Source organism: Oryzias latipes, chromosome 18, assembly GCF_053564925.1.
Source record: "Oryzias latipes strain Hd-rR chromosome 18, Olatipes_Hd-rR_3.1".
Classification (NCBI taxonomy): Eukaryota; Metazoa; Chordata; class Actinopteri; order Beloniformes; family Adrianichthyidae; genus Oryzias; species Oryzias latipes.
This window is the reverse complement of record NC_136254.1, coordinates 17,233,663-17,373,636: the sequence shown is the minus strand read 5'-3', so window position 1 is coordinate 17,373,636 and position 139,974 is coordinate 17,233,663. Positions and strand designations below refer to the sequence as shown.

At 40.6% G+C, this 139,974-nt stretch overlaps 11 protein-coding genes and 1 pseudogene across 20 annotated transcripts; 5 read left to right on the top strand and 7 right to left on the bottom strand.

The window, feature by feature from the left end:
- The first annotated feature begins 2,741 nt into the window (after nt 1-2,741).
- Nucleotides 2,742-3,922, top strand: LOC111946329 (serine/threonine-protein kinase pim-2-like; annotated as a pseudogene).
- Nucleotides 3,923-24,785: 20,863 nt separating this feature from the next.
- ajuba (ajuba LIM protein) lies at nt 24,786-32,946 on the top strand. Of its 4 annotated transcripts, none has more exons than XM_023965767.2 (9): nt 24,786-25,264; nt 25,648-27,183; nt 29,652-29,753; nt 29,874-29,941; nt 30,026-30,088; nt 31,475-31,605; nt 31,698-31,749; nt 32,231-32,299; nt 32,455-32,946. In XM_023965767.2, the coding sequence occupies exons 2-9, from the start codon at nt 25,716-25,718 to the stop codon at nt 32,584-32,586; spliced, it is 2,085 nt and encodes a 694-aa protein (XP_023821535.1). In that variant the 5' UTR covers nt 24,786-25,264; nt 25,648-25,715; the 3' UTR covers nt 32,587-32,946. The 4 variants fall into 4 exon arrangements, with proteins under 4 accessions (XP_023821535.1, XP_023821534.1, XP_078791841.1 ...); XM_023965766.2 differs by having other exon boundaries at nt 24,824-25,392; XM_078935715.1 differs by having other exon boundaries at nt 24,948-25,086.
- Nucleotides 32,947-32,982: 36 nt separating this feature from the next.
- acin1b (apoptotic chromatin condensation inducer 1b) lies at nt 32,983-61,849 on the bottom strand. The gene is made up of 17 exons (XM_004079912.5): nt 61,645-61,849; nt 59,612-59,677; nt 59,400-59,511; nt 59,214-59,287; nt 56,248-57,471; nt 56,031-56,107; nt 45,715-45,835; nt 42,038-42,083; nt 41,077-41,222; nt 40,227-40,373; nt 39,949-40,123; nt 39,680-39,825; nt 38,274-38,381; nt 37,873-37,980; nt 37,136-37,484; nt 34,310-34,407; nt 32,983-34,221 (listed from the first exon to the last, which is right to left on the bottom strand). The coding sequence occupies exons 1-17, from the start codon at nt 61,777-61,779 to the stop codon at nt 33,913-33,915; spliced, it is 3,441 nt and encodes a 1,146-aa protein (XP_004079960.1). The 5' UTR covers nt 61,780-61,849; the 3' UTR covers nt 32,983-33,912.
- A 72-nt stretch (nt 61,850-61,921) lies between these two features.
- efs (embryonal Fyn-associated substrate) lies at nt 61,922-73,697 on the bottom strand. Its single transcript, XM_004079913.5, has 7 exons — nt 73,558-73,697; nt 71,066-72,304; nt 70,775-70,894; nt 67,859-68,803; nt 67,144-67,215; nt 64,034-64,291; nt 61,922-63,951 (listed from the first exon to the last, which is right to left on the bottom strand). Exons 1-7 carry the CDS (start codon nt 73,567-73,569, stop codon nt 63,766-63,768), a joined length of 2,832 nt encoding a protein of 943 aa, XP_004079961.1. The 5' UTR covers nt 73,570-73,697; the 3' UTR covers nt 61,922-63,765.
- On the top strand, nt 73,419-79,153 carry dhrs4 (dehydrogenase/reductase (SDR family) member 4). Of its 3 annotated transcripts, none has more exons than XM_078935723.1 (9): nt 73,419-73,825; nt 75,038-75,153; nt 75,379-75,556; nt 76,994-77,095; nt 77,202-77,272; nt 78,151-78,202; nt 78,290-78,424; nt 78,508-78,563; nt 78,645-79,153. In XM_078935723.1, exons 2-9 carry the CDS (start codon nt 75,041-75,043, stop codon nt 78,757-78,759), a joined length of 822 nt encoding a protein of 273 aa, XP_078791849.1. In that variant the 5' UTR covers nt 73,419-73,825; nt 75,038-75,040; the 3' UTR covers nt 78,760-79,153. The 3 variants fall into 3 exon arrangements, with proteins under 3 accessions (XP_078791849.1, NP_001264169.1, XP_078791847.1); NM_001277240.1 differs by lacking the exon at nt 73,419-73,825 and adding an exon at nt 74,743-74,777 and having other exon boundaries at nt 78,645-79,099; XM_078935721.1 differs by lacking the exon at nt 73,419-73,825 and adding an exon at nt 74,771-74,855.
- Nucleotides 79,154-79,155: 2 nt separating this feature from the next.
- Nucleotides 79,156-85,503, bottom strand: tinf2 (TERF1 (TRF1)-interacting nuclear factor 2). Of its 2 annotated transcripts, XM_004079836.5 has the most exons (10): nt 85,232-85,503; nt 84,791-84,993; nt 84,590-84,694; nt 83,534-83,629; nt 83,318-83,428; nt 81,544-81,667; nt 80,667-81,456; nt 80,286-80,335; nt 80,121-80,197; nt 79,156-79,611 (listed from the first exon to the last, which is right to left on the bottom strand). In XM_004079836.5, the coding sequence occupies exons 1-10, from the start codon at nt 85,257-85,259 to the stop codon at nt 79,495-79,497; spliced, it is 1,701 nt and encodes a 566-aa protein (XP_004079884.1). In that variant the 5' UTR covers nt 85,260-85,503; the 3' UTR covers nt 79,156-79,494. The 2 variants fall into 2 exon arrangements, with proteins under 2 accessions (XP_004079884.1, XP_078792156.1); XM_078936030.1 differs by lacking the exon at nt 80,286-80,335.
- Nucleotides 85,007-89,222, top strand: cideb (cell death inducing DFFA like effector b). Its single transcript, XM_004079837.4, has 6 exons — nt 85,007-85,047; nt 86,140-86,300; nt 86,753-86,867; nt 87,844-88,002; nt 88,084-88,268; nt 88,836-89,222. The coding sequence occupies exons 2-6, from the start codon at nt 86,275-86,277 to the stop codon at nt 88,975-88,977; spliced, it is 627 nt and encodes a 208-aa protein (XP_004079885.1). The 5' UTR covers nt 85,007-85,047; nt 86,140-86,274; the 3' UTR covers nt 88,978-89,222.
- A 198-nt stretch (nt 89,223-89,420) lies between these two features.
- On the bottom strand, nt 89,421-92,114 carry homezb (homeobox and leucine zipper encoding b). Its single transcript, XM_020711695.3, has 2 exons — nt 92,023-92,114; nt 89,421-91,040 (listed from the first exon to the last, which is right to left on the bottom strand). Exon 2 carries the CDS (start codon nt 91,019-91,021, stop codon nt 89,567-89,569), a length of 1,455 nt encoding a protein of 484 aa, XP_020567354.1. The 5' UTR covers nt 91,022-91,040; nt 92,023-92,114; the 3' UTR covers nt 89,421-89,566.
- A 2,632-nt stretch (nt 92,115-94,746) lies between these two features.
- si:dkey-183c6.9 (uncharacterized) lies at nt 94,747-97,109 on the bottom strand. Its single transcript, XM_020711696.3, has 2 exons — nt 97,021-97,109; nt 94,747-96,927 (listed from the first exon to the last, which is right to left on the bottom strand). The coding sequence occupies exon 2, from the start codon at nt 96,888-96,890 to the stop codon at nt 95,403-95,405; it is 1,488 nt and encodes a 495-aa protein (XP_020567355.1). The 5' UTR covers nt 96,891-96,927; nt 97,021-97,109; the 3' UTR covers nt 94,747-95,402.
- A 3,221-nt stretch (nt 97,110-100,330) lies between these two features.
- gmpr2 (guanosine monophosphate reductase 2) lies at nt 100,331-105,869 on the bottom strand. 4 transcript variants are annotated; one of them, XM_078936029.1, is made up of 10 exons: nt 105,734-105,869; nt 105,128-105,231; nt 104,463-104,582; nt 104,265-104,348; nt 104,004-104,186; nt 103,847-103,928; nt 101,798-101,904; nt 101,637-101,679; nt 101,402-101,561; nt 100,331-101,327 (listed from the first exon to the last, which is right to left on the bottom strand). In XM_078936029.1, exons 2-10 carry the CDS (start codon nt 105,212-105,214, stop codon nt 101,138-101,140), a joined length of 1,056 nt encoding a protein of 351 aa, XP_078792155.1. In that variant the 5' UTR covers nt 105,215-105,231; nt 105,734-105,869; the 3' UTR covers nt 100,331-101,137. The 4 variants fall into 4 exon arrangements, with proteins under 4 accessions (XP_078792155.1, XP_004079886.1, XP_078792154.1 ...); XM_004079838.5 differs by having other exon boundaries at nt 104,013-104,186; nt 105,734-105,862; XM_078936028.1 differs by having other exon boundaries at nt 105,714-105,855.
- Nucleotides 105,870-106,057: 188 nt separating this feature from the next.
- nedd8 (NEDD8 ubiquitin like modifier) lies at nt 106,058-109,445 on the top strand. Its single transcript, XM_004079839.5, has 4 exons — nt 106,058-106,286; nt 106,398-106,445; nt 106,546-106,628; nt 108,330-109,445. Exons 1-4 carry the CDS (start codon nt 106,269-106,271, stop codon nt 108,448-108,450), a joined length of 270 nt encoding a protein of 89 aa, XP_004079887.1. The 5' UTR covers nt 106,058-106,268; the 3' UTR covers nt 108,451-109,445.
- Nucleotides 109,446-110,657: 1,212 nt separating this feature from the next.
- On the bottom strand, nt 110,658-136,456 carry slc7a8a (solute carrier family 7 member 8a). The gene is made up of 11 exons (XM_004079840.5): nt 135,585-136,456; nt 129,368-129,572; nt 125,464-125,615; nt 119,508-119,633; nt 118,225-118,378; nt 117,571-117,694; nt 115,877-115,980; nt 114,732-114,828; nt 114,474-114,623; nt 113,713-113,890; nt 110,658-112,436 (listed from the first exon to the last, which is right to left on the bottom strand). Exons 1-11 carry the CDS (start codon nt 135,712-135,714, stop codon nt 112,288-112,290), a joined length of 1,569 nt encoding a protein of 522 aa, XP_004079888.1. The 5' UTR covers nt 135,715-136,456; the 3' UTR covers nt 110,658-112,287.
- Nucleotides 136,457-139,974: the final 3,518 nt, after the last annotated feature.

The following is a 139,974-nucleotide window of genomic DNA, read 5'->3' as shown; positions in this document are numbered from 1 at the left end:
TCCCCAGACCCCCAAAGACTCGTTCCACAGCGTGGTGCCAGGCTCGTCTTTGTGCGGCTCTGCGTCAGGCTGCGATCTCTGGCGTCCGGCACCTCCATTGTCGAGATCGTCGTTGCCCGTCTCGGGTGGCGGGCGTAGAGAACTGTGAAACTCGAGCGGCTCTGTGCGAGACGTAGCGACCCAAGGAGGAACCTGATAACCGTTTGGGGGCAGCGACGCACACGGCTCGATGCAATCGGGGTACGTGATCAAGTTGATGTCGTCGTACGCTTTCGCGAGGCCGCTCTCGCACAGAGCAGCGCCGTCTTCTTCCTCCAGCGCCCACATGCACGCGTTGTACTCCTCGTCTTCAGCTGAGGGCAAATAACACCCGGAGGGGTTCCTGTAACGTACCCACAGTAAAACAAAAGACAACTTGTCAATATCACCTTCAAACCAGGCGTCCCAGGATTGACGGGATACCTACGGTTGGCCGCTGATGCTCCAGATGGCAGTGTGCAGCTCTTCGTCCATTCGCGTTGCGACCTCGACGCCTTTCTCGGACGCTGGGACTCCGATCTGCCCCGGGCGTAGCGAGTGTTCGCTATCTGCGCCTCGGCCTTGCCCCGCCGCGTCCACCGGGCTAGGCAGAGGCGGCAGAGTTGGCTTGATGCGGCACGCTTTCCCCCGGGTTACGAGGCAGACGCGAGCCTCAGCGACATTCGCGCCAAAGTGGGATAGTTCTTTACCGCCGGGCGCCTCTGGCTCGGTCCTCCTTTTCAAGGGCCGAACCACGGATTTAGTCCTGCGAGGGCTGAGATTCGGGTCCCGCTTGCGCTTAATCCTCTCACTCCGGTGATATCTGCCGCCTCCGTTTCGCATGCAACCGCCGGCAGGGTTTGCCTTTCTTCGACGATGCGCGTGCTCAGGGTCGAGCTCCCTCCCAACCTGCCACTTATCTGTCGGGTAAAGGGGAGGCTCGCGGTCGAGACGGTCGCGTCCCAGGGCGGGCTCGCGTCTGCTTCCTCGGGAACGATCACAAATTCTGTCCCTCTGGTCGCGGCGGGAGGTCTTGCCCTCTGCCCACTCGGGCGTCCGGTCGAAGCGCTTTCCATCTCTCCATCTCTTCTCCGTTGCGTGCCTTCTCCTTTGCTGCAGGTTGCGCAGGGGAGAAGGCGTGGTGTATCTGCGTTGCCCCCCGCAGATCTTTCTTTGTTCGGGGTGGGCCTGCCTCTGCATCTTTTCGTTCTCGCTTCCAACCAAAATCGTCGCTCTGCGGGATTCGTTAGAACAGAGAGGGGTCGAATCTCTCTAGTGTTTCTGTACGAACGAACGCTGGTGTCTGAGGTCAGTCCTCTGTGAGCAAACTTGGCAGCACTTATGTAGCCCCTCCTCGACTCTCTGGGTCGGACGAGTCAGACCGATGTTTGCAGCGTCTGACCGACACGAACAGCGTAATCCGACCAGGCTTCAAAAACGGCCGAGTCCAGTTCAAAGAGTGCGACCGACGCTCGCGGAGTCTGACTTCGACTCTTGGTCACTGTCCTGCCTCCTTGGCTTTCCAGCGAAGCTCAAATAGTCAGACCGGCATCTCGCAGGCCAAGCGTCCTCCGTGGCATCGATCCGCTGTTCATCGGAGCAACACAGAAATTCGGAACACAAAAAGTTCTGGGCTAAGAAAAGAACACTGGTAGGCTTAGGAGAGGGTAAAGAATGTTTGGGAGCAAAAGGAAAAGGGTGAAAGGAGTAAAACAAAAAGGTGGAGGCTTGGGAGGAACAATGGAAGCCCATGTTGTATGAAGGGGGGGGAAGGGAGTAGAGGTGTTGGTGTGCATAAAATTAATTCTGATCAGCACAACTGTTTGTGCACGCAGAGCTCTGGAGCAGTGACGCTTGTTCACCCCAACAAAGGCAGCTTTAGACTCTTGTCGATTCCAGGTACGGTAAGCTGTGCTCGAAAAGCGCAACTGTTTCGAAAAAGAAGAAAAAAAAAATGCTAACCCGTTGAACAATTAGGATTTAACACATGAACTCGCTTACGTGAAAAAAAAAAAAATCTCTCTCTCTGGTCCTGAGCTCTAAGCTCTGCGATCCAGGTTCAGCAGCATGAAGCCTCGTGAGATTCAGCAAAGTGGAAAGTCCTTTCGCATTTGGAAGTTGTCGTACGCAGAGGACGGCCCGTTGGGAGAAATCTTCCGCGCTGCACTGAGTCTTGGCCTCTGTGGTTGGACCTCGCTGTCCCCTTTCCTTCTCCCAGTCAGCCTCCTCCTCCTCCTTCATAAAGAAAGCCCACCTTCTATCTCTTCCTCTTTCTCTTCCAGTGCCTTCCTTCTCCCTCTCTGTCTGACTCTGCCTCGCAGAAGTCTGACGGGAGTGCGGTGGACCAGAAACCGGAAGCCGGAAACGGAAACTAGACCAGAAGATTCGGATCACAGGCCCCTTCAAGACTTGTTCCGTGCAAACCAAGAGAGGTCAAAGTAACCTTACACAGGTTTAACAAACACTCGAGGGAAGTTGCTCCATAAAGAGCTCGACAGTGAAGGTTCGAGAGAAGTAAAAAGAAAAATCGATCCTTCTGCCATGGACGCCATCCTGGAAAAGTACTGGATGTCCAGCCATTGCCTGGGCAAGGGGGCTTCGGCAAAGTGTTTCTGTGAAAGAGGCGGTGCGACGGGATTTCCGTGGCCCTGAAGTTTGTCCCGCTCTTGCGTACGAGATGCTGTGAAGTTGACGGGACCAGTAAGCCGCTCGAAGCGGTCGCCTTGGAAATGGTCTCCAAAGACCCTCCGTTTCCGGGGATCATCCGCATGCTGGACTTTTACAAGACCCGGGGAGCTTGGGTGATAATCACGGAAAAGCCAGAAAACACGCAAGATCTGTTCGACTACATCACAACCTGTAAGCTTCTGCGTGAGGACACTGCCAGAGAATTTTTAGGTCAGGTCATCCAGGCCCTGCTCCACTGTCACAGCCGCGGTGTCGTGCACATGGACGTAAAAGACGAAAACCTGCTGCTGGACCTGTCTACGCGCAAGCTGCTACTCATCGACTTTGGCTCTGCCGTTTTTCTCAAACCCGACAAAGAGTACGACACCTTCGACGGGACTGCGACGTACGCGCCCCCCGAACGACTCACCCGAGGATGCTACAAAGCTCTTCCGTCTGAGGTTTGGTCGTTGAGGATTCTTTTGTACGACATGGTGCACGGGGACATAGGACTGCGTGGCCCTGATAAAATGGTGTTTGAGCAGCACGCCCGAAGAGAGACCGACGCTGAAAGACATACTGGCCCACACTTGGATGCTGAAGCGAGGCTCGGAGGTGCACGAGGGCGACGCCTCGGCCGGAGCCCCGACACCCACGCGAGGGGATCTCCAGCGATCGGAGCCCGGCTCGGCTCTGGCGGCCCGAGCCCACGATGTCGAAGTGAACGAAACGCAGCTTCGTCCCGCGACGCTCTGCTCCGAGGGCTTCGAATCAATCTGGAGGAGATTGCCGTCCTTCGACCGACTTCCCAGTCGTCAGCGGAGTATCGCCGCAGAGACAAGACGTTCTGCGGCTCGTTGCCGTTCAGATGTCTCGCAGAGCGGAGCGCATTGTCCGGGTCAAGGAGAGCTCCCAAAAACGGAGTAGGATGTAGGATGTTTGACAAGATGGCTCGTGTTGTATAGATGGCAGTGCCATGATAATTCGGTAGAGCTCGTTCCCTGATGACTACTGTACAGTTTTCTTGCCTTGTTCAAATAAAAGTTAAGCAGGAACCTCAACATTGCATATTTGCTTTCATTTTTGCTCATGTGTTTTGTGACAACATGACTATTTGAAGAGACAGTTTTCTAATTAGTGGATACATCACACGACAATCTCGTTTTTTTTAAAGATTGAAATGCAAAAGAAAAATACATTGGTGTGTATAATTTTTAATCATATAACGTTCAGCATATACACAGGTTATACAAAGTGATTACCGTATACAAAGGTTACATGTTCTCGAATACTTGACACAGCTATGAGAATATAGTTAGTTAGTGAACATGTTACGTAAAGTTACTGTCTTGTACAAGATACGGTACACATTGAGACGAGTAATAGCAGCCCGGCCACGCATGGTCCATTTCGTCAAAGCGGACGGAAATGGCAGCCAGAGCGTTCCGCTGCAAGGTTACTTTAATGACCCGGTCCTCCCGCTCACCGCAGCACCAGCAGAGTGGGGTGAGAAACGAAACGGTCCGAAGAACCCTCATGCTTCCCTACTCGAAAATGAAAAGAAAAAAAAAAGAAACAGTGTGTTGGAAAAGTCAGCAGAAGTCAGTGACTTTAAATACCCTAAGTGAAATGAGATTTTTTTTTGAAAAAAAAACAAAGGAAAAAGAAAGAAAAAAAAATTGTTGTTGCGTTAGTTACAAGGGGGCTTACAAAGAGGCTCCGACCAAAGTTTAGGGACACTGACCTGAGCTCTGAGACTCCGACCATCAAAGGAAGCATCCGACCCTCATCTCTCACGAAAAGAGTCTCAGTGAAGATTTGGTAAAATGTATACTTAGAAGAAAAAGAAAAAGGATAAATAGTTCCGCCCGCTGTCTTTGAGGTCTGTACGACCCCAACACTAACTAAAACGAAACAGTGGCTCCGCGCGCTGCCTGGCGGGGTCCGTGAGACCCCAACACTAACTAAAACGAAACAGTGGCTCCGCGCGCTGCCTGGCGGGGTCCGTGAGACCCCAACACTAACTAAAACGAAACAGTGGCTCCGCGCGCTGCCTGGCGGGGTCCGTGAGACCCCAACACTAACTAAAACGAAACAGTGGCTCCGCGCGCTGCCTGGCGGGGTCCGTGAGACCCCAACACTAACTAAAACGAAACAGTGGCTCCGCGCGCTGCCTGGCGGGGTCCGTGAGACCCCAGGCCGAATTAGAACCAGACAGTGGCTCCGCGCGCTGCCTGGCGGGGTCCGTGAGACCCCGAACATAATTGGAACCCGACGGTGGCTCCGCGCGCTGTCTCGCGGGGTCCGTGAGACCCCGAACAGAATTGAAACCAGAAAGTGGCTCCGCGCGCTGTCTCGCGGGGTCCGTGTGACCCCGAACAGAATTGGAATCAGACAGTGGCTCCGCGCGCTGTCTCGCGGGGTCCGTGAGACCCCGAACAGAATTGGAACCAGACAGTGGCTCCGCGCGCTGTCTCGCGGGGTCCGTGTGACCCCGAACAGAATTGGAATCAGACAGTGGCTCCGCGCGCTGTCTCGCGGGGTCCGTGAGACCCCAGGCCGAATTGGAACCAGACAGTGGCTCCCCGCGCTTTCTGGCGGGGTCCGTGAGACCCCAACACTAACTAAAACGAAACAGTGGCTCCGCGCGCTGCCTGGCGGGGTCCGTGAGACCCCAACACTAACTAAAACGAAACAGTGGCTCTGCGCGCTGCCTGGCGGGGTCCGTGAGACCCCGAACAGAATTGAAACCCGACAGTGGCTCCGCGCGCTGCCTCGCGGGGTCCGTGAGACCCCGAACAGAATTGGAATCAGACAGTGGCTCCGCGCGCTGTCTCGCGGGGTCCGTGAGACCCCGAACAGAATTGGAACCAGACAGTGGCTCCGCGCGCTGTCTCGCGGGGTCCGTGAGACCCCAGGCCGAATTGGAACCAGACAGTGGCTCCCCGCGCTGTCTGGCGGGGTCCGTGAGACCCCAACACTAACTAAAACGAAACAGTGGCTCCGCGCGCTGCCTGGCGGGGTCCGTGAGACCCCAACACTAACTAAACCGAAACAGTGGCTCCGCGCGCTGCCTGGCGGGGTCTGTGAGACCCCAACACTAACTAAAACGAAACAGTGGCTCCGCACGCTGCCTGGCGGGGTCCGTGAGACCCCAACACTAACTAGAAAGAAACAGTGGCTCCGCGCGCTGCCTGGCGGGGTCTGTGAGACCCCGAACATAATTGGAACCCGACGGTGGCTCCGCGCGCTGTCTCGCGGGTTCCGTGAGACCCCGAACAGAATTGGAACCAGACAGTGGCTCCGCGCGCTGTCTCGCGGGGTCCGTGAGACCCCGAACAGAATTGGAACCAGACAGTGGCTCCGCGCGCTGTCTCGCGGGGTCCGTGAGACCCCAGGCCGAATTGGAACCAGACAGTGGCTCCCCGCGCTGTCTGGCGGGGTCCGTGAGACCCCAACACTAACTAAAACGAAACAGTGGCTCCGCGCGCTGCCTGGCGGGGTCCGTGAGACCCCAACACTAACTAAAACGAAACAGTGGCTCCGCGCGCTGCATGGCGGGGTCCATGAGACCCCGATCAGAATTGGAACCCGACAGTGGCTCCGCGCGCTGCCTGGCGGAGTCCGTGAGACCCCGAACAAAATTGAAACCCGACAGTGGCTCCGCGCGCTGTCTCGCGGGGTCCGTGAGACCCCGAACAGAATTGAAACCAGACAGTGGCTCCGCGGGCTGTCTCGCGGGGTCCGTGAGACCCTGAACAGAATTGGAACCAGACAGTGGCTCCGCGCGCTGTCTCGCGGGGTCCGTGAGACCCCAGGCCGAATTGGAACCAGACAGTGGCTCCCCGCGCTGTCTGGCGGGGTCCGTGAGACCCCAACACTAACTAAAACGAAACAGTGGCTCCGCGCGCTGCCTGGCGGGGTCCGTGAGACCCCAACACTAACTAAAACGAAACAGTGGCTCCGCGCGCTGCCTGGCGGGGTCCGTGAGACCCCAACACTAACTAAAACGAAACAGTGGCTCCGCGCGCTGCCTGGCGGGGTCCGTGAGACCCCAACACTAACTAAAACGAAACAGTGGCTCTGCGCGCTGCCTGGCGGGGTCCGTGAGACCCCAAACACTAACTAAAACGAAACAGTGGCTCCGCGCGCTGTCTCGCGGGGTCCGTGAGACCCCGAACCGAAATGGAACCAGACAGTGGCTCCGCGCGCTTTCTCGCGGGGTCCGTGAGACCCCCAGCCGAATTGGAACCAGACAGTGGCTCCGCGCGCTTTCTCGCGGGGTCCGTGAGACCCCGAACCGAATTGGAACCATCAGTTTCTCTTTGAAAGCTCAAACACGAACCTGTTTCTGTAGATCCGTGACATGTGGGTTACAGTGGGCCACATGTTAGTTTGCCTTCTCCATTTGCTGTGGATCAGCAGCACCAGTGTTGCTGGCTTGTGACTGTGGGGCAAGTAAGATTAACTAAATATCAAAAAAAAAATAAGTTGTTTCAAAGAAGTTGGATTTGACGACCATCCCACGTTGACCAACCTCAGAGTTCTTCATTGTTTTGGTCCTCGCCTCGTAGTTTAGCATGTCAAACGGGTCGAGCCACTCACCGTTGACTGTCTGTCCGGAATTGGACAGAACAAGACTGCAGGACAGCAAAAACAACCAGAGCATCTTCTCTGGAGACCAAATTGGTTTGAACTAGCTAGCTAGTACCGGAAGAAGAAAACTATGGAAGCCGAAATTGCTTCCGGTTATTTTTTTTAAAAAAAAAGCAGCAGAAAACCATTTAGGTTTGTTCATTTGTTTCTCTTGACCTTTCTTGATCACATAAAAAAAAAAGAAACGTAAACACAAACAGTACACTTCGAAAAGCCTCAAGGGTGATGTAGAAAAGTGAATGCTAAAGAAAAAAAATACTTGGGGTCAATCGCACCCCATGAGCCAGCGGGTGGAAGGGAACCGGAAAAGCGAGACCCCCGGTGGTGGGCCATGAGAGAAGAGTGAATGCTAAAGAAAAAAAAAAAATACTTGGGGTCAATCGCACCCCATGAGCCAGCGGGTGGAAGGGAACCGGAAAAGCGAGACCCCCGGTGGTGGGCCATGAGAGAAGAGTGAATGCTAAAGAAAAAAAAAAAATACTTGGGGTCAATCGCACCCCATGAGCCAGCGGGTGGAAGGGAACCGGAAAAGCGAGACCCCCGGTGGTGGGCCATGAGAGAAGAGTGAATGCTAAAGAAAAAAAAAAAAACTTGGGGTCAATCGCACCCCATGAGCCAGCGGGTGAAAGGGAACCGGTAAAGCGAGACCCCAGGTGGTGGGCCATGAGAGAAGAGTGAATGCTAAAGAAAAAAAAAAAAAAACTTGGGGTCAATCGCACCCCATGAGCCAGCGCCAATCCCCTCAGTGGCCACACAAAAAAAAAAAAAAAAAACTTGGGGTCAATCGAACCCCACGAACCAGCGGGAGGAAGGTGGTTGATAAATAAGTGGCGCCCCTGGTGGCTGAGGGCAATAAAAGAGAATGGGGTATTAGTGACCCCTAGAGGCAGGGTATAGAAATGAACGGTGGAAAACAAGACCCCTGGTGGTCGGGGGGTATAACTAAAATGGAGAAATGGCGGCCTCTGCTGGACGGGGACAAAAAAGAAAAGGGGGGTTTGGCGCCCTCTACCAGTCGGGGATATAGAGGGTGCCTGAAACGTACAAAAAAATTTTTTCAGGAACTCGACCCTCTTCGATTGCGGGAGGGTGTACCGGTGTACCTGTCTGGGGTCAATACCAAAGGGGGGTATGCGTTTTTAAAATGACCCCCCCTCCTTACCTTTTTTTTAATCCATGCTTTTCTTTCCCCCTAAGACAGCACAAGGGTTATTGTGGCGTTTTTCCCCTGATGGGGGACACATTAAGAAAATTCAACTTAAAGTGGCATTTTTGTGTGTTTTCTTTTTTCAAATCATTGTGAATCAGAAAGCAGACAAAAAAATGCTGTTTGAAAAAGAGCATACTTGTTAATACACTGGGCGGCCACAAACTCCCTGCTCCGCCCCATTCTGTTGCAGACAAATAAATCCATGGACTTCTTTGTTTTCCTCGTCTGAGCTGGTATCTGTCTCAAAATTGGACGGCTGGGTAGCTCCTTGCAATTTTTTTTGCACCGGTAATGTGACTTAGGCGTTGTGAGGGGCTGTAAGCTAGCGGGAGAGCATGTAAACAGAGAGCTCTCATCAACATGGAGCGGAAGGGGGGCGAGGTTACTCCATGCCAAAGTTCTCGCCCACAACTCAGAAATTAATTTCTAAGTGCTGAAGTGTAAAGGTGCTGTATCATTTTAAGCACTGTTGGATTTAATGTCAGATTATTGTGATGAAAGGTCCAGAGTGTGACAAAAGACTGGGTCGGGATGAGAAACTCAGGCTGTGCTCCAGCGTCTACTCTCAGGTGCGATCCCACTATTGAGCGGCATGCGGGCTTTGACCTGCTCCGTTTCCGACCTGGGCCGATTCACCCATCCTTAGACGACCTGGTTGTCCCGGGCTCCCCCAGGAAGACCATATCGATACCAAACTGAGTGCGGACACCTGATCAGCATAGTCCACTGCAGCTCAGAGCTCCTGAGCTCCAACCATCCTCCAGCCTCAGCCTCCAGGAAACTTGGATTACAGGTGCGCGCCACCACACCCAGCTGGAAGCTCTCACACAAATCAGCTGTTTGACTTTGACCAAGATGCTGCTGTCACACATGAAAGCAGCTTCTACAAAGAAAACCTGACTTTTTTTTTTAAATATTGTTTTGATATACTGAAGGAAAAAATGAATACTTTTATGATAACTCGGTCAAAAATCTGCAGCCCAAATTTGTATAAATTAGTATAAACATGTTTTATTCATGTATTCATTTTTTACTACAACTTTAGCTTTAAAAGCAAAACATCTCTTTTGGATGTAAAAGATAAATCTTTTATTCAAGTGTACTTTTGGGAACTTTGTGATGGAACTAATATTTTAAAATATAAAGATTATGCTGAAGGAAATCTGAATATTACAAAATAGTCATTGTCATTGTTATAAAAATAAATCTTCTATGAAGATCACAACAATATTGTATATTTTTAAGTAAGTCAGAAACAGCAGATCCAGTTCTACAAAGCAAATCTTTTACAATAAGCCACACATACATTTATTTATTCACTTAATTAAATAAAACATCCTCACTTAAAACTACCAAATGTTTTCACGAACTTTTGTTTAATTCAGAAACTTTCATTCAGTTTTTTGTCAAACATGTAGTATTGTTGAAAAGTCATTGTATAGTATTTTTTAATCTTTTCAATTTACAAAATATATTTTGCTTTTAAGGAAAATATTATAGTGAAGAGTATTTTTTTATATAAATCACAATATAGGCCTATCCAACTTTAAAAATTGGACTCCAGACCGTTTTCTTGCATATTTCTTTTTCATAAATTTCAGTGGTTTAAAAAATAAACAGATCTCTTTATGAAATGTATTAAATAATGGTTTGATTTTTAAGAATCTGCTCTTGTGAATGAAAAATATTAAATGCCAAATTAAATAATTTATCACTAGAAACCACTCCAAATAATACAATGTATTTTTGGGACGGAATGAGAATAGAATAAGGAAACTTGGAACAGCACCAAAAAAAAATTTTTTTCTCCCCAAAACTATTAAGATATATACATTAAAAAAAGATCAAGTGTTTCTATTTTGATATGATAAAAAGAACAATTTTTTTCTTGAAAACCAAAAAGTACATGTAGTAGTTCTTTGGATGGATGAACAGCATGAACAATTTTAAAATGTATTTCTAAATAAATTACATTCTGACAGTTTTTTTTTGTAGAAGCTGCTCTCAGGTGTGACAGCAACATCTTGGTCAAAGTCAAACAACTGATTTGTGTGAGAGCTTCCAGCCGGGTGTGGTGGCGCGCACCTGTAATCCAAGTTTCCTGGAGGCTGAGGCTGGAGGATGGTTGGAGCTCAGGAGCTCTGAGCTGCAGTGGACTATGCTGATCAGGTGTCTGCACTCAGTTTGGTATCGATATGGTCTTCCTGGGGGAGCCCAGGACAACCAGGTCGTCTAAGGATGGGTGAATCGGCCCAGGTCGGAAACGGAGCAGGTCAAAGCCCGCGTGCCGCTCAATAGTGGGATCGCACCTGAGAGTAGACGCTGGAGCACAGCCTGAGTTTCTCATCCAGACCCAGTCTTTTGTCACACTGACCTTTTGCCTCAGTAATCTGATGTGAACTCCAAACAGTGCTTGAAATGATACAGCACCTTTACACTTCCTGTCTTCTCTTTTCATCCAAAAACATTGTTTCTTTAAGCTTATACACTGCCCCCTGCTGGACAATAGAAGCAGTGAAATCAAGCAAAAGCTCACCAAGATAAGTTTTGTTCATAATTTTTATTGATATAATTTCGACAATTTACAATAAAAAATGTTGATGTCTTTCCTTATTTTCTTCATGAATGTAGAAATTACTTTATTTATGTAACTGGTGGTATTAGTAATTTATTGCAAATGAACATGGTTCTGAAACCTAAGAACCTTTCTGAATAATTATGCCTAACCAGAACACCAAGCGACGAAAATGGACTATTTGTGACTATTATTATTCTATAGATTTGTTATTTATATGTATCCAAGCATTAATCCTGGGTCTAACTATTCTGCTGAAAGACCCACTCTAGTGAAAATTGTGATTTTAATATGTTATTGTGGCGTTTTTCCCCTGATGGGGGACACATTAAGAAAATTCAACTTAAAGTGGCATTTTTGTGTGTTTTCTTTTTTCAAATCATTGTGAATCAGAAAGCAGACAAAAAAATGCGTTTGAAAAAGAGCATACTTGTTAATACACTGGGCGGCCACAAACTCCCTGCTCCGCCCCATTCTGTTGCAGACAAATAAATCCATGGACTTCTTTGTTTTCCTCGTCTGAGCTGGTATCTGTCTCAAAATTGGACGGCTGGGTAGCTCCTTGCAATTTTTTTTGCACCGGTAATGTGACTTAGGCGTTGTGAGGGGCTGTAAGCTAGCGGGAGAGCATGTAAACAGAGAGCTCTCATCAACATGGAGCGGAAGGGGGGCGAGGTTACTCCATGCCAAAGTTCTCGCCCACAACTCAGAAATTAATTTCTAAGTGCTGAAGTGTAAAGGTGCTGTATCATTTTAAGCACTGTTGGATTTAATGTCAGATTATTGTGATGAAAGGTCCAGAGTGTGACAAAAGACTGGGTCGGGATGAGAAACTCAGGCTGTGCTCCAGCGTCTACTCTCAGGTGCGATCCCACTATTGAGCGGCATGCGGGCTTTGACCTGCTCCGTTTCCGACCTGGGCCGATTCACCCATCCTTAGACGACCTGGTTGTCCCGGGCTCCCCCAGGAAGACCATATCGATACCAAACTGAGTGCAGACACCTGATCAGCATAGTCCACTGCAGCTCAGAGCTCCTGAGCTCCAACCATCCTCCAGCCTCAGCCTCCAGGAAACTTGGATTACAGGTGCGCGCCACCACACCCGGCTGGAAGCTCTCACACAAATCAGCTGTTTGACTTTGACCAAGATGCTGCTGTCACACATGAAAGCAGCTTCTAAAAAGAAAACCTGACTTTTTTTTTTAAATATTGTTTTGATATACTGAAGGAAAAAATGAATACTTTTATGATAACTCGGTCAAAAATCTGCAGCCCAAATTTGTATAAATTAGTATAAACATGTTTTATTCATGTATTCATTTTTTACTACAACTTTAGCTTTAAAAGCAAAACATCTCTTTTGGATGTAAAAGATAAATCTTTTATTCAAGTGTACTTTTGGGAACTTTGTGATGGAACTAATATTTTAAAATATAAAGATTATGCTGAAGGAAATCTGAATATTACAAAATAGTCATTGTCATTGTTATAAAAATAAATCTTCTATGAAGATCACAACAATATTGTATATTTTTAAGTAAGTCAGAAACAGCAGATCCAGTTCTACAAAACAAATCTTTTACAATAAGCCACACATACATTTATTTATTCACTTAATTAAATAAAACATCCTCACTTAAAACTACCAAATGTTTTCACGAACTTTTGTTTAATTCAGAAACTTTCATTCAGTTTTTTGTCAAACATGTAGTATTGTTGAAAAGTCATTGTATAGTATTTTTTAATCTTTTCAATTTACAAAATATATTTTGCTTTTAAGGAAAATATTATAGTGAAGAGTATTTTTTTATATAAATCACAATATAGGCCTATCCAACTTTAAAAATTGGACTCCAGACCGTTTTCTTGCATATTTCTTTTTCATAAATTTCAGTGGTTTAAAAAATAAACAGATCTCTTTATGAAATGTATTAAATAATGGTTTGATTTTTAAGAATCTGCTCTTGTGAATTAAAATTATTAAATGCCAAATTAAATAATTTATCACTAGAAACCACTCCAAATAATACAATGTATTTTTGGGACGGAATGAGAATAGAATAAGGAAACTTGGAACAGCACCAAAAAAAATTGTTTTTCTCCCCAAAACTATTAAAATATATACATTAAAAAAAGATCAAGTGTTTCTATTTTGATATGATAAAAAGAACAATTTTTTTCTTGAAAAGCAAAAAGTACATGTAGTAGTTCTTTGGATGGATGAACAGCATGAACAATTTTAAAATGTATTTCTAAATAAATTACATTCTAACAGTTTTTTTTTGTAGAAGCTGCTCTCAGCTGTGACAGCAACATCTTGGTCAAAGTCAAACAGCTGATTTGTGTGAGAGCTTCCAGCCGGGTGTGGTGGCGCGCGCCTGTAATCCAAGTTTCCTGGAGGCTGAGGCTGGAGGATGGTTGGAGCTCAGGAGCTCTGAGCTGCAGTGGACTATGCTGATCAGGTGTCTGCACTCAGTTTGGTATCGATATGGTCTTCCTGGGGGAGCCCGGGACAACCAGGTCGTCTAAGGATGGGTGAATCGGCCCAGGTCGGAAACGGAGCAGGTCAAAGCCCGCATGCCGCTCAATAGTGGGATCGCACCTGAGAGTAGATGCCGGAGCACAGCCTGAGTTTCTCATCCAGACCCAGTCTTTTGTCACACTGACCTTTTGCCTCAGTAATCTGATGTGAACTCCAAACAGTGCTTGAAATGATACAGCACCTTTACACTTCCTGTCTTCTCTTTTCATCCAAAAACATTGTTTCTTTAAGCTTATACACTGCCCCCTACTGGACAATAGAAGCAGTGACATCAAGCAAAAGCTCACCAAGATAAGTTTTGTTCATAATTTTTATTGATATAATTTCGACAATTTACAATAAAAAATGTTGATGTCTTTCCTTATTTTCTTCATGAATATAGAAATTACTTTATTTATGTAACTGGTGGCATTAGTAATTTATTGCAAATGAACATGGTTCTGTAACCTAAGAACCTTTCTGAATAATTATGCCTAACCAGAACACCAAGCGACGAAAATGGACTGTTTGTGACTATTATTATTCTATAGATTTGTTATTAATATGTATCCAAGCATTAATCCTGGGTCTAACTATTCTGCTGAAAGACCCACTCTAGTGAAAATTGTGTTTTTAATATGTTATTGTGGCGTTTTTCCCCTGATGGGGGACACATTAAGAAAATTCAACTTAAAGTGGCATTTTTGTGTGTTTTCTTTTTTCAAATCATTGTGAATCAGAAAGCAGACAAAAAAATGCTGTTTGAAAAAGAGCATACTTGTTAATACACTGGGCGGCCACAAACTCCCTGCTCCGCCCCATTCTGTTGCAGACAAATAAATCCATGGACTTCTTTGTTTTCCTCGTCTGAGCTGGTATCTGTCTCAAAATTGGACGGCTGGGTAGCTCCTTGCCATTTATTTTGCACCGGTAATGTGACTTAGGCGTTGTGAGGGGCTGTAAGCTAGCGGGAGAGCATGTAAACAGAGAGCTCTCATCAACATGGAGCGGAAGGGGGGCGAGGTTACTCCATGCCAAAGTTCCCGCCCACAACTCAGAGGTTAATTTCTAAGTGCTGAAGTGTAAAGGTGCTGTATCATTTTAAGCACTGTTGGATTTAATGTCAGATTATTGTGATGAAAGGTTCAGAGTGTGACAAAAGACTGGGTCGGGATGAGAAACTCAGGCTGTGCTCCAGCGTCTACTCTCAGGTGTGATCCCACTATTGAGCGGCACGCGGGCTTTGACCTGCTCCGTTTCCGACCTGGGCCGATTCGCCCATCCTTAGACGACCTGGTTGTCCCGGGCTCCCCCAGGAAGACCATATCGATACCAAACTGAGTGCAGAAACCTGATCAGCATAGTCCACTGCAGCTCAGAGCTCCTGAGCTCCAACCATCCTCCAGCCTCAGCCTCCAGGAAACTTGGATTACAGGTGCGCGCCACCACACCCGGCTGGAAGCTCTCACACAAATCAGCTGTTTGACTTTGACCAAGATGCCGCTGTCACACATGAAAGCAGCTTCTACAAGGAAAACCTGACTTTTTTTTTTTAAATATTGTTTTGATATACTGAAGGAAAAAATGAATACTTTTATGATAACTCGGTCAAAAATCTGCAGCCCAAATTTGTATAAATTAGTATAAACATGTTTTATTCATGTATTCATTTTTTACTACAACTTTAGCTTTAAAAGCAAAACATCTCTTTTGGATGTAAAAGATAAATCTTTTATTCAAGTGTACTTTTGGGAACTTTGTGATGGAACTAATATTTTAAAATATAAAGATTATGCTGAAGGAAATATGAATATTACAAAATAGTCATTGTCATTGTTATAAAAATAAATCTTCTATGAAGATCACAACAATATTGTATATTTTTAAGTAAGTCAGAAACAGCAGATCCAGTTCTACAAAACAAATCTTTTACAATAAGCCACACATACATTTATTTATTCACTTAATTAAATAAAACATCCTCACTTAAAACTACCAAATGTTTTCACGAACTTTTGTTTAATTCAGAAACTTTCATTCAGTTTTTTGTCAAACATGTAGTATTGTTGAAAAGTCATTGTATAGTATTTTTTAATCTTTTCAATTTACAAAATATATTTTGCTTTTAAGGAAAATATTATAGTGAAGAGTATTTTTTTATATAAATCACAATATAGGCCTATCCAACTTTAAAAATTGGACTCCAGACCGTTTTCTTGCATATTTCTTTTTCATAAATTTCAGTGGTTTAAAAAATAAACAGATCTCTTTATGAAATGTATTAAATAATGGTTTGATTTTTAAGAATCTGCTCTTGTGAATGAAAAATATTAAATGCCAAATTAAATAATTTATCACTAGAAACCACTCCAAATAATACAATGTATTTTTGGGACGGAATGAGAATAGAATAAGGAAACTTGGAACATCCCCAAAAAAATTTTTTTTCACCCCAAAACTATTAAAATATATACATTAAAAAAAGATCAAGTGTTTCTATTTTGATATGATCAAAAGAACAATTTTTTTCTTGAAAACCAAAATGTACATGTAGTAGTTCTTTGGATGGATAAACAGCATGAACGATTTTAAAATGTATTTCTAAATAAATAACATTCTAACAGTTTTTTTTTTTTGTAGAAGCTGCTCTCAGGTGTGACAGCAACATCTTGGTCAAAGTCAAACAGCTGATTTGTGTGAGAGCTTCCAGCCGGGTGTGGTGGCGCGCACCTGTAATCCAAGTTTCCTGGAGGCTGAGGCTGGAGGATGGTTGGAGCTCAGGAGCTCTGAGCTGCAGTGGACTATGCTGATCAGGTGTCCGCACTCAGTTTGGTATCGATATGGTCTTCCTGGGGGAGCCCGGGACAACCAGGTCGTCTAAGGATGGGTGAATCGGCCCAGGTCGGAAACGGAGCAGGTCAAAGCCCGCGTGCCGCTCAATAGTGGGATCGCACCTGAGAGTAGACACTGGAGCACAGCCTGAGTTTCTCATCCAGACTCAGTCTTTTGTCACACTGACCTTTTGCCTCATTAATCTGATGTGAACTCCAAACAGTGCTTGAAATGATACAGCACCTTTACACTTCCTGTCTTCTCTTTTCATCCAAAAACATTATTTCTTTAAGCTTATACACTGCCCCCTGCTGGACAATAGAAGCAGTGAAATCAAGCAAAAGCTCACCAAGATAAGTTTTGTTCATAATTTTTATTGATATAATTTCGACAATTTACAATAAAAAATGTTGATGTCTTTCCTTATTTTCTTCATGAATGTAGAAATTACTTTATTTATGTAACTGGTGGTATTAGTAATTTATTGCAAATGAACATGGTTCTGTAACCTAAGAACCTTTCTGAATAATTATGCCTAACCAGAACACCAAGCGACGAAAATGGACTATTTGTGACTATTATTATTCTATAGATTTGTTATTAATATGTATCCAAGCATTAATCCTGGATTTAACTATTCTGCTGAAAGACCTACTCTAGTGAAAATTGTGTTTTTAATATGTTCTTGTGGCGTTTTTCCCCTGATGGGGGACACATTAAGAAAATTCAACTTAAAGTGGCATTTTTGTGTGTTTTCTTTTTTCAAATTATTGTGAATCAGAAAGCAGACAAAAAAATGCGTTTGAAAAAGAGCAGACTTGTTAATACACTGGGCGGCCACAAACTCCCTGCTCCGCCCCATTCTGTTGCAGACAAATAAATCCATGGACTTCTTTGTTTTCCTCGTCTGAGCTGGTATCTGTCTCAAAATTGGACGGCTGGGTAGCTCCTTGCAATTTTTTTTGCACCGGTAATGTGACTTAGGCGTTGTGAGGGGCTGTAAGCTAGCGGGAGAGCATGTAAACAGAGAGCTCTCATCAACATGGAGCGGAAGGGGGGCGAGGTTACTCCATGCCAAAGTTCTCGCCCACAACTCAGAAATTAATTTCTAAGTGCTGAAGTGTAAAGGTGCTGTATCATTTTAAGCACTGTTGGATTTAATGTCAGATTATTGTGATGAAAGGTCCAGAGTGTGACAAAAGACTGGGTCGGGATGAGAAACTCAGGCTGTGCTCCAGCGTCTACTCTCAGGTGCGATCCCACTATTGAGCGGCATGCGGGCTTTGACCTGCTCCGTTTCCGACCTGGGCCGATTCACCCATCCTTAGACGACCTGGTTGTCCCGGGCTCCCCCAGGAAGACCATATCGATACCAAACTGAGTGCGGACACCTGATCAGCATAGTCCACTGCAGCTCAGAGCTCTTGAACTCCAACCATCCTCCAGCCTCAGCCTCCAGGAAACTTGGATTACAGGTGCGCGCCACCACACCCGGCTGGAAGCTCTCACACAAATCAGCTGTTTTTGTAAACAGCAATGTGAGGACTTCAGGCCAATGACAGAAAAATACAACGAAACCATAGAGTACATAGCCAAAGTCCAAGATATAAACAAATCCCTTTTGGAGGATCGCACAAATCTGGAAATCATGAAACAACAATTACAAGGACTGTCCACAGAATAAATACAATTGAAGTAATTGAAGAAGCAAAATTTTAACCTCACTCAAGATCTGGAAAAAACAAATTCAGACATTCTGGGAAGAAAAACACCTGGAGGTCAAATATGCTGCAGCAAAAAAAGAGCATGAAGCACTTCTGGCTGAAAATGCAGTTCAAAAAGCTAAAGCCTCAAAGTCTGCACAACAACCACAAAACGTTGCTTCGAGGCGCCCTCTTCAGACTCCAGCCAGGGCTGCTCAAGGAGAGGTTCCTGCTCTAAACCAACCAAGTCAGCCGGGGTTGGAGGAACCTTCTGCAATCACAGAAAGAACTAGCAGGTTCCAACGACATAGAGCTGCACTTGCACATTATCAGGGTGCCCCTCAAAAAGGGTTTCTGGTTCCCAGCAGGTCTAGGACCTTTGATAAGCAGAACTTAGGCAGCTTTGATTTTAAAAAAAAATATTGTAAATTATATTTATGGTAAATAAAAATAAAATAAAAATTAGATATATAAACATTATAAAAGATTAATTGTATATATTACTTAAATCTATATTACTTAATCTTAAATGATATGATAATAATGATATAATAATAATAATAATAAAAAAATAATAAAAACAATAATAAAAACTATGTAATAACAGCTTAATTATACTATTAAAATTCGACTAATAATAAATTAACCTTTTTTTTTTAAATCAGTCACCAAAATGTATAGATACTTAACCAAATTAAAGCCAGCAGTCCTGTGGGTTTTCTCCAAGTACTTCGATTTCCCCACAGTAAGTGTTAGTGATTGGCTAGTGACTGATAAATATCCCCTCCCTGAATCGCCACCTTATCGTGGTGGAGGGGTTTGCGTGCCTGAATGATGCCAGGAGCCGGGTGGTGTTCCACCTCAAACTGGTCCTGGGAGACGGGCCAGACTAAGGGCGATTCAAACAAAAACCTTTTCATTACTAGAACCACTTACTCCCAATAAGTGTTACCAGTGCCCCACCCTGGACCCAGACTAGTTAATTCTTGTCTGGTGGCTTTTAATTGCTCAGGGGCAGTGGACAGCAAGCATGTTGTCCTGAAGTCCCCCCAAAGAAAAAGAACTTTTTCTGTAGTTCCTCACGGTGCTTTGGTTGCTTGTTTGTGATAGATGTTGGGGCAGGACGAGTGACAGTGGGACACTGGCTTTATCCACCTTTGGTTAGAAGCTTCGCATGGGATCTCTCAATCGTCTGTCTCCAATGAGTCCCCAATCCCCAGAGAAAAAACAAAGAACTCTTTCACTGTGTTTTGGTGGCAGATGAGGCCTTACCACTGCAGAGAAACCTGATGCATTCATTCCCTGAGCGCCATCTTTCCAGCTAAAGGTGCATCTTTAACCATGACCTATCCCCAACCCGGCTGATTAGAGAGCTACACCATGGAGAGTGAAACCATGGAGCGAGAGTCGGAGCAGCAGATCCTGGAGGCAGTTTGGGAGAAGGGAGGAGAAAGGGCGACATCAACTCCCTGATGGATCGAGCACCCACCGTCATCTGCAGCCTGGCCCTGCCCGACGCCAGCGCCAGACCATCCGGACCAGTCTGTGATGACAGTGCGCAGCCCAGCTGAACTTTCACGACGTAATGGCTCAACACCGCTGGAACCACACCTGGCTCAGGTCAACCTGGCGACCGGCCATGAGGGCTGCAGTCCCAAGGAGACTTGTCACACACCCAGGCCTGGCGTTAGAGGGAGCTACACTCCTGGAACTGCTGGACCTCCCACCTGCGGAGCTGCGAGACCTGTCAGCGCGGACAGCAGAGCTTCGCTTTGGGGAGCAGGGTTCGACGTAACGGATCCGACAGCAGCTGGAGTCTCACCACCGTAGTGACGACGACGAGCGCCTGGGATACCTGGGGGCCTACGCTGCTGATGTGCAGCTCTTCGCTCGGAGAGAGTCTGCTCCCCCATGGTGACGTGTACCCTGATGGTGGTGCTTCCACGGAGGCGGGGACTGATTCTCCTGGCTGGGCACATACTCGCATGGGACTTTGTCAGTGACGGATGTGCTTACCTAGCTAGTTGGGAGGAAGACTGTACACGGTGGTGGTTGGAACCCAGGATTGTGCAAAGGAGTTTTCAGCCAGTGTGTCCATGTGTTTTGCTGTTGTGTTGTTCAGTTCTGCAGTAATGTGAGGGTTGTGGGGACACCAACCCTCTTAGGTGGGGGCAGTGTAGCGACCTGGGGGTTAGCCCCGCCTTGAGCCCCTAAGGCTAATGGGAAATGGGGAGTTTTGGGATGAAACCTTGAGTCAGAGGGTTGTGAACCGAAGTGACATCCATGTTGTAGGGGCTGTGTGTCCATGATGGAATAAACAGACTTGTTGCTCAAAAGCGGATCTTGCCTCTCTCACTGTTTTATTCCTCCCTAAATCTGTCTGGAATTGTGCAGTATATGGGGCATGGACAGCTCTCTAAAGAAACTGCTACAACATTCACACGAGCAGATTGGCTTTTGCTACCCCACGTAAGTGACAGACTCTGAGTCATTTGGTAGCCGATGAGCTACTGAATGTTGGGGATGGCCCGCCTCCTCTCCCCTCGCCTCCTCTCCCCTTGGCCAACATGTCACTGAATTTACGTGTTAAGGTTTTAGAATCTCAGCCCAGAAAACAAATTGGCACCTCAGAAACATATTTGCGCTTTAGGTTAGAGCTTTTGGTTGCAAATAATGGGTTTTGATTCTTAATTTATGCAATTTGAATTGCAGTTTTATGGTTTTATGCACGGTTTTATTGTTTTGATCTGCAATATATTAGGCGCTGATTTGACGCCATACGCACATCACCACACCAGGCAGTAAGCTCCCACACAAATCAGCTGTTTGACTTTGACCAAGATGCTGCTGTCACATATGAGAGCAGCTTTTACAAAGAAAACCGGGTAGTTTTAGTTTTTTAGGCTGGAGGATGGTTGGAGCTCAGGAGCTCTGAGCTGCAGTGGACTATGCTGATCAGGTGTCCGCACTCAGTTTGGTATCGATATGGTCTTCCTGGGGGAGCCCGGGACAACCAGGTCGTCTAAGGAGGGGTGAATCGGCATAGGTCGGAAACGGAGCAAGTCAAAGCCTGTGTGCCGCTCAATAGTGGGATCACACCTGGGAGTAGACGGTGAAGCACAGCCTGAGTTACTTGTCCAGACCCAGTCTTTTGTCACACTTTAAATAGAAATCTAAAAACAAGCTCCAATAGTGTTTAACTATGTTGCAGCATCTTTACACTTTGTCCTCTCTTTTTATGAAAAAACATTGTTTGTTGCTCCTACCCCCCCCCCCCCCCCCCCCCCCCACACACACACACACACACACACACAATTGAAGCATTGACATCAAATAAAAACAGAATGGGAAAAAATCTGCTTTTTTTATTTGCACAAATATACTGTCGACCTTTATGATGAAAATACCGATATCTTAGGCATTTCTTCATTTGGTGCAACATCTAAACAGTGTCTTTTCTCTTCATGAAAAAACGTGATGTTCCTACGTCGCCCCCTAGTGGACAATAGCATAAATGACGGCTAAAAAGTTGGCTCTGTAACTTCAACAGGTAAAATATGGAGCTGGTTTTTCCCTGCCATGCAACCACGCGCTCTTTTTAAAGGAAAATATTACAGCAAAAAACAGCCAAGGAGACAAATAAACAGCATACATGTCTTATTATTAGCCTGTTAGTTCCCAAACGGACCTGGATGTGAAACAAGTGTTTAATTGTACACCTCGTTTGTAATGAATTTTGGTAGACCGATGCGTCGCATGATGGGCTTTACTCGTCAGCGGACGGGTTTTAGAGCGCGCGCGCTCCTTCAACACTAATCTCTGAAGAATTCCTGCTAACTTTACAGACATGTTTCCACTCGCAGCCTGCGGTAAAGCCTGCAGAAGCTCCAGCAGGCAGGGACACCGGGGAACTGCGGGGTCATGAAGGGCTCCGTCGGGAAGTAGGGTGCGGGGTCGGCGGAAAGCTTGTTAGCATTTCCGAGCACGCCGGCGCACAATCGGTTGTATTTTATCTGTGCATGTTGTGCCACGACGCGTCCGTTAGGTGACACAAAACGGCCGGAATCCCTCGTAAGTTATGCTGGTCAGCCCCTGAAATAGTGGCGGATGTTTACCCTCATCGTCCTTGGAGAAGTCAGACACGCCGCAAAAATTCACCAGCTGCCTCACCCCTTGCCATGTCCTTCCGCGCATTCCACAAGCTGCTGGTACAATAAAATAGAGCCGCTACCTAAACTGCTTTTTTAAATGAACATTACATTTTTTGTGGCTACTTATTTTTTTATTTTATTTTAGAATGACCAAAACAGAAAGTTCAGTAATAATGTAGTAGTGATGTACGGTCTAAAGCAGAACAAAATTTCACAACATTTTTTTAAATTAACAATGAAAGCAGTATATTCAGCCTAATCTAGTAATGCCTTTGATGCAAAATACTATTTTTTAAATCAATGTCAAGCATTGTAATGCTTTATTAAAACATGCACCTGATGTTGAATAAACCTACGAAGAAAGAAACATGATTAACCTCATTATCACATTACATTTAATTTTGAAAGGTGTTGCAATCTGATTTTCCCTCACGAAGTAAGTCAGCAGAAATGTTTCCTTTACCAGAGGTTTGAGGCACTAACTTCACTACAGAAAATGTTGCAAAGAAAGCATGAATCACTATGTGGGCATGGTTAAAGTCAGAAAAACAAAGAAATGTTCAAATTGTTGGCTTGGTTTGGTGGTCACTTTACAATTAAAGTTTGTGCCATGTCATGACTGCGTCATCAAAGACTGCTGATTGGCAACAAACATTTATCCATACAACTCTGACAATCAGTAACCTCCAAAAAAGTCTGTTTTGGAGCCCTGAGGGCCCAGAAAAATCATCCCCCAACCTATGCATATCTTGCATATCTTGTTTTTAATATTAACAGACTCATCTATGGTTGATCTGCACTAATCTGCCATGCAAAAAAGGAAGAAAAACTCAGGCAATGAATTATGATCAGTTATTGAAAACATGAGCAAACATAGCTCTGTAATACTGTAAGTATTACAGAATACATTAAGACTGTATACCATAATTAACTGGACTATAAACCAGGTTGGTGAATGCTATTACTTTTATTTAGTAACTTTCATACATTTTTAATTCTAAAAGTTGACATTATCTCAATATAGTAAACAGTCCATTTTCTGCCAAAATGATTGTAAACAAGAGGATAGTTATTTTCATATAATTTGTTTCAAAATAACATTTTAAGGTCTAGATAATTTCTGAGAAACATTTTTATTTTTTGTATCTCTACAAAGCCGATACATTGAAACCATTACTCCCCATTTTTGGGTAGTTTGTTTGTTACCAAGTACTAGAAGTATTTACTCACCCATCCAAATGATCAGAATCAGGTGTCCTTATCACTTGGCCTGGCCACATGTGTATAAAATCAAGCACTCAGTCATGCAGACTGTTTTTATATATATATATATATATATATATATATATATATATATATATATATATATATATATATATATATATATATATATATATATATATATATATATATATTACACCCTATGGGAATGAGATTAAGCCACCCTCTATTTTGCTCCTTATGTTACTTTTCACACAATTTACAAAAGTATAAACAAAAAGTGTCTGAAATGTCCCTGACTGACAGCCATGTTTAGTAATAAACATACAGTACTGGCTGCTTACTGTAATTATATCCATATTTACGTCATAACATATTATTAGAAAGTGCATGAAGGGGGGTGTTAAAGACTGAGATCATAATGTGTAATAGGCTAGTAAGCGTAAAACTAAAAAAGGAAATCTATGTTTGGTGAGATATTTCTTTGCTGTAACAATGTTTATTGGAATAAATTTTATTGTTGGAAAGCCTTTTTTCCTTTTTGATGCCTTCATTATTTTTAAAATTTTTAACATCTCGTATTTTTTAGTCAAATTGGTGCTTTTGTAACCCTCTTTTCCAATTAAAACCGAAGGTAATTATAAATAACATTTTTTCTGGTAATACATTTTTTAGAAAAACCTTTAAATCTAAATGTATTTTATGTTTAACTATCTTTTAAAAGAATTCCACTCAGAACTGGGATAAAAAGTGATTTTCTTGGACCGATATCGCATCTTCTGCGGGAGTTTTGCATGAATGACAAGAAGAAAAAAAAAACATGGTTGTTGGAAAGGTGTTCCGGTCTGTTGGGGGGAATGAGCCACTGCAGACTGAAAAAAGAAATAACAAAAAAAAAACTCCTCGCCTGTGTTTAGGAACGACCGGATATGAGATACTATCGTCAAAATAAAAGCAAAAACAAATCATATTTGATGGAACAATTTTAAAAGCACTATTGTGGTCGCAAAATGCAAAGAAAGGCTCTCAAAAAAGGCGAGTAAAACCTTTTAAATAAAATTTAAATAAAGTTAAACTCCAAATAATCCTTCTAAGAAACTGTGTTGAATGTTCTGACACACAGTCAATGCCTGAAGGCAGACTATTTTGAAGTGCTCCACCAGGAAGTGTAATTTTCTCTTGTAGCTAGCTTGACGTGGCTGAAAAGAGGGGGAGGTAAATCATTATTTAGGGGGAAGAAAGAAAGAAACAAAGTTGTCGACCGTGCAGAGCACACGGGGAGGGATTTTAATTATCCGGTGGGACTCTTTGTAGCTCAGCGCTGCTCTGCTTGGATGTAAATGTAACGGTGCGGCCGTTTCCTTCACTTCCTTTTTGTGTTTCCAAACTTTTCCGCTACTATTCCGCCGGTCAGGACTCCTGCTTTGTAGACGGGAATGATAAAGGCAGTCGAGCTCGAGCGGATGGACGGACCGACGAAGGAGTCTGGCCAGCGCGGCGTTGGTGGTTTCCCTGGGCTTTCTTAAAAGCGGTAACCCTATTTATTTAAGTTCATTTCGTCCCGAGATGAATGGAAGGAGTCGGCTGAGTCAAGTCTGTGAGCTCAGGCGGATTTATTGTGCCGTCTCACACTGGACCCTCATGAAGCGCTGATAGTCTGCATCCTGCTTCACCTCCCCGCTTTGTGGTTTCAAAAGAAAACCCAAACGGTGAGACACCCCCACTCCACCCTGGATGTCAAGCAACTTTAAAAAAAAATAGTAATTTAGACTAATAAAAGAAGAAAAAGAAGAAGAAACAGACGAGGAGCCACCTGAGGGTCCATGAAGGAATCCCCGTACGACCTATTTAATGTGTTTTAGGATTTTCAAACTCCTCTGAGAGTTGCTCATCCCATCCTATCTGTCTGTTTTTACACATAAATGACTCACAGGACCTACTTTAAAACGTCTTTTATTTATCTTTTCAATATTTATTCTGTCTAGAAAAGTGTTTTTATCAACACTTTGTGATACTTTTTAAAGCCATTTTCTACCTTTAGGACTTAACATTTCAGCTTACTGTCTTTGTTCTGCTGTTTGTACTTGTACAGTTTTTGAGCACAAAGGAAGCTGCAGGAAAGACCAGACTTTTCCCCTGGTTATAACCAAAGGGTTCACCATGGAAAAGCCAATAACAAAGCTATTAGGGAAGTTAAAGCTGACCGATTCAGGCAGTGTCAAATTCAACAGTTCGAAAAAGAAGCACGACGCTGCCAACAATTCCAATAACAGCAACGCAAACGTTGCTAACTCCGGAGGACGTGGAGGCGGCAACGCTCCCAGTTCCACTGCCTCGCCCTCAAGATCCGGCCAGTTCCCACTTGCCCCCGCGACCACAAATGATCCGAGCGTTCCGGCAAGTGGAGGAGGTGGGGGAGGCGGAGGAGGGATGGCGATGGGTCCCTCGCAGCATCTGACCACTCCACCCCCTTCCTCCACTGTACCTCCGGATGGTGAGCAGCTACTTCACCCAACCACCCTTGCACCTCTGAGGCGCCCCGCCTCCCATCAGCGAGCTTCCTGTTACATGGAGGGCATGGACCACCAAATCCGGCCTGATGCTGACCCTCAAGGCCTGTTTGGGTCCAAGGCCTCCGTCAATCAGCGGCGTTACTCCCTGGAGCTCCAGCAACTGGTGAAGCGACAGCAGCTCCTCTCCCAGCCACCTCCTCACTCAGTCCCCGCTTTGTACCAGAACCCCTCGGGGTATGGGTCAGCCCCCAGAGGTGGGCTAGCTGAGCCCAGCTACCTCTCTGATCATGAGAGGCACAAGCGCTTCTCGCTTCAGGAGGCCTTGTTTTACAAACGCATGAGCACAGGCAGTGAATTGTGGGAAAGCAACAGGCCTGCATCCCTCTCTCATCCTCCACAGCGAGTACCAGATATAATGGGAGGGGTTGTAGGAGGAAGCACGTTTTACCCCCCGGGACAAACCCTGAGTCCATGTTCATCATTCAGCCTCCAGGAGTCGGTTCTGGTCAGTCCCAGGTCCAGCTTCGCCTCCAGCACAGCCAGTGGAGGCGGAGGAGGCAGCCCTATGGGCAGCCGCTGCAGCAGCAACAGAACCAGTGGCATAAGCTTAGGTTACGACTCCCGCTACTCCGCATCCGGAGGCCTCCCTCTAATGCAGCCCTCCATGCTCCCAGGAGGCTCCTCGGCTGGTTACGGAGCCCCCGGCCGGGCTGGAGGAACCCCCGTGGAGGCCTGGACTCAGTGCTCGGTCGCTTACGACAGTCGTCACTCCTACCCGCCTGCGGTGGGGAGTCCGGCGGCAGCGTGCTACCAGGGCGGTTGCGAGTGGTGGGACGATCAGCAGGCTGGCATAAGGGCCAAAGAGGCAGGGGTGATGAGAGAGAGGGCCCGCTATTCTGACCTGCCAGGCACCAGGTACCAGGAGGAGCTGACTCGGCTTTTGCTGAGAGACGCCGCGTCGGAAGGTGGCGGAATACCAGACGTCCTGATGCTGAAAGATCAACACCGGACCGCTGTTCCAGCGACAGCAACCCCTCCATGTGGCAGTCAGATCAAACCTCAGGAGGAGCCAGGAGCTGGGGGAGGGAACGCCGAAAACCGACTGGAGTTCTTTGGTGAGACTCATGTTCTTTGGTTTTCTTTCAGAGCCTAAATTGTAGCCGTGTTTTCATTCTGGATTGATGCAGGAGTGCAGAGTCAAACTGTCATTATTGTCTCCCTAACTGGCTGGTGTCAGATCACTGCTTGATCCTTAAATGAAGGGCTTGGATGGACAGATTAATAGCTGAAAGAGCATATGGATGGATAGCTGATGCCGGGGAACCTGCAGAGACATGTAAGGCCATAACAAGCAGAATGAAAGAAAGAAAGAAACGCTTAGGCTTCAAAAAGCTGATCCAGACAAGCAGATGGCTGAAGACACCGAGATGCTGCGTCAGCGCATTTAGTCAACTCTCCAGGTGTGTGTGCGTTTCAGGCTCACATCTGGCCAGCTTACTATAGACGGCCGATGCATGTGGTCATTAAAACCCTGCTGTCAAACAGGAATTATGTGTATAAACACACCTCTGGACTCTTCTGGAGTCCCACTAGATTAGGGCTCTGGCTTTGTTTGTGTTTGTGTGGCGGAGAGACAGTCGGCGTGACTCCAGGCCACGCTGAGGTGGCGTGCTTGTGTGTGTGTGTGTGTGTGGAAAGGCTGGCTTGGCGTGTGCAGGGGCGGTGTGCTGGAGCCTGTTCTCCTGCTCAGGTATGTGTGCCCAGAGGGGACGCTCCCAATGCTGTACTCCTCTCAGTCATGAGGAGAATCGGAAGCTGTGAGGCGTGAAGGCAGACGCTAAAAGGATTCCTCTATCAAAAGCGAAAATAAAAATACGCCGTTTTGTTGGGATTTCATAACCAGTTTGGAAGAGTTGGTGTCAATCAGTGAGATTTTGTATTTGAACTGCAAGGACCAGATTGTTTTTGCAATTCTCCCTCCTTCCTGTGCGTTTGAGCGAAAATGTCATCCTCGTCACAAACTCAGGAAGGCCAACCCCATTTAAAAAAAAAAAGACACCACAGCGAGCAAAAACCTGAAAAAAAGGAAGGTGCCAAAATCTCTCACAGGGCTTAAAAAATACTTCAAATTTGGCCACAGGACCTACGGTTTGTAATTTGGTGATTTACCCATTCTGGGTATTGAAAACTTTAGTTCAAGTGATCTTCATAAAAATCACACACACGCCACCAGCTTAAGTCTACAACCACAACTAAAGTTTCGTTGACCCTTGACCTCAGGAAGAGGCCAGCATCTTTAGCACCTTCTACAAATGTGAACTCCTCAGGGGGATTTTGATTTATCGCCTCCTTACTCCTCGAGTATTAGAAGGTGTAGATTTTGAATGGCGCTTTGTGTGGCGAGCTAGCAAATGTGACTCGCACATTTTTCACCAGAATATTGTCAACGTTTTATACATTAACCGTTTGCCCAAGATGAGCGAAATAATAGCAATGTTACTGGATTAGGAATAGGGGTGGGGTTAACAAAAACCTCAATTGTCAAGGAAATTTAAAAAAATTTCCTTTTGCAGATTTTTCTAAAAATGACATAAACCTATTCAACACATATAATGGTTACTATGGTATTAAAACTAAGAGAAAAGCCACTATATTGAAAAAAAGTGTTCTTTTTTCATGACTTTGTCACGTGCAGCTCTGACCAGGGTGGCATAGGGGAAGAGTGAAGCATCTGAAGCAGCCGCTCAGCCAGTGAGGGTGGGTCAAAAGGGGGGCGGCGAGGGCAGTGCCTGCGGGCTGTACAACGCCGCTCACGGCATTAATTAATATTTTTTATTATCTGTCAGGATTTTAGGGATTGCATTTAAGGTTTTAGTTGTTTCCCAGAAAGCTAATCGTGTAGGAATTTGTGATTTATGTGTCTCCAGGCCACATTTTAAAGAGTTGGGGGGGGGCAAAAAAAAAAGCACTTACACCCTTTAAATAGATCCCAGACAGTGTGACGCTCTGCAGTTTGCTACTTTACATTCAACATGCTGCCTGTAGAACCAAGCAGGAGGGGAGGAAACCGTCCCAAGAATTCTTACGATAGCAGCACTCTTTGATCCGTTTTGACCTGGAAAGTTTTTTCCACTCAAGTTGCCTGAAAATCAGTTGGACCTTTTTGGCTTTGCTGACTGGAAGGAAAACGCAAACGTCGAAAGGCGGCTTAAAAAAAATGTGGCTCATGAGAGGAAACGCTGCTATCATTCCAAATCTCCTCATTGCTCTAAATACGGCTTTGAGCTGCATTTAAACGGCTGCCAACAGTCGGAACCGCTGGAGTTCCCCTTTTATAACCGCAGACACCTGGGTTGGGGAGCAAACAGACGGGCTTGGGGTAGCAGGATTCTTTTTGACTGTGTGAAAATCCCCTAGGTGGTGCGAACGAGAGGATTTACAAGTGTTGACGCTTTGCGTGGAGTTGGATTTCAGGCACATCCTTAAGGAATGTGTCGTAAACAAAGCGCAGGACGAGACGCTGAGCGACGGCTCTGCTAAATGCATGTTTGTTTCCATTGTTTCTTTCCTTTCCTCCCCACAGGAACCTGTGTTAAATGTGGGAAAGGTGTGTATGGGGCGGATAACGCCTGCCAGGCTCAGGAGAACCTCTATCACACCCGCTGCTTCACCTGCGTGTCCTGTGGTCAGTACCCCCTCCCTCTAAACACAATGATGATGCTCTAAAGTATTTGCCCAATGGTGCCCCGCCTTTTCCAAATACCTTTTGTAACCATCAAAAACGTCCTCTCCTGGCCTCCTGCAGGACGCACCCTGAGAAACAAGGACTTCTACAACGTCAACGGCTCTGTGTACTGTAAAGAGGATTACATGGTAAGAGCTGAGGTCAAGGCGCGTTTGGGCACAGACGTATACGTTTGGCAGCCGCTCTCCGTAATTCTCCCTGTTTAATTACAGTTTTCAGGGTTCCAGGCAGCTGCAGAGAAGTGTACTGTGTGTGGCCACCTCATTCTGGAGCAGGTGAGGTCTGCGTCAGGTTGCAGTGCAAACACTTTGCAACACACATTCGGCGCAACCGCAGGCGCACAACATTCCTGCCCTAATCCCCGGTCTTTGGTCATTTTCAGTCACCACCTTAACTGCTTCCCACGTTCTCTTTCCTTCTCAAACATGGAGAAATTCCTTCTCTCAGCCCCTTTGTCGGTTTCCCATGGCGGAGCTTTCCCTGGAGTGTTTGTTTTGGGTTTTTTTGATAAATAAAGAAGTCATTATTACCATATATGAACCACATTGGTCTCAGGATATAAATAGAAGTCTGTTTATCTCAGATCCACAGGATTTAGGACTAAAAAAACGGATTCGACAGATGTTTATCAATCCACAGTTTGCTGTTAAACTCTGTATCTTTATTTAATCTAGCAGCTGGTGGATTATTGTTCAGATTTGTTAAACTCACAAAAAATGTGACACTTCCCCTTAGCTTTACAGTTCTGCAGAGTTCCAGTTCACTGGCTCGCACCTTTATTGTTCTCACATTGTTACCAGTCATGGCAGGCAGCTGTGAGCAGGACAGCTTATCTTCAGGAACTCTGAGAATCCAGAAGAAAAAAAAAGAAACATTTTGATGAGCACTTCCACTAAAAGAAAAGAAGCTGCTAAAAAGTAGACATAGTAGCTTAAAGTCCCACTCCGATCATCTTTAGATTTTTTTGTAAAAGCATTTCCGGTGATCTTTTAATTGTGATTTTGCTGTTTTTAGCAGAAATCAAAAAACCTGTGTCGTTTTCTAGGACATAGTTTCTGCAGAGGAATTCACCTCTGAGTTATGGGGCAGGACTGTTGATGCGGAGTAAGTCCGCCTCCACTTCCCATCACCCATTGTGTGAGCACTCTCCCACTAGCTTCCCTCACACCCCCAACCTAAAATTACAGATACAATAAAAACAGCGAGCAATATTGAAGCTGTCCAGTCGTACACTTTCGATCCAGATGCCAGCTCAGACAAGGAAATCAAAGACTTTCAGAGCAGCCAGCTTGTGGCCCCCCCAGAGGACTTTCTCTGTCAGAGCTACAGGCTTTTTCCAATGACATTTTTTTCGTCTGCTCTTAATTCACAATGATTTGAATAAAGAAATTCTCAGAAAAGCACAAGAATGTGTTTATAAACACCAAAAACAAGATTTTTTTTTTTTTTATCAGAGTGGGTTGTTAAATTATCAGTCGATAAACAGCTTTAAACACAGACTGTGGAAGTATTACAAGTAGACTCCTAGAAATCCTTCCTGTTAGAAAAAGTAAGCTGCAGACTTTATTTAGTGTGTGCATCCTTCATGCACATTTAGTGTTTTGGCTCCTAAAGCTCCTGGTTTAGCTGGAAAAACCTTAATTGCTGGTGTTTCTTCTCAGATCCTGCAGGCTCTGGGGAACTCGTACCATCCCGGCTGCTTCCGCTGTGTGGTGTGCTCCAAGGCTCTGGACGGGGTGCCTTTCACAGTGGACCAGCACAGCAACATATATTGTGTTGCGGACTACAACAAGTGAGATTTATTGTGTGGTTTCAGGATGGCACGTTAGTTCTATTTAGAAAAAGATGGTTTCCACAACAAACAGTGTTCCCGTTTCCATGCAGGACTTTTGCTCCAAAGTGTGCTGCCTGTTTACAACCCATCTTACCTACTGAGGTGAGGAATATTGAGTTTTTGTTTTTTATTTGAAGGAGAACAAGTTTAGTGTTTGATTTGGATAGATCAGCTGTATATATCATCTTTTAACTAAACCAGAGCATTTAACAAGCTCTTTGTTATTACTAGCAATATAAGCTACTGTTATTAGCTCATGTTATCTACTTTTTGTTATTATAAAATTAGTCTGAAAGTTTTTCAGTTTGATGTACACCCAGATGATATGTACATATTCTTAAATTTGTCGACCAAAGCCGATCATTTCTAGAAAAGAAAAACCAAATCTTTTTAATTGCACAGAATTAAATTCATTGAACTACAACAGCTGATTCTTTGCACACACAAAAAGGTTGCAGTTCTCCAAACTTCTGTCAACAAGTCGCCTCACATAGATTTAAGGGGGGGGGGGGGGGGGGGGGGGGGGGTTATTGGCAAATAGTGCAGTCAGATGGCTGACCTCTGACTCGGTTTTGTGTCTCAGGGCAGTGAGGAGATCCTCAGGGTCGTCTCCATGAACAAGGACTACCACTTTGAGTGCTACCACTGCGAGGTGAGTCATCGTCTACAAACACTACAAAGCCGCCCATTTGACCACAAGCTTGTAGATTGCGACTTCAGTTGGAGATGGGTGGTGTTAGCAAGCGACCTCACTTCCTCCGTTTGCTTATCAGTTGTTTCCCCCCCCCCCCCCCCTTCTTTCCTCAGGAGTGTGGTAAGCAGCTCTCCGATAAGCCCGGCGCGCAGTGCTTCCCTCTGGACTCTCATCTCCTCTGCCACTCCTGTCACATGAGCAGAGTGTGCACCACGCACAACATTCCTTCACACAACACACACTGATCAAACTGTTCCGCTTTCCAAGAAGCTGCTCCTAATATATTAAAGTCTTTGTCGATTTTTTGTTGTATTTTTCCCAAATCAAACTGCTGTCATTTTTGGATCAGTCCCTTGTTGTCAGTAATGCTGCCTGCTGTACTTGTACAATAGTTAAAAAAAAGGGAAAACTACTGCTTCTTTTTTAACCCCAATAAGGCTACTGCTTGCTGTAAAAGATATTTTGTTCTGTGTAAATATTAATATTTTTAGCAAACATTTTGCACTTAAATTGGACTTTATTGTAAGATTTCTTAACAGGCTTCAAGATGGGGTAAACAATGCTGTCATTTCAGTGTCTTTTAATAAATATTATTTGTGCTCAAACGTTCCTTTAGTTATTTTAAGAAATGAAGTCAAGCATTGTGATAAACCAATTTATTAATTTCTTATATTCTTGGTACATTCAGCACTTCTTGGAGGGAAGAAAAACATCAAACTTGTCAACTAAAAATAAAAGAAAAATAGTAAAATCGCAACCGTTACTCTATGAGATCCATTTTCTACTCTACTTTTAGTTTTGGGGGGAGGCGTTTCCAAAAGGAAACCTCAGTGCAGAGGAGGTTAGCTTCTCGCAGCTACTTCAGAATTTCCCGTCCTGTTTGAGAAAACATCAGCCAGCGGTGACACAAACGTTGTTTTTTAACTTAAGTGTTGGACCGTGATGAGGTTTTACTCACCTCCTGCCACAAGGGACGTTTCCCCCTTCCATAAAAAAATACAGTGAACGCTCGCTTTGACTGAGGATTTCTGTTCAATTTGGATGTTGGTATAAAAGTCGTGGTGCTGGAAATGGCAACGCTGAAACAGATCCTTGAAATGATGCGAGGTCATGGTCGACGATCTATTTTGGACTGCTTTTATTACAGGGCAGGAGAGGAAGAAGGAACTGCGGAGCCACAGAACTAAAATTAAGTGGCCTCAGACCAAACCTCGGTGGAACAAAACGGGAAAAACTGCAGGCAGGAAACTACTACCCTCAGCTACTTCAATGGAGAACAATTACCAGCATTACAGACTGAGGAACATGGGTCCACAGAAGAAAGGATTTCACTTAAAAAAATTTGGAAAGGAGCTAGAGGGACCAACATTACCCGATAAATTAAAGATCCTGTCACTTTTTGTGGACATTAAAGAGGCGGGGAAATGACAGAAGTGTGTGGAAGACGATGCTGGCATTACAGCGGACAGATGAAAGCAGAGCAGGGCGTGTTGGAGGCGTCAAATGATTAGAAACCCCTCCCTTTAGAGGCCCCCCATCTTTCTTCAGCGTTTCCTGCAGGTTCCGCCCCCTCAGCGGCGTCTGTCCCTGGGGTTGCTACGACTACGTGACCGGCGTCCACTGCCAGGCCCTGGGGAAGGCCGTCTGGACCGGTGGCTGCTATCCCGGCGCTTTTCGCCCTCTTTGTCTCGGACGCGCTCCCCTTCGGCTGCTCGCTTGGCTGTCCCGGCACTGGCGGCGGCGCTGCCGTCCTTCTCCCGGCTTTTCAGCCTCTCCTTTTTCTCCTCTTCGCGCTTCTTGTCCTCCGCCTCCTCCATCTCCTTGCGCTTTCGCTCGCGCTCCTTCTGCCGCTCTGTGCGATCTAAAAGCCGCTGCGCTGCCTGGTGGGTCAGAGGCAAACACGTCAACATCGATAAGCTTCCACACAACCGTCCTTACAAAGTAAACAGCCGTGGGGGCGTGACTGACCTGCTCCTCAGTCAGGGGGAGCCAGTATATACATGGAGCCGCTTTGGTCTTGAGGAACAAGTCGTCGAGCATTTTAGCTGGAGGTTCATCTGCTTTATCTGCCACGACAGAGACGGCAGTCAAGCACAGACAGGAGGACGAGCAAAAGTTTGCATCCCTATACAACTTATTAATTCATACAGATGCATTTTGAAATTGATATTTGCTTAAAGTGTCTAATGTAAACAAACCTGCATCCCTACAGCACACATGCTGTCTGATATTTTTTTTGCTTCAGAGCAACAAGAAAGGAAATATCTTATATCTTTTGTAAAAACTATACGGTGGAAGAAATAAGTATGTGGTCCCTTTTGGATTTTGTAGGTTTGCCCACCTATACAGAAACAGACAGCCTGTCATCTTAACAGTAGGTTCATTTGAACAGCAAGAAAAAAAAAATTCCAATCCCGAATTTATGTAAATTTATTTTATATATATGCATTTGATCCCCTAGTAACCATTCAGAGTTCTGGTTCACACAGACCAGTTAGACTCTCTAAAACCACCTGTCACCTGAAGTAAATAGTTTGAACTGATCACATGTAGAAAAGACACCTGTCCACAGAATCAGTCCATCAGTCAGACTCCAAACTCTCCAAAGTGGGAAAGTGGATATAAGGGAGAAGCTTGTAGACCTGCACAAGACCAGAACGGACTACAAACCCATCAGCAAGAAGCTGGAGATCTGGTTCCAACTGTTGGTGCCAAAATACAACAACATGACCATCGATCCACCTCCAGGTCTGGGCTCCAAACCAGATCTCACCTGGTTGGTGCTCATGAGAACAGTGAGAAATGGGTCTAAAACAACACGGCAGGAGTTAGTGGAACCACAGTCACCAAGAAAACCATTGGGAATACTTTCTGCTGCTGCATGTTGACCATCTTGTAAAGTCCCCCTGCTTAAGAGGTCACATGTTCAGATCCGCCTGAAGTTTACCAATGAGCACCTTCATGATATTGGCTACGTTCACACTGCAGGGCTTAATGCTCAATTCAGATTTTTTTGAAAAAATCCCATTTTTTTGCAAGGCCGTTCACATTTCTAAGTCAATCCGAACTTCTGTGATCTCCAGAAGAGTACTCAACGGTGAACGACGTCACTCGTTTGCAGAGCCAACGTGAACAATGGATGCCAACAACAGTGTTGTCAACAGTGCAGCTCTTTTTGCATTATTAAATTTATTTTCACGAAGGAGCCAGCACAATTACAATCTTTTCATTTTAAGAAGGCATTGGAGCCAGGATAGTCTGTACTCACTGTAGTGGAATGGGGATGTGTATGTGTTGGGGCCGCGCGTGTGTGTGTGTGTAAGAGACAGGAGAAGAGCGCGTGCAGCGGTAGAGAATGGGGGGTGGGGCAGTGTGGGCGCGCATTCATGTTGTGTGTTACGGAGGAAGGAGAACGGTAATAAAAGGTTTCCCCCAGAATAAATGCTATGGACTCTTTATCAACCCGCTCTGGAGAATCCTGGAGAATCTAAGGGTCAGAACAGGGAGGAGGAGGAGGATCTGCCTTGGGTCCCCCGCGCTTCTGACCACGGTCGGAAAGGGGAGAAAGAAAAATAAAAGTCATCGCGGGAAAGGTTCAACACCACGCTCGGCCATTTAGCTGGAGATATTTTCAAAAATCGCCCGGTTGCGATAAGAGCCCTGGAGTTTGGCCTGAATAGAGCTGTCACCCCAAATATTAATCAAATCGGTGACCTCGCTTCCTTCCACTGACTGGTCTTAGCAGCATCGACCGCCGTGGTTGTTGTTTATGTTTTTGTTCCCGCCTACTTCAACACAGAATGATGACGTTTGTTGCGTATCGATGACGTACGGGTCAGATTCATGTGGCCTGGCCGTTCAGACGTTTGAAAAGATCGGATACGTATCGGATTCAGGACCACATACCCAAGTGGCCTGGGTCGCATTTGAAAAGATCGGATCTGTGTTGTTCAGACTGTCATGGAAAGATCCGATACAGGTCGCATAGGGGCAAAAAAAAATCGGAATTGGGTCATTTGCAGTGTGAACATAGCCTTAGAGAGGGATGGGGAGATGGTGCTGTGGTCAGAGGAGACCAAAGTTTTTCCTGCACAGCGCTACTTCACCGTGTTGATGGAAGGAGTCATGTACCGTCTAATGCTGAGTGAGAACCTCCTTCCAGGAGGCTTCAAATGGATCCTGAACGGGTCTTCCAACAGAATAAAAATCCAAATCAAACAACTACGGCAACCGAGGAATGGCAGGAAAAGCAAACAGTATCAAGGTGGTGGAGTGGTCCAGCCGGTCTCTGAACCTCAATCCTACACAAAACCTATAGAGCGAGCTGAAGCTCAGAGTTGCTGAGCAACAACCACCAAACCTGGACGATTTAGACGTCATTTGTAAAGGAGAGCAGAATTCCTCCTGAAATGTGCAGAAACCTCATCAATTACAAGAAAGCTCTGACCTCTGCTTGATAACTTTTGCCACAAAATACTAAGTCTTTCCAGCAAGAGGGATACAATATTTATTTTCCTCAATGACATAAATGCAAATAAATCTATATTAACTGTTTAAAGTTGACTTCTTTGTTTTCTTTCTCTCACTGTTCAAATGAAACTATCATTCCTTTTTAAGTGGGCAGACCTACAAAATCAGCAAGCATTATTTCCTCCACTGTAGCTGTTAAAAGTCAGAAATCTAAAACTCTCTATCACAAGAATAAACTGATTCCACAGTAGAGGACGTCCTTGGCTCCTCATTGTATTATTTTTGTGTTACTTTGTGTGTTTGTAAGCACAGTCACATTCATACCCTTCTTCTCAGACTTCCTCTCTTTGCTCTTGGCTCTTTCTCTTCTCCTCCTTTCTCTATCTCGGGATCTCGATCGTCTCCCCTCCTCGCCTGGTCTTGCAAATTCCCGGATTTTGTCGCGGTCCCATTCCCGCTCGCCTCGCGCCCTTTCCCGGCGCTCCATCTCCCTCTGCCGCTCCGCCCAGATATCCCGCACCCCTCGGTCCCGCTCGCGCTCCCGCTCTTTGTCCCTGTCACGCTCCCTGGCGTGCTCGGGCATCAGGGGCGGCGGCTTGGTCGGAGGTGCAACCGGCTGGATGACGGGCTCCTCCACCTTTTCTGGCTTCACAACACCTTTGTGAAAGTCCAGCTGCAGACCAACAAAATAAAAGTCACAAATGTTTTTCTTTTATCAAAACAAACAGGAAGAAACAGCACCAATAATTCCTGAGATTAAGTATTTTTCTATTTTTAGGAAATAAAACTAAAAGTTCCTCTGAATAACATTAAACACGATGGTGTTATAATTGATCTTTATCACACTTTCAATGTCCATATTTTTATTATTTCACTCTTAGATGCAAAAGAATAATTAGTTCATTAACGTTTACTATTTTTTAACTTGCAATGTCTTCACTAAAAAATGTTTCAAATAGATCAGGACTTTATTTAAAAATAAAAAAGAACCATTTTTTTTTCATTTAGAAATAAAATCTTTTTTCCCATTTTGTAAGTACTTTTGGATATGTGTTTGTTACCTCGTCCTGCTCACAGAAGTCCACCCGAAGGACCTTGGGGTTACTTGGAGGCCACTTGACCCCATGTAGCGCCTCTCTGGTTGCGACTGCCTCTTCGGTTGCAGAGTACTGCAAGAACGAGATCAAAGTTAGAAATCTGGAAAAACAAACAACAACTTGGAGATGACATTTTTTTGACAATGTTGCAAATCTTTTTTTTTTTTTTTTAACATATTAATCACTGAGAACATCAAAAAGCCTGAGCAAGCAGAAAAACAACCCATTCTTGTCCATTTATCTAAAAAAAAAATCCTGTTAAAAATGTTAATAAACAATAGATTTATCATTGACAAACACCAAATGCTCCTTAGTTACAATCTTCTGCGTCCACATAAATGTAAAAAGTTTCTGGGATTATTTACTGTGACATAGCAGTGAGACTTTATCTTGTCAATCCAGAAGCCCTCTTCCACCATGGTGCCTGTCCGGTTCAGCAGCTCTTTCAGCTGGAGCAGGGTGAAGGGTCGAACCTCAAAGATAAGAAAGGACAACCATAAACTAAACGCAGAAGAATGTAGAACTAGGCAAAAAAAAAAACAACACTCTGGAAGGCAAAGAAAAACAAACGAATAATTAAAATTGTATTGAAATTAGACGATGAGGTGAGAAGAATGAATGATTTTCACTCTTTATATTCAGTCAGTAGGATATTGTAAGGTTGAACAGCCAGGATGCATTTCACCCTGACATGGAATTTAGCAGAACTTCAAAAAAAATCAACATAATTTTAGAGACATTACAGATCCCCACATGTAAAAAAACTGTTGTTCACAAACACTTAAAAACTTATAAAAAAAAATTATCCTTTAGTGCCCCCTACAGGACAAAAGCTTCCTGACGTCTCACTGGCACACGGTCAGGCGTTCCCAGGAATGTTCCCATCAGGTTTTTTTTTGGTCCCAATCCGATTTTGAGTGTCCGACAATACCAAGTCTAGATTTGATACGTTTGTAAAAAGGTTTTAAAAAGAAGCAAATGGAATGAACAGATCACAGTTTTGCATGACTTTTTACCCTTTTTTAACCTTCATTTATCATTTAACAATTAAACGCACTTCTGTGATATACTTTGAAGAATCAAGTGAAAATAGTACAACTATCAACTTAAAGAATAGTTAATTATTAACTTGAAAAATAGGTGATACTTAGTGACTGTAACTTTTGATCATTTGTGATTAACATCTTAAAAAATCTATTTAATGGTGAGTTTCTTTTAAAATTGTAGTTTAAGCATGATTATGATGATGAGCATTCATGACTACCACATATCCATGTAATCTTCTATTTGTTTTGTTTTTGACAGATTATCGTTATTTCAAATCCCTTTTTCCTGGAGCCTGAACTTTGTAGACGGTCCCTTGGCAGCTGTCTCACTGCCGTCTCTGTCGGCAGCACAGAGAGAGCTATTCTCATTAAAAACAAAAGTCTTTTTTCTGGTAAAATGACTTTTTTGGGTAGTCGTTTGCGTTTAGAAAAAACCATTAATTGTGCTTGCTGTTAGTTTGAAATGTTTAAAAGATTTATTGAACCCAGAGGTTCAGCACTGATTCGAGCTTCTGCTGCGCTTTACAACAATAAAATGTCCTGATCTGTTCATGATATGCAGACTTTAAATGGAGTATTTATCTGTAATAATAAAGCATTGATCATAATAAAAAGAACAAAATAAATATCCAATCCCTGATCGTACCCAATTTCCAAGCATGTCATCGCATCGGGACATCCCTAGTTATTAAACATTTTCTTTCCACAAATGTTTCTGAACTTACTAAGTTTGTGACATGGACGATGTTTGACACTTTCCCTCGAGGAGGTGAGGGTTGCTTCGCTGTGCGAACAGGATCGTCGATTGTCACAGAGACGCCAGACTTCTGCTGACTAATGGAACGGCGCACCAGATTATCGCTAGGAGTAACTGACAGAAATAGGAGAAGGGAAGTCAGCAGATAAAAGCAATTAGAGATGAAGATAAACCTGCAGAGTTTCTAATCATAACAAGAAAGTAAAAGCCAGAGAGCATCTGAGCCTTCCAGCTGACCTTTTTTCGTTTCTTCTTCGAGGTTCACAGATATCAGAGTTTCTGCCGCTTCCTCAGAATGACTGTTTTCTCTCGTCTCTCTGGAAGGTCTGCGTTGGATTTCCCTCTCTTTTTTCTCCACCTCTTCCTCTTCCTCATTTGTCTGTCCGTTTTCCTGTTGGTCATTTGGTATAACCTTGAGGGGGAAAGAGGACATTTCAATCAGACTAAAATGATAACAAAAGCTTTTATTTTGTATTACAATTTGTACCTGTGGCGCCGACAATGCTTCCACTCACCTGTGTAACCGTGCGGCGGATCTTGAGGCCGTTGTCTGGGTCACCTCGGCTCGTGTCCACATTTTCCTCATCCCCTGATAACTGCAGCTCATCTGGGTGAAGATCCACAACTACATCTTGATTCACTTTAATGTCAGGAATCAGAGACTGAAAGAGAAACAAAATGAAAAAAAAAACAGGATTAAAGTTATATCTTCATAATTTTCCAAGAATAAGCAACAATTTTTGTAATTCAAAAATACATTAGAATATAGGGAATCAAAAATCTAACTACTTTTGTTTTAATTAAGGCATATAACTGTTTATTACTGGTGTGTTATAACCAGACATGGATATCATTTGGATATCATCTTCAGTTACTAATTCTCTTCCAGACTACAATAAAACAACTAAACACAGCTTGTCTTCTGTACATTAGAAATAAGATATACAGTTTAATGCCTTGATGTAGTGATGAGACAAAAGAATTGACAGTAGCTCCTCCCACACGCGTCGGGAGCGTTAAGGTCATTAACACAGTTTTGGATGAGGGTCGAGCAGCGCATTTGCTGCGCATCTAAATAGAGGGAGAGGACACAAATTTGATGCGCAAATCGCATTCGATGTGAACGTAGCGTGAAACACAATCTTCCCTGTGTGGTGTCAGTAGGGGTGTGATGAAAACTGCATCACCGCGGTGATGACCTCATCACTACACGTTGTTTTTTTTTTCTTGTTTTTAAGTTCTGCATATGGTGCGTGATTGGAACTATAATAAACACATTCATCTTTGCTGATAATTTACTTTTTCTGCTGGTTCATCACCGCGGTGATCAAAAATCCCACACGTCACACCTCTAGGCGTCAGTACCTTCAGAGAGTCGGTGGTTATGCTGATTGATGGTTTCTTCGCTGTGACAGCCGTGCTGGAGCCCCACCGCCTCTTCCTCCCTGCTGCACCCCCTGTGTCAGAATCTCCTGCACCTCCTTCTGCGTTTGCTGGGGATGACTTGCTGCCTGTAGGAGCAGATAAAGAAACTTCATCCTAAGAAAATGTAGTGTTACACACTTTAGTAAGAGGAATGAAATAACTTTAATCTCAAAGCCAAATTACATACAGTTGATTAAAATGTTTGGCAAAACGGACAATAAAGATATTCAAGCTCAAAAAAATATAAATGTAGTTCCAACTGAAAACTTTTTTTCCCTACTTTTTATTTTTGAACTCACTTGGATTAGTTTTTAGGGTCAATCTAGTTTCCTGGGCTCTTTTGTTTTCTTTTTAACATGCAGATGCATCCAGCCAAGTAATAAAAAAATGAACCTGCTGCGGTGTTCTATAATTTAAATCCAGAAACCATTATGACCTCCACCAGGACTGCAAACTCAGACCCACATGCAGCTCCAGCAGAAGAACTTCTGCTTCAACGCATTTCACAGACACGTTCTGATCATACGAACTCTCCTTACTAAGATACAGAAGCAACAGTCCTAGAGAATCGTGTATTTGTTTGCAACAGCTGCATAATCTACGGCAGGAAATTTCATTCAGAATGTTTTCAAGATGACTGCAGATGTTCACAGGAAATTTTCTCCAATGTCAGAGCGGGAAAGATCCAGGGGTTCTGACCCTGAGCATGTTCAGTTTATGACTGCTCTGTGTTGGACACATTCAAAAGGCCTGAAGATTTAATGGCATCGCCTTCCATTTAGTGATTTTCATACACAATCTTTTTATTTTGTGAAGAACTGAAAAACATCCCAACACTTCTAGTTGCCTCCTCTGTATATTCTGGGTTCTTCCTGATGCTCGGTGTGCCAGTGTTACTTACTGGACAGGGATATCTTGCGAGCAGCAAAAGCCTTCGGAGTGTTGCCCTGAAAAAAGAAGAGACAGAAAGAACATACAAAAACCCCAGGGGTGTGGGGACAAGATGAGAACCAAAAGACCGGATCCAAACAGGCAACAACAGAGAGGACGTAAAACTGGAATAGCTGAGGGGACATGGGAATGGGGGGGGTGGGAGCTGGAGCAACAAAAGTTTGGAGTCTACAAACTAGATTATTAAGTCTAAAAACACAGTTTTAGTTTCCCACCTCTACTCCAATTTGTTTAATAGCATTTTCTTTGTGTACAAAGGCTAATACACTTTCTACATTCCAACAAAGAATGTAGGAGACTGTGTTTTACTTTCTATGACAAAAAGTGTATCAATATCTTTACGTTTATTGTATGTAATCCTAAAAGAATTCCGGATTTTGACAGTGGTGCAGCCGTGATGTTGGTAAAAGAAAATAATTAATCATGGGAATTGACTTCAATAAGTCAAAAAGTAAATCATTTTATAGATAATTCGAGAAGAGGTGGAGAACTTTATGCTAAAGCTATAAATTATCTGCCCATTAAAAAAAGAAAATCGCTTTTAGGGTTTTATTATTAATATTCCTTAAAAATTTCTCATGGAAAAAAAAAATCCCCCCAAAAATATCCACAGTATATTTTCTAATGAAAGGTAAACACTTATAGTTCAATATTAAAAAGTATTAAGCTGAAAAAAATGGCAGCTCAAAGTTCTGACCAAATCTCAATTAACACTTCACACCTATAAAAAATTGATCCTTTCTTTTACATTATTAAGCATTTTAAATTGAGAAACAATAACAATTAATTTCCTGGTACCATTGAACACCTGATTCCTTACTGGTTTGACTATGGCCCAGCCGCGCGACAGTGTGTACTGTATCTAGGCAACAAGGATCCAATCAGAGGAGGCAGAGGTTTGAGGGCGGGGCTGGATTTGAATGTGTAGATAAACCACCAGGCAGGAACTTATCAGCAGATGGGAGTTTTTTTCTTGAGCGGGGCAGGTAGGACTTTTCTTGGCGTAATGCTGACAACAGAACCAGATTGAAGTCTTTAGCGTCACTTGTTGGATTCTGGTGTGGGCGGGGGGGAATGGCGTTTACGTTGTTAGAGTCCATGATATGTGATGTATCCTTTTGTGGGTTAAAGGAGGAGGGGGATGATGTGAAGCTTGATGCAACATTTGTCCATATTCCTGCATTTATTTAGAGTCCTTAATGTCTTTCAGACACTTCCAAAAACGACGTGCCCAGATGAAAACTGTCCAAAGGATTTTACAGCTCAACGATCCAAAGGGCAACATGTTGGGTCTTTAAAAACGCCTTAGCTTGAGTTTCCAGTTCAAAAAGGACAGAGAAAAGACGTTGTATTGTCCCAAAGAATACAAACTATTCCTTGAAGGTGGCAAAAATTAGGCTGCTTAAGTCAATGTTGACGATAGTCTCTCTGTTAAATCTTGCATGATGTTGATGTTGTAGGTGCAAAAAAAAACACCAAAAACATTTATAACAGACAGCAAAAACAACTGAAGTAGTCCGGATTAAGGGAAAAATCAAACTGAGGTATCAGCAACCCGTTATTTGAACATGGAGGTTTTGCAGTCTCCTGTGCAAAATGTCATTCTGAAGTCTGTCCGGATTGCATGCCTAGTCCATTCTGTTTGAATTGCATTTGACTGGTTTGTCAATGCAGAGAATGGCTGCATCTTATAATTTTAATAATCCAGTTGTTCCACGCTGACAGTAAAGTCTAGTATCTTTCTTGTTCACATGTGCAGCTCTGAATCACATGCGTGTCCATGAAAACAGTCCAATCCTTATCAGGAGCCAGCTGCTTCCTTCAGCTCTTGCTCTGCACTGTACTTCTAGAACAGAAGTTTGTGATTATTTACAGGTAGTGCAGTGGTCCTCCTTTCAAAGTCTTTCCTTCACTGCTCAAGCAGAGGGCAGCAGGGAATTACAGAAACAACTGGAGCTGAAGGTGGTCTTTGTCTGAATCTGATCCTCAGAGTGTGGATGAGAGGCAGAAACCAGGAGGCACACTTTTCATTTAACCCCTTCGCTTATCACCACACAGTGCAGGTGAGTCCAGCTTGGTTTAGAACAGAAGACCGGCTTCAGATTCCTGCAGGTAGGTTACCATGACAACTGTGAACTGCTGTAGTTGCCATGGTTTCCTCAGCTGCTAGTGGCCATGTGTTGGCAGCTCCAGTTCTTGCTACCTCAGCATTTGTCAAGGGAGGATAAAAACAGGAGCCATTGCAGCGCAGGCTCGCCCAGTGCCATAGGGGGGAAGGCTCCAGACTCTGGACTTAAGTCAGGTACCAGCGAAACTGGGACAGGACTTGTAGGAGGAGTAGGAGGAGTGGAAGAGGTGTTGGTGGTGGTGTTGGTGGTAGTAGTACGCAGCAGATACCAATAGGGGCAATGGAAGAGGCATGGGCACCTTCATAACAAAGCAATCAATGGGGTTTTAAACAGCAATCACACCAAATATATATATAGTGACAGAGAAGCGTTCATTATGGGTATTCAAAAGATGGAAAGTAAGGGGGACCAGGGGTAAAGATACAGCAAGGCGGAAAAATAAGTCAGAGAGGAGGAATGAAAGGTATAACAAGATAGTAAACGAACAAAAATCAAACATAAAAGGAAACAGCAGAGATAAGCCCTGATGACTCTCTACATACAGGCATGGTCCATTATAGCCTGATAACTATACAAATTCAGCAGGCAAATATAGGTTTTCTAATTAAGAAAAACGTTTACTGTAGCTGAAGCTTGGCTACATTTGAACAATAATGTCAAACAGCAGCTTTCTAATTATATTTTACAAGCTATTTCGAGCATAATTGGATTTTTTATGTAACAACCATTGACTGTTTATGAGAACTGGACATAGCGAGTGTGGCGACACCATTAAAGATGGCTTACTTCCGGTTTCAACTAAGTCAGATCAACTCAGTCACCATTTTTTCGCAATACGGACGAAGTCAGTTAGGAGTGTTTGGTCAAAATTGGTCTGAGTGAACACTGACTCAGGAAGTCTGATTGGTGAGTTAATAACGTGAAGAAAAACCCATATTAGGAAGAACATCTTTAAAAAAGCAGCAGAGCAAGAAAAATTATTTGGAAAAATATAATGACTGAGTAAAAGCTGTTCATTTCTCTGTAGAAGTATATGGGATGTTGGCTTCTTGGAACCAATGGGTACTTCCTGTTTGAAACACCAGGGGGAAGAGTCACTCAGTCTAGTTCTCATATATAGTCAGTGGTAACAACATACAACTATGGTCAGTGGCTAACAATGCAGGGGCTAACTACAACAATGATGTTTGAGGAGTCTTAACCAGAGCTCCTGATATGAAGTTTAAACCCCTAAAGCAGCAGCACTCTCTGCAGGCCCCACAAGTGACTGACTATGTATGAAAGATCATCTGAACTTCTATTTACCCAACTCCAACTCAGTTGATTACTTCACCAATAAGTGATTCATCTAAGTTCTAATCTAGAACAATCAGAACCACTTGGATTTTTGGTTTAATGTGAACTTGTACGGCTCACTTTCACATGCAAGGATGCAGGTTAGAGAGCGACAGAACCGAGACCAAAGCACACACGCACACACACCCTTCAGTGACCTTACCTCCTCCAGGCGGCTCTCATTACTCTCTGGTTCAGCCCCAGAGGCTGGCTGCTGGGGTGTGGGACTCTCCGAATCTGGTTCCACCTCTGTAATTGCAGCTGTGCTGGGTTCGGACACCTCTCTGAAAGAAGAGGACAATCTGTTACTGTATGCGTCTAACTGTATGATTAAGTGCATCTCTATGAAATTATAGAGATGCAATAAAAAAAAAAAAAAGAAGAACAGAGTGCCAAAACTGAGGAGAAAAAGAAATGCACAATAATAGATAAAATATTAATAAACTATTCCATTTTAATTTGCATTATTCTAAACCCATTTTAAGTATTTTTAAGCAAAACAACTCATAATTCCAAGCTATTTCTAAATAGTTTTAATTAATTATGCAGTAAATAAATGTAAATAATTTGTTTATTAAAAATAGTCATATAGAACATAGCAGCTTCCTAAAAAGCCTTTTAATGCAGCGGTTTCTTGCCGCCTTTGAGGCGTCTTCACTGCGTCTTGCTGAGCTTCATTGAACCACCCGTTCCACTACAGTCTGATCATTTGCTCTGTCTCCAGAGGAAGTCTCAGAGCCAATGCAGAAGTAGAGCGAGTGCTGCTTCAAAGTCTCAGAACGGTGCAGCATCTGAAGGACACTACGCCGACAGATGATGCGGTGAAGAGGTTCTGTTCTAAAATACTGTGCATTTTAACATCATCAACAACTATTTATTTAATTTTCTGGTTAATCTTTTCATTTAAAGTGTATATAACAGAAGAAAATCCATGCTTTGATTTTAAATTTAACACAGCTCACTCAAGTCTTCCTCTATTTTGATAGCATAGAAGATGCATCTGTATTTTCTAAAAAATACTTTCTGCAAAGTGGCAGTAGTTCATTAAAAATTCACTCTTAGGTGTGGGCAGGACTGTTGGCGCCAAGCAAGCTGTCATCCATTTGTTTACACTCTTTACCATCAGCTTACAGTCCCTAACAAACCCCAACTAACATTAGCTGTGCAACAAAAATGGAGCAATATTGGAGCTATCCAGCCGTAGTTTTGAGCCAGATACCAGCTTGGAGGAGGAAAACAAAGACGTGTATGGATCTAGTCGTCTAGAACAGAGTGGAGTGGAGCAGGGAGCTTGTAGCCCACCCACCGTGTTTCCTAAGTAACAAATAAAGTCTGCCCCTGATTTACGATGATTTGAATAATGAAATACACAGAAATTCACTTTTGAGCTTAATTTTCTTAATATATGTCATCCATAATCAGAAAAATGTAATAAGTAGATACGTACCACAAATATAAACACACCCACACAGTCATTATTGCTATAAATGGAGTCATGTTTGTAACAACAGTTACTCCTCTTTTGGTTCCACAACAGACCAACACTGAATTACAACAAGAATTATGGTTCACCTGGGAGGGTAGGAATGAATTTATATATTGGGAAAGGAGACAGAACACATGCAGGCAGGGCTCGACATAGCCATTTGTCCGCTGGCCCGGTCCTGTTTTTCGAGCAGTGCGGACCACAAGACTTTACTTTTCACTTGTCCGCTCGGGCCACTAAAATATCTAACGGTTTATATATTCTTCACCTTTTTCAATAAAGTAAATTTTGCGAAAACGTGTAAATTTACCTCGTCTTCATAATTTAGTTTTTCTGCTAGTCCTGTGTTCAGACTTCAATGGTTTCTATGGGAAACCTTTGATCACTTCTCCTTCTCTCCCGCCTGCGCGCGCGCGGCTTTCACTGCCGAGCACCACGCGGCACGCGCTCACTACTTTTTTTTCCCAAACTTTATTGAATGTAACAATTCAATACAAAACAATGTTAAACAGCAACAACGAAGGCACAAGCCAGTGGGTTATTATTACATTTGATTATAAATCCGACACCGTCACTGAAGAGAGACTGAAGCATGTCAGAGATGTGGAAGACATGGCAGGAATAGATAGGAATATGTTGGATGGAGTAGTGGGTATAATTAGTAGTATGGACAGCAAGATATTTAATGAATGCATTGAAGATGAAACTGTATCCACTAAGCTTTAAGATGAATGTCAAAGAATTAAAGGCAACTCCAAATACCTGAATCTCAGACTCAAATGCAGTAGAATGTTAAACTACTTAATTTTGTTTTTCTTTACAACACTGTAAGCAGTAAGTATTTCTAGTTAGCTGAATGATCTCAGTTAGACCTGCACAATATGAGGAAAACTCGCGATATGCGATATCAGAGATTAAAATTGCGATAACGATATAATTTGCGGTATATAAACAAACAGCAAAATAACCAAATAACCATTCCCAGTTTAAAAATTATACTCCAAATGACCCACGTTGACATAGGTTACAAACATCTAACATAACAGGGCTCCATCTGATTGGTCAACAATGTGAAGGCGTCCATCCGATTGGTCAAATGCATTAAGGGATTTATTTGATTCGTTAAATGGTTCAAGCTGCCATTAGATTGTTTTAACACATTTAAGGTTTATGATTTATTGCGATATTTGCCGTTAGAAGCACCATGAAAACTTCTGAACTAGTGTTACCTACTACACTGCAGCGCTCTCTTCAAAACATCTGAAACAGACTAGAGCAGATTTAAATTTGATATGGTCTATTTTCAGTCATTGAAAAGTGTAGAAATAAGTGATGTCACCAGAATGCACCAAATTGCACCATATTAAAAGTTTCCGGGGGGGCATGCCCCCGGACCCCCCTAAAGTTGCAAGCACCTGCGGAGCGGCAGGTCCCGCTATGCGCGGTGTCGGGCCAGTAACTTTCAGGCAGGGCCAGTAAGTTTCAAAAACTACTGGCCCTGTGGGCCAGTGCAAATTTCTGGGCTATGTCAACCCCTGGCAGGTCTCTGTTGCACCTTTATGGCGCAATGGCTGCATGAAAGGAGCTTAATGTCCCTCAAACCCTATTTGCTCAACTATAAAAAAAAACTTGAGTAGTTGCTTTTTGCTAGCCATGGCTAAAGACTGTTCATGCACCAGAGAGAAGGTTATATTAAACATGACACAGTATCAATTGATGAGGTTCAGGAATCCACAGTCCTATAAAGTGAGGGCTTTAGTTAAAGAAAAGTAAAAAACAAATTACCCAAAAAACAAGGAAAATGAAGCCAGAGTCAGAGGGAATTAGACGGCAGCCGGCAATCTCGAGCACTTGTTATAAATAACTCACCAGCTAACAGACACCACTGGTCACAAACGCTCCCTAAACTAACTCATATGTCAAGATATGCACAGATTCAAACTAATTAATCGATTAAAGAAGGCAAGGTATGCAACACTATGAGACTGAGACATTAAACTGTATCGTATTTTTTAAGTCGTACTGGAGTATAAATCGCTCTTTTGGGAGAAATTTATTTGACAAAATACGGGAAGAAGAATAACCCATTTCATCTTGAAAGGCAAATTGTAATCACAGGGTAAACAATGATAGCCTAATACATGCATGCTTCACTACCCTAACACACTGATGCTAATTTAGCTTCATAAAAAGTATGAACAAATATTAGATTACCATAGCATAAAGAACATGCCAATAAGTCAACTAAAGTCTTTATACCACTTCAAATCACTAAATCCACTCAAATTGTCATCCTCTGTGCTGCTTTGAAACAATTCTGTCGAGCTCGGCTAAAGACTTAGCGGCGTATCTTTTGTGTTGCTGTCAGTAGCAAATACTAAAACACATTACTACAGTGCCCTTTAATGACTGTTGCTATTTATTTTTTACTTCAAAAAAGCACATATGGCAAACAATGCCAAAAAAACAACAAAAAAACGTATCTAACCTGCAGAAAAATATAAGACAACTTTTTCTTTTGGATCCACGGTCTAAATGTAATGAAACAGACAAATACAGCAATGTGTTTATTAGGACTAACTTCTTCTGATACCCTTTATTTCCCTTTCTTCATTACTTATGTTTATCGGGTGTTTTTTGTGGAACATAAAATAATGGGCGCATAACGATTTATTGATTGATTTATCCAACAAGATTGATCTGCCTGAGACAAGCTGTTAATCGAATCGAACTAAAGCATAAAAATATTGTTTCAAAATTATTCATTCATTCATCTTCTTCCGTTTATTCCCTTTGGGGGTCACAGGGCTGCCGGAGCCTATCCTGGCCACTTGTGGGCGAAGGCAGGGGGCACCCTGGACAGGTCGCCAGTCTGTCGCAGGGTAGAATGTCCACAATCACACACCCACACTAGGGCTGTGCCGATGGACGGTGATGGCTGACTGATATCACAATGGAGAGACACCATCGTGATGCCACGCCCCCCCAACGCTGCCAGTCGACACCATAGGCTGCAGTTACATGTGCAAAATATCTTGATCAGATCAATGGTCGCATGAGAATTCAACAACGTACATGGGCCCAGAAAAACTTTTTCCGATTATAACAAACGTTCACATGGGTCACACTTTCGGTCGGAATAAATCATTCGCACATGCGCAGTAGTGTTTGAAATACCGGAAGAAGAAATTAGTTCCGCTGAGAGACTACATATATAGATATCTGGCAGCTGTTATACTAGATTATCTTATTAATGTTACGGTTATTATGAAGCGCCTGTTCGCTCATCATTTTAATTTTAATCCATGCTTTTTCTGTTGAATAAAGGGAGCCGGAAGAAGCCAGGGCTAAGAGATGCTAACAACATTTAGCCTTTGATGAACATAAAATCCATGCGGAAAATGCTGCAATCTGCAGCTTGGCTCAACGTAAATATGTGGGAATAACATCAGCCTTTATTTTGTCAGGACACGACTGGAAACACAAATCCACGTGACTGAACGGTTTCTAAGGACTGAGCAGCATTTCTTCTTTGAAAAGCTACCACACCGCCCCAAAGCCGCTGAGTGAGCTGACGGTCCGAACTCTGCCCGGATACACACTTTTACTGAGAGACCCGGTTCTCCTGAGTTCGGTAGCTCGTTCACCTAGAGCTGCGGGGGGCGGATCGCAGTCCCAAGTCTCCCACACATAGCTCACACGTAACAAAGCATCCTCCCTTCCCCTCAAACACAAAGTCCGTCAGCTCTGCTCAGAGACACGGTCGCTCGGTCCACCGGTCTACTTGACTAATCGAGTGAAGGAGCGGACTACTTCTTTTCTGTTTTGTTTGTTAAAGTCACTTCCCTCAGTTTATACTGGATCATCGCGGATGAGTCATTAGTTGGGAAATAAAATAAATGAAGTAATAAAGTAAAATAACAAATAATAATAATAATATAATAACGAAAAATTATAAATACCCCCCAACGATATCATCGTCTATCCCGATGGTTTACTGCAAACATCGTCAACTGCCAATTTAAGGGACATCGCCCAACCCTAACCCATGCACTCTCACATTCACACCTAGGGACAATTTAGATTAGTCAATTAACCTATGAAGCATGTTTTTGAACGGTGGGAGGAAGCTGGAGTCCCCGGAAAAAACCCATGCATGTACAGGGAGAACATGCAAATTCCACACAGAAAGGTCCCCCATTGTTCCATTGATGTTCTGGTTCAGCTCCCCCAGCTGGGACTTGAACCGGGACTTGAACTGTGAGGCTAGAGCGTTAACCACTGCGCCACCGTGCAGCCCCGTTTCAAAATTAAACAAATTAAAATGGGGAAAATATCATTATGATTGAGACATGGTAGGTTTGTTTTACCATAACGTAAAAGCGACCAAGTCCCACCAAAGCAGACAACATACATGATGGCATCAACAAATGATCAAGCCATCATTACAGTCCAATGCATGGAAACACTTTGAATTTTACAAAAACATGTAACCCTACAGTGTGTTAAAATGTTCTAATAATGTGCTGTTTGTATTATTTTGATGTGGAAAAACAACATGAAACTAAAATGTGAATGAATTTGTCATTAATTCTTGTGTACTTGTTTTTACAATTAAAGTTAAAGATGTCCTTGATGGATATTAGGTCAGTGAATCGGATCGTTCAAAATAAACAAAAATCGACTATGAATCTGATCATCGACTACAAATTATGATATGAATCGCTGTTAAAATAATAAGTTATACTCCTAAAAAATAATTACAGCTCATGAAAAAAACTACATATAGATAATAAGGTCATACCATAAAACTCAGATGCATTCTAGGTGTATAAATATATGTTCGCCCCTTTGCATTAAAGAGGCATGTCAAGACTGGAAAGTCAGCAGACTTCAGAGAAAAAGATTGCATTGATTATGCTCTCCTAATATAATAATAATTACTGTAATTATCAAAACATTCTATTCATGTAACACTGGAATGGGGAAGCACACAGAAGTCCAACTGTAACCAGGAAAAGCAAAATACTATAATGCTTTAGCTAGTTTAACATCTAAAGATCCCTAAAGAAAACAGTCACCTTTACATTATTTTAAGTGTTTGGGTTAGAGCTTAGTTATCAAGTAGTAGTACATATGATAACCGTTTAAATTGCTCAAATCAGACTTTAACATAAACCCACTGGAGGTAGAGTACTCGTGCCAGGTGGAGAATTATGTCGCAGCATGCAGGTCCATTCACACTCACTGTACAGTTAACAGATGTCGGCTATAATGATCTCCCTTGACAACAGAGACATCATTACCAGTTACAGCCACACAGGCCCCCCATAATATAAAGCATGGCCTCCTAAGACATAAAGGTCAAAACCAGCTGTCCATATTATAAGACTGCAGTAAAATACATCTTAAAAAGGGTAGTGGATAACTAAATGTGAGCTTTCACTTCCCACGTGATTCAAATCACCTTTATGAAAACCAGTCAATTATTTATTCATTTGTTTCCCCTGAACGAACAGCTATTTTAGGCGATAATCGGGATGGGGGGGAAAGAATCTGGAAAAAACAGAGAGATCCCCTTCCCCCAACAAAATCTTCCTTGCTCCTTTACCCAACAAAAGGCTTTCACCGACGTCCCCACCCCCGGTCTTCCTCACATGGACGAACATGTAGCACGTCCATAATGAGGCCAATGAATGTGAACTGATGACATGTTCCACCGACAGGCGCGAGCTGCTAGCAAACCAGCAGCGATCACCAGAACAACTCCTAAACTGGAAGTCCCAGTATATATTTTAGATTTTTCAATATTTCTTACGTAAAGTGAAACTCGCAACGTAAAACCTTGAAGTACCTCCTCGGCTCCTGACTCACTCGTCTCTTACCCGTTTTTGTTGCCTTCGGATAGCATAATGATCGGCCTTGAAACGGAACCTCCGGGATCGCAGAAACTGACACGCAGTTTCTAAAAAATATTTAGCCCGGGCGTTGATTGAAATCGGACGACAACGGAATGATTTGGGCGCGATGGCTTCAATTTCTAATTAGCACTATACTGCGTCGGGTTCAGGGATGCAATGCATGCATGACGGCCATGTTGGCTAGCGCAGACAAGCCTACCCGAATGTTGAACTACCTTCCGGTCCAAGATTTCCACAATAAAAGCTTAACAAGAAGCTCACGTGGCCCAATCTTTAGCACGGACGATTAGCATGTTTAAACAGATACTTAGCAATTTCTCCAACTTAGAGAAATATCGAAGATTCAATAAGGAAAGGGGTTGAATTATTGTGTTTTCCCCTGCAATTATAATTACAGCCAGGGTGTCAAATAAAATCATTGTGTCACTAATAGGCCAAGGCGACACCAAGCTAACATTCATGATTAGATAACTGAAAAAAAAAACGAATTTATTACGAAACGTAGTTGTTGTTTTTACGTTTTTTTCACGGTGCTCAAAAATGAGTACGTGAAGACCACAGCCAATAAGATAGTTTAATCATTCTTACTAATATATGGTACGAAAATACTCATTTGTGCCCAGAAAATACGGATTTATTACACGCACAAAATATTTAATTGCGGCCACAAATTATTAATTTTAAAGAGCAATTGTTGTTTTTTGTTTTTCAAGTTATGTCCAGTGCTCCATAATTCATTAATTTACATTATTTCACAGTGACTGTTTTTAACAACGTTATTGCGCATCTCAGGAGGTGGAGAACCGTCTCAATACATAGCAGAAGCTCACTGACTCCCTTGGCATGCTTGAAACATTTGAAATTCTATGTATTTTAAATTGTATTTATGTGTTTAGCTGTTTATTGTATGTATATGCATATAATCTAAAGTCAAAGGAAAAACGTAATTCACTAAACCTCACAAACTACTCGTCTTTTAAAATCACAAAATTATGGAAAAACGCTGCTCTCAATAATTACCAAGCCATGATAAGAGTTTGAATGCAGCAAAAAGATTTACAGATAGCTTTAAAAGGCTTAGTATTTATCTGTTTTTTTGTTGTTGTTGATTTAATGGATAAACCACAGAGCAATGTAGAGAATCACCAAGATAAAATAAAAACTGTTTTGGCAGACAAACAATCATGTGGTTTAGGAATTGTTTATATCAGTGTTTTTCAACCTTTTCTGAGCCACGGCACACTTTAACCTTAAAAAAATCCCGCGGCACACCAGGATCCAAAAAAAAAAAAAAAAAAAAAACAAAAACGGAGAAACTCATAGTCTGTATTGATCTACAGCCCCTCCACAATCTCACATGCATTTTGGAGATAATTGTGGCAGAAAAAGCTGGAAACTGCAGCTTTTTTTTTCTAAAAGATGCAATAAAATTTAAGTTAGAAGATGTAAAAACAGTTTGATGTGTGTTCGTTGATTTCAAGACGTTTAACAACAGATCTCCTTGTGCGCTGCACTCTCACAACCCAATGCATCATGGGAGATGTAGTGCATTAAACGGCCGGCGGAGATCGCCTTTCGGAGCTTCATTGTTTTGTTCACTTGTTCCACGGTCTGATACCGGATTCTGTGGAAAGTTACACCGCTAAAGACGAGTTTTAGCTGGTATTTATGTTAGAACTGAGCGACTTTACGAGCTAAATCGGGACAAGGAAGTGAAGACTTGAACCACTTCTGATTGGTCAGACTGATGACATGTGATTAAGCTCCCCAAGAATGATTGGTGGAGACAGTTAAAGGGGCTGGACTTTTCCAAAATACAGCCGGAGCTACAGCTGAATCGCGGTACGTCATTCTTATCAAAATGTCTTTAATAAAATAAAATAAACGCAAAGAAAAAGTATTTTACGATCTTTTACATTCCTAACTCCTCAGTTTTTTATCAGGGCCTGTTTGGATGAACAGAGAGCTGAATCTCTCCCTGGAGATGGGAAATTTTTTTATATCAGTTATGAGGGCAATATCCCACGGCACACTTGACCATCTCCCACGGCACACTAGTGTGCCGCGGCACACTGGTTGAAAAACACTGGTTTATATGCTTACAAGTGTAGAGGATTGTGGTCATTGGAAAAAAGCAGAAGCCATTATAAAAAATTAAAGTCCCACTCCAAACATCTTTTCATCTATAGTAAAAATGTTCCCATTGTTTTTTTTTTTTTAATTAATACTATCGCATTTTTAGACAAAATCTAAAATACTGTGTCATTTTCTTAGTCATAGTTTGTGCAGAGCAGCAGTAGTTCACTAGAAACTCACCTCTTTTAGTTGTGGGTGGGACTGTTGACGCCGAGTAAGCCCACCTTTTATTTCCTATTATTCATCTGTTTACACACTCATCCAGCTAGCTTACAGCCCCTAAACACCAACCTAACATTACAGGTGCAACAAAAACTGAGAGAAATGTTGGAGCTAGCTGGCCGTATAGTTTGATCTAGATGCCAGCTCAGACGAAGAAAACAAAGACGTTCATGGATCCGTTTGTCTACAAGCGGACGCATCAGAATGGAACGGAGCGGGGAGCTTGTAGCATGCCAAGCTTTTTCAATCTGAAATTTTTTGTCTGCTCCTGATTCACAACAATTTGAAAAAAGAAATGCACCGAAATGCAATTTTAAGCTTAATTTTCTTCATATCCGTCATGACTAAAATGTCACAAAAACATATTAAAAACATCAAATACTCTCTGTTTAAATGGGTTGCAAGGAGTGACAGGACATTAACTTTGGCAACAAGGGCAAGCAGTGATTAATACAAATTTAGATTCTATTTCCCTTTTTGATAATCTCTTTATCTCCCTTTTAAACCCAAATGCAACACTAGATCATAATAAACTGTCATTTGAAAGCCCATTACAGTGCTAAATCCTATTAAAGATAATGGAGTGTGATCTACTGCCTTCTAAGTATTTTATTTTGAAAACAATTCTAAGTGTGCATCCAATCTCAATCTTAAAAAAATCCCACCATCAATGATATAGATTATCTGTGTTTAGGAAAAAAAAACCGTACTAACCTTTTTGGAGGGAAATGTTTCTCTTTCTTTAAAATTGTTTTTGTCTCCTCATCTCTGTCTTCTTGTTGGTCTCTCTTCTGTAAATAAAAAACAACTGGCATAAAATAAATAAAACATTTAGACAATGTGTGCACAACATTGTGTTAGAAAATATTTGACGTGAAACTCTATTGAAGATGGAGTCTTTCAGAATGACTGACACTACAGTTTAACTGACCTTAAACTGACTGGGAAGTTTCGTTTTTTCCCAGGAGGGGGACGAGGAGGATGACGAGGAGGAATCAGATTTGGAGTCAGACTCTGAGGAGGACCCAGTGTCTTGTGCTTCAATCACAACCACTTTGTCTTTAATGGCTTCTTTGTCCTGTTTCTTCTCTCCCCTTTTCTCCTCCTCTGGCAGTTTTCTGTCACTTTCCTTCTTCTCTTCTTTAGATGATTCTGCCTCTGGTTCTTGTGTTTTCTTGCTTTTGCTGTCGAGCTCCTGTGGTGGTTTCTCTTCCTCTTCCTGTTGGTGTCTTTCTCCCTTCTGTTTCCCTCCTTGCTTCCTCTTTGTTGGAGACTCCTGCCGTGGGGATTCCCTGGAGTGTGTAGCCTCCTCTGACACGGCAGTGGCTGAGCCAGCCTCCTCTGTCTCCATCTTTTGCACGAGCAGGGAGAGAGGTCCGGGTCTGCGCTTCGCTGAGGGTTCGGGGCTGCTTGATCGAGAGCTTGAGTCGGAATCCTGCGTCTGCGCGGCGATATTTGGGAGAGACATGGCCCCCTTGCTGTGTGCAGCTTGAGAATCCTCTCCTTCCTCGTGGTCTGTGTCTGGAGGGCTTTGTTTGGGAGTGTCAGGTAAGGGGAACAGATTAGGGGGTGGAGACGGGGGAGGAGTCGGGTGGCGCAGCTGCATGGGGCTGTGGTGCACCTGTGGAGGTGGGATGTGCTGTGGAGGCTGAAGCTTGCGTTTGGATCTTGCAGCCACTAATGGAACACTGGGGGCCATCTGGGCCACTGGAGGAACTACTTTCTTCCCCCTTTGTGCCCCACTAGGAGAAGGCCCCCAGTCGTCATCATTATCACTCTCATCATCATCATCCTCGTCGTCCTCGTTACCGTCATCATAGACACGATTGCCTGTTGAAATCCTGGCAGACCGACTGAGGTGGGGATTTGGACGGGCAGATCCAGGCTCGGCTGGTGCAGCGTCCTCCTTCTCCTGGGGTCGACCTGCTCCCTGGCAGTCAGGCTGTCCCAGGACACGCACTGACAGTGAAGCGACAGCGCGAGAAGGAGAGGGGAGTTCCTTAGGCCCTTGTTGAAAGTTTGCACGGTGCATCCTGCTCCCTGGAGCCTCGTGGGACCCCTGCTGATGCAAAGCATGACTAAAGCCATGACCTATTTTCAAAGCCTCTTCTTCCGTAGCCTTGGCGGCTAAGCGCTGGGACAGTATGGTTGGATGCTGGTGGAAACAGAGAATTATTTATTAATATTTTCCTTGAATTTATAGAATAATACTTTTTTTTAATAAGACCTACTCCAATCATATTTTGAGCTATTTTAAAAGCATTCCCAGTGGTCTTTTAATTCAGGCAAAATCCAAAATCTCCAGTAGTTTCTGCAAAGTGGCTGTAGCTTATGAGAAATTCCCCTCTGAGTTGTGAGCACACTGGGCTTTTTTTTCTTTTCTTACAAAAGGAGATAGTGCTGGTACTCAGTCTGAGGTATGGTACTGCTGCTGCTCGGTGTGTGGTACGTCGACAAAAATGGACATTTTACATGTATAGTTCATGAATTCCAATTTCACCTTATAAAAAAAGATAAAAAGTTTAAGGTCCCAGGTAAGGTCTATGCTAGCACAAAAAGACATAATTGGCTCCCAAGCTATGGGGTTCCCCATCCCTGCACTAAATCATTGTCTAAACCTCCCATAAAAACAGTAAGCAAAAAATATTTTATGAACATGGGTTTTACTTTATTGCCATTAGTGACAGAGGTCTCCTTCCTTTTAGAAACAAGTTAAGGATGCTCTGTTTAAATGTTGCTGTCATCTCTGGTGTGCACTGGCTCCTCTCCAGTCTAGTCAATAGTGCAGACCAGAAATTCGTGATCGCGCGTCGCTACCCAAGATTTAGGTCCGGTCGCAAGCTCTATGTACAAATGGGATGTTCATCAATTGCGCGCTGACAGTTCAACTGGTTGAACTTATTTACACTGAATCGCAGCAACGGAACACTCTGACCAATCGGGGACTTGGATTTAGTGGTGATGTCTGGGTGGCGTCCGCTTCAAAACACAGAAGAACCAGCCACTGTAAACATGATCATGAGGGAGACATTAATTATTGCACTGTGTGTCTGGTCAGATTAATATGACATCAGTACAGACATTTATAGAAACAGAGCTGTGAAAACAAAACGTCTTTGCACCGCTGTGCCTTTGCGTACCGAGCCTCTTTGTATTGCAAGTGCTAACAGAAAGTAAATACACAAAAGAAGAAGAATCTTTTCCCTGTCGCTGCTTGAATGTCAGACGCCTTTTCAATGTGAACACAACCGCTGCGTTCATAAAAAACAAACTACACATCAACAATACCAAATTAATGTCGCCGACTTTTAATAGTCGATAAATAATTATTAGACAGCCCTACCTCTCACACCCCCAACCTAACATTACCGGTGCAACAAAAATGGCGAGCATTATTGGAGCTATCCAGCCGTACAGTTTTGATCCAGATACCAGCTCAGACGAGGAAAACAAAGACATACATGGATGTATTTGTCTGCCAATGGATTCGTCAAGATGGAGCGAAATAGGAAGCTTACGTCACAACTACGCTCCTTTTCCAACTGCTTTTTTTTGTCTGCTTCTGATTTACATTGATTTGAACTTTAATAAATACTAAGAAATTCAAATTTAAGCTTGATTTTTTTATAGGTGCCATCTGTCATCAAAAAACTTCCACAAGAACATGTTACAAACAATTTTTATCGGAGTGGGTCTACAAAAACTAGAAATTGAGACACAGCCATGGTCATTATAAAGCACTAAAATAACAATATTTTCTTGGTATTTTGCCCGTAAAAATATGAAGTAGTTTCTATTGAGTGTAGCAAAGTACATAAAAATTAAACAAATTGGTTAGCATTAAAGTTTTTCCAATTTATGAGCAAATAGTTTCTTCACTTTTTCAGTAATTCTCACCTTCTCAGAGGCGCAGATGGAACTGTCATTGTCTTCAGAGTGATCTTCATCCTCCTCTGCTCCACCTGGGCTTTCTGAGAAACAGAAATATGAGTCCATTTTTTTTTTTTCATTTGTAGGTATTTTTCTAGAATGTATTATTTTCTGCTTCGCCATTATGATTTTGTTTTTTTGTGAGAGATGTACCATCAGTATCCACTTCCTGCTGAGCCTCTTTTTCCAGTCTTTGACGAAGGAGTTCCTGCTGTTTGGCCAGATACTGCTTAATGAAGCTGTTCTGGCACATCTCTTCACCAATCTAGAAAGCCGAACAAACAAACAATTGAAAAAATACAAACAAATGGCAACAAACAAATTGGTCTATGGAAAGAAAACTATTAATAGATGCGTTATTTTACCTGAGAGTTTGGTTGCAATCCACCGGTTGAAGTGGAGGATTTCTGGAGATTCTCTAACATGAGAGCCTACATGGATAAGATGGAAACAATTATTTAAAGTTACAGATTTGAAATCAAACAGTTGTTACTGTGATATAACAACTGCTGGACTATACAGATTTATTTTTTTCATTTTTCTTTAAAAGAAAATGAATTTTATATTCTGTAGCATCTCCAAAGTTCAATCGGACGCTCCCTAAATTCCTAAAATAATTCATGAGAAAATGCGTTATTAAAAATGAACAGTTCCAGCTACATTCAGAAGTCCTCAGTGGTTTTGAGGGTTAAGAATACACACTTGCAAAGATTTAAAACCTTGTTTTCAAACAAGATATTTTACCAGGTTTTCAGTTTCTACATCTTTACAAGCTTTTCTGAAAATCTTTTTTTTGTCTCACTAAGAGCTAAAAGTTAAAAAATTATTATTAAAATGAGTCAAAATCTTTTTGCCTTATTCTCTTGACTGTAGAAAAAAACTTTATTTAAAACTCCAAAATATCGAATTGCTTTAAGAAATGTTTATACACATCTAAATGCATTTTTTAAACAAAATTACCTCATAACATGGAGAAGCCACATTCAATCTTGTTTTTTTTTATAGATTTTTAAAAATCCAGATTTATGTTCTTAGAATAAGTGCTAATTTTAGATTTTATGAGGGTTTATTAAAATGTACCAACTTGTACTAAGATCCTGTCCTCAATTAGTTCACTTTTTGATCTAAAGAGAGTAAATTTTTATGTAACATACTAGTGTTTTATGTCACTTTAATCTAAGTTGACTAAAGTTTGGTACATAAAAACAAAAACAAAATTCAAACCATTTGCTTAGAACAAGCAAACAAAGAACTTGTTGGGCTTTATAAAATTCAATTTTAAGTAAATTTATCTAAAAGCTAGCTTTAGCTTGTTTTTCCTGTTTTAAAAGCATGTATGGAATTTTTCTACTTCTTAGTGATTTTCTTCTTAAGATTATTGTTCTTTTCTTTTTTTTTTAAGCTTCCTCTTTATTGCAGTGCACAAAAATCCCAGGCGGCCCTGAAAGCACCGGCAATAAAGCCCACAAAATAAAGAAAAAAGGTTAAGATCGACAGTTTACAGAATTTCAATGGGTTGGAGTAAAAAAAAAAGATGGCAAGTGTGCAATAAATAATCCTTCAAATACATTTGCTAACTAATTAACAAATCCTAATAAAATGTATAAGTAATAGCTTTCATCCTCCAACACACAAATTGAAAGCGAGTTTATTTTAGTGAAGAAAAAAACGGTCAAACAAAATTGTAATTAAAAAATATTTTAAAAAAGTCCACAAAAGTTCAGGAAACTGCCAAGATAACTATATTTAAAATTATAAAAACATAATAAATAAATACCTCTAATTTTAATATTGTTTACATTTTGTTTATAATTATTTTTTATGATTAAGAGATCATTCAAGTGTTTTGTTATATTTAATTGCACAAGGGGGCAGTCATGGCTGTTTGTTTCACGAACAGGAACGACTGTTTATGTGCAGAAGACATTTGTATTTGTGTGACGACTACAAAAAAAATACATTAGCTTTCGTTTGTAGTTTAGTGGCGCTCGTAAACGCGTGTTTGCATGGCAAAAGCGCGCCCCCGCCACGCACAGACACGACGCGCTCGCTGGAACTGTCCTGTACTGTACAGAGTGTGTGCGGCTGGTGGCTTGCTTACTCTCAGTTTAGGCCTCGGCTTGACAGGTGCACAGTTCAACTGTGTGCAACACGGTGTCCAGCCCGGAGCAGTCACTAATTCGACCCGAACCAGCCGTTTAGGTGGCTACATGGCATTGTCAATGACACTTAATCGTTGCTTACGTCAAATAGCGCGTGCATAGCAATTTTTGTATTCCCGCTTCGGAACACAAACACCGTTACGGCCTCTAACGTTAACCCCCCCTTCCCGTCTCTCGCCTCTTTCTGAACTTAGACAGACTCGACATGGTCGTCCGGAAGCCGAGCAAAAACTTACCCCTTTGAGTCGCTTAATTAGCGTGTTTTTCTGTCCGCTTTTAGGCAGGTTTCTCTGCTCCAAAGCGGCTTTCAAATCCGCAACTCGAAGCGAGTGTAGAGGCTTCCCATCAAGCGTAATATCCTCGTCCGCCATTTTACTCCCTCCGCTTGTCTAAACTCCAACAAGCGTCGCTACGGCTGCCGCTAGGCGTCACATCTCGGCCTTTTTCGGAAACACTCGGCGGTAACCGAATGAACGTCAAATATCGTTTCGTTACAAACTACAGACACATACAATATTTTTATTTTTTATTCTTTACATAAAACTAGGGTACAAAGACTTTTAACACTGATTCAAAAAATCTCCACCAAGATCAATTTAAATAAAAAATATGAATAGATTAAACAAGAGTGTTGTTTGATGACAGACTGAATACAACATAAAAATGAGACCATGATAATGAATTTTTGCATAAAAAAACACTTTTGCATACTTCCACATATGTATTTGTGCATTCTAAATGGGAATACAAGACAAAACAACATTAAATGTAGTGTTTGAATAAAACAAAGTTTCAGTTTTCTATTACTCCAATAGTAAAGTTCTGGAATTTATTGATGTCATAAACCTAAAAGTGAAATGCACAAAAGAAAAACAGAAAAAAAACCTTGATGTAAAATACACATATACATTTTTTTTAATCATTGCAAATCACCCTATAAAATCTCCCCTTTGAAAGATCATCTCAAACTTAAAGCCATGCAAATTAAAGCAATAAAAACAAATGTTTGCACCAATAAATAGAAATAAAAGTATTCTTGTCAATCATGTGCTCTCACAGTAAACGAAGTGTTACTCCCAACGCCCACTAGGTGGCTCTGGAGCACGTAATTTGCTAAGGCAGGGGAATAATGGAATTCCAAAAGACTTATATTGATATATTGAAAAAATATAATAGATCTCAGGATAAGAAAGTGAGCAGTTTGGTAAAGTAAAGCAACTTTTGGAAAAAGAGACACAAGCTTACGGTTTAGTATGACTGCAGCAAACATCCAAAGTTCAGTGTAACCATGTTCTTAAATGGAGAATGCACTCTCTGCTTCAGTTCAAACGTGCCTCATTCTGTAGTTTTATAAGAGTGGGGTGACATAACTGAGTTGATTAAGACAAAAATATGAAACCTAGAGGTTTATGATAATGACCACCATCTTTAATAAGGATAACAAATGATGCATGTAGTGCTTGGATGTCGTTTGTGTTCCAGTAGCAGAGTTTGTGGCTTTAAAGGGTCAAAGTAGACCTGAAAAAGTGTAACTGACAAAATCTTTATGGGAAACGACAGGAAAATAAAAAGAAGGGGAAAAAAATCACGAAAAACCAAGAGTTAATGATGCATGTCAGTTAGACGTGTGGTGGCAGGTGAACTGGGTCAACAGGTTTCTCGTGGAGGAAAGCGTAAGAATTTTCTCACCCTCTCCCTCGACTCTTTCGGTTTGGGAGTTTCATCATCTCCCTCAATAGACGAAGAGAGCTGCAGCAACACGATGATCAATATTAGCTCTATAGAGTTTAAAAGCAACGTAAATGTAATTGGAGAAAAGGGGAAGTTCGGGAACGTTCCTATAGCACTTCACTTCTAACTTAATGCATTGGGGGAAAAAAGCACAAAACTCTCAAAATGCTGCTTAATGTTAACAACAAAAGGCCATGTTTGTGTTTTATTAGAAAAAGCAGCAAGGATTTTTGGATTTGGAAAAAGGGAGTTTAAGGAAAAGAGAAAGGAAGTATATTGATAACCAGTGAAGGAGTAAAAGGAAAAGTAGCTAGCATTTTTGAAAGCAAACTTCCCAGAAAATGCTCTCCTCCAAGACTGATATTTCCAGCCACAAAGGGGTTTCAAGTAGGTTAACGCTTAGAAGAGTTCCTGGTATCAAAGCGCAACTTCCATTCTGGAAACAAAAGCAAACTCCTGACAGACAAAAAACCCAGATTAGTACCAGCATCGACGTGGCAAAACACTTCTTGCAGGACTCTGTTTTGATTCCAGTCAAACACCATGAAGACTGACGGGCAAAAAAGGCATTTGAACGGGAGAAAATGTAGGAGTAAGAGTTGAACAGTTTACGCAGATGTGAAATATCAGGAGGATATTTCTGTCAACCGCTGAAGCAGGGTGGAGAACCCGGCTGCTTGCTGGGAGAGCTCGGCCACGCGGTCCACCATCTCCTGGCTTGCAGATACCGACGGGTAGTTTTGAGCAGCTCCTTTTGTCGCCACAACAACGGCTTTCAAAGCCTGGCAGAGGTGCCCACCTGATGTGGTGATCTAAATTGGATAAAGGAAATTTTAGCTTGAACATGATAAGATCAACTGGTTACAAAGGGGGATAAACTAGATGAATGCTCACCTTGGCTCGGAGGTCGGCAGATGTGAGGAGTCGGGATAGCGTGTCTCCGATGAACACCAGTTTGTGAGCAGTTACGATGAGGCTCTTCCCCCTAGCAACAAAGATGCGAGGTGGCTGGTTCGTCTTCACGCTGGTAAAGAGCACATCGATGGCATCTGCCAGGCAGGAGAGATGTGCGTAACTTTGAGCGGAGTAGAAGGACAAGATCTCAGAGTCCTCCAGCGAGAGGGATACTGGCAGAGGAGGGGATGGGGTGACCTGTAAAAAGACAAGTTTTTTTGTTTTACTGTTATTGTTTGTTTTTTTTTTATTAGGAAAAGGCTGCTTATTTCTTGTAATGCAAAATTATAAAACCAAAACATACAAGAAATTTCCACGTTTAAGGAAATAATTTGAAGATCTAATCAAAGACTTAAATTCAGACATTCCAGACTGTTCCAGCTTGTGCAGCACCGATACAGAAACATTGAGCTGTTCTAGCTTTCTTATACAGACCAGACCAAAAGTTTGGACACACCTTCTCATTCAGTTTTCTTTATTTTCATGACTATGAAAATTGTAGATTCACACTGAAGGCATCAAAACTTTGAATTAACACATGTGGAATTATATACATAACAAAAAAAGTGTGAAACAACTGGAATATGTCATATTGTAGGTTCTTCATAGTAGCCACCTTTTGCTTTGATTACTGCTTTCCACACTCTTCCAACTTCCAACCACAGTTTCTTTTTGCGAGGCAGAAAAGGTGAACATATGGACTCTACATGCCTGGTTCCCACCAAGAAGCATGGAGGAGGAGGTGTGATGGTGTGGGGGTGCTTTGCTGGTGACACCGTTGGGGATTTATTCCAAATTGAAGGCATAGTGAACCAGCATGGCTACCACAGCTTCTTGCAGCGGCATGCTATTCCATCCGGTTTGCGTTTAGTTGGACCATCATTTGTTTTTCAACAGGACAATGACCCCAAACACACCTCCAGGCTTTGTAAGGACTATTTGACCAAGGAGAGTGATGGGTTACTGCGCCAGATGACCTGGCCTCAACAGTCACCGTACCTGAACCCAGTCGAGATGGTTTGGGTTGAGCTGGACCACAGAGTGAAGGCAAAAGGGCCAACAAGTGCTAAGCATTCTGGGAACTCCTTCAAGACTGTTGGAAGACCATTTCAGGTGACTACGTCTTGAAGCTCTTTAAGAGAATGCCAAGAGTGTGCAAAGCAGTAATCAAAGCAAAAGGTGGCTACTTTGAAGAACCTAAATTATGACATATTCCAGTTGTTTCCCACTTTTTTGTTATGTATATAATTCCACATGTGTTAATTCACAGTTTTGATGCCTTCAGTGTGAATTTATAATTTTCAGTCATGAAAATAAAGAAAACTCTTTGAATGAGAAGATGTGTCCAAACTTTTGGTCTGTACTGTATATTACAATGTGCTCTTTATAAATAATTTTATCTATGAACTCTTAATTTTCTGTTTAAAAGTGTACCTTTTGGATTACTTCCAGGAAAAAAGTCAAAGAGATGGAGAATGTTGAATAAATAGCCTAATTTCTTTTCTATTCTTCAACCAGCTTTCTGTCATGTGCACACAATTAGACACGTTGTCTGGGTAACCAGTCGGTAATAAACAATTTATGAGTTCTGGGCTTTAAAACACAACATCAAATTTCATTTAAGTGAAAACCTGAATAATGTGTTTTTCAAAGAGGCCGAGAGAAATTAAGGCCCATTCAATCCAAATTTTTAGAGAATTTAGTGCTTTAAAGACTCACTCCAATAAAAATCGTGTTTTTGGTGGTTTTCTTATAGCATTTTTCTCATGGTGGAGGACATGTGTTAAAACTGCATTTCTGAGTATATCTTTATTCGAATCAAGTTGAATCAGGAGCAGAAAAAAGATGTTTGAAAAAGCTCTCGTTTGTGACGCAGCGAGTGAAATGGGCGGGCCTAAGTCTCACTTCTCTGCTCCTTTCTGATGCATCCACTTGCAGAAAAATAAGTACAGGCAAATAACGTCTTTGGTTTCCATGTCTGAGCTGGCATAATGCCCGCTATTTGTGTTGCACAGCTAATGTTATCTTGGGATTTTAAGGGGCAATTATCTGACAAAGAGAGAGTGTAAACAAACGGATGATTTAATTTTCATAGTACCGTAGGTATTCCTAATTTAAATATTGAAAGTTCCTCTCTTGATCCATTTAAATCACTTATGTGAAAACTGTTTATTTTAACCAAACAAAAATTATTTTAGACAAATAAATGGATTATTAGTCAAATGAATCCAATTGCAAACTTAAATATCATAAATGTACTCAGTATTTTTTCCATCTTTGCGCACTGGTGATGTAATTTGTGATGTACAATATGTGCTAGCTTGGTCACAAGCTCCCTCCTCCAAGCTCTCAGTAACAGGGAGGGGAATTAGAGGTGAATTTCCAAAGAAATACTGACACTTTGCAAATACTGTGCTAGAAAGCGACACAGGTTTTTTTTTTTTTCATTTTGGCTAAGAACGGCATAATCATTATTTAAAAGAAGACAGGGGACGCTTTTAAAATAAATCAAAAGATGATTGGAGTGGGGCTTTAACAGTTTCATTTTTTCCTCTGAAACGGGACCACAACAACTGGCTCCATAAACAATCATAAAGAAGATAAATAGCTTTGCTTCTTAAAAAATTGCAACTACTAAAGGATGACTACATTAAATCTTTTAAAGGATGTCATGAAAACAAAGCAGTGAGTCAGACACAAACATCCAAATGTGAGTCTAAAATGAGCCACTGGTGAAGGGCTAGCTGCTTTTCTGTCACTCATTATCCCGCAGCCTCCTTCTCTGAGGCAAGACTGTTGAGGGTTATAAGTGCTCTCTTGTTGCATGGCAGAAGTGGACAAAGGAGGCTCGCAATGAGCTGGGAAAAATGCAGTGCGGGTGACAAAAAGACACGACCCCGGACCGACTTACAAGCTCGATGCCCTTTCTCAGAAAATCATGTGAAGTGACTGTACACTGCGCTGGCTCATACTACCAGAAATCAGCAGCACTGAAACCACGTTAGGAGGTGGTGGATTACTGCGATTGACATTCGGAGAGCTGGACTCACTCTTGGTTCTCCATTGATGGTTTGCATCTGTCCAATCTCAGTCAAGGCACCAGGCGACGGCTCCGGTTTACCCTGTTGTCGAAGACATAATAACAGTCAGCAACTGCGGAAAAAGCACATGTACATTTGAACCATTGACCGTATAAGAGAACTGAGCTGAGTGACCCCCTCCCCCATTGCTTTTTTAAACAGGATGTACCCACTAGTTCCAAGAAGGCAAAATCCCATAAACTTCTTTAGAGAAATAAACAGCATTTACTTAGTGATATTTGTCAGAATAACCATTCTAGCTCCATTACCTTTCTTTAACATGTTCTTGATAAACCTAATTTTTTTCATGATATTAGTTCTTTATCACAAGTTATTCAAATTATTAATTGATCAATCAGATGCCCCAATAAAAGAAGGAGGTGCCTGCTAGCCCCCACATCAAAAGTTTGAAACATTGGCAGATTCTCCCAAGCTGCTTTCACGTGTTTGGGGTGTGGACTTCCAACAGGCTCACCCCCGATTGGCAAGATTGGTTGCCATAGAAACAATAACTCAGACTGACTCAAACCAACTAACTAATGCTGTCTAGCTTCAACATGGCGGTGTCCGTATCACGAAAAAAATGGCTTGGAGCCGGAAGTGAACCGTGTTTATGGGTGATGTCACACTCGCTCGGTTCAGTTTTCCTATACAGTCAGTGATTTGAACGGATGAGCAAACTGACCTGCAGCTTGACATAACCAACACTGTCTCCAGAAGGTACCGGCGCCGGGACTGGAGTCAGGCCAATGCCTGCATACTCGCTGCTCGGGTCATCCTCTCCATTCACAGGCCCCACTGTGACCGTCACACTAGCCAGAGAAGGAGGCAAGGAAAAGGCCGGCTGAGGCGTTGGGGGCAGGGGTCTTTCCTGGATCCAGCTACTTTTGCGAGAGCCCATTCCACCGGTAGAGGACTTCCCATCAGGCACTGGAAGTGCGGGCAGAGGCCTGCGTGAAAGGGACTCTTGAGACGACAGGCGAGGCCGGTCTTGCGCCTGTAACAGGAGCGCGCTCTCTTCAAGAGAGCGCTGGGTGAGTGTCAAGAGGCCCTCTGATGGCGGGGCGTTACCGATGGCGGTCAACGACGGGAGAAGACCCGACAGGCGGGCCCAGGCCTGCTGAAGGGGTGGAGGGGGGTCCCCCAAATGACTGGCTTTCCACATGGAGAGGACCTCAGCCAACGAGGTGGCCAGGTCTCGTGATGATAGAGCAGCGGCGGGACCCGAGGCTGTGCTCAGCAACGAGTGGACAAGGTTGGAAAGCGAGGTCCTGCACTGCAGGTCACCGGAGCCGTTGCTGGAAACAGAGAGGCGGCGAGTGGACGTGGAGGACGAAGACGACGAATGAGGGAGAAGCTCAAGAGTCAGTGCAGGGGTATCGTAGATGCCCCCATCAGGCTCACAGGAGTCTTGATTTAGATCACTGGAGCTGGCTGGCTTGTCGGGTCCTGGGGCGCAGGACATCTGTCCATTTTGGAGAAAGTCCTCACTGGATTGGTTGCTGGTGGACTCTGTGGAACCAAGAGGCAAACCTGGAAGGGTTGGGACGCTGTAGACTTCCTCCTCAGCTTCACCGGGCCCAACATCTAACAAGGACATGGTCAGCGTGATCGTTGGGACGTCGTATACCTACAAGAAAAAACGATTTTAAGGCGTCACTTTCTGAGTCTTGCCCTTTGCTGAAAATCTGTCTTAATGTACAGATAGTGGTCAACACGTAAATAATAAACAAAAAAACAGGGGACAACAACAAAGTAAGAGAACATTAGCATCCCTTTCATTTCAAGGCATGTTTGCAATCCACTGCAGAAAACCAGCCAACAGCTGGCACACATTTGAAAAGAGGAGGCCATTGCGGGGGCAGGGTGCTGCTGGGACGTCACGGTCCTCACACAAGGGTGTGACAAGGAGAAAATAGCAACGACATTTGGACTGGATAGACAGGCTCCCAGCAGACAGACAGGTGTGGCCTCGCCTTGGAGGGGAGGTGGGGGGCAGGGCACCACCAATGGTGGAATGTGGGAAGACAGAGGGACGAGGCAGAGAAAGTCATCTCTTTCTCACAGATCACACGCTGCTTGTAGAGACACGAAAACCACAACAGGTTCCCGTTTTTTCAAGCTTTTTCATGGCATAATATAAACTCCAGATCGTTTCTGTAAAAATAATGAAATTGTAGGGACATCTGGCAGCTGAAAGAAGCTGGATAACATCTGATAACCTTTTTAAAAAGTATTTTCATTGTGAAAGAGGAAACTACACTTTTTATTTACACTTAAAGACCCACACCAGTTAAAATCGTGTTCTTGGTGTTTTTAAGATGTTCTTGAAGCATTTTTCTGATGATCGACAACAACAAAAAAAACAGCCAAAAATTGAATCTCTGAGTATTTCTTTATTTAAATAATTGTGAATTAGGACCAGATGAAAAAATGCCGTTTGAAAAAGATCGTATTTGTTATGTAGAAAAAAACGCTGGCTGGGCCACAAGCTTCCTGCTCCGCTCTATTCGGATGCACCCACTTGTAGAGGACTAGATCCATGTAGGTCTTCACTTTTCCTCGTTTGAGAGTCATCTGGCTTAAAACTCTATGGCTGGATATCTCCAATATTTCTTTCCATTGTTGTTGCAGATGATATTAATTTGGGGTTGTGAGGGGCTTTAAGCTAGTGGGAGACCCTGTAGACAGAGAGCTCTCAGCTACAGGGAGGGGAAGTGGGGGTGGATTGCTCCACGCCAATTGTACTGTCCACAACTCAGAGGTGAATTTCTTATAAACTTTTGCCACTCTGCAAAAACTATGGCCATATCCTAATTATTTCCCTATGGCTTCTCCCTACTCATACATTTAGCCCTCCAAACGGAGAGATACGGAAAACATTTTGAAACAAGTATAGAAATGAGTTTCTCCTCACCACCCTACTGGCAGAGGGATAACTAGCTCTAAGCTAGTCCATCAAACTCCTCTGTAGAAAAGCTTTCGGACACCACTACAGAATTCAAATGCCCTTAGATTTGGAGGGGTAGGAAGAAGCGATAGGGGTAGGGGAAGAATTCAGATTATGTCATAATTAAAAGACCACAAGGAACACTTTAAAATGGATCAAAATATGATCAGAGTGGGACTTTCAAATTCTGCTTTATATAAGAAAGTGCCAGTATGTGTGAGCTTTTAAATATTCTTTTCCATAACCAAGAGAATTGGAACATGTAAACACAAAAAAAGGAGTTCATAATTCAGACTGACATGAAGTAAATCAAGTTATGACTCAGAGAAATGAATCATAGACATTGAAGGAATTTGGCAGGAATAACCAACTTTTTTCTTTCCAGATTTGAGCTACCATGATTGTGTTTATCATGTCAGTTTATTTTCAGTGGATTAATCCAGCGTAGTGATGTGGAATACACTGAACAAATTCAGAACATGTTTGGGATTTAAAAAAGCGATTGCTAGAAAATATATTTACAAAAAAAAACAACTCAAAAGGAAGGGGGTTTTAAAGTTTGAGGGCTAAATTCTGCATCGGGTTTTGAAAATATTTAAACCTGATCTGGGGCACTTCCCTGCTTGGCAAACGTTTGGGGTTATTTTTTACCTTGGTCTCTGCCTCAGCTTGTGGCGGGACGCTGCGAGGGGTGTCATAGATACCGTCGTCTTCCTTCTGAGGAATGGGGACTGCTTGCTTCCACTTGCCACTGGGAGGTGTGTCATATACCTATGACAGCAACAGACTAAGCTTGTAATTTGACTGCATTCAAACTTTAAACTTTGCAAAATTATGTAAACAACCCACAAAACGAACCGTCTGAACCATTTAACACCTCCGACAGACGAACTGTCACGATCACAGCATAAGATTGTTTTTGTCTGTTACATCCTCACATACCTGGTCATCCACACCATTGGAGACGTCCAGGTTTTCTCCTTTTCTGCTGCTCCCTTCACTGCTCTGTCCATTGCCTTCTTCCTTGTGTTTTGTTCCCGTTACCTTGTCCTGCTGCTGCAGAGCCGCTGGCGGCACCCCAGCAGTAGGTGTGGGGACGCCGCTAGCTTCTCCTGGTGTTTGCTGTGCATCTTTCCTGGTCACTCCTCTCACTGGAGGGGCTGGCGGGGGCGGCTTACGAACAAAACTGGGCGATCCTGGAGCCCTGGTTTGTCCAGTTCTGCCCAACATGGGGGATCCGCGGTGGGAGGGCTGCCCCGGTTTGCCTCTGGCGACGGCAGGCTTTGGCGCAGCTCCTTTGAGCAGAGGTTGAGGGGACGCCTGGGCAGGGGTCAGTGGAGATGGGTGTTGATGAGCCAAAGCTATCGCCGGTGGCCTGTGCAGGTTGGCTCCCACAGGAGTGGGCGTTTGGTATATCCCAGGAGCGCTCTTGCCGTCTTTGGGTTTTGAGGCTGCACTTGTAACAGGGGAGCCGCTGGAAACGAAAGCGCTGGAAACTGCTCCGCCTACTGGAGACTGATAGACGTCATCATTAGCAAGAGGCGTGCCTTTGGGGACTAAGTAACAGTCATCTGATTGCTCTGCTGTTAGTGTTTCTCTGGGAACCAGATAGGTTGAGTCCTCCGGTTCATTGGTCACTTTGGGCACCCCGCTGGGGGACAGGTACACACTTTCTGACGCCATGAGTCCTATGGGCTGCCGGGCTGCAGAGGGAATAGGACTTATAGGGGTCTGATAAAAAGACCCCTTCCCTTCTGTTCCTCGCCCTCTCAAAGACGGCGACCGTGGACGGCTCGCCACTTCAATATCCCAGTCAGGTTTGGGCCGAGCGCTGGAACTTGAGTGCGAACGTGGACGGCCACCCTCCACCCTGCGTAGTTCTCCAGTCCTGGAGGGCGCCCCTGCAGCGGGCGGGGAGTGATACACCCAATCGGGGTCATCGCTGCCCACAGCCATCCGATTCAGGCCGGTGCTGGAGTCCGAGCCGGTGGGAGGGGCGGGTTGTAAGAGTCGAAGCCGGTTGGCTGGGGCAATTCCCTGCCTACCGTGCAGGGAGCAGTTCCACCACCCTGGTCCAACGCTCTTCTCCTGATCCAGAACCATCAGAATGTCCCCCTTGCGGAAAGCCAGCTCCTCTGGGCTTTCAGATGGGTTATCGAACAGGGCCTTTGCCAGAACCGCCTGCAGAGAAAAATGACAAGAAAACCCTTAATCCCTTCAACCAGCTCCGTGAAAGAAAAACAAAATGGCAACTATGTCAGAATAAAAAACATATCATTAAGTGAGACTGGGGTCGCACCAAACACCCCCACCGCTGTAGACTACACTCCAAACAAACGAGCACATTTGTAAGGCAGCACCAATTGAAAGTATAAGGAGGCTGATTGTCTAGGGTTGTTAAAGACCCACTCTGAAGAAAATCGTGTTTTTGGTGTTTTTAACATGTTCTTGTGGCATTTTTCTGATAACAGAGGACATAAACATAAAAAATTTAAGTTAAAATAGTATTTTAGAGTATTTCTTTAACATTTTTACAAGTCAGGAGCAGACAAAAAAAATGCCGTTTGAAAAGGGTTCTTGGTGTGACATAGAAAATATACCAGGTGGGCCACAAGCTCCCTGCTCTGCTCCATTCTGATGCATCCACTTATGGACACACAGATCCATGTATGTGTTTGTTTTCCTCCTCAAATCTGTGCTGGTGAAGAGCTCCAACACTTCTCTGCATTTTTGTTGCACGGCTAATGTTAAGTTGGGGGTGTGAGGAGATGCAAGTTAGAAGGAGGGTGTGTAAACAGAGAGCTCTTAGTTATGGGTGACGGGAAGAAGGGGCGGGGTTGTTCCATGCCAACTATGTCCTAGAAAATGACAGTTTTTAAAAAAAAAAAATTGGTTTAAAATGGTATAATCATAATTTAAAAACCACTGGTTCAATGGTTACCACTGGTTACAAAGGGTCAAAAGATGACCAGTGGGACTTTAAGTGCTTGTAAGGGAGCATCTCATTAGATGTGAGGAAAACAAGTGAACCAAAAAAAGTGAATTTATAGCAGATGCTGACATCATGTTTATATATCCCTGGGGTATGGGTGATTGTAGCAAAAGGGAGACAGAGGGAGGCGTTTGGGGAGGATCAATGATCAAATGGACACAAGGGCTTAATGGTAATGAGCATGATGAGACGGAGGGGGAGGGGATGAGAGCCACATCTGTCCTTTGCGGTTTAGGGGGTAATTGCCAACCTAAAAGCCAGAGACACCCCCCCACCCCAACCCCCTCAGGGGACAGACAGAGGCCTCGGTGAGGCCATGTGGGACTCATTTATGGAGGCAGATCCTCAGAAAAGAGGGGATCTGGAAATTCAAAGCAGGTTCTACCTCACGCTCGTGCACAGCAAAAAATGTTAGCAAAAATTCAATAAGCAGTGTACTCACCGACACAGACATGGTCCACAGTTACAGGTTTACGTCTCACAGAAACTCGCTGAAGTGACCGGATGGGTCGGATCGTTCCATGGGTTCCTGCTGCGGTCCTCATGGACGCGCAGGCTGGCAGAGGGACTCGGTGCCGAGGCTCTGCGGGAAACGCATCTCTGAGCTCCGGGAGGCACGGCGTCTTCCTTCACGCTGATCCTGGAACTACAACCGAGGAAACGCCTTTTACGTCCAGACCGTCTGTAACACCGTAACGATGGCGTAACTCGTACGTTTCAAGGAGAGCGCGTGGAGCCCCAGCAAACACCTGTCTGTGCTTTCCACGCCCAGTGACGTTACTCTAAAAGCAGCCGATCTAAGCTACTGCTAGCTTAGCATAGTTTCCAAAATAACCAGTTTTAAACACTAAATATTATTTCATTTGTTTATTATTTATCATCCATTAATAATGCCTTATTTAAATGTTTTAGAAATGTTAGTAAGCTGTTCCTACCGTGGCCTACTTCATTAAACATAGCTGACGTGTATTGGCTGGCCAGCACTGTCCATTGCCACTCGCTGTTCAAAACAATGCCCCCCTTTTTATTAAAAAAATAAAGGGTAAAAGTAAATATGTTATGAAATTCTTGTTATAATTACCTTGTTTTCCTCTTATAAAACTAAGCTGTCCATCAACACAAAGTTTCCCATGTGAAAAGTCAGTTTTTCAGGCGTATTATTTTGTTATCACTGGGGTTCAATTACCTCCTGATGACAACAAAATGCTCTCCCAGCTCACAATGTAGCTCAGTTGTACCGCTGATCTAAAAACCAACGCTCGGACTAACTGCAACCCTTTTCACTTATCCTACATGTGTGAGATCGAATAACCTTCTGCGGCGTGACACAAACTGCTTCTATGATTGGTTCGTTCTCAATGATGCGTTTAGGTGCTTCTAACTCTATCTGTAAATCAGATTATTAAACTTTTTACGTTTTGAGCAAGAAAACACACGCAACCAAACAAATCTATTAGTTCCATAGCGAAATAATTATTGTAATTAAAGGAAATGTATGATAATGCTGGGCCCAAGAATTGTTAAAAAGTAAGAAAATTGGGAGTGGCTCATTCTTGGGTGCTTTTATTTTGACATTAGACCTTTACCCGGAAAAAGAGTAATTGGACCAGTCAAAGGTGAAAGACTGAAAAACTTTGAGTTCACTTTCGCACAACTAACACGGTGAGATAATGTCTCACATTGGCATAGTTGTGGTTATTATGACCTTACACGCTGGAGTTAGGTTGATGGGATTTTAAGGTGGTCGTCTTGTTTCACGTGCTATTATTTCTATTGATTTTCCAGGTTTTGCATAGTGTGGGTCCTTGTTGACTTTAAATAACTGATAATCCTACCTGTTCAGCGGTGCTGTCACTGTCCGTGACCTCTGCCACACTAAAGGAAGTGTAGTCATGAAAAATGCTCCTGTCCTCTGATCACAGGTGATGATTAGGAGTGCCTTCAGGTTTCTAAGGACCAATCCTCTGTCTGGACAACAAAGGATGTCTCAAAGCTGTCTTGCGGGGAAGGTAGCCATAGTCACCGCTTCCACAGATGGGTGAGAACAACAATCCTTAAATAGATGAAAAACAGAGGCCCAAGTGACTGAGGTCATCTGTTCTGACAAATCAGGGATTTGGAATTAGATCATTATTGTAATCAGTGAGTTGGAAAAAAGCAAGAATTTTGCTTTCAGGGATTCTAAAAAAAGAATCGGCCATATGAAAATGATGACTATAACGTGCAAAATTATGTTCTCTTTGTTTTTTCCTGGGCTCTTCAGAATTGGGCTGGCTGCAGCTGAGGCTCTTGGAAAGAGGGGGGCTCACGTGGTTGTGAGCAGCCGGCGGCAGGCCAACGTGGACAAAGCAGTGGCCCTGCTGCAGAGCCAGAGCATCCAAGTGACCGGGACCACTTGTAATGTCGGCAACGGGGAGGACAGAGAGAAGCTGATTCAAATGGTAAACTCTCTGAGGAAGCAATAAAATTTACACGTACAGAGCAGTGTTTTGTATTCACTGTGTTTTTCCCCATAACATTGACTGTGTGGAAATAGTGAAGGGACCTTTAGTGGTTGAGCCTCTTGTGTTTTTTCCAGGATAACCTCAAAAATGTCCCCCTGGCACAGATCAGAGTGTTCAGGGGGAAATCTGAAGCTTTCATCCTTGAACGATTGCTTCAGTTCCCTCGCATTCTTCTAGGGTCTGGAGAAATAGTTCTGTTAAAGTCATTTAAAAGAACTCTTGTCAGAAATCACGCATTTTTATATTCATCAGGCGTTCGGCAAACTTTATCCACAAACTGTCCCGTATTGATGATATGTGGCAAACAACCATTTCTTTGCCTTATTGATCTTCAAAAATATTCCAGCCTTTGTATAGATGGCTCACATAAATGGCTCCAGGTGCATTGTTGGGTGTTGAGGTGTACTTTGGAAAGCCTCAGATGTGAAGGGTTTTGTTTTTCCTGGAGAACAGCAGCTTCCTTTGTGGAGTCACTCCATGGAAACTATGTCGTCAGTTAAATCATCAATCATTCCAGTGGTCTTACTGAATTTCTCTACGAGGATTAAAAATCAAGAATCAGGAAACTTTATTGTCATTTTATCATGATAAAACGAAATTAGGCTCTCTGGTCCCGGGCCAGCCGTTTACATTCAGACATAAATAAATATAGTATCAATAATAATATCAATGTGATATCAGTCTGTTACGGAGTATTGCACAGAAGTATTTTTTCAAATTGCACAGTATGTTATGTTAAGTATTGCACAGCCCTGTGATATTGCACTTGGGAATTAGCTTGTTGTCCATGGAGAGTGTGTGTGTGGGGGGGGGGGGGCAGTGATCAACCGGAGTTCAGCAGTCTGACTGCTTCAGGAAAGAAACTGTTCCTCAGTCTGGTGGTCCTGCTCTTTATGCTCCTCATTCTCCTGCCTGAGGGTGTGAGGGGTGAGTGGGGTCTTTCTGGATGCGGGAGGCCCGTTTCCTGCATTTGGTCGTATAGATGTCAGTGGTGGACGGCAGGCTGCGACCCACAGTCCTCTGTGCAGCTTTTGTCACTCTTTCCAGAGCTTTCCTCTCTGCTGCAGAGCAGCTGCCGTGCCACACAGTGATGCAGGAGGTCATGACGCTCTCCACCACAACTTTAAGCCTGAGCCTCCTCAGAAAAGGAGGCTCAGGCTTAAAGTTGATCTTAATCTTAAATCTTTCATCAACTTTACTTTAAAAATGTTTTTCTGCTGTGCTTTTGAACGTACCCACCACTAAGTCTTTTACCACTAATGTCGCTTAATCTCATTCAAAAAACCTGTTTATGTAAATCCTACCTTTGTTACGTTTGTGTTTTATTGCATTTTTGACCACATGACTCCTCCATCAAAACCGTCTTTGCACTAGACTCTGGATCAGTGTGGGGGCATTGATATCCTAGTGTCCAATGCAGCAGTCAATCCTTTCTTTGGGAACATCATGGATTCTACAGAGGAAGTGTGGGACAAGGTAATAAAAACATAAATAAAGGCCTCTGGATATGTTCTTTTTTTAACATAATTTACAGCCTTTGATTGATTTTCTTCATCAATAATGTGTTTTTGATCTTGTGTAGATCCTGGCTGTAAATGTTAAAGCATCCTTTCTCTTGACCAAACTCGTGGTGCCTCATATGGAGAAGCGAGGGTAAGTTTTTTTGGTAGTTGCTTTAGTGAGACCAAAAAAAAGGTATTTGGCAGTCAGATTGTGGTCTACAGTCTGTTATGATCATCAGAGAGACAGAGTCCAGGAGATCACATTAAAGGATTTTTCTCTTACAGTTCCTATGATGAACATCACAGACCTCTCCTACCTTGTTAAAGTCCCTCCCTGATCATCTTTTCATCCGTTTTCAAAGCGTTCCCCGGGTCTTTTAATTACGATGATGATGTTTTTAGCCCATATTAAAAGAACTTCTTGGACATAGCTTCTGCAGAGCGGTAGCAGTTCATTAGAAACTTACCTCTGAGTTGTGGGCGGGACTGTTGCTGTTGAGTAAGCCCGTCTCTACTTCCCGTCATCCATCTGTTTACACTCTCTCCTGCTAGCTTACAGTCCCTCGCACGCCAAGCGAACATTACCGGTGCAACAAAAATGGTAAACAATATTGGAGCTATCCAGCTGTACAGTTTAAAATACCCAAGAACATGTTAAAAACACAATTTTCATCACAGTGGGTCTTTAATTAAAAAAAAAAAAAAAAAAAACTTGCAGAACTGGTGACAGTTTTTTGCAAAAAAAAATGTATGTATAAAATCCAAATCATGCGTTTCAACATTAAACACAAAGTTAAAAGGGCTTGAAATCTACAAATAAAAAGTCCAAAAAGCTGACTGTCACTTCTATAATCCATAATCCTTTTCTTCTTTCGATGATACTTGGTAAAGATTCATTATATTTTTTGTAGTTGAGCAAAAAAAAAATATGTTAAAAGAAGTTAAGTATGATTTTTTATTTTTATAAAAAATGTTTAGATATTTATATAATTATTTAGAAGAGATCCTTTGTGTTTTTCTATTCTTTAGTGGGGGAAACATCGTATTTGTCTCATCTGTTGCCGGCTACCAACCAATGCAGGTGAGGCTACTAATATAGTTAGGTGTTACGGTCTTAGTTAATGTTGTGAATGCTGGAAGCGTTAAAACATGGATGCTGTCTGTTCAGGCTTTGGGTCCCTACAGCGTGAGTAAGACCGCCCTGCTGGGCTTGACGCGGGCGCTTGCCCCTGAGCTAGCTCACAGCAACATAAGAGTCAACTGCGTGGCTCCAGGAATCATCAAAACGCGCTTCAGTTCAGCGGTGAGGAAGAAAACAGAACACACAAACAAATCTTTTTCTGGCTGATCACAGTAGAAGTTGATGCATTTTCCTATTCGTGCCAGTTGTGGCAAAATGAAGGCGTCTTGGAGGAGTTTAAAAAGCAGCTGAGCATTAAAAGGTAAAGTTCACGCTTAAATCTTGTCACTAATAGTAGAATATGGACGATACGATGTTGACGCTGAATGTTGTGCCGCTTTAGGCTTGGGGAACCAGAGGAGATCGGCGGGGTGATCGCCTTCCTGTGCTCCCAGGATGCTTCCTACATCACAGGAGAGACCATCACTGTGACCGGAGGCATGGGGAGTCGGCTCTGATTCATAAAAAAACCACAACCTTCTTTGATTAATTCAATACATGTTTGTATTTTGTTATTGAGAAATGAACTGATGCCAAAAACCTTGGTGATAATGACGTTAAAGCTTCTGAAAAAAAATTTTGTGTTAACTTTTTAACCAAACTCCTAATCGTTTGTATAGCATCCAATTCATGAATTCTCACCCATTTTTCCCCATTTACAAAATGCTTTTTAAGATCAATAAATGGCTCGCTAATCTAGCAGTTTGAGCTTTTTGAAATAATGTAACTAACTTTATTTTTAGGAAAAATAAACATATATTCCAATTACTTCTATTATCAACCCTGCAGTGGGGCAGGTGACCCCTGCATGACAACGTAAAGGAAGATCAAATAAAAGAACCGAGCTGTTTACCTTTTTTTTAATTGAAGTTCTTTATTAGTTGATTAAATTAGATTTTGCATTTATAAATACATAAAAGCAGTGTGCTTCAAAGCATACATACAAAATACTTTCTGAATAAAACCACAAATAAACAGCAACATCAGGCTTATAATCTGTGGCATATCATGATTACAAACCACTTATTCAGATTAAATCTAATTTAAACTAAACTGGGAGGTAATATAGGATAGCTGCAGGGACTTACTAATAGTAGCAGTTGGGATTTTTTAATGTGGAAGGCCTAAGAGTATTCAAATCAATTGAAGTCCATTGAGACGTGTCTGCTGAGACTCCTGAAGGCAGTTTTCTTTCACCTGCGTCTGTTGCCAGACGACAAGTTTCTCCGGGTCGCTCCGGGTTTCCAGAACTCCCTGAGGGTGGGAACAAAGGTCCCATGTTTGGTCTTGTAGTAGCGCTTTGTAAACAGCTGGGGGAGACAAAGGCAATTAAAACAAATACATTTGAAATCATGACAATATGAATCTCTTTTTAGAAAACGTGTTAGAACTGCCTAATGTCAAACTAAAACATTTTTCTTTCAAGAAAATATGTTTGGTTAAAACAAATGAAAAGAAGCAGAAAGAAAAAGAAAAGTAGTCAAATAATCAGAAAAGAAAATGATTAATAATCACGAGTAAAACGTGTATAACTAAAACGATAAAATCCTTTTTAAATACCCTTTTAAATTTCAAGTTTACTTTAAGTTTGATAAATTCTAATTTGTTTATAATGCAATTTGAAATTTTAATTTAGTTGCTATAAGTTTTATTTATTTTTACTAATCGTTGGTATGTTTAACAGTAAAGTGTTTAAAATTTATTTGTAAACTGAAGTCAATTTGACTAGATAATACCAATAATTTGTCTCTGTTAAAGTTTTCTTAACAAAATAATAAATATAGGGGTATAATATGTCATGAAAAAGGAGCGCACATACCCGGCCTTTAAAGTTCTTAATCCCTTCATCCTCAGAATCTGCTACGTAATCGTCGACTCCGAAAAGACCTGCCATCTCTAAACAAAGAGAAAAGAAGCTGTTAAAAAAAAAAAGAGTGAAATTTTTCCTCCTATTCGTGGTTGTGCACCCGATGAAAATCATCACCTGTGTTCCTGCGCACCTGAGAGGCAGATCTCGATAAGTCAGGATGATTTCTATCAAAAGCAAAAAGAAAAATACGCAGAGCTGGTAAACTGAGCTAAAACTAAGGAGATTGGGTCAATGTTTGACAAAAACGCTCATTTCAACAGCAAAGTTTAAGTTTGAATTTTAGACGTGTGTAGGCTCAAAACTGCAAAAACATTTGAAATGAATGCAGTGTTCCAATGTCTGTTTGTTTAAAAAGCCAACAAAAACAAAAGCTTTGAAAGAAAAATCAAGAAAATGAAGACTCAGAATGCAGCAGTTTTAAAGCTACAGACGGGTTTTTACTGGAAAAACATGACTTTGTGATGCACAGTGCAAACGTTCCGCCCATCTCCTTACTCTTTATCTTCCTGGCCAGGACATTCAGGCGTTTCGGGGCTCCTTGTTTGTTTCTTTATTGAGTTAGTCCTCCCCAAAAGCCTTCCTTCCACTCCAGATAAACTGTGGCCAGAAGAAGGCAGTTTTCTGATGTGAACTATGGGCTGCTTGCTTAAACAGGAGGCAAATGCAGATTGGATGGATGGATCTCCTGGTTGGTGAAGTCCTCGGATCCCGAGCTCGCTCATGCGGGCGATCAAGACTTCTCTGCTACACCCAGTGTCTCTTTCTTCTCCCTTTTCCTTGTCCTCATCTGCTCCCTGGTCTCTTTCCCTGTGCATGTACGTGCTTTCCCTCTTTTTCGCAGATCTGGAAACATTAAAAACCTCATCGTCATCCGAGTCACTTTCCGTTTTGTCCGCTTGCTTGCGTTTTCGTTTGGTGTTTTTATTCAGCGGGCTCCTCCCGTCCTCTTCTTGTCCTTGGTCATCGTTGGGTTTTAGTTTTTCTTTAAGCAAGGTGAATTTAGGGCTTTCTTTTGGACCCCGTTGTTTGTTTGCTGCATCTTTCGGCCCGGACCCCTCGTCGGCCTGCATGGACTTTTTTCTGGCTGAGATCATGGCTGGTACCTCCTCGTTTGAAATGAGCCCAATAACAGGTGTGATGAATGGAGTCGTGTCCGCCGGCTGCTGTCTTGACGGGTTGGAGGGAGATTTGCTCGATTCTGTTGATGGATTTGATGCAGTTCTTCCGGACGGGGGCAGAGAGAGAGAGGTCAGGATGGAGTCTCCCATGTTTGGAGGCAGGGAGGCTGTGAACAACAACAACAAAGAGATGGATCGTTTGAAACATTGAGAACTTATTCTATTGTAAGAGATAGCAAGATTGTTTTGCAAACCTGCTGACTCCAGATGACCGAGGCAGGATTGATGCTCAAGCAAGATTTTAAGGAGTTGGGGCTGCGTTGCTGCTTGAGCACATTCCTCCAAGACAGGGGGGGCATTACTGAGCCATGACACCGTCTAAAAAATTGCAATTGAGAGGACAGCCTTCTAAGTGTTAAACAGATCATTATTCGTTCTGTATTACCTTTAAAGATGTTCATGTCTGAATGAGAAAATTGTATTTTGGCAGTAAGGAGTTTTACTGCCCTAAACATCTGTAATCAGACTCCGTGGATTTCACAGATCACGGTTATTTTTAGTACGTAACTCCTGCAATAAAGGAGGGAACTCTGTACCGGTGAAAAGGTAATTCAGATATATGTGTAGCTGCAGCAGAAGACATAGAAATGTGTTTCTTTCATTATTACTGGATGAGAAACAGACGTGGAGGACACAGCGCAGCGGATCAGTTTTGGCAAAAACTATGAGACGCTGTGATGAGCTGCAGCCCTCAAAGTCTCAGCGGGACGGGAGAGGATCCACTATTCATTGTTTTTTCTTTATAATGTATCGTATATTATTTCCTGACTTTTTGTCTTTAAAAATCACAGAGAGAGTTATTTTGGTCAATTTTTATTTCATAAATAGTGTTATTTATTTTATTAAAAGGATCATGCATGAAGTAATAAAACTTTATTATAGGGCTTTACAATAAAAAAAACATAAAAGAAGTTTAAAGTTTTAAAGAAAAAGACTTATTGTGACCCTCACAAGAAAACGTTTGGGGACCCGCGCTCTAGCATCCATATTGTGTTTGAAGATTTGTTGTTTTTCATTCCTACGATCATTCAAACATGAATGCAGCATTTCCCTAAGTTTAACACGAGGTTTATCAACCCGTTGGTGCAATTGGCTCTAAAATGAGAACAAAAGTTTGAACCTAAAAACTCTAAAATGCTCCGTTTTAAAATATAATTTTCAATCCAAATGTTCTCATCCAGATTCCATGTTGTTTCTTTCTCACTCCACGCATCTGCTCCTGGTCCAGCCCTTCTATCCAATTTTAGAACCCTATGCGAGTCAAAATATTTGCCCATCCCTGGTCTAAGCAGACGGCAGGCCTCTTGGCTTCTTCCCCAACAGCTTCTCTTGGTGAAAACGGCACTCAGATTCTTCAGAACTTTTAAGTCACTGGATGTCTTTCCTCCAGTTACTTGTTCGATTTTCTTCCAATAGCTGTCTGCTCTATCTGTGCCTCTGTAGTCCCGCATGGAAGTATCATAGATGTTCCAGTATTTCCTAACATTTTCAAGTAGGTTTTCATCATCTGCAGAGTTAAAAAGACACCATTTTTGGATCGAGTTTGCTCTGCCATTACATCTTCAAATTAAATAAGTGATAGACTATAATACTGATATACCAATAGGTTAAATGGCGCGATATGCAGGTGAATGGCATAAAATTCATCAGCTTATGTCACATTTTGCAGTGAGTGGGTCGATTCCCTTCCCATGGCATTGAGACCAATGAGACCTGAGCGATTGCAAATTATTATGAAGTTTAACCCGGGCATAAGGATTTTTTTTTTGGACAGAGAATTAAATGAATAGCTACTGAAGAGACTTTTAAAATAGATCAAAAGTTGATCGGAGTCAGTCTTTAACAACAAACACGCTGAATGTTTGAAGAATTTACCCATTTACAGGAGTGCAGAATCTTTTAACTGTGAATAAAATTGGTAAATCAAATAATAAAAAGAGTAAAAATAAATAAATGAATTAAAAAAACCTGAGTGAGGTTGGGAACAGGAAGCAGCTGGTCCAGTCGAATCAGAAACTCCCAAAGCAGTTTCTCCAGCTCTTTGTCAAAGTTTGGGCCATATTCTACTGGAAACTGTTCCTTTGAGAGAAAACACAAAAATCTTTTCAAAGCACGATCCTGAACAGAGAGGGGAACCAGTGACTGTTAAAGCGCTTTGGGTCGCTTTAAAGGAGATATACTCACTCTGAAGAAACGTTCCCTCTCCACAGAGTCTTTCAGGATTGTGTGTACGAAGGAATGGAAGTTCTCCACGGATTTCAGAATTTTCACGTCGTTTTTCTGAGACAAAAAAACAGAACGTATTCCAACTGCTTTGGAAAATGTCTGCTAATAAATAACACGCACACATCAAACTGTTCTAAAGCTCAAAGAATAGTGTTGTCATGTGGTTAACAGACGCCCTCATTTCTTGTGCTTCATCTTTAATATTTTTAGCGTTTCTCATTTGCCCACTTATGAAAAAACATTCTTTTAAAACCCTTTTTCTTTAATACGTTGGGGAAAATGAATGTTTTGCGTACACATTATTGATTAATGCTAAAGACATTTTGAGTTTTTGTATTATAAATATGCATCGTTTGACACACAACTCGCATTAAGTTAGAGATATTATGAAAAACTCAGGGGATGTTGTAAACACAGCATTTGTTTCACTTCAGATTTTCCGGATAGATGTTAAGATATTGGGGTGATTAAACACACCTCACTTAATGTTTTTACAGTGTAACTCATTCATTGTGGAGCAAAATGAAAAAAACTTTTCAATGTGGCATTAATTTCAGTTGATTTTGCCAGTGAGTTATTCAAAGTCCATCCTTCAAACAGCCAGGAAGACATAAAATCACTTAATGGACGAGAAGCGCCACCTGGCCATACCGCGCCTTCAGGTTGGTAGTAGGCTGCCAGATGTTTCAAGTGAACTTGATGTCTCAAAATGTCATAAGCAGACTTGCATCAAGACACAGGACTACGGGCAGAATTTGTGACAGACCCAAAGTGGAGCCCTGGCTTGAAATATTTAATCAGAATTCAGGCCATATAGGTAAAGCACTCGTGCAAATCCCTTACATATTGTGTGCAGTTAAATGGGTCAACGGCAATGACAGTATTCCTTTTTTACATTTAGGAAATCTTTAAGAAAGTAATGAAATTATTAAGATTGAGTGAAATCACAGATGTCATCTTTAACTGTTATTAGAGCCAAAGCTGTTTGTTCAGTCAACCTCAGTGTCAGTTTACCATAAAAGCGGCAGAAGATAACGGGGCTTCAGGAGGACGAATCCTTTCCAGATGTTGTGAAATTATTTGGACATCAGGCTGTGTGCGGCACAATTCCAAGATTAACTAGAAAAAAAAGAAAACAGTTTTCTTTGTTTGTTTTGTTTAAGTGGATGACTGGCAGCTGTCAACAAGAGAATAAAACCTTCTCTTGACACTCACCCGGGCTCTCAGCCCCAGGGCCAGCTTGCCCTGGTGTCTGACAGTCAGCAGCTTCGGGACGGTCTGGCAGGCTGACGTCACAAACTCCTCCACGACGCCATACTGCATGACGTCCCTCTGCTTCAGCACCTTCCAGAGCGCGGCGGACACCAGGCGGACCGGCGGGGCCAGCAGCTGAAGGGCTGCGAAGGGGAGGCTGGCATCTGCACGCGATTCGACGGTTTAAAATGTCAACAAACGCCCGAGGAGCGTCATAGGTCAAAACATCATGGCGGCGGTTTTACTTAGGGAGGACAATTACATAGTTTGGGGAAATAACACCGCAAAAATAGCATATTTTGCATAGGTTGTTTTAATTAGGCTAAACTTAGTTTTAACTGAGCTTATCAACACTATATGTCAAAAAACTTTCACAAAACATAAAATATCAGTAACACTTACCTTTCTCTTTTGGCTTGTTTATGGCCATTGTGTTGTGCGTTATGAACTAACGAAAACGTTACGTTAGAAAATATAGGTTGGCTTAGCGACTCCAAAAAAAATCGACATAAACAATCAGCATACACAAAGTTGATTCCGAGACTATCTGTATAATAAAATCGGAAAGTGCTTTTTGTTATCTCCAGCTGAGCGGTACAACACAAGCTATGCCTGACCCCGTCAAAATTCGGTTTCTCAACTTCCCGCCTTCTTTGAGAAGACAATGTCCGCTTCAAAACATGGCTTGAATGCCACAGACGGGCGGTGCTTTGGGGCAATGGCTCTTTCCTCAACGCGAATAAGCTCCACTCAAGCGGGTTTTCGCATGATTTAATCAAACGCATTCCAAATATGTTTCCGGATGTGACGTCATCGGTCAAGCCCATATTTAATGCCCAACCTTTAAAAAACAAAAATAATAAACAATAAATTTAAAAAGAATAAAATAATAAAAACAAGAACAATATCAAGTTTTATGTTATTTTATGTATTCTGAAATATTTTATATAATTAGTATTAAAACAATTTTTATGATTATAACTAAACCAATCAAAATATTTAAGAAAAACTAAAGTTGAATGTAAATTAGTATGTTTTTATACTTTTCAAATTAAACTTGGTTGTTGTCACTAAGATGATGATGATTTAAAACCAGCAAAAGTGATTTAGTACATAAGAGGATTTGTGCTAGAGGGAGACCAAATTTAAAGCATGTTAATGTGAGATGTTCAAATGTTGTTTTATAATCAGACTCAAACAAAACTCATCAGCTTCTCCTTTCATTTATGAGCCCAAGAATTGATTAATCAGCTTGAATTTAACTTGAGCACTGATACAGTCATTATGAACTTTGCTCTGTTCTCCTTTAGATCTGCATTATCTCCTCATCAAGAACAAAGTCCAGTTTGTGTCACACAGTATTTGTCCCACACCAATATTTTGTCCCAAACAAAACACCCAGAAAAGACAAGGGAGCAGAAGGGGAGAGCAAAAGACTGGCAAATATGGAAACCACGTCTTCATTGATCAAGTAAGTTATACATGTTTGTTTTTTTAATCATCGTTACTCTTTTTTTTAAATAAGAAACACAGCAAAGAATAAGTTAGAAGATGAAGGATACAAAAAGGAATTAAAGGTTTAAGGTTGAAGTCTAGCTGACAATTGAAATAGTATAACCCAATTCAACATATCTCATATAAAAAAGGCAACTTTGGAACTGATAACAGAATTTTAGAAAAACTCTAGATACAAATTTCTGGAATGCTGAAAAGTCCTTACCGAGAAGGAGGGTCTAAGGGCAGGGATGCCCAGTTTAGTGTAGTTTGTTTAGTTTAGTTTAGCCATTTCCTACTGAATTCTATGACTTCATGCTCTTTATTATTCATGTTTATTAAAGAAATACCGGTATGAAGCCCATTGAGATGACTGTTGTTGTAATATTGGGTTATATAAATAAAACTGAATTGCCGGTTTGTCATTAGATCTGTAACCAGGCGAGTGTGGTCCCCACCGCAGCGGCCTTTCAGAGTGTGCTGCCAGAGGAGGGAAACTAAGAAGGGTGTCACGGCTGGAACCCTTGAGGAGCTAAAGGAGAAGGTGGGAGAAGCCTCAAATGATAAATCATGGGGAAAACTTTTCTTTTACTTATCTTAGTACAAAAAGACCAACATGTGAAAGAATTGGGATAATGAATCTTACATGAAATGGGAAAATAGAAATCCCATTTTCTTCTGTTTATGGCTGCACTCACTATGTTGTAAAGCTAAAGGAAATACATCATGCAATAATACTTTTTATTGAGTATTTAACAATGGAAATATTAAAATGTGTAAATCCTATCATGTCAAATTTGTTATTGGAAAAGGAAAATTTACTTTTTAGTGAGTGGTGCTTTAAAAACAATATCAGATTGAATATTCTTTATTTCTTTGACGGAAAAATATTTTGTGTTGATTAAAAAAAAACATCTTTATTGCGAGTAACTTTTTTTTATCTTGAAATCACCATTTCACAAAAAATACATGATTCCAGTGGCATAGACTCTTTTTGTTAGATGTTTTATGTTCATTAATATGTTTTTCTGAAGGAAGGAAAACCAAATAGAATAGAAAATAGAGTAAAAGTGGTATTCATTTTGTCTCAATAGAGTCAAAAATCCCCCAAAGGGAAATAGTCCTGGAGTTATGAAGCTTATTCTGACTTTATTTAGGTGTTTCAGTTTGACAAAATACCATTATTTTAGGCCGTAAAGGATTAGTGCAGGTCTTATCTGTTGAAGCATCAGTAAAGTTTATCCATAAAATACGTTTTATGAAACTTTTACATTTACTGCAATGTAATACATTTTTATGACTGCTGATCTGCTCGATTGTGTCAATATGAAGACTAAAATTTGAAATATTGGTTGAAAAAGTTGCAGCAGCTACTGGAAAACGTTAGATAAAGTTTTACTTGATTTTTTAGGGCATGAATTTTTAGGGTATGAATGCTCTGTTTTAGTGTTGTGTTGCACGACTAAAGCATAAATGTCAACAACATGTGTAATAAATGATTGTATTTTTTCCACCAAAAGGCTTGCCAGGCTTTGCTGATGTCACTGTCAGCATTATCTCTGTGTCTGGTTTGTGAGGAGGACGGTACAGAGGTGGACTCTGATGAGTTCCTCATGACCTTACCTGACAACATCATGCTCATGGTGCTGCGGCCGGGACAGACATGGAGCCCACAGGCAGTATGTTAGATGAAAACCTTCTTTTTATTGCCTGTTTCATGTTAGAAACATTAAAGGCCTTCATTACTATTGTTTTCCCAGGGTTCTGTTGTGCTCAAAGACCAAAACAAACCTCGGACCGGAAGAGACATAGCCCGAGTCACCTTTGACCTCTATAGGATAAGCCCCAAAGATGTGTTTGGTTCCCTGAATGTGAAGGCTACATTTCAAGGCCTGTACAGTGTGAGCGCTGACTTCCAGTGTCTGGGGCCCAAGAAAGTTCTCAGGTGAGCTAAAGGAAAGAAACAAGAAACATGGGGAGGGGGGGAATTAACCTTTAAGTTTTTTTTTTAAGATGCACAATGGCGCAGTGGTTAATGCTCTTACCCTGGTTCAAATTTCAGTTGGGACCTTTCTGTTTTACATGTTCTCCATGTTCATGTGTGGGGTTTTTCTGGGCACTCCGACTTCCTTCCACAGTACAAAAACATGCTTCACAGGGTTTTTGGTTTCCATAAATTGCCTCTTTGTGTACAGAGAGTGAGACTGTATGGCCCTGCAACAGGTTGGGAACCTGTTCAGGGTGTACCCCAAAAGTAGCTGGGATAGGCTTCAGCAACGCCATGACCCTGAAAGAGATTCAGCAGGTTCTGAAGTTGGATAGATGGAAGTTTTCCACATTTTTTACCCATTCTGCAATTTTTACAGTGGAAAAGTTTTGTTTAATAAAAGTACTTTTGATAAAACTAAAAATAAAAAAAACAATAAGAAGTCTTTTATTCCCTCTGTCAGTAAAAAAACAAAAACCCACATAAGTCTGTCTTGACTTGCATTTGTTTTGGTTTTGTTTCCAGGGAGATGCTGCGTGTGGCTTCCACCCTCCTTCAAGCTGCAGGACACTTACTTATCACGACAGCGTCTATGATCCGTCGCATCATTGAGGGGACTGAGCTTTGGCAGCCGCAGAGAGCCGAGTACACGGCCAAATGGAACTGACAACACTGTCTTTCATGACTTTTAAAAATCCAGGCCTGATATCGTGTACCAAAAGGTAAAAGATATATATTTGTGTTAAACCCTTTAGTATCTGTGTGTAAAGCAGAAAATTTGCTTCCTACCTTGCAGTACTTCTTTGATAACGCAGTTACAACGAATGTATTCATTCCTTAGCTGATATAGTATGCAAAACATTTGCCTCCAAATTGTTTAATCAAGAATAAACTTTTCTTTTGCTGCAAAAAGTCCACTTTTATCATTTTTGTGCATTAATTTTACAGAACAGTCCTCCAGTTTTTCTGATCTTTGTAAGACCTACTCCAATGAGTTATGGGTGACAAGAATGGGGGGCGGGGTTGCTACGTGCCAACTATCCTGGTCACAATTTAGAGGCGAAATTTCAAACTATTCATGTCTTCAAAAAAGAGAAATCACTCATTAACTCATGTCTGAACCAACAATGAAATTCCTTTATTTCAACCACAGATACATTTTTCTAACAAAAGGGTAAATAAAATGTATTTAGAAATTCAAAAGAAACATTTTTTCCACTAGAACAAATATCAACATTGTAGCTTAACAGATGCCTTCAAACCTTTTTCTTATTTTCCATCTTTGTTATTATGTTTATGTATTGCCTGTACTTTATGTTGCCCAGCACCTGCTTGTGTTGCTCATCATTCATCCAGGAAGGCTTTTGTTTTTTAACGTAATAGCGCATATCACCGAACCACTGAACCAAACTGGAGCGACTGAGGCCGGTCTCCTTGGTCAGGTGATAGTACAGCTCGCTGGTTGGATACTGGCAGTTTGAGAACGCCTTCTTCAGCGTGGATAACTGAATACAAGTCTTTCTTCTGCCAACAGTCTGAGAAGGATGTGGAACTTTGTCACGCTGCTGTCTGGGGAAAGTGGTCTGATCGTCCGAAACGGGACTGTTGCTACCTTTTATGAGCTCCTTTAGTTTTCCTATGTCAGTGACTAAAATGTCATTTTCTATCTCTTCTTTCAGCTCAGTTTTCCCGTCTTTGCTTTCATCAAAGCTGCTGTTTGCAGGGTTTGTCATAGCAGGGTAAAGAGTGTCACTTGTCTCTAGTGGGTCTGTGTTGTCAGTTTGTGTAAAAACGTTAAAGAGTTCAGTTTGAAACTGAAGGGAAGGTCGGGAGGTGGCACCCAGTGGGTCATCAAGCAGAGGAGGGCTCTTGTTGGCAGGCTTTTTCCGGTCTTTTTCCGGTCTTTCTCTTGTTCTATTTAACTTTTTGGTTTGAATTGTACCATCAAGCACAGAGTCTTGCAGTGTGCTCTCACCTGTGTTGGATTTAAACATCTGAGGTGTTGTTTTCTCAGCTGTACCTTCAATGGTTTGCTTCTTTTTCTTCCTGTCAACAACAGACTTTTTCTTTCTTATTTTGGTTTTATTTTCCTTTAACTTTCCCTTCTTCTCATTTCTTAATGGTTGCGCCTGCTCTGGGTTTTGCTTCATCTCCTCACAAGTTCCATTTGGTCCCAATCTTCCCGATCTGTCTTCTACATTCTGCTCCTTTGTGGAATCTGTGGCCTTTCCTTTTCCTTGATTTTTTATGCTGTCTTCATTTCTCCCTATTTTCTCTCTGTTTTGTAATTCCTCATTTCCATCATCTCCGTGTCTGGCACTAATCTTTCCGTAGACTTCACGGATGTCTTCATAGTCCCAGCTGATCCCATACTCCAGTCTTTTTGCCATGAACCACACCTTCACCTGGTCTGGGTGCAGGGAGCAGCGTTGAGCCAGAGTGACAGTCTGTTCAGCTGTCAGATAAGGAAAGCAGTCAAAGGCCTTCTCCAGCTCAGGTTGGTCTTTCTCCTGTAGCTCAACCTGGTCTGAGGTCACCCATATCACCTTCTTGGTCTCAGCGACCAAAGGCAAACACAGTGGACGGCTGAGATTTGTTCTGTGTGTCAGCGGAGCATTTTCACCGGAACTGGACAGAGTTGGAGTCTCGCCAATTTCAACGGGGGTCCTCTCTGGAGCCCTGGGGACTATTCTATTTGAAAGCTGTCTCATCTTCGCTTGGAAATGACTTCTGCAAAACACAATAAACATAAACAATAGGGATGCCTAATAGTATGCGGTTGTTATTGGTATCTCCTGATATTTATATAGACATTTATCAAACCAACCATTAAAAAAAAAGATATTAGGGACCCTAAAACCAACCTAAGAGTCAACTATAGTGATATCTTTTTTTCTAAACATTTTTCAAACAAATTATCTGAAGGAGTTACACTTAAGAAAATCTTCAAAAAAAGGACATATCTATCCACTTAAACATATTCTTTTCTTCAGGCAAAAAAACAGACATGAATAGAAATGAATATTGATTAACTGGTGCATTCATTGAACAACTTTACATATTTCATGGCTATAGTAACATTTTCTTGATGTTTAAGCTAAAAAATCATTTAGGCTATAGACATGAGCTCTACACATGCTGTTAAGCCTATCATAAAAAAATCCCATGACTGTTTTAAAAAGCATTTATTAATAATTTTTAAAGTGTGACTACTATTTAGAAAGGCAGCACGAAAAATGCTCAGTTTTTATTTTACGGACACTCGTTTTTCATTCAAATTCCATAAACACCGCTACCTGTGTTTTATAGGTTATTATGATAATTTTGAAAAACGTTGATTTAATGATTAAACGAGCTCAATGAATATGTGGAGCTTTTCCTTTGGGGGCTTGAATCAAAGTCGTTTGCTATAGTTATCTAATATCTATAGCCAGATTGTGTGTGTGTGTGTGTGTGCGTGTGGGTGTGTGTGTGTGGGGGTGTGTGTGTGTGTGTATGTCCGTGTGTGTAAGTCCTTCACACTTAAAAACAACCACTTAACTTAATTTCGCATTAGCATAATGCTAAAGGAAACTAACTAGCTCAGTACGCATTTTAAAATAGCTTTGCGAATTTTTTTCTTTTTCTTCTCCCATTTAACTAAAAAACCATCACTCTTCGAGTTTTTCTTCGGAAAGAAATTACAAAAAAGCAAAAACTAAAGAATATTTACCTAGGTTTGAATAAACGTCTTAATGTGGCGTCTGCCTTCTGAGTCCACGTAGTAATTTTATTGTGAAATTAAGTAAATATTATTAATTAAATCATGTAGTCTTGAAATTATAACCAATATCTTATGAATTGGTTAAAATATTATTATAAAAATTAACTATTTAACTCTTGTTGTACTTTTAAGTTAAAATACAAATAAGGTATAAAGTTACTTCCTTTTATTGTTAATATTATCCCTCTAGGACCCTGTTGTTATTATTTGACTTCTGAAATAATGAAAGTGTCTTTTTTCTTTCTTCCTTTTTTTTTGGGAAATGATAAATTATATTTAGAAACATTGCTGAAATGAGCATGTCCCCAATGACCAAACCTACTTTTTCATTGATCTTTTACAATCACCAAAATAAAAGTACCAATGATGTGTGATCCTCCCCTTTTTATTAATAATGGTTTAGTCCAGCTTCTGAAGCACCCAGGAACTGACATCACTGAATATTTTCCCACTCACAATTGCATTATTTCCTACCCATATTTAATTGTTTCTTTTGTCAAATTGACACCGTCAAGCTCGACCTTTCTGTTGCATGCAAAAATTATATTTACTGTGGTTTAGGGAAAATAAACAATTGTCTTGGAAAAATATATTGATTACTTGTTTTCCTCGTGCCATATGATGCTACATATTCTAGCTAATGTAGACATGAGGCTGCTTTTAGTTAAAATATTCACAACTTTCAACCCTGGAACAAAAAAAGAACACTGTTTCGGGGTTGAATCATTGTTCACGGCTGAAGGTTGGACTTAGAGTTAAAATTATTTAGAATCAAATAAAATATACTTATAATTACTTGTATTGCACACTGGACAGGTGATAACCAAGGAACTGGAACCAGTTGTACAGTGAGGCAAATAAATATATGTATACCCTACCCTGTGATTTTGCAAGCTCTCCAACATGGAATTCATGTAGGGGTTTATCAATTTCGAAAATCTTAGGTGCTTGTCCATTGTGTGAGACATAGTCTAAAAGTAATCTGGGAATCATATCAGTCTGTCATTCAAAATTCTGACCATCAAAGACCTATTAGTCCGCCTTTAAAGTCCACCTCCACTCTGCTAATTATCCTATATTAAAAGCACCTGTTTGAGGTTGTTGGCAGCATAGAAACACATGTTCACCCCATATAATCAGTAAGACTCTGACTACTAACATGGCCAAGACCAAAGAGCTATCCAAAGACACCAGAGGCAAAATAGTAGACTTACACAGGGCTGTAAAGGGCTACGGGACAATTTCCAAGCAGCTTGGTGAAAAAGATCCACTGTTGGAGCAATTATTAGAAAATGAATGAAGCTTAACATGAATGTCAATCTCCCACAGCCTGGGGCTCCATTCAAGACCCCACCTTGTGAGGTCTCAATGATCTCAAGAAAGGTGAGGAAACAGCCCAGAACTATACAGGAGGAGCTGGTCAATAATACCTGGACTAATAAGTCATGGTTTGTAATCATGCATGGTATGGAAGGTTCCTCTGCTCAAACCACCACACACCCGTCTAAAGTTTGCCAATGACCATTTGGATGATCCAGAAAAGTCATGGGAGAAAGTCATGTGGTCAGACGAGACCAAATAGAACTTTTTGGTCTTAAGTTTACTCACTGTGTTTGAAGAAAAAATAATGATGAGTACCATCCCAAGAACACCATCCCTACTGTGAAGCATAGAGGTGGTAGCATCATGTTATGGAGGTGTTTTTCCGCACATGGGACAGGACAACTTTACTGTATTAAGGAAAGGATGATTGTAATGCGAGATTTAAAGGAGCAACCTCCTTCCCTCAGTTAGAACATTGAAGATGGGTCGTGGTTGTGTTGATTAAAACTGTGATTTAATGCAGTTTGATCCCCACATTGAGTTTGACCTAATGTGCTTGACTAATGAAGAAGTTATGCTTTGTGTGCAAAAAACCTTCAACACGCCCTTCTAAGAAGAGGAGCATATTTTTTCTAAATGGAACTTCCCATCAACCCAGTATTGACCTTGCCTTGCAACAGCCCAAACTAAAAATTACACGTGTACTAACACCATATAAGAGTATAAACCTTAGACTAACCCAACCCATGTAGCTTTTTTTTTTTTTTTTTTTTTTTTGGGCTATACAAATAAATTGAATTGAATCCTGAACTAAATAACAGGAGGTGAGCAGCCAGAAGCACTTTAGAGTAGGGTGGACTTCTGTCACTGCTCTCCTTGCGAGAAGTCCTACTCGGCTCTTGTCTCTGTTTGCTAATACTGTCTTGTGTTTTCAGAAATAACTTTGAAACTGATCTAGAGAAGTTCTGTGTGGAGGAGTAGGCCAAAATCACTCCTGCAGTGTGTGGAAACCTGGTGAAAAACTACAGGAAACGTTTGACCTGGGTAATTGCAAACAAAGGCTAATGTACAATATATGAGCATTGTTTTTTTCAGGTGTTCAAATAATTATTTGATGCAGAAGCATATAAAGACATTATTAAAAAAAATCATGCAATGTGATTTCCAGATTACTTTTTAGATCACCTAAGATGGGTTAAGGGGGAGAACTTGCAAAATCACAGGGTGTTCAAATACTTACTTGCCTCACTGTAAATGTCCTCTAAAGCTTTTACTTTCATTTTAGAGGTCAAAAGGAGAAAACATTGGCTTTTTTTGTTTCAGGTCAAGAAATCACTCCACAACTTAACATTTGATTTGATTTTTTTTATTTGAAATGGTGAATTTCAAGCAATCAAATAAGAATAATACAGAAAAACATTACAATCATCAGTTATACATTCATGCAATGACGTATCAAACTTAGGATAATTAGACATAAAATTAAATATTGCTTGAAAGGGAGTGGAAGGAAGTGAACTTATATGTGTTTGAGATATCTGGATTGTTATTATTGATTAGATCTTTTGCACAGTTTCTGTCAAAGATCTGGATTGATTTATTATTGATTAGATATTTTGCACAGTTTTTGTAAAAGACAAAGCATACATTATAGAATTAAAACAGTGAATCACTGTTCTACGGTGCCTAGACCAAATACTAGACAAAAATAATTAGCAAAGATTCAGTGTCCCAGTCACACAATCACAAAACCTGAACATTATATTCAAAATGAGAAAACATAAATGTGTCTTCAAAGGAATGCATTGCAGCGATAGAAAATAGAGGTTTAGAGTTCAGACATTCTCATGATGACAAGAAATTTGGAAAAATTATTTTTTATGTTCCAACATGATTTAAGCACACAAGCCTGCAATTTATCCTACATGTTTTTATGATATTTTTCAGTATAGTCAAATATAAACAGCATAACATCAAACAGTTAGGTTGGTAGTCTCTGAAGAATATCAGTCAATTAGCTCACAAAGCGCTTCTGTAACAAATGGACCATTTGAGTTTCTTCCACAGTTATAACAATGTGACTGCGCAAAAGATGTGTTTCCAGAGCAAGACTGTGACTGAGGGTTTTTCTTCCCTATATGTACAAATGGAGTTAGATCCCAGATGATGTGTTCCATCCTGATTGTGATGATTTCTTTTCTCTGGAAACTTCCAGTTCTGTTGTAGAAGGACAAAGTGGAGCTTGTAAAGTTCCAGAAGACCTCCAATATTTCAGGTTGCATTTTTTCTTCTCCATCTTCTTCCTCATTTGTAATTAGTTGAGAAGAAACCCTTCGTTTTTTTTCTGTTTCACTCACATCAGGGTTTTTCATTCCAAAGCCTCCTGAACCAGAAGATGCTTTGCAACACTCATACAACGTTGTGACTGAGCTGAGACGGCTGTCTTCACACCTCAGTGCATGAACTGGCCCATCCTTGAAGTTTTGTGGAGACTTTTTATCACACAGTCCCACCATCCAGTCTGTGTCCTCAGTGAGAGCAACATTCCACCTTTGTAAGTTAGGAGTTGACTTGGAGCTTTTGATTAGAAGAGTTGTGGAGCACTCTCCCAGCCCGCTGGTGTAAAACACTGTTCTCTTGTCTTTGGACAGTGAAATGTTAAACTGACAAGTCAGTGGTTCAAAGAACAGGTCTGGACTGGTGATGACATTGGTTTGATGATGTTCCGGGTCAATCAGAGTCAGCAATGATCCCAGGAAGTCATTTGCGTCATTCACTATTTTTTCTCCATTCTGCGTTATCTCTTTCACCAGTTTGTCTCGATGGTCTCCAGGCTCCAGTCCTTTCCTCAGGTCCACAGCTTTGGCCTTCTCCACATCCTGATGAACCTGAGGATACATCTGCAGGAACCTGAAGGTGTCCTTCTCGCTCTGAGCGGACTGTATGCTGCTCTTGCTGGTTCTGATGGACACCATCCGAGCAGACACTGAGCTTTGGACACTGGTCAGAGAAACATCTCGCAGGTTGTTGACAGCTTCAACGAGACGCACAGCACACATGCTCGGCTCTTCTCTTTTTACCTTCTCCCACTTTTCTAAGCTCGTATTGTCCTCCTCAGTTTTTGACTGTAAGGCCTGATGCTCAGTCGTGAGCTTCTCCATCAACTCTTTGTGTGCTGTGGAGAACGTCTTCATATTGTGCAGACGGTGTTGGTCCTCTATGGCACACGACACGCACACACAAACCATGTCATCCAAGCAGAAGTACTCCAGGAGTTTGCCGTGTTGAGGACATTTAGTGGCAGCGCCTAAAGCCGTGGGTTCAGTCAGGGGATGAGTCTGCAGTAACACCGGTGTGGTCAGATGAGCCTGCAGGTGCTGCACGCACATGGAAATCTCACATTTTAAGCACATCTTCTTTGCTGGTTTCCTGTCCTCTTCAGGGCACATCTCACAGAAAACAACCTCCAAGTCCTTTTGCATTTTGTCTGCCATCTTTTGTTTTAGAAGCAGGAAGTCCTGGTTTGAGACGCTGTAATGTCAATTATTCTGTCAGCAAGGCAGTCCTCCCAGAGCGTTTTGTCAGAAAACAATATAGAAAAAAAATCTGTAATCCAGAATATACCTTCTTTTGCTCTCTGGCAATTTCCACAGACCAGTGTCTTCCAAAGCAGCACACCACAGTTTCTATTCTTGGGAATCATCTCCTTTATAATAGAAGTGGGTGGAGACAGTTTTACAACGGGACGTCTTTTTGCAGAAGGCAAATATTAACCAGAAACTGAATCATAAAGGGCATTATAACCTTGATAGAATAATGCTCTAAAGTAAAATAGTAGTTTCACAATGATAGTTTTAACCAAATGAAAAAGATGTTGCTTATAATTACAAGCTTATGCATGATTACGCAATGGTTTTGTACTAACTTTCTTTAGTTTATTTATTTATTTATTTCTAACTTGTCTTGTCTAACAGTTGGGCAAACAGATCAGAGCTGAAGGGCTCTTGTGTTGGACAGATTTTAATGTTACAATAGGGGATTATAAATCTTCTGACACAAGAGGTGTGACCCTTTTGTATTTGAAGCTAAACTCTATTTCAAGAGTAATGGGATGTTAGAGGTGGGGGGGTATGGGTACAAACGAAAGGGGAAGAAAGAAAAAAATAAAAGGGGGAGAACGAGGCTAGCTAGAGGATGATTCAAAAGTAGAACTGGGTAGAATTACAAAAGAGGAAACAAGTTGCTGGAGGTTTATTGTCATTAGATGTTGGACAAAAGGGCGGGGGCTTGTCCACAGACACATTCAGAAATTATAAACATACCTGTTGGTTCCAGAAACCTTTACACACATACATGTCAACACATACACAATACAATTACAGCTCCCATGCAGATACTTATGCAAACAAACAAACAAACACATGTCAGGCGTATGTCATTCATAGTATGTGTTATGCATACTATTTGTGCAAAGGTGTCCAGGTGAGTGTCTGTTTTCTACTGTGGTGGATGATGGAATGTTAGAAAAGGAAAGAAGGGGAATGCCCAGTCACCCCATACCAAGACCTCCGCTGAAGGCGAAGCAGCAGTGGCACCAAGGGCCCCCCAGACATTTGTGCGGAAAAGCTGATCAAGGGAAACCACTCCCGGGACGACCCAATGTCACCCAAACCAGGGCCAGAGAGCAGGGGGACGCGGGGACCTGACGCGGGGACATGGAAAGCGCAAGCCTTGGCCCGGCCAGAGAACACTGTGCCCGAGGTCCAGGACAAGGCCCCATCGGCCGGAGAAGCCTATCAGCCCCAGACGAGCAACCCATCACCAACCCTTAGGTTCTGAGCATCCCCCAACCCCAGACACAAATCGGGGCCCCCCAAGAGCCTTGCACTGACTTCCTAAGTAGTTGCACCTAATATGAGTGAACTAGAGATAAATCTTCAGTCAAACCATTAATGTGATTTTCTGATCAGATGTACAATACAACAACTTACAGAAATACATGTTACTATCGTTCATTTAATCTTTTCATAAAAGGTTGCGTGAGAAACGAAAGCCAGGACCTGGAAACCTCATGTCATGGTTTGACAGATCCCTGTCCCTCTGTCTCCCTCTCCTGACCGTTTTTGCTACCAGTGTCCTGCCCCTTTCTGCTTTATCCTGTTTTTGTTTACATAGGTGTTCAGGATTAGGGCAGGGGGTCCTGACACGCCTGCCACTCATCCCTCCCTCTGTACATAAGACCGGCCCCTCCACCTTGATCTGTCTGCTTACCTTGTTGAGCCTGCAGGTGAGTTTTGCTGAACTCTGGCCTGTTACACAATTAGACTCTGGAATTCTTCCACCTGCTCTGATCTCGTGCCCTTAACCCTTGTGCTATACTAAGCACTTTAACATTGGGAGTGGGGTCATCTAGACCCACTAGACAGTGCGCAGAACCTTTTTCTTCAATAATTTTTTATCTTCACTGGTGTCCATGGATTACATGAAATTCTCTCCACCTTTATCCACCTTTATCATGGTAGGGAGAACACATTAATGGTCATCTTGACCCCATAGGATAGCACTGCCTGTCTTGGACTCACAATATTCCTTATTACAATAAATGTTGTATTCTCTTCTCTCATCATGGTATCTCCTTCCTTCTGGCATGACATTTGAACTCCTCCCATAAGTGCTTTGTTGTTGAAACATTTGTGTTCTTTTGGACACATTTTTACCTTCATAACATTTTTCTGGAAAATTAAAGTCTAGTCCAATGCTGCAGTGGGTGTTTAGAGAGTTTAAAAAATGTGAACATTTAATTTAATTAGCAAAGGAAAAAGTGAATTTTGTTTTCATTTTTCCTGTCTTGAAACCGTAGCGTGTCAAAGGAGGGATTTTAGTCCAGGAAAATATTAAGGAATGTAAGGATAATAAAAGGTAATTCATTGAGGGATGTTTACAGGAGAAGACAGAACTTAACCAAAATAGACAGGCGTGTAATGTGTGTGTCTGCATTTGGGAAAGGAAAATGCCCAGAGCAGTTGTCAGCCACTGTGGAAGTGTACTTTTAGAAGACTTTCCACCTGTTATCCATCACGTTGTTCCAACAGAAGAAAAAAAAAATCAGATGGTCCTTTTGTCAGACGAGTTCTGTAAACTTTGCTAAATTATAAGCTGTAATTGAAAACACACTCTGCTATGAGAAAAATAAGTAAATTAATACAACTGCTTTAAATAGAAAAATGCAAATATGATGATACACAGTAAGAACAAAAATTTAAACAACAGGTGTCAAGCAAAAAAATATTAATTTAACAAGTCAACGTATGGCAAACGTGTATAAACCTATGAGAACACTGCCACTGGGCAATCACCCTTTTTTTAAGCTTATTTCTAAAATGCTAACTGTAAATGACAAAACAGTTGCCAGGGCAGGTGGAAATTTTAGTTTTTTTTTGTCGACTACAAATCAATTGTATCCATGATTTGTATTTTTTAATAATATTTATTCCTTAATCACATGATTAAAATTGAGAAATTTACAATGAACATTTAATAGTGAACAAGATGTGACGTTTCATGTGAACCCTAATTTAATGCAGAAGTTTAATTTTTCTGTTTTTTCCAGACTGACATTTTGTTCGTTTTATTTCTGGTTTTCAAATCAGAATTTTACAGTAATTTTGGGAAAAATGTATTAAGATGTATTTCTGTTCTATGGGAAGAAACAAAAAGTATCCCATTATAATAGAAATAACATTATAAATAGGCTTGTAGAAAGCAAGCCGATTGGTTGGTCCTCACATTCTGACCTGACCAAATCAGGCTCTCTTAGTTTAGACATCTGTGATTTTAACCGTTTGTCTTCATCTTCTGACAGTAAAACATTGCTGGTTCACAATGTAATGGTTTTGTTGTTTAAAAATAAATAAGTAAAGAATCAGAAAAATAATGAACTAAGAATGTGGAATGCTTTATTAACTGAAAGAGAAATGCATTTCATCCGTTACATTTGGCCACAGAAACCTTTATGTAAACATGGAACACAAACATGAATAGAGCTTGAAATGGTTTGTAAATTGAGCAGAAAAAGTGATACTGATGGGGAAAAAGGTCTTTTAAAGACAAGGATGACTGCACGACCTCAAAGGTTACTTTAGATAATAAAGATACTAAAGCTGTTGGAATGAAACTGTAACAACTTTGGTAACAATCTTTAGCAGCAAGGGCTTTAAAAGAAGAAGACATTCCAAATAATACCTTTGCTATAACATCTCAACATTAAATGTTCTCCTTCTGTGTTTCTCCTGCTCTCCATACACTAGAGTGCATTACTGTTGTCTTGAAACTACTATAGCAGACATGGAGCAACACTGGAATTGATTAAAAGCATTAAAGTGCCAAAAAAGGGGGAATGGGACAATTATATTTCTAAAAATATATATTTCTTTTTTCATTTATAACCACATTTGCATATATAATTAAAATAATTTAAACATTGTTTAAATATTCTTAAGTTAGGAACAAGGGTTGCATTTAAAGGTCTTGCATAAAAGCTTTTCAAATTTGAATTTAAAGCGTGACCCCTGGAGGTGCTCGGACTGTGTGCTGGAAATGCTTCGGATAAAGACATTTTTTAGGACCGATTTTAAAATTCATCAAACTCTTGCAGATCTTTTGTGTTACACAGGAATGAAAACAGCAAGTGGAAGTCATGCGGGCAGTGTTGCAGACTTTAACCCGAGGCATAACCGGGGGTTTAGCTGTCGTTGCCGAAGACAGTGTTGAGCTGCTGGGTGACTCTGATGAAGGTCGTCCTGCGACTCAGCTCCTTTAGCTTCCCTGCGCCGACGTAGGTGCAGGTGGAGCGGACCCCACCTAGGATGTCTCGTATTGTCTCGCCCACTGGACCTTTGTAGGGGACTTCGACCGTTTTCCCTTCTGATGCTCTGCATGGAAGAATGAATTCTTTTAATCTCAACAAAAAAAATAAAAATAAACAACCAAAACAACCGAAGCGGACCTGTACTCAGCCACTCCTCCAGCGTGTTTCTTCATAGCCATGTCAGAGCTCATTCCATAGAACAGCTTATATTTCTTGCCATTTTTCTCGATGATCTCCCCGCCGCTCTCTGAGTGACCTGCCAGCATGCCCCCCAGCATCACAAAGTCCGCCCCGGCACCTGAAAGCCCCACAGGAGGAGACCATCAAACAAGCCCGTTTCAACTGCATCTGCTCCATTAAGGCTAAAACATACCAAAGGCTTTGGAGACATCTCCTGGACAAGTACAGCCACCATCCTGTGTGACGAAGAACAGAGCAGAGCAGAGCAGAGCAGACAAAAATCACAGGTTTCTTCAGTATCTCAGATTTCCTAATCAGAAAAAATGAAAGAGCACTTCCTTTGAGAGGACTCACAGAGATGATGTGACCACCCAGGCCGTGTGCTGCATCTGCACACTCAATCACAGCGCTGAGCTGGGGGTAACCCACCCCGGTCTTCTTGCGAGTGGTACAAACAGAGCCTAAGTAGAGAGATAAAGTGTCAGGAAGTAACTGCAGTTCAACAGGACAGGTGCCGTCAGTTTAATCTTCCTTAGGGGTTAAAGATCAAAAGCAGCAAATGTGTCATTACAAAAGCCTTCAACAGTGTGCATTTTTTCTACAGTTTTTAACTGTACAATATTTTTTGGAGTTTAAGTCGAGTTTTTTTTTTTTGCATAGTTTGGTAGGAGGTGCGGCTTATATGTGATTAAAAAGAGAAAAAAAAGGCTCATATGTTCATTACTTTCCCATTAACGACCACCAGAGGGCGCTGCAGATGCGTGCATCAGGATTTACTACAGCTATCACACTGAAGACGTAACATTTAGACATGACCAGTTACTCACAGACCCACTCCAATGAAAATTGTGTTTTTGACATGTTCTTGTAGCATTTTTGGAGGAGATCTGTGTAAAGAAATTTAAGGTTAAAACTGCATTTCTGAGTATTTTCTAATTCAATTCATTATGAATCAGGAGCAGATGAAAAAATTCCATTGCGCTACTGAACTACACCTGTTTCATTTTCTCCTATGTTTCATAAAGCTAAATAAGCATCAGTATGTTATGGTAGTAAGCCGCACATATTAACAGTATATAATTAATATCTATTTGATTACGTAAGACTACTGAACTCCGGAAGATCATTGTAGACCCCCAATAATAATAATCATAGGACTGTGCAGTACTGTGATATATTCTCTTCTGTGCAATACTCCATAGGAATCGTAATATGTCATATTGATATATCTCTTACTTCCTGTCTAATCTCACTGTAAACGGCTGGCCCGGGAATTTCATTTTATCCCTGTGGTTAAAAGAGAATTTCACCACATCCTTTGCACAACACGATGTCTGCACAGAGAAAACACACTGAGCAATAGACTCCTTTCACTGCGCTGCAGGACCGAGCGCTTTAAGAACTAATTTGTCCCTTCAGCTATCAGGCTGTTTAATGAATCTGCCTGATGTGAACTGCTATTTTATTTTATGAACCGCTATCTTATTGTTAGTTATTCTGTGTGTTTGTGTGTGTTTTGCTGCCGGACACCTACATTTCTCCCTTGGAAGATTAATAAAGTTTTTAACCCATCCATCCATCCATCCATCCATCCATCCATCCATCCATCCATCCATCCATCCATCAATAAAATAATCCTGAATGATGATTTGCCTTTAAAGATGAAATGTCCTTTCTTGATCCCGTATTTTGTTCAATAAATTTCTCCCAAAAATGCGACCTATATATATATGATCGTTTCTTCTTTATTATGCATTTTTGGCTACTCTGAAGAAACGTTCATTTAATAAATGTAAGATATGTCGATAGATGATATATAGATACTTTTTTACTTCTGTTGAGAATCATTATGATGCTTCTTGAAAGAATAAAAAAAGACAGCTCCCCTCTAGAACTCCAAGGTCAATTATTAATTTTTTAGTTTATAAACCGTCAAAATGATGAAAAAATAACGTGCTGTTTGAGTTTCTTGAGTGAAAAGCTTCAAACTGTTTTTTTAACTCGTCCCGCCTTGCAGCTGAGTAACAGATGAGAGCTGAAGTGTTGGACAGAATTTACTGTTACAGTAGGGGGTTATGAATCTTCTGACACACAAGGTGTATATTTGTATAAACCCCTTTTGTTTTTTAGGTTAAACTTTATTTATATTGATTACGTTTGTATAACCTTTTTTTGTTGAACTGGACGGAAAAGAAGAAGAGAGAAGAAGAGAGTGGGATGTTAGAGATGGGGGATATGGGTACAAAAGAAAGAGGATAAAAGAAAATGAAAAAACATGTGGATGTTGGTCAAAAGGGGCGGGGCCTGTCCACACACTCACAGTCAAAAGTTACAATCATACCTGTTGGTTCCAAAAATTTACGATTGTTTTTTAAAAACTTTCTGCATGATGCCTGCAGTCACCTGGTCCGATGCCCACTTTGATGATGTCGGCCCCAGCGAGGATCAGCTCCTCCACCATTTCTCCTGTCACAACGTTTCCAGCCTGAAAAGAAAAAAAAAAGAAAAAAAAGCTTTGATTCCACTTCTGTTTCAATACAGCACATTGTGGCTCAAAGACCTTTCTGACCATTATGGTATGAGAGGGGAACTTATCCCTGACATCCTTGACGAAGTGAACAAAGTGCTCAGAGTAGCCGTTTGCCACGTCCACACAAATGTACTTCAGCTGTGGAACTGCCCCCAAGATGGCAGAGATCCTCTCAAAGTCCCCGTCTCCAGTCCCAGTGCTCACAGCTACGCTCTAACAAAAAGAATACCTAGTTACCCAGGAGCAAACCTCACAAACGAGGCACTGAATAAGTAGAGAATATTTGGGTACCTCCACACATTCTGGATGCTTTGCTGCAAACTCCACCCAGTCGTCTACGGAGTAGTGCTTGTGGACTGTTGTGAAGAGAGAGAACTGGAGGGAGACAAAAAACAGCAAGCTAAGAAAGGTGAGCAATAAAACTCAGGTGCCTTCATTCAAGATCCTCTTATGCGTTTGAAAGAAGCTTCATGCGTTGTGTGTCGCCACCTGGTGAAGAGCCAGGGCCATCTCAAAGGTTCCCACTGTGTCCATGTTGGCTGCGATGATGGGGATTCCCGTGTAGCTGCCCTTAGAGTTCCTGAAAGTGAAACTCCTCATCAGGTCCACCTAAATAAGAAAAAAGACAAATTCACTTCAATATGTCTCTGTCTCTTTCTTTAGAAGTTAAATGACAACAAAGAACAACAAGAATTGGAGAAGAAAAAAAAGTATAAAGGCTATGAAAGGGATTCATATATAAATAGCAGTAAAGTTTATTATAAAAACTTATTCCACTGTTTTAATGAATCATAGTATAAGAACAGATAAAGCACTGATACTAATTTAAGGGCTTCTTTCCTAGCATTGAAGGGTTTGCATAACTTGTAAGCTACCAGTACTCTCTGGATCATAAATGAAAATAAATTTATATTTTACACAATTCTGATTGTGAGAAAAGAAAAGAAGAAACTTTTAATTCAGTCACAGAGATGCACAAAGACTGTAACACTAACTGAGCCTCGTATGACTTAATTTGGATGTGCGATTGAAGGGCTTGAATTTTCTAAACAAAAAAATACATGATCCGTTCTAAATAAATGCCTGATTGCCCTGCAGAAGTTACTGTAACTAACTGCATGGTCCTGGTTTCATCCACAGCTGGAGGAACCAACCTCACTCCTGGACTTGAGCGTGCTCCGCTTTGGCCGCAGGAGAACATCCTTGAAGTCCAGCTTGATGTCATTCTCAATGCGAGGCATGCTGGGAACAAGGCGTACTGGGGAAGAGAGAGAGAGAAGAACTGATGAACTTGGTCCAGAAGACACACAAACAAGATGTCAAAATGCCTGTATTATCCTGTTTTTCAAATTCTGTCGTTTTGTTCTTCTTTCTTCACACAGAAGTTCTGCTGTTTATAAAATACATACTTTGTCGGTTTATGAAACATTAGAAAACCCGCAGAAAAAGTCGATAAAAAGCGTAAGAATGTGGTATATTTTTGGAAAAATGGCGCAAATGGCAAAAAGAATACTTTTTAATAGCACACTACAGCTCCTGCGCTTATCACCATGCTTATCATATACTAGAAGACCAGTTGCTTTTTTAGCTTCTACTGTCAAAGTCAAGGTTACATTAGGAGATTGTGCAACATTTGAAATAATCTTCATTATCATAGAAACCGGCTTAGAAGTTCTTAAGCTAATATCCTACCGAACTCGCTAGTTTTAATAACACACAAAAAGGTAAAACTGTATTTACCGAAGACACAATGTGCTTACAAAGATGTGCCGCTAACCGCTTCCTCCGACAAAATGCGCGGGCAGTATTACAGAGGTGGACACCAACCGCGGCTTTTTTGTAGTCCGCATGGGTGTAAGACACACAGTAAAGAGCAATATTAAACTACAAACGTTGGGAAGTTACTTTACGTCATTGACGTAGGTGTCGTAAATTTTATGAAAAGAATTTAGAAATTAATTTGAAGTATCTTTAATGGCTTTTAATGTTGTAAACAATGAGAAAAATCGTGACGTATTTTCTGGGGCATAGTTTTACAAAATAAACCGTAAACTAAATTAGGCGGACCTTCCCACAGAAAGGTCAAAGGAAGGCCGGATGTTTTTAGCGAGGTACACAGGAAACAGCCGTTGAAATCTCTGGAACAAGACGATACCCAGGGAAAAAAATCGGAAAAACAGCGAACGAATGATTGTTTTTCCAGCAAGTTGTAGGCTATATAATTTATTCAGCTAACAAAAAAATATTAATAATTCTAGCTAAGGACCCCCCCCCCCCAAAGACAAATAAACAAATATGCTGATTAAAGTTAAGGTAATGTATATCAAACTCGTCCACCAGGAAATCAAATATTATTTTTATAATTTGTACTTGTAGACAGTAATTATTTGCAGAATAACTTTGTTGTACATCACTTCACTGCAGACGCTTACTGGCAAGGAGATAGAGATCGACATAGAGCCAACAGATAAGGTAAATAAATAAATCCCTGTTTTTACTTGAAAAGTCGTTTTTTATACTAGTAGCATCGTGTGTAAAGATTCTTTTCTTGGTTTATTTGTATTTAATTCAGGTGGAGCGAATAAAGGAAAGAGTGGAAGAGAAAGAGGGGATCCCTCCCCAACAACAGAGATTAATCTACAGTGGTAAACAGATGTAAGAAACGACACTTTTTTAAAAAAGCATTTCAAAATAAGATTCAATATTTTATTGCGATAGATTTTTAAAATGTTCTTTTTTCCTATTTAATACTGGTGATGAAGATTCGAGTAAAAAGTCAATCATAAAATACGGTACTTGCACATGTCAGCATGTTTTATTTATTTATTTTTTCTGAAAACAGCTATTAATTTCAGGTAGCAGGAAAAATATGCAGCTACTATTCCTCATCTAACTTGTAACCCTTTTTCCTTTTTTTCTCCAGCCACAAAATACAAAATTTCACACACACCCATGCATAAGGAGAAATGCGATTAACTAGTGTAATTTCATATATCCTTCAGACCTTGATATTTCCCAAAAATAGCACTGTACAAAGAGATTTGTGCTTATTTATGCCTTAAAGGTTTTTTTGTGCTGTTCAATGTAGGGCTTCTAGGAAGACAAGTCATATTTATTAATGTATAATTTACTCAGTTTAAATTGAGTATGGTTCAGTTCAGGATCATTTTGTTATAGAGTAAATGCTTTTATTTTCTCTACTGTAAAAGCAAGTAATGAAAAACTTGCCACAAAAACACTCTATTGAGAATAAAATTACATATATTCTAGGACTGCGCACTAAATCGGTAATTTATTGTCATGGCAATATCTGCCTATGCAATATGCACATCACAAAAGACTGCTTAAACTGTGATAAATGGTTTACCTTAAGCCATCTCATTGCAGCTTGAAGTATTTTATAAATCAAATAGAGCCCTTTACATGTTTAACTAATCAGATAGACCCCTTTTATGTTCGATGCCTGCCTCCTATTAAGACGTGGGTCATTTGGAGTATAATTCAGGCTATGTTGAGTTTTATTTACATAAAACTCTTGCAATAAAATGGGAATTATGTATTAGTTGTTGTTTGGTTTGCAATTTGTTCATGTAGTGCATTATTGATCATTGGCCTGCAGAATAAATCGCAAATTTATCGTGAGCTCAATATCAATACGCTTATCGCAAAAGTTGGCGAAAATTGCTATAAATGGTTACCATAAATGTGCTAAAACAATCTAATGGCAGCCTGATGTATTTAACGAATCAAATAAATGGATTTGTGCATTTGACAAATCAAATGGACGCCTTCATGTTGTTGACCAATCGGATGGAGCTCCTTTATTTATTTATTTAGGAGCTTTTTTTATGTTAGATGCTCACCTCCTATGTAAACGAGGCTCATTTGGAGCATAATTTAAATTATGTTGACTCTCATTTAAATTAAACTGTTGCAATAAAATGAAAATGTTTTGAGTTGTTTTGCTATTTGTTCATATAAGGCAAGTTATACCGTTAATGCAATATTGATCACTAATAAATCGCACATCGCAAGTTTTTCCCTGTATTCTCAAGAAAGACTAAATACACTCAGCCTTGTATTATCTGAGCCAGACATTTGAATAAAACTTAATTGGAATGAGAAAAAAAACATTTCATTTAAATTAATTGTGCTTTTGTTTAACTGTATTAGAGTGAGATATATAGTATGCATCTTTATTAACAAAGAATTTACAGCTTTAAAGTTGTTCATGTCTCACTAGAAAACCATTCCATGAAACAGGAATATTTAAACTGACATTTTGAGTAAAATGATGTCCAGTTTTCAGGTGTTACTCCCCATGTTTCATTTTCTCCCATTTTTCTTCTTCTTCAGGAATGATGAAAAAACAGCAGCAGACTATAAGATCCAGGGAGGCTCTGTTCTTCACCTGGTGCTCGCCCTGAGAGGAGGATGCGTGTTTCATGAACCCGGTGCTTTCACATCTTGGCACTGAAGACACTCAGCCACTAGCTTTTGAAAGACCTATTGACATCAAGAGGGGAGAAATTCGAATGTCAGCCTCTACTTTGTTAGCCACATGTGTATAAAATTGGTAAAACGTTCCCATGCTGGAACTTTGGTTTGGCAACATCTTAGATTTCAAGTTAAAAGCTACGCACAATAACCAAAGGTTTGGCTTCAGATTGAATTGCTGCTAAAAAAACAACACAGTTTACGGTTTTTCAGTTTCTCATGGCTTTGACGCATTTTGGATAAAACACTGTAATTTCTCTTTAATTCTTTTTCTCAAGCAGTGTTTTTTTTCTAGAAAAGCACTAATGGAGCTCTGTTGTTTCAGCAATGGCAGTAGAATCCACATTCTGGACCTTGCTGTGGCTTCAGTGTCCTTATCAATATGTCTCCTGTTGTTTCTCAACTTGGCCATTCAATAAAAAGAGCAAAAACCTCTTACGTAGCTGCTAGGAAATAAGACAAACTAGTTAACTCATTATTTGTTTTGTTTCTATTATCCAGCCAATGAAACAGTGGAATTCTGCTCATCCAACCTGTCTTAAGCTGAAAATCACATGCTTGGAGATTATTTTTGTTTATAGCTTTTGATTGATTTTGAAAGCTGCAATCAACAAGCAGTCACTTGTTCTCACCAGAGGTAGATATAATTCCTAAAAAAACACAATGTTCTTGTTGGAGATTGAAGGATGTAAAGTGTTTTGTGGGTGTGCTTTTTTTCCAAATCAAGAACCTCTTGTTCCTATTTCCACCTGCGTTGGAATCAGACTTGACTCTGAATTACTCGTCTCAGTTTGTTTTCACCTCACTTCACTGCTGTAAAGTTTTCTTAGCTTCTGTTTACATAAACCTTTGTGTTTTTTTATGTACTCAAAAAAAGTCCAGTTTTCTTAGTCATTGCTGTTGATGAAAATTCCCTGCAGCTGGCTCACACTGTTTCTGTTGTTTCAGTTGAATAAAGTTATTCATGGAAAAAAACCTCAAGTTCACTGGTTTGTGTTCAAGATTTATCAACCAGCTGAAGAGATAAAATGTGAAAACTTATTCAGATACAATTGAACAGAATCGAATACAGAGAAAAAAAGTTCTTTTTAGAAAAACCTCTTAGAAATGTTATTTTTGGGATATCAGTGAATTTGCAATAAGATTTTTCTTAATATTTTACAATCTTGGTGTTCTTTCCACATCAAAACCCTAATTTTACCAGAATAAAAGGTAAATGCTGTCAGTAATTCTGAGAAGGATTATAAAATGTATAGTTTTCCCTAAATCATGTATAGTTTTACAGCTTCAAATTCGACCATTTTTTTGTTAGAGGGCCACACAAGCTCACAGTAACATCTAAGGTAAACATTAGAATGATCTATCAACCTATGAATAGGAGAACATGCAATCATAGAAAGGTCCCAAGCGCGATTAGAACCAGACCAGGGGTTTGCAACCCGAGGCTACAGAGCCAAACTTAGTAAAACGTAGTAACTTAGTAAAATGATGGTCAAAGAATCTACTGTCTGAGAGGTTTATTATTAGAATAACCCTAAAGCACCCATTAATTGGATTATACACCAGGGCTATTATGCCAATATTTGATAGTAACGTGAAAAATAAAGGCACTCTAAAGTCGTACTGATAATAAATGTCATATTTGGCTTGGCTTTCTGGAATTTTTCAATTCACGTAAATCTGGCACAGTAGGAGGATTTTCAGAGTGTATTTTATTTTGAAAGGAATCTATGTGTTGCAAAGTGAAGGAAGTTGAAGTTATTTATAGGAACAATTCAATTCACTGTCATAATTCAATTATCGTAAATATTTAAATGCAACAGTTTATAAATGAATAAGAAAAACATAAATAGTATTTTTTCTAAAACAGTGAAGTAGGACTTTGTGGCTCTCGGTTGGTTTTGGTCAGAAAGAAACAGACCCAAACAGGTTTTTCATTGTTAAAGGTCCCTGACCCCTGAACCAGAGTCTTCTCCTTGTGAGGTTAGAGTGCAAACCACAACGCCCCCACGGCTTCATATCAGTCTAAAATATCTATTGCCCAGCAAAAACATTTTCTTACATAATTTTGCCAGAGATTCAGTGAAATCTTTTTTGAAAAGTAAGCAAACCAGGCAAAAGAACTAAAATTCTGTGCTGGAAAACAAGCAGCATTTTTGCCACACAAAGGAAGCTTTAAATTAGAAATTACTCTGTGTATTTTTTTATTAGCAAAGGGACCACATACAGACAGTTTGACATGTTCACATACTGAAAATGCACAATAACTGTACGGCACACAACCAAAAACACATCTTTGTGTTTCCAAATACATCCAGGGCACCTAGTTCCACTTACAGCTTAACGGGAACAGTCTTTACAATACTGGCCAAGGTTTTTATATGAATAATTTTTTAAATACAACTGCCATTATTATTTAAGACATGAGACACCTGGGGAATAAATGTCTAAAAGCACCAATACAGACAGGTAGCACAATCGTACTGGATTTTCATCATTCAGATCTATTCGGTCGTCATGGTTACTTAGGCAGTGTAAGCAGGAGGCAGTGAAAATCCCCTGAGAGACAAAATAGAAAAACTAACCAGTTTGATGGGCCTCTACGTGTGCAAAAGTACTGCATCAACAAATGCAGCTTTGTAGGTGCTTCACAAAAATGACCAGGCAACTCAAATGCAGGAAATGGGATTTTGTTGGTGCCTTTAGCCATATTGCACTCCAACGTCCTCTTGTGTGAATTTAACATAAAGTTTGTAATCAATGGACAGTTCATTTGCAAACTTAAAATAAAGCACAAACATGTTCCAACAGATGTTAGCTATAAAAATACTTTCACTGGGACACAATTTGGTTTTAAAAACTAGCGTTCACACAGGCTCTCTTCACATATAGGGTGTTGGGATTTGCACTTTGGAAACGAAAATGTGCTGTAAAGTATGACAACTAACACAACCCCACAGATTCTACCTTTTGCATGCATCTTCCTTGTTTTTAACTTAAACCATTCATCATTTGTGTAGTGTCACTTGTTGGATTTTGTTTTCATAAAAAATTGAAATGTTCTACTTTTTTTTTTTTAACTAAAAAACCCACTTCTGTAGAAACACAGTGGCAGCAGAAACCAAAAATGCAGCAATTCTAATTAAGGCAATTAAGAAAACGTGTGCACTGTTAACAGATTTAAACCTCCAGGTGTTTTATATCTGCAGTTAATTGAGTAAAAAACAAACCCCGCCCACCTTAAAGATTATTAGGAAAAGAGAGAAGAAACACAGAATCAACAGAATATTGTGTTTAAAAAAAACTATTAAAGAAAATTATTCAAGCACTAATTACAATGACTAAAAATAAAGAGACATAATTAAAGTGACATAAAAAACCTGCAAAATGTAATGACATGAAATGTTCGGAATCCGATTGTTTGCTTCGAGGATCAACATTGCAGCTTTGGTGTGTTCAGTGTGAGACAAACAGATCAAAAAAGAATCTCACAGTTCAGGAGGAGTCTTTTGATAAAAAAAACATCGATGTCACATGGAGTGGGTTGACATAGAAGTGAAGCGGAGTGACGTTGATACTGGAGCAGCTGATGAGGAGGAAACCGTTTAGAAAAAAAAACTCCATCTTTGACAATGGGGGCTAGAAGGTGCTAACCTTGTGTTATTGCACTTTGGATGGACCCCGAGCGTGGTTTTGACGTTGCGTATTACTTTACCTTTCATTCATTTGGCACATAACATCAATGATTCAGTATTGAAGACAAGGTGTTGATCAGTAAACAAACTCTAGATTGTGTGTTTGCATTCGGGTGGAGGTTTCAGCAGTCTCCTGACTTGTGGCTGTCGGCTTCTTCTTTTGAAAGGGGAGAGGTGACTTCCTTCATTTCCTCCCCCTCCTCTTCATTCTTCTTACTTTCAGCTGGATAGACGACCACACACATCTTCTGGCCCACGTATGTCATTTTATCTGGGATGAACAAGAGCAAAAGTGTTACTATACATCCATATGCCTGCAGTGACCAAACAAAACTTTGACAATAAATACCAATAACATTTGTTTTTTGGTAATTTTAACCCTTGTGCTATCCTAGGCACTTTAACATTAGGAGTTGGGTCATTTAGACCCACTAGACAGTGCTCTGAACCTTTTTTCTTCAATGATTCGTGATCTTCACTGGTGTCCATGGATTTCATGAAATCTTTCCACCTTTATCCACCTTTGTCATGGTAGGGAGAACACGTCAATTTAAGGCTGGGGTCATAGGGATAGCACAAGGGTTAACATGTTTAACTTGTGCCATTTTTCTGACGATGAAGGACATATTTTAAGAAAATTCAGCTTAAATTGTATTTCTGAGTATTTATTTATTCAAATCGAGAATCGGGAGAAGATGTAAGTGATGTATCCACTTGAAGATGACAACAGTGTTACCTCGTAATTTCGAAGGTTCATCTTTCTAGGTCTTGCTGTTTCACGCATTGTTTTGTGTGCAAATCTGCATGCGATTTTTTTATTTCATATGCAGCCCACTGTGCTCTGCATCCTGACTGGCTGTAGACCTTTTCAATCAATCTAAAAAGATTGATGTGCTGTATCGTATGTACAGATTGAGTTCAGCTTGCCAGTGTAATGTAAATCTTCGATTGCAATCAAATCTTTGTTTTCTTTTTATAATTCTGAAATTATTTTTCTACGAAGTTTGGACTCAGAGTTTAAACAAGAGAGAAAAGTGTGATAATGTTCCCGTCTGTCTGACAGAGGATATAAATGTGTAGTGAGGAGTAGGTTATTTATGGAACATAACAAGGGCGCACTCTAGATGGACGTATGTCTTTGTTTTCCTCATCCAATCTGGCATCTGGCTCAAAACTATATGACTGGATATTGCTTGTCATTTTTGTTGCACCGCTAATGTTAGCCTGGGGGTGAGAGGGGCTGTAAGCTAGATGGAGAGTGTGTAAAAAGAGACCTCTCTGACCCCACCCACAACTTAGAGGTCAATTTCTGTTGAACTATTGCAGCTCTGGCGAAACTATGGCCTAAAAAACAACAAAGGCTTTTTGATTATAGCTAAAAGTGGCATAATCATAATTAAAAGACTGCTGGGAATGCTTTTACAGCAGATCAATAGATGATCAGAGTGGGACTTTAAACACTTCTAGAGGAATAACATTGTGTTTAAAAGAAAACTGAAGAAAAAAACCCTGAAAAAATAGGAAGAAAGGTGTCTTTATTTTCTTACCAACAAAATTGTCAAAGCATTGTGGCTTGTTGTCCCAGTAAACCCCCAGGAAATACACAGGGACTCCGGTAAGCATTATGGCAAGGCCAATACCACAAACGATAGGCTCAGAGTAAAGGGAAAAGATGAGCAGGAACGCCCAGAAGATGAGGTAGATGACAGGCCAAATCAGGCTGATCTAGAAAAGAGAAAAAACAAAATCATTTGACAAACAACAATCGTCTTTTCAATTGAATGAAATCTAAAAAAATATCTGCAATTTGATATAGTTGATATATAGTATGAAGGGGATCTCCGGGTTTTTATTCCATCATAGTCACCTTCAATGAGCCCAGATCCCTATTACATCCCTTATACTACTTTTGAAGTTTCGTGAAACTTTTTTAAGTCAAACAACCACAAATATTGCTCTTAGTTTCTGCAAACTTCCCCTAACTGTAAACTACGGTAACTCTAACTCTAACTCTAACTACCATTCATATCATCAAATAAATAAAAATCAAAGTGTATTATGTATTTTTGGATTCTAAAATGGCGTTTACTTGTAGAGCTCTTTCCATGTTTTGCAAAGGTTAAATCAGTTTGCAAATCACTTTACTTTCACCAATCAAAAACATGCAACACACTAATTACTCCACTTCAATGCACCTGCAATCCTGTAGTCAGAGGTCAACCGCTCTACTTCTGCCCCATGAGAGGTCCTAAACTTTTAACCCTTAGAGCTGGAGAGACCCAAAGCCCACAGCAGCAGATGTACACACCTTGATTGGCCGGTGCATGTCAGGCTGTTTGATCCTTAGGACAATCTGCCCGGCCACAGTGACTCCGTAGAAGAGGTAGTTGATGAAGCCCACGTAGTTGATGAGTGTGTACATGTCACTGGTGCACAGCATTAACAGGGTGGAAAGACACTGAGGAACAAAAGAGGGCTAGAATGTAGAGGAACACAGCTTCTACCCTGAGATTTCTCTGAGTTAACATGAATTTACAGGAGCAGCAGCAATCTGGGCTGCACTTACTGTGAAGAGCAGAGCTGGGATGGGAGTGCAGCGTTTCACGTGAATCATGGCAAGCAGGCTGGGGAGATGGCCTTCTCTGGCTCCAGCAAAGAACAACCTACCAAAAATAATTGCATTGATGAAACAGATGCCAAATAATTGATTTTTTATTAATTTATCATATTTAGATGTCAAATTAGGATCATAAAGTAAATAAAAAAACAGATTGTAAATTAGAAAAAAAAGGAACAGGGTTTAAAACTTGAAAGTACACATTGTAGACGTGAAAGAAGTTATGAAAACGAAAAAGAAAAAAAAAGGGGAACAAAATGTATTAAAAAATATTGAAAACTTAAATAAAAGAAAACTATAAAAACCAAAACGGCCACCAAATGGCAATAAATGCTTAAAGAAGTGACTGTCTTTTTTTTAATCAGGCTTAAATATTTCATAAATATTCAAAAAGGTACTATTGGACCCAGTCAAAGTGGAATTTCTACCCCCTTTCTGCGTCTCACAACAGTAATCTCCTTTCAAATCCAGACTCCACAGTTTATAGCATTATAAACAGATGAAAAGCTGAATTTTTTTTCATTTTTGCTTTTCCTGCTTTGAATGACTATTAGAAAAAAAATACTCAGAAATGCAATTTTCAGCTTAAACCTTTTTAATATAGGTCCCCCCTCATCAAATGTCTTAAGAACATGTTAAAAACACACACACACAAAAACAATTTCTCTTTAAATTATATTGCTTGCTCGAAATTTAAATAAGATCTAACATTTGGTACCATTTTATTGATAGTCTGAACCATTCATTTTGTGACATTTTTTATATTCCAAAAAATTAATAAAAAATATTATCTATGTTTACTATGTGTTGCTGAAGCAGTTTGGATCAGATAAAATGTTGAGTTTTTTTTAAAGATTTTTACTAAAAGAGCAACCAATGGATGAACTTTCAGTTACTAAACATGGTGCAAAACAAAGTTGAAGCAAAAACTAAAACTTTTGTTTTCAGTAGATAAATCCCTCAACAATGTTTATGAACATTATGTTTTACATGTAGGCATTAGACTTTCACTGACTTATATGATGCAATGGAACTGATCTATGTTTGAAATTAAACTGCACATCCAGTTAAAATCTCTTTGCCAGCTCACTCACCGTGAAGAGGTGAAAAGGGAACCGTTGACTCCTCCAAAGGTGGAAAGGGCCACAGAGATGGGCATAATCCAGGCCATCACACCCAGCAGCTTTTCACCAAACGTCTGGATGGAGAAGAGGAAGAAGATGATGATGAAATTCTGGGGTTATTTTTCAATAATAATTCAGTAATATTCCATTCTTAGTCGACAGTTCAATTAGCAATTTAGGCTTATATATTGTAAATGTCTTTTTAAAATTATAATTCAATAGAAAAAAGAAAATTACATTTAAAAAATTAAATTATAAATTAAAACCAATCAAATTTTTTTTAAATGTCGTGGGTTTTTGGTACCATAATTCCAATACCATAAATGAATGACATTTTATGATGCAACTGATTTTGTATATATTACATTATTTTAATGTAAGATTGATTTGTAATTTTTCATGTTGAACCATAATTTGCAAAATGCATTTTTAAACTGCATAATCAAAATGCAAATAAAGTTGTCAATTAGGAATTGAATATCCCTCTGAATTATGAGAGACAAGAACTTTTTATATTTTTTTTTCAGATTGAAGATTACAGGACATGGCTTCACTCGCAACGATTCAGAGTAAAATAAGAAATCGACCAAACACCCCCCCCCCCCCCCCCCCCTCGTGTTCCAAATATGAACTACCTGCTGGTAACAAAAAGACAAAATCCATAGACTTCTATTGAGAAATAAACAGTAATTCGCCAATCATTATATTTGTCAGAATAGCCATTCTTTCTGTGCTTCCTTTTATTAACATGTTCTTGCTGATCTTCTTTGTTTTTTCTTTTGTTTTGTTTTTTTGAAGTTATCAACTGACCAATCAGATGGGTCAATAAAAGTAGGTGGCCTGGTATCAAACGTTCAAAGCGTTTGATTGACAGATTCTCCCGAGCCCACTTTCAGTGGCAGGGATGTGGCCTTCTAACGTGCAAACTCCTGATTGGAGAGTGGCTGCCATAGAAACGTTTTACATTACAAAACAAACCAGTGTCTGATAAAAAATAAATTAAATATGCAGTATAATTTTACAGACACAATGAACCTCTTTGAATCATAGAAATGTAGACGGACCAATCACGGCTTACTGAGGACGTCTGTTTCCAACATTGGGAATTACGGAAAAATGGCAACCGAACTGACTTCATTGGGTAGGAACCGGAAGCAAGGAATTTTCTGTGGGTGACGTCACCCACGATATGTCCAGTTACTGTTTATTTTATTAAGTCAATGCTCCCAACGAATTAACCAACAACAAAAAACAATTTAAAGCAAGCTAGAAGGAAAAAACAAAGAAGAACGTAAAAAATGACAATCTTAAATCCAAAAATGCAGGGCTTTTTTTTCAGGTTAGAAGCAAAAAATTAAAATTCAAGACAAGCAAAAAAGAAAATTTATCTTTATGACGGGCTTAATGGTCAAATGACTATAAAAAATAATTATTTCCTCATACATTTTAAGTGGGAACTCTTCATAATTCATAAATCTTCATAATAGTTTAAATTATGTATATTTTCCCCACATATCATTATGCATGTGAGAAAAAACGGCAGGAAATGCAGGATGACAGCAAATGTAAATCCAAGCAGTTGGAAGTGTTTGATTACTGTCACAAGAGGGCGCTATTTACTAGAACTTGAACAGAATGCAGTTACATTGAGTCACAGGACTCACCACAGCAACAGCATTTGAGGCAAGCAGCTCCTGGGGGCTCATTGCTGTGACATAAGCAATGTTGGCAAAGACGTAAACGAAGGTCACGAGAGGGATGGAGATGAAGATGGCACGTGGAAGGTTGCTGCAGAGAGCACAACAAACCGATGAATCATAGACCGCAAAATCTCAATCTTGAGAAAGTAAACGGACCCTTTTAGGAAAAAGTGACTTATTTTCTGTCTTGCAAGAAAAACAATCTTATCAAGATATTTTTTCAATAACAAAATAAACTTATTTATCAATAATTATTGGTAAAACCATTTGTCTTATACCAATGGCAGATTATTTTTGGTCATTTAAGGATAAATTTTCAAGTTTTAAGAATTTTTGAATTATTTTTAGGGGAGCTTTCTTTGCAGTGTTGGAGGAGGCGATCTTTCAAAAAAATAGTCAAACCTAAAGAAGAATTTATAAGCTATAATTATAAGAAAGAGATTAATGCCACGTTCTCAAACACAAAGAGAGATTTAACTTAAAAAGGATAAAGGATTAACCTGGTTGGAATGTGACTGCTAATCACTAAAATAGATTCCAGTGGCATTAAGTTTTGACTGCTGGCACTTTCCATCACTACATCAGCTGGAAGACTGTGGTCAGATGAGAGTCGCTTACACATAGGGATCCACCAGCTCCTCTGTGACATAGTTGAGGAAGTTCCAGCCTCCATAGGCAAAGGAGCCTTGTAGGAAGGCTAACGCTATCAAGCCCACATCATAGTCCTGGAAGGGCTCAAAGGCATTGGCTGGCTCTAACCAGTAGTAGTCTCCTGCAGAGAGGCAGAAACATGAGAGAATATTTAGATCCTGGACTCGCAGGAAAAGGTAATGTTGTGTGTGTATTTTGGCCTAAATCTGTATGACCAGCCCCAGTTAACCCGGTCTGATTTTGATCAATTCGTTCTGGTTGCAAAACTTGTTTTGCTGAGGGGGTAAACAGACTGGTTTTGATTGAGATTTGGCTTCATTGGGAGGAAGCTTAGCTTATAAAATCCTTGTGTGTTGAAACCCCACTCCAATGAAAATCATGTTTTTGGTGTTTTTAATATTTCTTTATTCGATCACTGTGAATGAGGAGCAGATGAAAAAAGCAGTTTGGAAACGCTTGTAGCTGTGACTTAGAAGCTACTCTACGGCAAGGAACAAGCTTCCTGCTCCGCTCCATTCTGATCCATCCACTTATAGACGACTAAATCCATGTAGGTTTTGTTTTCCTCGTCCGAGCTGGCATCTGAATCAAAATTGTTAGCCTGAAGAGGTTGGGAGGCAGTAAGCTGGTGGGAGAGTGTAAACAGATGGATGATGGCGCCGATGGTACGGCCCACAACTCAGAGTTGAATTTCTAAATGTACTGCTGCTGCTTCACAGAAACTTCTTAAAAATTTTTTCACAGAAACTTTTTTTATTTTGGCTAAAAACGTCGTAATCATAATTAAAAGACCACGGGGACGCTTTTAAAATAAATGAAAACATGATGGGAGTGAGACTTTATTGAAGTTATAGAAGACAAATGAGCCACATCCTCTCATTTCTTGTTAAAATTGTGTTTATTTTAGAATGAGATTGGCATTTTTCTGTCTAACCTGAAATGTTCTGTCAAATCATCTACTGGACTTCTATAGAACTTTCTTTTCATGTTGTTTCAGGGGCCTGTCCTCCATGGCCCCTACAATAACCAGCCCATAGCCATGTTTGCATTGTAAACCCCCACAGTCCTGCTGATATTAGCAATGTGAGGCTGAATCAAAGGGGCCCCATCAACCCGTTGAACCCCGTGGGAGTCATGTGATGTCTATACTGTCCCAAATCATTAAAGATGTGCTCAGAGATCACACGTGTATACAGGAGATGAATGTATTGAGTACACATGCATTGTGGGAAGCGCAGACGTGAGCTTACCCTTGCAGATCTGCACAAAGCCCATGACGATGATGAGCGCCAGCGCCAGCAGCTTCCCAGCGGTGAAGATGTCCTGCACTCTGGTGGCCCACCTCACACTGGAGCAGTTCACCCATGTGAGCAGCACTGAACAGACAAACACACATGCAGAAACACTCAGAATTGATCTATGTGATACTCCGTACTTTTACATTTTGCTCCTGGATCTTGTAACTAAACAAATATTTTTTGCTCAAATAAACACTCAAATCTTTGCATTTTGGTTCACATCATGGAGGTATCTACTGTGTCCGACGATTACTCTCCAAAGAAAAATTTGGCTACATTGATTATATTGATTAGCAGTCCAAAGGGCATTCAGTCTAAATAAAAAACTGTAACTACTTACACTTCTATGTGTTAAAAAAAAAGTATATTGATTAGTTTGCTGTGAAGCAAATATGTTTGACTTTATTGAGCGGTTTGTTGTTTTCTGTTCGGGGGTTAGATCTAGAGCAGGACCGCTCATTCCTGGTCCTCGAGATCTACCATCTTGACTGTTTTCCAGATCTCCAAGCCCTGCTAGCTGCTGATTAGCCCAGGCAGATGTCTCCACATTCTGACTGAATGAACACACCAGATAATCAGCAGCAAGCAGTGCAGTAGGAAGAGCTGGAAAATAGGCAGGGTAGTAGATCTCAAGGACCAGGAATGAGCGGTCCTGATCGGGCTAATTTTGTTCCTGGTGCTCAGCTAAGTTTTATAACACAATAGACAACAGAGTATCATGAAGTAGAGATGCTTCATGATACTCTGTTGTCATGTTGTTAGTTTTGGGCTACAAACTACAATCATGTCTTATGTTTTGTGCTTGAAATTATAGCTCTGTTACAAAATGTCATTTGACATTCAGAGCACTGGGCAGAAATCACATTGCGTTATTTATCCGTTATTTATCAGTGAAATGACAATCATGTATTTATTTTGTTCACTTTATCACAGTAAGAATTTTCTGATTCTTCCATCTGACCAGGGGATTCTTTCTTGATCAGTTTAAGAAATCAATCTAAGTTATAATTAATTTTAAGAGACTATTAATGTTTTTAAAGACCCAATCAGATAAAAATTGTGTTTTTGGTGCTTTTAACATGTTCTTGTGGCATTTTTCTGATGTTGGAGGACATATATAAAGTCCTCCCCTTTCGGGGGTCACGGGGCTGCTGGAGCCTATACGGCCACGTGGGTTTTCTCTGTCCGAGAAAATGACAGTTGTTTTCATTTTAGCTAAAGATGGCATAATCCTAGTTAAAAGACCACTGGGAACTTTTTGCAATAGGAGTGGGACTTTAAAGAAAACCTCAAGACCTACCTTTTTAAACTTGGCTTGTATCTGAAATTTAGTAATATTATTATTTGAGACATTATTTTTATGTATATTTACACTTTTTAATTTGTTCTTTATTTATTTATTTGTTTGTCTATTTTATTTATGTATCTTTTGAATTGACTTTTAATGATTATACTCATCAATTAAAGTTTGTTTATTTATTCATCTGGTAATTCATCTCTTATTTTACTGTTATGTATTTTATCATTTTTACATTTTGTTTTAACTTTTTTGTATTTGAACGTCTTTTTTGTTTTTCCTTTTTTTTTATGTTTACATTTTTTTATTTTTTAAATACCGTATGTAAAATACCCTGTGTTTCTGTGTGAAAGTGCTTTATAAACAAAGTTCGATTTGATTTAACATGAGTAGCCCAAGGCAACACATTTTTTCTTTTGGGATCAACATAATGTTGTTGAATTAAACCAAATGGAAAAAGGTGTTTTAGGTCTTTATATTTTACAATTTATATCATAGACCACCATCATTCGGCTCAGCTTGTTAGATCTTGTCAAAGCTGTCATCACAGGGAGACACAGCTAGAATTCATTGGATTTGATCTGTACTGCTGAGTAAACCAGGCCAGTGGGTTCATGGAAGCAGGGGGTCATTAATTTAGAGGGGTGTGTGACTCTGTGGGATTATGTTCTTCACATGAAATAACCAAGCTACGGGGGGGAAAAAAAAAGACAAATGCGCATGTTCAAACAGGCATGCATCTGTGCTGTTTTGCACTCGACACTGCGTGTTGCATGCTAAAACATTGAGCAGGCCTGCAGGGAGGCTGGCATTGCAGGTGCGTTTGTTATACAGAGAAAGCTGCAATGGAACAAAGATTTCTCCCAAAATAATGCTAAACACTACAAAAACACAACATCTTCCCAAGTATTTTTGTCTAGGTTCTAGTTTAAATATCCTATTACACTTGATTGAGGACAAAACTTACTTCTCCAGCTTTTCAGTAAAATATAACAATTTTAAAAAAAGATAATACAGTTTAAATATCTTGTTGAGTCATTGGTTTTTAAAGTCATCTTATTTTCCGTAATATCGAAGAAAACAAGTTTTTTTAAATTATACACATTTTCTAAGCACAAGTTTTATTTGTGAATTGTGAGCAGTCTTCTTTCAAAAAAGCAGAACACTTGCTTGATTTAGGGAAACTGGAACATTTTATTTGACTCCTAAGAGAATAATTGCAACAGCAGGAAGAGCGTTAGAAAGTAAGCATACATTTATTAATATGATTTAAGACAAATTTATCTTAAAATGTGTCAATTTAACCTAAACTTAAGGAGATTATGGCCTAGAAATAGGAATAGTTCAGCTGTTGTAGTTTTTAAAATAAGTATATATTTTAAGCAGGTATGAATAAACTTACTTTAAAAATACTAAACTCTCTTTTTAGGCAATAAACAATTTTTAAGACATAATTTTTCCAATTACCACAGAAATATGTATTAATATTAGTATTTACAGCTAATTTCAAGGTTGATCTTTTGTCGTAAAAGGGCAATAATTCACAACATATTTTAGGAAATCTGGCCATGACAGATTCTATTAATTTCATGGGCAGATTTTTTTCACTCATAACAATGGAAAAACATCTTGTATTCTAAATTTTTCAACGCTTGTTCCAGTGAAGTGGACCGACTGAGGGAAAAAATGTGTAACTGTGCACCAGATTAGTCCATGTTCTGCATACAAACACTCACAAAGGTACCACAATGTAAAATACAAATGCTTAATTCTTAAGCGGCCTCCAGTAAGAACACAAACATCCTAATCTATCAACGGGTAAACAGAGTTGTTGATGTTGTGCCTCCACACCAAAGATAACTTAACAACACATGGATCCCCTTCGAGTGTTTAATGAGGAGCAATAACTGTTGTTTTAATCAAAAACATTTCAACGGAGTGCCTCCATACTGTCTCCCCATAAACAGAGATAAAAACCTAACCAAGAAAACACGTCTTACCTCTCACCTACTTATGCTTAAAAGCTCAACAGACAAACAAGTGGAAACAGTCTGCAAGACCCAGCTTTAATATTTTTTTTTAAAGCTGTCTGGCGACATAGTTGAGTCAAAAACAGACTGCAACGTGTTCGCAGGCATGAATAAAAGTGTTTATGGAGCAGATGGTAGTGAGGTAAATGTGGGTCATTGTGTCAAAAACACAAGTGTTCAGACAATGCAAATTTTTTTCCATCAAGGGTGCCATGGGGTTGGAACTTTACTGTCATGCCTGTTAAAGTTGGAACATTCCAGCAAGAACATATTTTCCTTGTTTAACTTGAAAGTCCCACAAAGAACAAGCATTTCATTATCGTTGGCTTTTAAATCATTTCTGCTAACAATGGGTTGCTGCTATGTTACTATCTTCACATTGCTTACTTCCTAACAGTTGGTAAAAAATAAAGTTTTGTCTCAAGAAAAGTAAAAGATGACACAGAAACTCTGAAGCTACATTCCCACCGGGTATATATTGCGCTTCCAGGAACACGCACTTATAAAACTCAAATGAATTGATTCAATCGGGAACAAGTAATTGAGTTAAATGTATTCAACCTAATTTCTTATGCCTATCCAACTCAATAATTGTTTATACAACTTAAATTTACATATTTATCTAAATAAATGTCATATTAAAATTATTCAATTAAATGTTTTTCCGTCTTAATTTATTGTACTTCTTGAACTCTAATATGTCCAAGTTTGAGGCAGCAGATGATCTCGTTATTATATTGTTAAAATGAACGACAGTGTGGATTTGCAATACAACATGCATTCAGTCATCATGACTCTGACTTTAACTTGAGTTCTGATAACATCACACAGCACTAACCTAATCACCCTCTCCTTCCATCTCACTCATGGTGCAGAAAGAATTAAAAAAATCCGTCCAGACAGGCAAAGGGAATGGTATCCCACAATTCCTTGTACTGCCAATCTAACAGCAGCACCAAAGTTACACATAGTTATTTGAATTAATTTGAATGAAAGGAAAATAACTGTCTGATTACTATGTGTTACTTTTAGGTTGACTGAACTCAAAAAAATGATTTATCTTAACTGAAGCAAACAATTAAGTTAGATCAATGTAAAAAAGTTTATCTTTCCAACATCCATACGTGGTCTTATCACCCTCTCATGGTGGAAAAAGTATTATCTGAGCTTCTTCATCCACTATATCATCTTCAAATGGAAACGCCATGCTGCTTCACCTCTCTGAAAACAAACTAACCTTCAACTAAACCTGCTCCAGAACAGGTTATGTTCAGAGCATGAGTTGCTATGGAAACTTGACATACCCTGAAACATACCTCCATTTTTGGAACTGAAAGCTGAGGTTATCCGCTTCCTTAGCCTCAAACGTACTGTGATAACTCACATAATCTGCTTTTTGGAACACCCTCCTGGACAAGCAGGGAGCAGCAGGGCGGGGCTTCTTCTTTTTTCGTTTAACTATTGTCTATGAGTGCACGTCTGCCACCTACATTTGGAAGAGTTTTGGTGTGAAATGACAAAGCTCTTTCACAGCTTGTTTCCAATATATGAAAGACTTGGTGTTGTGTTATTAATTTCCCCTCCATGACCAAGTTTTAAACAGTTGGTACTTCCTTGAATTAATAGGGCCATCCAGACATCACTACCAAATCTGAGTCCCTTATTGGTCAAAGTTAAACCTTGTTTAAATTTAAACTAGTGTTCAGGGGCTGCGTGTTTTGTATCTAGAGCCCAAAAAATGGTTGTAAAAATGTGTGTAGCTAAGTGTGAGTGTGAGAGTCTTGAACATGGAATCCCAAAACGTGCATTTACGAATGTTTTAAACTTTTGGTCGCTTCAAACCAAGGGATTCGGTTTCAACATAGCTTTAAAGGAAAAAACAATGAAATTTGTTCAGGAAAAAAACCCTCCAGCTTAAGGGAAGACAATGTTTCTGCGTAAATCCGAAATTTGAGATTTAAACAGAATCTCCTGTATTTGTGGAACAGTTCTGGATAGATTTTTGTCAGATCACGCTGTTAATGTGCACTCATTGTACACGCTCTTCTCCAGGCTCTACGTCCGTCTCTCTTGTGTCTGACAGCTGCCTGCAGTATTTGCCCTGTATGTGTGAACCCTCGAGGGATTTGAAGCCATGGCTTTCAGCTCAGCACCAACAGATCTTTCCATTTTTTCTCACTTATTTACCACTCACTGCTACATGCAGCGTTCCTCTTGTTTAATTCTTTTAAGCCACTTCATTCCTTCTAGAAGAAAATGTCTGGAGGCAAGTTTGATGAGCCAAACCAAGATTGCAGCAACCAGGAAACCAAGTTTTTTTGTGAGTTTGTGTTCCTCACTTGTAATATTTTAAAACAGCTGACCATTTTCTTTGGGAATTATTGCCATAATTCTTTAAAAGAAATGCCACAATCTCCTTTTTTGTTATGACAACATTTTTTCCATCAGTTTCTGTGATTTTAATGAGAAAAGAGAAACAATCTTCTAAAAAAGTAATTCTTTAAGAAATGTGTCTTTGGATACTTTTTTGGGAACCATTTTGATTGAAGTTGTGTGTTTTATTCAAACCAGGTAAACTCACAGAGACAAACGGCAGCCAGGAGCCGCAGGCCATTCTCAGGTGGAAAGCAGGTGGGAAACAGCGGCTGGAGAACGTAGTTGGAGAAGGTCAGAGCGATCACAGCCTGGTTGGTTGGGTAAATGACCAACACGGCAATCCACAGTCGCAAGAACCTGCAGGAAAGAGATGGACACAAAAACTGTTTGACATATTAGCACTTTTGAAACAAACGTGCATGAAGAATCTCTTAAGTATGTTTTAGGTTCAATGGAAGATGTAAAAATGAGAATTTCCTATTTTAAAGAAATCCAATGAATTTGGACTATATCGTTTTTTATTATACAAAATAATTTCTTACAATGACAGAAAAATCTTCAAATTTAGAATTGAACTATGTTTTCTGTCATAAAGCAAAAAAAAAACAAATGTTCTGTATTTAGAGGTTCCATGTTAGAATAAAACATCTTTTTACAGAAATGTTTGAGTAACAAGACAGAAAATGTATAAAAATAGTAAAAAAAACAACTTCCCAAAAAAACTTACAGGTACTGTCCATCTTTTTAACAGCATTTTTTCGTATATTGCTCAAAAAAAACAAAAAAAATTTTGCTTTTGACATTTATTATGCAATTTTTTTGTTTTTGTTAATATGACTGTCTGTTATTTATTTGCTATCTTTGACGACTGGTTTTTATATACATTTTGTAGTTTTTATGCTACGCAAATATGACTGACAGCGTTCATCAGACAAGAACAGAACAGAACAGAAATTACAAATAGGAGACAAATAGATGGATGAGCAGTGTTGAGATGAAATGGATGAAGAGTTCAGCAGAGTGGATCACGGGGTTGGCCTTAACATGGAAAAGGGATTATTTCACCTGACTGGATTGATTCAACAGTAACGCGCTGGACTGTCTTTTATGAAGGATGAAAAATTAAAATACAGATTTATAGGTTAAAAATCCTGCGCCATTACTCTTTGACATTTAAAGACATTTGTTAATTGTTAACATTGAGTATTGTTCATTTTAAAGTATTTTATATTTACTAAAATCTCACGAAAAACCTAAAAAATTAGATTTTTCTGTATGTATTCCTTTGCTCTCTAAGTTTTTCCATAAATGTATTCCAAGTTGAGGAATTTTTCCAGGTCGAACTTGCTGATTGTCAAAAATCAGCAAAGATTACAAGACATCAGCATAAACCTGCAAAGTTATTGGGCTAAAGATGATAAAAACAGACAACGATAACAGCAGTTTACTGATGGAGCTGCTGTATACAAAATGTTAACAAGCTGAAAAATAGTTTCATTAACAATCCTGTTATATCATTCAATCTGCAGCATCTAATCAAAATACATCTTAGTTTGTTCATAAATCTTTTATGACTGTTTAAAAAACGTTTAAACAATTTAGGACAATAACAACCTCTGTGTGATCATTCAGCTTTTATTTTTCCTTATTTTATTGTGGAAATAAATCCTGTGCTTTCTCCTAATCTTAAAGCCTTAATTAGATTGTAAATATAAAATAACTATACCTCTAATGCCAAGTTGGCGACTATTATTGCTGTGGTCTGTTCATAAATGTTGACTTTGCTGTGACAGAATATACTGTAGAATTATACTTGTGTTCTGAAAACCTGAAAAATTCGTAATGGCTCTAAATGAAAAAAAGTCATTTCAGTGAAGAGTTTCTGTGTAAAAGCCTTTTTTTTTTTAAATCACGGCAAAATCGTCCAGACAGACGAGCTTCTAAAGACTGTTTTGTGCTTCTGTTTTGGTTGGTTTTTCAACCACCAGTGAATACACAGGGAAAGGACTTCAATAGTGGTGTTTACCAACAATGCATTGTGGGTAGATATTTATCGACCCCTTCATTTTTTTAAAATAAAAATGTATTTCAGTAGAAATGTTCCACTGTAGGGAGAATGGTCTTTTTATTGACCAATCGTTGTCAAATCTTCAGTTTTTGAAAAGCGTTTCTTGGCGTTTTTTCAATACCTTTCAGGTTTATTTGCTCATTTGCAGAGAGGCTGATGTTTGAACAAACATTGTTTATGAAGATGGCATAAACAGGATTTTACTTTCCTCTTGTTTTGGGGTCAGCACTGATCCATTTTCAGTTTTTAAAGCATAAAAATACTTGAAAAAAAGGTTCAATACTTTAGGGCTTTTTGACTTTATCATGACAAATTTATTATTATTATTATTATTATTATTATTATTATTATTATTATTATTATTATTATTATTAATATTATTATTATTATTAGTATTATTATTATTATTATTATTTTCTTAGCAAATTATAAAATGCTTCTATTGAAATAGTACCATTTGTGTTGTTAGGGACAATTTCAACCTAGGAGCACACACCAATCAGAGACTTTCAGAAAGCCAATTATTAAAGAGCTGTGTTATGTCTCTCAGTAAGAGTGAGGTAACAAAAGAACCTATTATTTATAACTGTGATTTATTTTATAAAACATTTTTTGCAAAAATTAAATTAATGGATATGTGGAAAAAGGCAAAACGCATTGAAATTAGTAATTTTGTGAATAAGGAAGATCAGCAAGATTACGGCGAGATGGAAAAAATCTGGATGATCAATAATGATTCAAGTATATTTTATAGCTAATTTAAGATGAGAGTCACAACTGACCTATTAACATAAGGCATGGCAACAGAAAGCCAACACAAGAGGAAGGTTAAATAAGTTTAATTGGCGATGTGCAACATTTTTCTTCAATCTCTTCATACAGTAATTATTTGAATCTTGTTCCTATTTTTACGACTTATTTTTCTTCCAATATCGAACTTATTTCATGAATGAATCCAAATGTGGTATCAATGAACAAAAATCGTAAAGACTTAAATATTACCAAATCTTTAGAACAATTATTATTCTTTTATGTCAAGCAAAAACGTTGCCCTGTGACCCCTTCAGTCTCTGAAATAACAACCAGCCTTTGAAATCATTGTTTGTTTCTTTGTGCATTTTTACGAGCTGAACTTCTGGTAGCTGTATGTATTTCTGGAACCTCGGCTATTGACTTTTTAGAACATGCAAGTGCAAATTCACCCATAGAACTCACGGGGACAAAAGGAGCAGGAGAGCAAAAGCAAACACCCTTTTGACTCGGTTTATTTATGCTACACCGAGGGCACGGAGAAACACTTCAGACCCAGCGTCTGAAGCTACACGCTACAAAGTCTGAGGGGGTAAAAGTTCCCTGATGTGCATTGATAGTTGCTCTCAAAAGAAAAACAATCTCTGCCTGTTATGTCTGCTTCAGTTCCCCTCGGAAACACCTCGATGTTATGAATCCTTGCATTACACAATGCTTTATTCTGTGTTTACAGTGTAGGCAGAGGCACATTTATTTTCACATACTTTTTTTCAAAGAATGAACCATAATGCTTCTTGAGGAAGTCCATATTGCCTTTGCTTTTATATTAAACCTGAAACAACCATGAATGAATTGAAGGAGACTTCTGATAAATGTCAACTTGATTCTAATGATGGGTTTTTTGGATATTTTGCTTGATTAAACCAAATCCTCCTCAACATCCCGGTGCAAAAGCTTCCTAAAAACTCAGGGACTGTCAAATCTAAGTCAATAAATAATAATACAAAACAAACAAAGACATCCACAAATTTATAAGAATACATAATGTCCTAAAAACATTTACATGAAAAATATGCTCCTTTTAGCTGTAATTGTTTTCATTAAAGCCTTTATCTTCCGTTTGATGACACTGAGATACAAAATTTTCTCTGCTGCAGCATGAGGTTCCTTTAAATTTAGGCTGTCATTTGTGCTATCTAAATAAAGTTATTTATGCTGATTTCAGTATATTTACAATTTAAAACAAATGTAACAGGTATCGGCTGTTGTGTCTGAATGCATGTTAACTCACCCCGCCAGTCCACCAAAGATATCCTTGACGTAGGAATAGTCACCCCCTGATTTGGGAATGGTGACCCCCAGCTCGGCATAGCACAGTGCTCCGATGGCCGTGATGATGCCGGTGATGATCCAGACAATCAACGCCACTCCCACAGAGCTGGCATTCTCCATCACTCCCTTTGGACTGACAAAGATACCCGATCCGATAATGTTACCTGTAAAGAATTTGAGGGGGAGCAAGTCTCAGTGCAAATTGCAAGGACAACAATGGCTGTCTGTGTGACTATCTGTACATTTGGTTCCTGTAAGTTCTGTCCCCACAAACATGAGTGCATCTTTTTTTAGCTTTTAATTATTCGTCTTTTTTTGTTTTTTACATAAGGGGTTCTTTCTTCTGAAAACTGCAGATTAAATCGCACCCGTCTTGTTATTGAGGCTTGGGAGTGCTCTCATGTTACCTACATGTGCTGCCAATATTGTCTGATCAACTGTCAGATAGAGGCTCAAATCAATCAGAAAACAATCAAGACAAAAAATAGACGACCTGCCCTGAAACATCTCATCTTTTTTTCTCAATAAAAAAAAAACGAATTGTAATTTATGAAATGATTTAAGGCAAATAATTCCCATTCTAGTCTTGGTTGCTTCTTTTAAATAATTTTAAAATGTTTTAATGTTGTCTATATTATACAGAGGTGATTTGAATGGAGCGAGACATTGTTAAAAGGGACAAATTCCACTTGCTCACATGTAGAACTGGAAACGTGATGAGGGGAAGTGAGACTTGTGTTAGAAACTGCAAGCAATGCTCTTTTTGAAGTTCTGGTCATAGGAAACTCATGTGGTTTGTTCAATGCAGGGCTCCTTCTTTAATAATTCAAAAGGATTATTTACACTTAAACTCCTTTAGGGCCTGCTGGCATCACTCTTACTTTGACAGGAAGAAGTTGTGCTCTGCTACAGTCTAATAGTGTTTATTCTCTTTCACATCCATGTATGGTTGTCTAAAATCAAAGTACCTAACTATAGTCACAAACTGGTATATCAGCTGGGCCAGCACATCTCTCAGTTTGACACCTTTGTCAGGAAAAGATGAAAAACTGAATTTGTGTTGTTTTTTCCCCTTTTTTTGCATCAATGGTTTTGGTTCAGATGTTCTGTTGATTTAGGAAAGTTTAGCATCTTAATATGATTTTTGCATGAATCTTTCCTATTTACCGGCTTTTTATTTATTTATTATGTCAACAATTTGTAACTGGTGTCTTTCTTTGTGCAATTATTTTTTGTTTTGTTTAATTTTCTTGTTTTGGTTTATCTTTTGCACAATTTTTTAACCTATTTAGCATTATTTTATGATAAGTTTGAGTCATTTTGAATGTCCACAAACTATTACAACAGAATTTCAGTTGAGCTTGTCAATTTAAGACTTAAGTTAAGTCCACTTTGAACTGGCAGCTGAACTGAATGAGGGCAAAAATCAACAGGAAGAAACGGAATCAGCGGGCCGGGTGCAGTTGTAAAATGCTGACGTAGCGCAGCTTTGAAGAGTGGGAGCTTGTCAGACAGGGTGAATGAGTGCACGCAGGCAGGAGGGATGAGAGGGGTGCGCAAACTGGCGAGAATAATACCTTGACACGTTTGACGAGCATCAAAGCACAGTTTACACAGGAACTGAAACAAATGTCCACTGCCATAGCGCAGTGATTGGAGGTCAGGGAGGTACAATCACACTTTGAATTGATCCAGGGTTGTCTGTTCTTGAACTTGTATCAGGGGTCAAAGATTGCAACATTTGAATTATAAAAGCACATTTCAATGTGCAAAAGTCTAAGGTGCGCATGATAGTGTCACATCGTGTGGCTCTCCTGCAGTCACTGAGCAACTTGCAGAAAACTGTTTACATATCGTGAATCAGGAGCAGACAAAAAATTGTGTTTGAAAAAGAGAGTATTTGTGACAAAATTTACGACCGGGGGGCCACAAGCACCCTGCTCTGCTCCATCCTGATGCATTCAGTTGTTTGACAAATAGATCCATGTTGTCTTTGTTTTCCTCGTCTGAGCTGGCATGTAGTTTAGAAGTAGATGTTGCTCACCCTTTTGTTGCACCGGTAATGTTAGGATGGGGTTGTGAGGGGCTTTAAGCTAGGAGGAGAGCATGTAAAAAGATGGATGATGGGAAGAGGGCAAGCGGCATGGTGGAGACAAATGAGTTTGATGAAATAGGCATCTTCATCATGGATTTATCTTGGGTTTGTTGTCCACAATCTTCATAAACATCTAAAAAAGAACAGCTGCAATTCAAATGATCTCAATGGTCTCAATGAAATCCTTTTATGTTTAGAGTTTGGCTGAAGGCACAATAGAGTTTATATGAGTGCAGATTGTGATGTCTAAGGGTGAATGAGGCTCTGTGGTGATCGAACGTGCCTGCCGTGGGTTCATCTCGTGTGAATCACTACCAGAGTGTGAGCCAGACTGCTGACTTAAGGGAATCTTTAGCTTTCCTGCACTTGCAGTAATTTTCTACATCCTTTTGAGTGTTGGATGTGGGATTTGTTCTTCCGTTTTAGACTTTAAATGTATAATCCTCCTAACTGATTTCTGTCTCTGGATAAAACAAAGGACAATAAGATCAGAGTTTTCTCTACAAAACAAATCAAATACAAATGTTAAGGGTTTCTTCGAGATTTCTTTTTTTTTCCGCAACTGACTTTAGATAACCTCTTTATTTTACTGCTGTTGAGCAGAGGAATTGACTGCTCACAGAAGCACTACCAGACCACATCTCAGTTCCTGTAAAGTATATAACAAAAAATTTGAGAGCTGCAAAAAAAAGAGCTTTTTAATGTAATTTGACTTCTAATAAAGGACAAAAGCAATGAGATCAACTGATTGTTAGATTACTGAGACATGTATTCAACAGAATATCACTTAGAACAGCACTGGAAGAAAAATATGCACCTGTGAGTTTGTGCAACATTGTTTAATCTCTAAAGCAATCACACTAATGCACTCACTGCATAAACAGTCACCAAATTGAAGGAACCTGCTGCTTTAGCCTCAGCCTTGAAAATGGAAAAGATCTTTTTATGTGTTCAAACTATAATAGAAGATGTCTGAGACAAAATCATGTTTTCATAAGAACAAGAACGAATGAAACAACAATTGAAAATGTTTGCTTTTTTTCATGTTCAAACTTGGAATTTAAGATGAAAACACAGCTAATTGTCCAGGGTATACTCCACCCTTCACCCATCAGTAGGTGGGATAGGCTCCAGCAACCCCTTGACCCTGGCCGGAAGGAAGTAAAGTTCCTCTCCAATATACTTTTGATCTATTTTCAAAGTGTTCCCAGTGGTCTTTTAATGATGACAATGCCTATTTTGGCAAAAAAAAAAAATCGGTGTCATTTTCTAGTACTTAGTTTCTGCAGTGCAGCAGTAGGTTTTTAGAAATTTGGCCCTGAGATGTGGGTGGAACTTTTGGCGCGGAGCATGTCCACTCCCCATTCTCATCACCCATTGGATTCTCTGCTCTCCCGTAAGCTTACGGCCCCTCACAACCCCAACCTATTAGCATTGCAACAAAAACGGTGAGCAATTTCGAGGCTATCCAGCTGCACAGTTTTGATCCAGATTCTAGCTCAGGCGAGGAAAACAAAGGCGCACATGGATTTATTTGTCTGCTACTGGACACATCAGAATGGAACAGAGAAGGGAGCTTGTGGCCAGCCCACTGTATTTTCCATGTCACAAATAAGCTATTTTTCAAACTGCATTTTTTCCATCTGGTTCTGATTTACAACTATTTGAATAATCAATTTTAAGCTAAATTTTCCTTATTTACGTCCTCTATCGTCATAAAAATGTCACAAGAACGTGCTCAAAACACAAAAAAATCAATTTTCACTGTCTTTGGAAGATGGACAGGTGGATGGAATTTGTTATATAAAGCAATTCAAAATGTTCATCATCAATTAATTTTGTTTTCTGAAGTTGCTGGAGCACACCTTAAATCTGTCAAATTTCTTCTGGTGTATTTACTTTTGTGCAGACATGCAAATTAATATTTTATTTGATTGTAATTGTTTTCTTAACACTTGTTTTTTGTTTTAAAGAATCTGGCCTCACTCATTTGCCTTTTCCAAACTCTTAATCATCCCCGTGTCGAATAAACCTTATCTAAACAGACTGGAGTGCAGAGCGGTCAGAGCTCAGCTAAAGGTTTCTTCATTAGAAAGGTATTATCAGGGCGGTGACTCCCTCATAGTGATCAAAAGTTCACCTACAATCCAAGTTGTCCTCACGTTTTTTTTCATGTGTCAGAGCAATAAATGCCTGTACTATAGAACTGACCATAAAAAGCGTTTGAAGTCCTCCTGTACTCATTTCGTAGAAACCCAATTGGGCACAACGAAAGGATCAGATTGGTCACCTGAGCTCCGGTCTTTCTTCTGGATAGCAAAGTGAAGCGAGCCAGCACAAATAAGTTACTTGGTCAAGGTCGAGAGCTCTACTCAAGAACAGTCTGGTGACTGTGCTGAGGACTCTGAACGGCTGTAAACGTCCTCTAAGCTGTACGGATCAGCTCTGTGCTGCCAACAGGCCTTTTTATAACCAGCAGAAGAATGGAAGGAGATAAATTCACTTATCTAAATGACATACAGATACAAGTGAAGTTGATAATGTGGCGAGATGCTATCAGCATGCGCACGTATCTGTGTTCCTCATTTTCAGTAGTGATCTGCATACTATTCTGAAAAAGACATACAGTTTGTCAACAAAATATTGGCAAGAGAAGATTTTTTTCCTAAAGCTTCAGCAGCAGTCAGTTGAAATTGCAGACGTTTTAAAGAACTTGTTATAAGCAAATCACAAAAATCTAAATGAGAAGAAATAAAAGCCTGAATAAGCATCTCAGGTCAAGCATGGCAATAATCATGTCAGGTAGCAGATGTTTTTAACTCTCTTGATCATGACCCCCCTGCAAATACGGCCTAAAAGTAATTTTTCACAATAGGTCGAGCTGTCTTGGCTTTAAAAACTACAAAATAAAAGCTTTAGGAACAACAATGGGGTAAAATCAGATCAAATCTGACTGCAAAGGGCCCTTTCAGGGTATCTAGTGTGGTGTGGTGTGGCTGAGATAATACTCTTTATTTCTGTGAAGCTTTAACATCCAAATTTTAAATAAAATAAAATGATCTTTAATACAAAAAACAGCCTGTCTGTCCCCTGTTATGGAACACAGTGTATTAAAAGATGCACTGCATGATTTGTTAGAAACTGCCTTTTCTCTTTCAACCTTCTTCCACCTTTATTTTTTGTTATTAAAGCTCTTGAGAGAAAACTTCACAGACTGCAAACTCCCTCTTCCCCTCTCCTCCCCATCTTTTCCTGTTACCGTGGAAACAAATGTCTGAGTCACCTGGTCCCTTCGGATCATCCAGTCAAGGTCAACTTCAGGAGCATGAGCAGACTCTGAACAATCTGTTCCATTTGTCGTGATTGACTTTGTATTGATCCATTTAACATAACAATGTAATCAGTGCTCCTGCACTTATGCATCATTAAAGAAAGTAGAATCGGACATTGATTTGATCTGTGATATTTTATAATAGAGATTTACTGAAATAATTATTTTTTGTTATTAGTAGCACATCAACTTGCAAGAAAAAGATTAAAGACTTGACCTGTCAAAGACCATAATCACCATTTAAAACCATACAAATGTTTTTTTAAAAGCTTTATTGAACCAAACACTCCAAAAATGAATTCGATTACTGATTTTCTAATTCAGTAAGTTGTATGGGGGTCATTTGACTTTTGATCTCATTGCAGTAATCCTGTCAGCAGCAGAGGTGAGTGAGTATTGTCTTTAGGCTGCAAATATGAAGAAAGTTCAACTGATAAGAAGGTGCTGCATGGGCAGGGAGCACGAGACTCCAAGAAGACAAACACAAAAGGCCTGACTTTGTGCTCAAACTTTAAAAAAAATGAACGTTTGCTTCTCTTAGTTGGTCCTAGGCTGACATTTGCGTTGGAAGTACCCAAGTAGGGTTTAGAGTCGAAACAAGCTAAAGTCCTGTGCCTCATTTTATGTAGACTAGATGCACAAACAAAATATATTTTCTTGTGATTTTTGAAGTTGTCACCCGATCGAAAGGTTTCCTAACGTAAGTGGGGAAATGAAAACTCACAGGTTGGTTTGAAGACACTGACTTACCCACGATGATACCGCAGGCGCTCACAAGCCCGATCTCCTTCTTGAGCGCAACTCCTCCAGACTCCTTCTCTCCGGCAGCATCCTTGGCAGAGCCCGCTGTGCTGCTCCGTTGTCTCGGACCGTCTGTCATTTTGATATCTCGACTTCTACGCTATTACTATTTGAAAGAATGGGGGGCTCTCTTCTCTCTTTCGCTGCGGCGCGCGCTCGCCTTAGTGCGCTCGTCCCGTCTACGCGCAGAAGAAACGTAACTCACTAAAGCCTATCTGATGAGTAAGGTGGACTTCTGCTGCTGCAGTCAGCAACTTTAGAAAAATGATTGGTGAAGTGTGTTAAACAAAGAAAGAGAACAAGATTGCAAATAAAGGGACGCAATAAGAAGTGGATTTTCGGAAAGCCGGTGACGCAAGTCTTAGAAGTCCTCTTAGTCTTACCAGCCAAAAATGTGCATATTCCACTGGCTTTCTTTAAGAATATTGAAAGTAAAGGTATTCTGGTCTTTGACCAATCAACAAAACTCGTCAAAACTCCGTCGATTTACTTGATCGACGTGTGGTTGTGAACAGACAAAAGCATCCTTTTGGTGCGCCGCACCAACTGCTCCAAATCTGGATAAAAACAACAAAGACGTCAGCTCTTCCTCCTAAATATCCAACATGTGAGCTCTTGTTTTGGAGTTGTTATACCATATGTGACTTTCTTCACGTTATTAATAAAGCACCGCCTCCTCTGACTTGTTTTTCCTCCTGGTCCCTCCCCTCAAAACAACTGTTCCTCCAGATTTGCTCCTGCTGCGCACGCAGACGGTGAGAGCAGCGCTCAGCACTGTAGCCTCAAACTTGTCCTTCTTGGTCATTCTAGCAAACTGCACTCGTGCATAGACAAGCACTCATTCACATTTATTATTTAGGAGGCGGCAGCAGCCTGAATCTAAATATAGCACCCCAACTGAGACGTTACTCTCTAAAATGCTGTTTCCATCACGCATGATCTGGAAACAGCATCGCATTGTAGCAGATCAAACCCTTCTTTTCAGTTTCTGTTTATACCTATAACAGTCATGTTACACCTTTTTAAGTACAAGTCTTGAGGAACACATCTGACATATTTAGTGCAGTAAAACCATAAAATTCCCTTTTATACAGCAACAGATGACTTTTGGTAGTTGTACTGCATTGCTGTTTTGAGAAACAACTCACTGTCTCCATGCAATCAAAAAACAGGACGTTTGTCTCCTTTGACTCTTCTTTTTCTCTATAACTTTGATTTTTCAACATTTGGATTGAGCTGCACATTCAAAATCTTTTTTTTTCATCAATCCCTTCCAGGAAGAGATTTGTCTGACTGTATTAAAGTTTACACTGTTGTCTTATTTAGATTAATGTTAAAATCCAGTGCTTTCCTGTCAAATCTCGGAAGAGATCATAACAGCAAATATATTCCTCTTAATTCTTGAGAAAGGGCACTAAGTCAATAACATAACGTCATACAGTCAAAGAACCTAGATGTTTTGTTCCAGTCTGGACTGTGTTTGCTTTTTCTTCTAAAGAAGATCTGGTCTCCTGTTTTATTTGACACTTGACTCTAGTTTCTCGACTATCGTCTGTTTGTGTGTTCACATTAAAGTGTTTCTTTGTCTTTGCTCCTCCTTCAGCTGCAGTGGATGGTGAAGCTGTTCACATCTCATCAAGCTTCATTTTAACACCCAGCTCTTCATCCTATTTGTCTTCAGTTCTTAGCTTCTCATGTTTTTTTCCTAAGCTTTTTGTTCAAGACACATTTTACCTTCCAAAAACTTCCAGTTTGTCCCTCATTGGTTGCCATCCACAAAAGCTATGCCTTTAGAAAGCCCCAAAATGAGTCCCAACTCCACAGAATACAAAATGAGAGGGAAATCAGAGCAGCTAATTCAAAAGGTCAAAGTGAGTTTCTTCATGACCAAAAGTTCCCTGTAGCATCTGCCAATGTAACTCTATAGTTTTGGTGCTTTGACTGCTTCCTTCTCAAACTCTTTCTCTTGAGGTTACTTTTGTTTTCATTCTCTGAGTCGCAGTTACGTTTATGTCCTTTAGTTTGAGGCAGATTTCAAAATTAAGCTTAAAAATGGCATTTCTGAGTATTTCTTTTTTCAAGTTGTTGTGAATCAGAAGCAGACCAAAAAGGAAATTTTAAAACGATTGTATTGGTGTCATAGAAAATATACTGGGTGGGGCAACAGCTTTCTGCTCCTCACCATTCTGATGCGTCCACTTGAAGACAACTAGATCCATGTACGTATTTGTTTTCTTCGTCTGAGCTGGAATCTGGCTCAAAACTTTACAGCCGGATAGCTTTGGTATTGCTCACCATTTTTGTTGCACCCCTAATGTTAGGTTGGGGGTGAGAAGGGCTGTAAGATAGCAGGGGAGCATGTAAACAGATGGATTATGGGAAGTGGATGGGATTACTCTGCACCAACAGTCCCACCAACTACTGAATTTCAGAAATTCAGTGGTGAAGTTCATTAGAAATTCACTTCATTTCTAATGAACTGTTGCTACTTTGCAGAAACTATGAAAACGACAGGTTATTGATTTGACCTCAGGCAAGACCCTTAACGCTACCGCCTCCCGAGCGCGGTTCGGCTGCAGCTCACCGCTCCCCCAGGGGATGGGTCAAATGTGGAGAAGAATTTCCCCATTGTGGGATCAATAAAGTATCAATTCTTTAAAACAGCTTAATCATAATTTAAAGAACACTGGGAACAAATTTACAATAAATCAAAAGATGATCAGAGATGGACTTTAATAGGAATGCTTTGATGTCCCTATTGTTTCTTTATGTTAAGTGTTGAAATTGTGCACAAACTGAGGCCTAGATCCTAGATTGACAGGAGACTTATAGGGTTGGGTCTTACCAAATTTGCCAATAACTCCTTTTTTGGGTTATGTTTGTTCCAGTTTTCCAGTGTAGTGATGGCTTAAAAGCTAATAAACTGTCTTCAACTAGGCTCAATCTAAACCAATGATTGTGTCTAAGATGGAGGAACTTCATTCTTGTTTTATAAAGTTTTTGTCTCTTTGTGAACAGTTGCACAGAGAGTTCCTGGTAAAGTTTTTTTTTTTTTTTAGAAAAACACCAACCTTTTACAAACACTGTCTCCTGCACATTTTCTGACAAGTTATTTGTTTTACAAAATCAAATCAAACTCATTTAGAACCCTTGTCCCTATTTCTTTTTAGGAGGTTTTTATGCAAAAAGTGCCAGTGAAGCAGGAAGGTGTACGAGTTGTGCTGACTCTGCTCAGTCACAGTAAATGCTTGAGGAAGCTGGTCACTCTGTGTTGACGTTTTGTTGGCAGTGTCCCTGAGTACCCTTACGAGGTCAAAAAGAACATCCATGTTTGGCTCATGTGGCAGATTTGAGGGGGGGAGTTCCTGAAAAATGTGTGGTCTTCACTGCCAACTTGTAAAAATGACATAACTGCAGCAGCTGTCCTTCCAGCTACTCCCTTCAGAGGTCAACACAGTGATGCTCCTCACAATTTGCACATTTAGATCCAAAAAAATGACATAAAAAATAAATAGAAATTTCCCTGAATTTGGCAGCAACAACAGCAAAAAACAGAAATTAACCTTAAATGTAGTGTTACCTTAGTTTTGAAATGGAGTTGTTTCAGTTCTTTCATTCAAACTAGTGTGAAAAGAATACTCTCAAATAAATCTCCAAATTATGACTAATTTCTATATTTTTCTTGGTCTTAGGACACACATTTTTACACTCAAACACAAACAAACAAAAGGTACTAAGGTATCAATGCATTCCTGTTTGTGTAAACAACACCGTTTTGAATGCAAATATCAATATATGACAAAAATAAAATGGAAAACTTGTGACAAAAAACAACAAAAAAGATATGCATCAATAGGATAGCAACTTCCATAAGGTAAAATGTCAAGGTGAAATACAGATGTGAAAAATAACTGCATGTCAAAGGCATAGAAATTGCAAAAATACTACTAACAATATCAGAAAACCTATGGATCATGAAATCGCATAAACCAAACAGATGAATGAAAGTTGAAGCAAAAAAACACCACACAAAGTATTTTCTGCTTTTGTTTTTTAAATCACATTCAGACAGGTTTCTGCTGTTTTCTATGTTCATCTGGGCACCTTTTAGTCTTCTGTCTGATCAAATTGACCCATACAATGACTCTTGCTGTATGTGTCAAAGACAACCCTGATTATCTTTTTTACTCCTTGATTAATCTGCTCCAACTAATCTTGATAAACCATCGATAAAGCAGTTTGAGTTAATGGGTTGGGAACTGTCAGGTGATTAGATGAGGAAAACAAAGATTTAGGAGAAACTGAAGTAAGTCCATGTTTTTCATATGTACTTTAAACA

Coding starts and splice junctions, on each gene's coding strand:
- ajuba (XM_023965767.2), top strand. CDS start 25,716: ATGGAAAAGCCAATAACAAAGCTATTAGGGAAGTTAAAGCTGACCGAT. Junction 30,089..31,474: donor GCCACCTCATTCTGGAGCAG/GTGAGGTCTGCG, acceptor GTTTCTTCTCAG/ATCCTGCAGGCTCTGGGGAA. Junction 31,750..32,230: donor AACCCATCTTACCTACTGAG/GTGAGGAATATT, acceptor TTTGTGTCTCAG/GGCAGTGAGGAGATCCTCAG.
- acin1b (XM_004079912.5), bottom strand. CDS start 61,779: ATGGCGGACGAGGATATTACGCTTGATGGGAAGCCTCTACACTCGCTT. Junction 40,374..41,076: donor TAACCACCGACTCTCTGAAG/GTACTGACGCCT, acceptor TTTCTCTTTCAG/TCTCTGATTCCTGACATTAA. Junction 39,826..39,948: donor CGAAGAAGAAACGAAAAAAG/GTCAGCTGGAAG, acceptor TATTTCTGTCAG/TTACTCCTAGCGATAATCTG.
- efs (XM_004079913.5), bottom strand. Junction 68,804..70,774: donor AAGCTGAGGCAGAGACCAAG/GTAAAAAATAAC, acceptor TTTTTCTTGTAG/GTATACGACGTCCCAACGAT. Junction 64,292..67,143: donor CCATCAATGGAGAACCAAGA/GTGAGTCCAGCT, acceptor GTCTTTTTACAG/GTCACCCCATCCCCTCCTCT.
- dhrs4 (XM_078935723.1), top strand. CDS start 75,041: ATGATTAGGAGTGCCTTCAGGTTTCTAAGGACCAATCCTCTGTCTGGA. Junction 75,557..76,993: donor GAGAGAAGCTGATTCAAATG/GTAAACTCTCTG, acceptor TCTTTGCACTAG/ACTCTGGATCAGTGTGGGGG. Junction 77,273..78,150: donor CCTCATATGGAGAAGCGAGG/GTAAGTTTTTTT, acceptor TCTATTCTTTAG/TGGGGGAAACATCGTATTTG.
- tinf2 (XM_004079836.5), bottom strand. CDS start 85,259: ATGGCCATAAACAAGCCAAAAGAGAAAG. Junction 83,429..83,533: donor AGAGGGAACGTTTCTTCAGA/GTGAGTATATCT, acceptor TTTCTCTCAAAG/GAACAGTTTCCAGTAGAATA. Junction 80,198..80,285: donor TCAGGTGCGCAGGAACACAG/GTGATGATTTTC, acceptor CTCTTTGTTTAG/AGATGGCAGGTCTTTTCGGA.
- cideb (XM_004079837.4), top strand. CDS start 86,275: ATGGAAACCACGTCTTCATTGATCAA. Junction 86,301..86,752: donor ACCACGTCTTCATTGATCAA/GTAAGTTATACA, acceptor GTTTGTCATTAG/ATCTGTAACCAGGCGAGTGT. Junction 88,269..88,835: donor GGGCCCAAGAAAGTTCTCAG/GTGAGCTAAAGG, acceptor TTTTGTTTCCAG/GGAGATGCTGCGTGTGGCTT.
- homezb (XM_020711695.3), bottom strand. CDS start 91,021: ATGAGACAGCTTTCAAATAGAATAGTCCCCAGGGCTCCAGAGAGGACC.
- si:dkey-183c6.9 (XM_020711696.3), bottom strand. CDS start 96,890: ATGGCAGACAAAATGCAAAAGGACTTGGAGGTTGTTTTCTGTGAGATG.
- gmpr2 (XM_078936029.1), bottom strand. CDS start 105,214: ATGCCTCGCATTGAGAATGACATCAAGCTGGACTTCAAGGATGTTCTC. Junction 101,680..101,797: donor TGGGTGGTCACATCATCTCT/GTGAGTCCTCTC, acceptor TTCGTCACACAG/GATGGTGGCTGTACTTGTCC. Junction 101,562..101,636: donor AGATGTCTCCAAAGCCTTTG/GTATGTTTTAGC, acceptor TGGGGCTTTCAG/GTGCCGGGGCGGACTTTGTG.
- nedd8 (XM_004079839.5), top strand. Junction 106,446..106,545: donor ACATAGAGCCAACAGATAAG/GTAAATAAATAA, acceptor TATTTAATTCAG/GTGGAGCGAATAAAGGAAAG. Junction 106,629..108,329: donor ATCTACAGTGGTAAACAGAT/GTAAGAAACGAC, acceptor CTTCTTCTTCAG/GAATGATGAAAAAACAGCAG.
- slc7a8a (XM_004079840.5), bottom strand. CDS start 135,714: ATGACAGACGGTCCGAGACAACGGAGCAGCACAGCGGGCTCTGCCAAG. Junction 114,624..114,731: donor TCCCAGCTCTGCTCTTCACA/GTAAGTGCAGCC, acceptor TTTGTTCCTCAG/TGTCTTTCCACCCTGTTAAT. Junction 113,891..114,473: donor ACATGCACCGGCCAATCAAG/GTGTGTACATCT, acceptor TCTCTTTTCTAG/ATCAGCCTGATTTGGCCTGT.